This window comes from Triticum aestivum, chromosome 2A, assembly GCF_018294505.1.
Source record: "Triticum aestivum cultivar Chinese Spring chromosome 2A, IWGSC CS RefSeq v2.1, whole genome shotgun sequence".
NCBI lineage: Eukaryota > Viridiplantae > Streptophyta > Magnoliopsida > Poales > Poaceae > Triticum > Triticum aestivum.
The window spans coordinates 180,709,558-180,853,736 of record NC_057797.1 but is presented as its reverse complement, the minus strand read 5'-3'; the positions used below and the strand labels follow the sequence as shown (position 1 = coordinate 180,853,736).

The 144,179-nt window shown below is 44.8% G+C and overlaps 1 protein-coding gene across 1 annotated transcript; it reads right to left on the bottom strand.

Annotated features, from left to right (window-relative positions):
• Nucleotides 1-20,190: 20,190 nt before the first annotated feature.
• LOC123185108 (uncharacterized) lies at nucleotides 20,191-21,001 on the bottom strand. The gene has a single exon (XM_044597103.1). It carries the CDS (start codon nucleotides 20,826-20,828, stop codon nucleotides 20,409-20,411), a length of 420 nt encoding a protein of 139 aa, XP_044453038.1. The 5' UTR covers nucleotides 20,829-21,001; the 3' UTR covers nucleotides 20,191-20,408.
• Nucleotides 21,002-144,179: the final 123,178 nt, after the last annotated feature.

Sequence of the window (144,179 nt, the reverse complement as noted above, 5' to 3'; positions counted from 1 at the left end):
AAGAACTATTCTGCTTATTCTTATGAGTACTATTGTCCGCCTGCAAGACTGTTTGCTAGGGCTCCAAAGCCAAAATTCTCAGATGCTGCACTTAGACTTATTGCTTCTCAGCCACCCTTGAAGTTGTGGGTGGCTAAGAAAGCTTAACTCTCTTTTGCAGGGAAAGGTCTCCAGCAGAAAACCAAAATCGTCTGACGCCATTGCTGGGGACCTTAAACATCTTGTAGGGCGCAAGATTAAATGCCCGAATGGTCTTACTATGTACTTCGTTCCTGAATCGCTTGCTACTCTCCCTATTAGTCCTAACCTGGATCTAAGCTTTCATAACCCATTGGTTCGACAAATGTTTTTGCTTCACAATGCTCTTGGTGAAGCCTATCCCCCTAACTGCACTGTAGGGTACGACACCAGCGTCTTCAGAATGGATTATTGATAGTGGGTGTACAAATCACATGACTGGCAAAAGAAGCCTTCTTATGGACTCAACCTTACGTCCATCCGACAAGAGCCACATCACATTTGCTAACACTGGTAAAAGTAAGGTATTGGGTCTAGGTAGAGTTGCAATCTCAAGGGATCAACACATGGATAAAGTCATGCTTGTTGAATCCCTTGGCTTCAACTTAATGTCTGTCTCAATGCTTTGCGATTTGAACATGATCGTAATATTTGGAAAATATCGTTGCCTTGTACTAATGGAATCTGACAAGTCTCTAGTATTTGAAGGGTATCGAAAAGATGATTTGTACGTGGTAGATTTCTCAGCAGGACCACAGCTTGCCGTATGTCTTCTAGCAAAAGCTTCAGAATGCTGGCTCTGGCATCGGAGGCTTGGGCATGCTCGCATGAGGAACCTCCACACCCTTGCGAAGAAGAAGCATGTCATAGGCATCGAGGGCGTCAAGTTCAAGAAAGATCACTTATGCGGTGCCTGTGAAGCAGGGAAGATGACGAGGGCCAAACATCCCTCAAAGACAATCATGACCACTACTTGACCCTTCGAACTGCTTCACATGGATCTTTTCGGTCCCACTCATTACTCAACTCTTAGTACTACTGCTTGCCTTTATGGCTTCGTTATTGTTGATGATTATTCTAGATATACTTGGGTGCACATAATCCTTTACAAGACTGAAGTGCAGGATGTCTTCAGACGCTTCGCCAATCGAGCTATGAACAATTTTGGCGCCAAGATAAAGCACATCAGAAGTGACAATGGCACTGAATTCCAGAACACTGGCCTTGATACATATCTTGATACCTTGGGCATCACACATGAATTCTCAGCCCCGTACACGCCACAGCAGAATGGCATCGTTGAAAGGAAGAACAGAACACTCATTGAGATGGCCAGAACGATGCTAGATGAATACAAGACCCCAAGAAAATTCTGGCCTGAAGCCATTGATACTGCATGCCATACAATCAATCGTGTCTATCTTCACAAGCTTCTGAATAAGACATCTTATGAGCTCCTTACTAGTAAGAAGCCAAATGTCAGTTACTTCAGAGTATTTGGCGCAAAGTGCTGGATCAAGGACCCACATCACACCTCAAAGTTTGCACCAAAAGCACATGAGGGTTTTATGCTTGGATATGGAAAGTATTCGCACTCCTACAGAGTCTTCAATCTCTTTCATTACAAAATAGTTGAAGCAGTGGATGTGCGGTTCGATGAGACCAATGGTTCACAAAGAGAGCAACTGCCAAATGTGCTAGATGAAGTTCCATCCAGTGAATCAATCAAGCTGATGGGAACTGGAGAAATTATACCTTCTGCTGCTCATCCTGAAGAAGAACTTATCATCTCAACACCTGATCAACATGAAGACAATGCTCAGCCTGAAGACATTCCTTCTAACAACGACAATGATCAGCAAGAGCAAAGTCTTCGCCCTGTACATCCTCGCGTTGCCAATGAAGTGCAGATTGAAAGAATAATTGATAGCATCAATGCACCCGGTCCACTCACTCGTTCAAGGGCAACTCAGCTAGCAAATTTTTGTGGGCACTTTGCATTTGTCTCAATAACAGAACCCAAGAAAGTTGAAGAAGCCTTCATGGAACCTGAATGGATTCAAGCTATGCAAGAAGAGCTTCAACAGTTCGAGCTGAGTAATGTATGGGAACTAGTTAAGCGTCCCGATCCACGGAAGCACAATATAATAGGCACCAAATGGATATACCGCAACAAGCAAGATGAGCATGGTCAAGTTGTCAGAAACAAAGCCCATCTGGTTGCTCAAGGATATACTCAAGTGGAAGGCATTGACTTTGATGAAACATTTGCTCCTGGCTAGACTTGAAGCCATACGCACATTGCTAGCCTATGCAAATCATCATAACATACTTCTATATCAAATGGATGTGAAGAGTGCTTTTCTCAATGGAAAGATTGAAGAAGAAGTGTATGTTGCACAACCGCCTGGCTTTGAAGATCCAAAACATCCTGACATGGTACACAAGCTCAACAAGGCACTGTATGGCCTCAAACAAGCCCCTCGGGCCTGGTATGACACACTCAAATACTTCCTGAAGAGCAAAGGCTTCATACCTAGTTCCCTAGACCCCACTCTCTTCACGAAGACATATGATGGTGAACTATTTGTGTGCCAAATATATGTGGATGACATTATCTTCGGCTGCACCAATCAGAAGTACAGTGAAGAGTTTGGATATATGATGCAAGAGCGATATCAGATGTCCATGATGGGAGAGCTGAAGTTCTTCCTCGGTCTTCAAATACGACAACAACGCAACAGCATCTTCATATCTCTAGAGAAGTATCTCAAAGATTGCCTGAAGAAGTTTGGTATGCAAGACTGCAAAGGCTTCATAACACCAATGCCAGCCAAACATCATCTGGGTCCCGACGACAATGGTAAAGAGTTCGATCAAAAGGTATACCGCTCCATGATTGGTTCTTTACTTTATCTATGTGCATCTAGGCCAGATATTATGCTTAGTGTTTGCATGTGTGCTCGATTTCAAGCAGCACCAAAGGAGTCGCATCACTTAGCTGTGAAGCGAATTCTTCAATATTTGGCTCACACCCCAACTCTAGGATTATGGTATCCAAAGGGCTCAGAGTTTGATCTGGTTGGATTCTCGGATGTTGATTATGCTGGTGACAAAGTTGATCGCAAGTCTACATCAGGCACATGTCACTTTCTGGGACGATCACTTGTATTTTGGTCTTCAAAGAAGCAAAACTGTGTATCTCTCTCCATTGCTGAATCTGAATACATTGCTGCTGGATCTTGTTGCGCTCAGCTTCTGTGGATGAAGCAAACACTCAAGGACTATGGCATTCATCTGAAGCAAGTGCCACTTTACTGCGACAACGAAAGCGCCATCAAGATTGCCAACAACCCAGTTCAGCACTCGAAGACAAAGCACATTGAAATTCGTCATCACTTTCTCAGAGATCATGTTGTGAAAGAAGATATTGATATCATACACATCAATACTGAAGAGCAATTGGCAGATATCTTCACCGCCCTTGGATGAGAAGAGATTTTGCAAGTTACGGTGTGAGCTAAATATCCTGGAATCCTCAAATGTCCTGTGATCAGGCACACATCCTAACCCTAATGCATATTGATGACTTAGATGTGCAACACACAAAGTAAAGTATATCTTCAATCAATGAAGACATGCATTCTAAGTGTGAATACATTAATGTGGAATTTGACTTCGGAGCGCCATGATAATTGTGCGCCGTGTCTAGGTCTAATACTTCCTATACAGTGGGTAACGCCACCACCAAATGTTCTATTTTGAAGTGTTTCACTCATGGCGTTACCTTGCAATGTCTTCACATTTGGTTTGGCTTCGATCTCAACATATCTTCATGATTATCTTCACTATGTTGATTATATATATATATATATATATATGTTTGGTGTTCTGTCCTCTACAGCATTCACTTATAGCTATGTCTTCATTGTTGAATCTTTTGGACTAAGTGAATGTGATCGGACCCTAACCTCTCTATGCTTTCTATCTCAAACTCTATCTCTCCAAGTCATATGCATTCTATTGAAACTGTCAAATGTCTTCTCTGCGTCCTTGTCAGCAGAAGATACAGAGACAACCATTAAGTCCGTTTTCAATGCTCATTCATCCACATGATATACGGAGAAGTAGGAACGACCACCCGACAATTCAGGCGTGCGTGGGACGTGGAACAAACCCCAAAATTCCGCATAATGGCCACGTGTTCCTCAGATGCGAATCGCCAGGGGCACCTATGTAATAGCACAGTGCCGCCCATGTACCTATAAATACACACTTCACAGCGGTCATTATCTCTTCTTCCACTCCCGCACGAACCCTAGCGCCACCGCTAGCCCTCGACGATGCCGGCGACGAAGCGCTTCGCTGCCGCAACCTCTCCGACGCCGTCTTCACGCCGACCGTGGACATCGTCCTCTCTGCCGTCGCCGTAGGTGTCCTCCGTCGCCAAGTTAGGGCATGGAAGATCGAACTGCTCGGCCTCATTTTCCACTTCGTCTAGCAGTTCTTAGTGTGGTAAATAAAACTTCCTTTTTACAGCACCGTTGATCCTATGGATTTGTCACTTTCTACCACAAGCAGTTTCTGTTCACACAAGTTAGATCTCTCTCATACTGCATCTCTTAACATGCCTAGTATATTCACTTATGCTTCACAAAGTAGTTAGATTCCTCACTTGTACCGATCTGTGGATTCGTACAAATCTGGAACCAACTCCTTATCTATGAATGAATGTCTTCGCACGATGAGGTCAATGTCTTCTAAACTGATTTATCTTCAAAATCTTCTGAGAATGCATATGACCTCTTCCCCTTCCCTCGCACCTTAATGCTGTCATAGGTACATGTCCGTGGGAGAATCCTTTGGTTCTCATAGTCTGCATTCATTTGCAGAATTCTTACAGCATCACATAAATTCTCCCGAAGCCAGTTCCTGTTGGTCCAGCAAGAGAAAACCTTTGAAGCCTTTGAACGTGTTGAAGCCTTTCAAGTTAAAGTTTATGGCTTCAGAGAAAGCAGCAAGGAAGGGTGGCAGACATCGTCGTGGCGGAACATCCAGAGATCTGCTAGATGAACTCTCAGAACTGTACAAGACAGATCCTGAAGAGGATTACAATCAGTGGAAGACCCGAATCCAATGGATTCGAAGATATTGGGCAGAACAATGGTTCAAATACCGATTTGTAACCCAAGAATATGCTGAGAAAAATGCCATCAAGAGACCATGGGGAGACATCCAATACAAGAATCTTCTACCCAGGTCCAGAGATGAAGCCATTGCTCAAGGCTTCTATCCCTGCATGGTCCGTGGGCCACAGACAGCTGATGCACACCCATCGTCACTACTATGGTGTCGTGACGACAATCTGTTCAAGCGCAACTTTCAGTTTGCCCAGAACTCAGCGAAGCAGAACAAGAAGACTTTGGGGTTAGACTTCAACCCTGGTCCCTCAGCACCAAGGGCAGATGGCACACGTGATGCAGAACCCAATGTCATCGGTCCATTCTACAACCTTGAAGGCCTCATCACCCGCATCTTAGTTCAAGGGACTGCAGTGAATGAGCCTGCAGCTGCAGCTGAATCAGATGAAGCGCCTGCAGCACTGAAGACAAAGAAGCTGAAGAAGGCTAAAGCTTCAAACCCTGCCCCTTCACCAAAAATACCACGGGCGAAGCCACTGGCAACTGCACCTCCTGAAGACAGTGTACAGTCCGAAGACTTATCTCGCATCTCCAAGCCCCAGAAGGTCAAGATGCCTCTGCCACACACCGGCCAAGAGCTAACAGCTGCTGCCATTCTGCGCAATGACGACATTGATCTATCAAGTGATGAAGATCTTGCAGATGACGCTCTTGAGCAACTCATCAAGAGCAAAGAAGAAGCAGAAATCTTCAATGATCTGCCTCTCTTTGACGTAACCATCATACACAACTTCATTGACGAGTGGTTCGACACGCCAAACATCAGCTTTGAAGATCTGCAGCTACCAATTGGCCTCAGTGTCGCCTTCCAAGGCGCAATTGCTTCAGAACTAGCTATCGCCCAGCGCATTGTTGAACTGAAGCAAAAGATTGACTATGAAAAGGCTCAGTTCAAGAAGCATATGGCCAAGCTCAGCGTGCAGGAAGTGAAGAACTTCAAGATCATGATGCACGAGCTCAAAGAAGCCTTTCTGAAGAAACGTGCAGAAGCTCAGGGTTCACGTGAGCGCGTGAAGGCTCTGGCTGACAAATGTGTGCAAGCCTATAATGAGGCTGAGAATCGCAAGGCCCTTGGACGTCCTGGCATCGACCCCAGGATGGCCGCAAAGAAGAAGAAGAAGCCTGCTACGGCTGAACCCGACGCACCAAGGCAAGAAGCAGTTCCGATTGTCTTCCCAACAAGAATGACTGGCTCAAAGCCAAAGAGTCGGTCAACCGCTTCAGAGCTCAAGAAGACGAGGACTGCTGAAGCTAAAGCCAGGAAGAGGAATACCCTGAAGCCTCTCCTTCTGCCCCCTCCAAGAAAAAGAGAAAGACCAAGAAAGATCGGGCCGCTCCCACAGAGCCTTTGATAGTTGAACCTATTTCCATGGTTTGTCTTGACGCAGAACGTCAACTGACTGTTCATGAGCCTGCTTCCACAGAGGCTCATGAAGTTGAAGACTTTCCACCAGCTGATCCCATCGCTGCTGAAGACATTGGTCAGCATGACCATGTAGTAGATGGTGCAGTCCTTCCTTAGCTTGAAAATAGCGAACTCATCAGCATTGGTCGTCCACTGACGCCAATCGCACAGGATGCTTCATGGGCGGATCGCCCGCAAGAGGAAGAAGACAATGAGGCCCAGCCCACTCCAACTCCACAGGCATCATCTGCGTTCCGCAGGCTTCGCAAAGGTCCAAGGCCTCAAGTCTCTGCTGAAGACATTCCGGCTGCATCAGCCGCGGAAGAAGAAGTACCACAAGTTGACACTCCACTGTCCCACAAAGAAGCAGTTCTCAAGGAGAACGTGCTTGAAAACCTTGGGGCTGCCACAACCACCAATGAAGCTAATGTGGAGCCCTCCCCAACGGAAGAAGAAGACAGCGAAGCCACTGATCCAGTCACTTCTGTTCCTGAGTCTGCTGCCGGTCCACAGTTCGACTATCATGTTGAGCACAGGCCTCAGGTACAGAAGCCAATCCCAAGATTGCCAAGGTTCCCAGGTCCTGCATCAGCACCTGGCTCCTTCAATATCAATGGCTTCAGGGCAGACAACACATTCTTTGATAGCTCCAGGAACCCCTACTCAAGTGAAAGGATATCATCTGATCGGTTCTGGAGCTATCCTCAGCGAAGCTATTACTCATGCATTCTTTACAACCGAGGTCGCATCTTCCCACACAAGCGCCTTGATATTGAAGCCATAGCTGGTCTGCCCTGTCTGGAAGAAGCTTTGGATTGCTTCAACGAAGTTGGACTGCTGTCGTTCGTTACTGACCAAGAGCATTGGAATGAAGAGCTGCTGCTCCAATTCTATGCCACACTTCACATCCACGGGTACAGCAGAGATCCGAAGACTTGGGTCCTGGAGTGGATGACCGGAAACGTTCATCACGAAGCCAATGCATTTGACATCATTGAGCTCACTGGCTTGCCCACTCCTGGCGATCTCTACGAGCATGGCTGTCAGCTGCATAGTGAAGCTATTGAGAGCATCTTTAAGAGGCCGGAACCTGATATGAGTCAGATGCTCAGCATGATGAAGCCATTGCCCCAAGATGCTGCTTATCCAACATAGTTCTTTGTTGAAGACCTTGAGTATCTGCCAAGAACCATCTATCACATCATCAGGCGAACTCTCTGGCCCATCAAAGGGCACTCTCCAAATGCCAAGCTTGAGGGTGCAATGAAGACTTTGGTCTTGTATATTCTTCATGGAAAATGCTTCAATGCACAGGACTTATTCATCCGCCAACTTGCTGCATCAGGCTCTGATCTGTTTGGCTTGAAATTCTACGCCCCATGGGTAATGCGGCTAATTAAACTTCACTCCGATATCTCATATCAGCCATCTGCTCGCAATCATAGAATTTTTCTGCCTGATGTGGATATCTCTACTGAAGCCATCTATCCTGAGCCTGCAAAGGAACCTCTAAGTCTTCACAATGCAGAACATCAGAGTTTCTCACAGAACATTGAAGGAGTTGAAGCAGTCACTCGGGTGTATCCTTTGGCTGGCACTACACGTGCACCACACCCTGCGTCTACTGAAGCCACTGATAGTACAACTGCTCCAAGACCCAAGAAGCGCACTCGTGTTCTCAACGACCGAGAGCTTCTTGTGGCTCTTCATCAGAAATAGGATAGGCATCATGACTGGCTGAAGCATCAGATGAAAAGCCTCTTGGTGGAAGTTAATCGCATTCGCAATCTTGCCACCAAGAATGCTTTCGTTGCCCATGAAACCTGTCGCCGCACATGGAAAGGGCTCACGATGATGTGTTATGAAGCTGATCTTCAAGAGGATGGCTTCACTGAGCGATTCAAGTTTGACTCCACACCTCCTCGAAGAGTTGTGCTGCTAGGAACTCCACCCCTTGAAGACTCTGAGTTCTCTTCATCTGTTGCAACAGTGACTGCCAGAGTTATCGAGGATGAAGATGATGCTACTTCACCACCACCTCCTTCAGCACGCGTCAACTCTGCTCCAAGCTCTTCAGCACCGCCAAACACCACCAACGACCCAGCTACTTCACCTACTCCGCATGGGAACGAGTAGATGCTCTATGTCTTCAAACCTTTTTGGTCCTTACTGACAAAAGGGGGGAAGCATATGAGGTTGATAGTCTTCAAGCGGGTCCATATGGGCGGGTGCTTTATATTTTGCTTCATGCTTACAACTCTCGTTTTGCTACATTTGGTTCTTTGAGTTGTAACACTTAAACTCGATGGTCGTCTGCTACTTTTCTGCCACTTTGTTTTGCAAAGATAAATTCCGCATGTGCAACGATAAAATTCCGCACTTAGATCATTCTGCAGACGTCCATTTTCCATTATGCATGTCATTATCTTCATATAATTTCACATGCATAGTGGATTGTCATCATAAGTTGAAGTGGATCTCAACAAGTACAACCTGCCAAGTGCATTTGCATTCCAAAAGCAAATTACCTCTATGCACATCTTCAAGGGGAGCCCTTGCAACTTATGAAGACAACTCCTTATCCTTTACAATTTCACAGATTATATTCCCCGTTGAAAACTTCAACTAGTTTGTCATCAATCACCAAAAAGGGGGAGATTGTAAGTGCATCTAGTGCCACCCCTAGTTGGTTTTGGAGTATTGACGACAAACCTAGTTGAGGGACTAATGTGTTTGTGAGAATTGCAGGATAACACAGGTAGAAGTCCCTTATTGATTCGGTTTTCCTACCAGAGATGACCCCTAAAAATGTATGAAGACATTGAAGTCAAAGGTGGTATATGAAGATATTCACATTGAAGACTATGACAAGAGAAGACACCACATGAAGCCTATGGAGCTCGAAGACTTAGATCTTTCGTAGTTCTTTTTCTTTTGTGTTGAGTCATAGGAACCACCGTACTGTTAAGTGGGGTCCAAGAGAACCAGTCAGAATGACTGAAGTGATGCCTAAACCAAAACCTATGTCTTTGAGTGAAGACTATGAGAGCGAATCTTGTCCAGAGTCGGACAAGTCAGCTTTGCTTGTAGCCCAAGTAAAGTTGCCGTGTGAGTTTGAAGTCTGACCGTTGGAACACGTGTTAGTTTCTTAGTGACCCAGGGTCATTTCGGAAAAATCAGGTCGGGTTGCCTAGTGGCTATAAATAGCCCACCCCCTACAACCATAAATGGTTGGCTGCTCAGATTGAGAGTACCGCTTTTTTCGTTTGAGAGCAACCCACCTCGAAGCCTTTGAGAGAGAATTCCTTGCGAGGATAAAGCCCTAACCACCCAGAGCCAAAGAGAATTGGGCATCACTTAAGTCTTCTTGTCTGTGTGATCTGAAGACTTATTACACTTGAGGACTGTGCATCCTCCAGCCGGTTAGGCGTCGCGTTCTGAGCATCCAAGAGACATTGTGGATTGCCGGTGAACGAAGTCTATGAAGGTTTGGGAGTCTACCTTGAAGACTTACCAGAGTGATTGGGCGAGGTCTGTGTGACCTTAGCTCAAGGGGAATACAGTGAGGACTGGGTGTCCTGAGCTGCATGTTCAGGACTGGGTGTCCGGGACTGTGTGTCCTAAGGTTTAAATACCTAGCCGCCCTAACCAGACGTACAGTTGTCACAGCAACTGGAACTGGTCCAACAAATCATTGTCTTCAGCGTGTCAATGGTTTCATCTTCCCTTCCCTTTACTTACTGTTACTCCTTGTGAAGTCATTGTATGATTGCATTATCTTTTGTCTTCACTGAGTGACTGCGTGTTCTGTTTGGCTTCATAATATCTTCCTACCTGATCCTTACTACCTAGCTGCTATTAAGTCATTGTGCTTTCACTCTATTGAATACTTGACTATGGCTTGCCTAGTGTAGTCTACCTTTCGCTGCATGGTAATAGGTTTATTTCTATCGTTTGTCTTCATAACTTCCACGTTTTGAAGACTCTCATAAAAATCGCCTATTCACCCCCCCTCTATTCGATATAACACACTTTCACTTACTATCATAGTAGCTCTTCTGGCGGGATTGGGCTACTTTGAGGTTATCACGAATGACTTTGCACATTTCCTCTGCCTCTGTGATTAAGTCATTTCCCAAAAGCTGACATTCACCGGTTTCAGACCAGTTGAGAGGGGTACGGCACTTCCTGCCATACAGAATTTCAAATGGGGCCTTGCCCGAACTTGCTTGAAAACTGTTGTTGTAGGAGAATTCAGCATAACGAAGACAATCCTCCCACTTCATGCTGAAGGAGATCACACAAGCCCTGAGCATATCTTCCAGAATCTGGTTGACACGCTCGACTTGACCGCTAGTTTGAGGATGGAAAGCTGTGCTGAAGCGGATGTTGGTGCCCATGGCCTTCTGAAAAGAATCCCAAAACTTGGAGGTAAAGATGCTACCACGGTCTGAAGAGATCACTTGAGGAATACCATGCAGAGAGACAATGCGTGAGGTATAGAGTTCCTCCAATTGAGCTGCAGTGATCGACTCTTTGATAGGCAGAAAGTGAGCCACTTTAGTGAGTTTGTCGATGACAACGAATATAGCATCATTGCCACGCTTGGACTTTGGAAACTCAGTCACGAAGTCCATCTCAATGTGGTCAAACTTCCATTCTGGAATGGCAAGAGGTTGGAGGAGAACCGCTGGCCTTTTATGTTCTGCCTTCACTCTTCTGCAGACATCACATTCATTCACGAACTGAGCAATCTCGCGCTTCATTCGAGTCCACCAATAAGCTTGCTTGAGGTCCTGATACATCTTCGTGCTCCCAGGGTGGATGGAGAGGAGAGAATTGTGAGGCTCGTTCATGATCACTTTACGAAGTTCACCTTTGGGCACGACAATACGATGCTCGAAGAAGAGAGTATCCTTGTCATCAAGGCGGTAGCACTTGTACTTGGGTTGACTCTTGGCAATCCCAATCTTCACCTTTTTCACCATAGCATCAAGAAGCTGGGCTTGGTGAATCTGGTCTTCCAAGGTAGGAGAGACTTGAAGGTAGGCGAGGAAACCTTGGGGAACAACTTGCAGATTAAGTTTGCGGAAAGCTTCACAAAGCTCGGGTTGATAAGACTTGAGAATCAGACTGTTGCAGTAAGCCTTCCTGCTCAATGCGTCAGCAATCACATTGGCCTTGCCTGGAGTATACTCGATACTCGGATTATACTCTTGAATCATTTCGACCCATCGAGTTTACCTGAGGTTGAGATTAGGCTGAGTGAAGATGTACTTGAGACTCTTGTGATCAGTGAAAATGTCCACTTTTCTTCCCAATAAGAGATGTCTCCAAGTCAAAAGAGCATGCACAACTGCCGCCAACTTGAGATCATGAGTGGGGTAGTTCTTCTCATTGGGCTTCAACTGGCGAGAGGTATAAGCCACAAATTTCTTCTCTTGCATCAACACTGCGCCAAGACCTTGGAGAGAGGCATCACAAAAGACCTCGTACGGCTTGGATTCATCAGGCGGAGTCAGAACTGGAGTAGTGATCAATTTCTCTTTCAAAGTGTTGAAAGCAATGTCACACTCCGGAGACCAAACGTACTTGACGTGCTTCTGGAGAAGATTTGAGAGAGGCTTCGCGATCTTAGAAAAGTTTTCAACAAATCTTCGACTGTAGCTTGCGAGACCGAGGAAGCTACGGAGTTGCTTCACGTTCTGAGGAGGTTCCCAATCACAATTGCAGACACCTTCCCAGGATTCACCGCAATGCCCTTGGCAGAGATGATATGACCAAGATAAAGAACCTCATCGAGCCAAAATTCGCACTTGGAGAACTTGGCGTAGAACTGGTGTTCCCTGAGCTTATCGAGCACCAAACGCAAGTGCTTGGCATGATCTTCCTTGTTCTTCGAGAAAACCAGAATGTCGTCGAGATAGACCAAAACGAAGTCATTGGTGTAGGCGTTGAAGATGAAGTTCATCATGCGAGAGAACGTCGGAGGAGCGTTGACGAGACCAAAAGACATGACAGTGTATTCATATGAACCATAGCTTGTCCTGAAAGCCCTCTTGGGAATATCTTGCTCATAGATTCGAATCTGATGATAACCCATACGAAGATCAAGCTTGGAGAATACTTGGGCACCTTTGAGTTGTTCGAACAGCTCCTTGATGTTGGGAAGTGGGTATTTGTTCTTGATGGTCTTCTTGTTCAATGGACGGTAATCAACACAAAGTCGGTCCGTTCCATCCTTCTTCTTCACAAAAAGAACACCACAACCCCACGGAGAAGAACTAGGCCGGATGAGACCGATTCTTTCTTGAATATCGAGTTGCTTCTTCAGCTCCTTCAACTCTTCAGGTCCGAGTTTGTAAGGACGCTTGCACACAGGTTCCGTACCAGGCTCAAGATCAATAACGAATTCAACTGGCCGGTGCTGAGGCATTCCTCGAAGCTCTTCTGGAAAGACATCTTGATATTCGCAAACAACTGGAATTTGCGAGATGGCATCCAGTTCACCCTTCTCATTGAGAGAAAACAGACAGATAGTATTATCCCGAGCGGCAAAGACAATTACATCCTCAGACGAATGAGTCAATTAAATCTGCCTGGCTGCACAATCAAGATGTGCCTTGTGCTTAGACATCCAATCCATCCCGAGAATAAGATCAATATCCGAGTCACCAAGAACCGTTGGAGAAGCCAGAAACTTGTAGTCACCCAAGGTGATAGTAACATCCGGAGCAATGGAGTTAGCATGCATGCACCTACCGGGAGAGCCAACTGCTAATGGACTAGGCAAAATTTGCAAAGCCAACCCATGCTTAGATGAAAATGGTCTCGAGATGAAACAATGCGATGCACCCATGTCAAAAAGAACTTTTGCAGGAATATCATTAACAGGAAGGTTACCCATGATGACATCTGACGAGTCCTCTGCCTGCGCTGCGTTCATCAAGTTGACCTTGGCGTGCTCGGGGTTATGCTTGACCACAGCTGTACTTGCCGATCTGACAGGAGGAGGAGGAAGATGCCTCTGGTTGAAGCACTTGTTGGCATAGTGACCCTTCTGTTGGCACTTATTGCACGTGACCTCTGAAAGCGGACGGTGGTACGGAGCACTCGATCTTGGAGCTTGAGACGAAGTCTTGTTCTGAAAGCCAGGGTTGGGTGGGTGGGAAGAACCACTGCCACCTTTGCTCTTCTGATACGGCTGACGGAACGGAGGAGGAGGAAGCCAAAACTTCTGCTGCTTGGCCACTTGAGTAGAGGAAGAAGGAGTAGCATCTCTGACTCGCTTCTTGGAAGCATCACACCTCAGTTGAGTGGCCTCTTGCTTCAGTGCCATGTTGTATAACTCATCGTACCTCAAGGGCTCAAAGAGAACAAGAGCTAGCTGGATTTCTTCTCTGAGACCACCCCTGAACTAGTATATCATGCTCTTCTCATCAGGAACGTCCTGCTTGGCAAAACGGGCGAGCTTCTGGAACAACTTGTTGTAGTCATAGACAGACAAAGAGCCTTGCTTCAGGTTGCAGAATTCCTCACGCTTACTTTCAACCACACTCTGGGGAATATGGTGAGCTCGGAAATCTTGGCGGAATTCATCCCAGGTAATCACACGTCCACCTCTGGAATCCTTGTACTGCTGGAACCATTCTGCAGCTTGATCTTTGAGTTGGAAGGAAGCGAACTTGACAAAGTCCTCAGGCCTGACGTTACTGCACTCGAAATGCTTGCACAGATCCACGAGCCAATCGTCAGCATCGGTTGCCTCAACACAATTGCTGAAAGTCTTTGGCCCATTAGCAAGGAACTGGTTGAGTGTAGCAAAGTGATTCTGATTGTTGCCTTGGTTCCCTTGGTTGCCTTGATTCGCTTGATTGCACTCTTGAAGAATTTGCATGATCAACTGTGTGTTTGCATTGGTTGCGGCCATCACAGCTTGCCATGCCTTCGGAGGAGGTGGAGGTGGTGGCGGATCTTGATTCTGATTCTGATTGGTGCTCTTAGCGGGAGCCATCCTGAAGAGGCTGACCACCGTTAGCACATAGACAGATAAAATGAAGCTGAATCCAACAGAATGAAAATTGCAACATAAAGTCTTCACATCCGAACAAAATGAACGAATGCATTCCTCTTGAAATGGTCACATATCCATAAATTGAGAAGCCACGTAGAATTAGGTAGAGAAATAAATCAACAAGGTACGGATCAAGAACGAATACTCGGTAAGAAATCCCAATCTCAAACCAAATATCCGTGGAAGAGGAACTAGAGCTACGATCCCACCTATGAAACTCCCGAACCTTTTCGGTTATGCAATCAGGTGTTGGGGATACAGGGGAAGCATAGTATCTCACCCAAATCTAGCAAATCCTACATCCAGCTGTATCCATCCTTCAACACATAACCAAGAAAAACTTCGGAAACCATCTACCTCAACCTTCGAAAAGCATCCGTTATACAAGTTATGGCGATACTCCCGAACTCCCGCCTCAGTACCGGGTGGCGTCGAGGTTATCTCACCAACAAAATGCATAAAAGAGATTTTCGATGTCAGCGTACTAAACTCAGGTATTCCAGAACTGCAACGATAAAATCATGACGACAACACCTCAGAGCTCAACTCCCCGGGACACTTCCACAAAACCCCTGACAGGAGGCACCAAGACAATGTTCTTGTCATAAAACCATCGGAACGATTCCAAGATACCCGCGTGATCCTAAAAATTGTTTTAGTGAAATTTGAGAAGAGAAGAGTCAAAACTCTACGTCAGGATGCCTTACCAGAGCGATGAGGAGACTGGGATGTAAAAAGAATTCCTAAACTCTCCGATATATAATTCCTAAATGACTCAAAACATTTTTCTAGACACAACTCGGCTGCTAAGAACGATCAATCAGTGGGGGCTCCTAAGGTCGGGGAAGGCTCTGATACCAACTTGTAACACCCTCGATGCGACTATATCTCCCACGTGTCGAGGCACGACTTAGAGGCATAATCGCATTGAAGGCATATGTCGCAAGTTAGGCAATCTTCACAACATCCCATGTAATATAGATAATAAAAGGGGAGATAACATAGTTGGCTTACACTCGCCATGTCAATCAAGGTACATAAATAACATTACATCATCCAAACACTCATGGCCCGACTACGGCGCCAAAATAAAAGATAACCCAACATGCGACACGGTCCCGATCACCCCAACTAGGCACCACTACTGATCGTCAGGAAAAGAAACATAGTATCGCTGAGAGTCCTCGTCGAACTCCCACTTGAGCTCGAGCGCGTCACCTGGAGCGGAATCATCAGGCCCTGCATCTGGTGTAATAGTAATCTATGAGCCACAGGGACTCAGCAATCTCGCACCCTCGCGATCAAGACTATTTAAGCTCAATAGGTAAGGTAAGGTGAAAATATGTGGAGCTGCGGCAAGCGACTGGCATATGTGGTGGCTAACCTGTTCGCAAAAGAGAGCAAGAAGAGGAGGCAAAGCGCGAGCGAGAATCTAAAGAACAACCTGCGCAAGCATTACTCCAACACCGTGTCCACTTTTCGGACTCCGCCGAGAAGAGACCATCACGATAACTCACAATGTTGATTCATTTTAATTAAGTTAAGGTTCAAGTTATCTACAACCAGACATTAACAAATTCCCATCTTCCCATAACCGCATGCACGGCTTTCGAAAGTTCAAATCCCTGCATGGGAGTCCCAACTTAGCCCATGACAAGCTCTCACGGTCAACGAAGGAATAGACCTCCTCCCAAGACATTCCGATCAGACTCGGTACCTCCGTTCTTCAAGACACTTCGACAGGTTAAAACAAGACCAGCAACACCGCCCGAATGTGCCGACAAATCCCGATAGGAGCTGCACATATCTCTTTCTCAGGGCACACTCAGATTGTCTTAGGTACGGGTAGGCCAGCCCAGAGTTGCCCCTGGTGGCCATCGGCAGCTGACAGGTGGACCAACACTCAGAGGAGCACTGGCCCGGGGGGGGTTAAAATAAGATGACCCTCGGGCTCCGGAAACCCAAGGGAAAAGAGGCTAGGTGGCAAATGGTAAAACCAAGGTTGGGCATTGCTGAAAAAGCTTTAATCAAGGCGAACTATCAAGGGGTTCCCATTATAACCCAACCGCGTAAGGAACGCAAATTCCGGGAACATAACACCGATATGGCGGAAACTAGGGCGGCAAGAGTGGAACAAAACACTAGGCGAGAGGTCGAGCCTTCCACCCTTTACCAAGTATATAGATGCATTAAGATAACATGGCAATATAATGATATCCCAACAAGTAAATATTGTTCCAACAAGGAACGGTCTCCAATCTTCACCTGCAACTAGCAATGCTATAAGAGGGGCTGAGCAAAGCGGTAACATAGCCAATCAACGATTTGCTAGGACATGATGGGTTAGAGGTTTGACATGGCAATTTGGGAGGCTTGAAAGCAAGTGGTAGGCATTGTAGCATTGGCATAGCAAAAGAGCGAGCATCTAGCATAGCAAAGATAGTAGTGATTTCGAGGGTATGATCATCTTGCCTGCAAAGTTGTCAGAGTTGACTGGATCCTCGAAAGCAAACTCAACGGGCTCCTCGTTAGCGAACTCGTCTCCTGGCTCTACCCAAACAAGACAAACAAACAAATGGAACACAACCAACCACGTGCAAAGCTCAAACAATATGATGCAAAGATGGTATGTTATGCGGGATGTAATGCGGGATGCATATGCAAGATTTGACAAGGGATGCATGAACCTGGCCTCAACTTGGAAATCCAAGTGTGCCACTGGAAAGATGATATGAAATCGCTTGAAAACGATATAAAGAACGCCGGAATCGGAGTTACGGTTTGGAAATGGCAAGCGATTCAAATATGACCACGGTCTGCGATTTACAGCAAGTAGCCATCTAAATGCAATGAGATGAACATGCTACAGCACTCAAACATGACAACAAAATACATGGCAGGGATGCATTCAAGATGCTTAACAAAAGTCTAGCACTGGGCTACAGCCAAATCATCCATTAACAGGTTCAAACAAGCATGGCAAAAATGCATATGGTAAACAGATTTCAGACTTAGTGAAATTAACACTTGTCTGAAATCTCAGATCAGGTAGCACTCTTTGGAGCAACAAAACTACATGCTACAGGACCTGAACATGGCAAAGTAAAACATGGCATGGAGCTACTCAAAAATCTTAACAAAAGTCCCTTAGTGACCTTGAGCCAAAAGGGATCAGAAAACATATTAGCAAGCATGTGAACATAACAAAAGCATAATCAGTTTTCAGACTTAGTGAAAACTGGCACATGCTGAAACATATCTCAAGTAGGCATGTTTACGAGCTCGATGCACTCACTAAGGAGCAAGTCATGAAAAGCTAAGCATACATCTATCAAGAACACACAAAGTGCAAGCTAGGCATGGCAAGAACAATAGCATAGCATGCACGAATCAACTACAACATCATCGGCAAAATTGCTAACAAGTAGACAATCTGCCCGGAATCACGAAGTAGCAAAAGTAGAGCTCGATTGACTCAAGCTAGGGTGCTCCATAATTGCAAACAAAGACATGGATGGATAGAGCACTACAAGATTAATAAAACACCCTTACTGATCATCCTCAAAAGAGGCACAGATCACTAGGAAACAACATGAACATATGGCAACATAAGATAAACAGGTCAAGGACTTAGTGGGAATGTTAAGTCCCTGAAAACAGAATTACCAAGTGCCTCACTTTGCAAGCTTGTACTAGTCACCACACCCATCACAAAAATACATGGGTTGCACCTCTGGAAATATGGCAAAACCCTTAACAAAACATATGTAGAGCACCCGGGCATATCATGCACACAATAATCATGGCAAAAATGACAAATATCTAAATGGAGCAGCAGATCTGACAATTATCTCAAGTAGCACTCTTGCAACAGCATTTCGGGCAAAAAGATGAACTCAAATGAAAATGATGCAATGGAATGAAATGATGTACTCTCTGAGACGAACATTTTGATATGCTATATGCCCAAAACGGAGTTACGGATGAGGAGTTATGATGCCATGAACAGAAACATATGGATCTGGGAAAACGGGGACTTAGGAAAAAAATATACCCTCTGAAAACAGATCTAGGGTTTTGCACGGAAACCGAGGTGGCGGCGGATCTGAGCTCGCCGGAGCTGTAGACGCCGGAGGTGGCGGCGCCGGCAAGAGGCGAGGTGGCGGCGCGGCGTCTCGCGGCACCGGCAGGCGAGGTCGCCGGAGCAGTGGCTGAGGTGGCCCGGCGACGAGGTGGTAGCCGGCGCGGGTCGGCGCCGGAGATGGGTGGAGGCGGCGGCGCGGCGAGGGGCGTCGGGGAGGAGAAGGGCGCGGGCGGTGGCGGCTCCTCTGGGCCGCGGGGGCTCGCGGCGGGCCGGCATGGCGGCGCGCCACGTGGTGGCCCCCGGTTGGCTGCGGGCGGCGGCGACGATGTGTCTGATTTAGGCGGCGGACATGTCTGTCGGCGGCGTGGCGATTTTAGGGTTTCGGGGGAGAAGGAGATCCGGATTTTGGGGGGGTTCTATTTATAGCCATAGAGGGAGCTAGGAGAGTTCAAATGAGGTGCGGTTTTTGGCCACGCTATCGTGATGGAACGCTCTAGATGATGGAAAAGGTTTAGGTGGGTTTTGGGCCAAATTGGAAGGGTGTTGGGCTGCAACACACGAGGCCCTTTCGGTCCCTCGGTTAACCGTTGGAGTATCAAACGAAGTCCAAATGGTACGAAACTTGACAGGCGGTCTACCGGTAGTAAATCAAGGCCGCTTGGCAAGTCTCGGTCCAATCCGAAAATGTTTAATCCCCACACTCGAAAGAAAGGTAGAAATGACCACCGGAGAAGAACGAAGCGCCAGAATGCAAAACGGACAACGGGAAAAATGTTCGAATGCATGAGATGAACACGTATGCAAATGTAATGCACATGATGACATGATATGAGATGCATGACAATGATAACAACACACGGAGACAAAGACCCGAACCCGAGAAAATAAAATAACTTAAGGCCGGAAACGACAAGAGTTGGATTACAAATTGGGTAAGTCATATCCGGGGTGTTACACCTTTCTGCGATCAGGAGAAGGAAACTATCAATCACATTCTGTTGACTTGTGTGTTCGCAAGAACGGTGTGGAGAACACTATGTTTGGCCTTAGGCAAACATGAGTGTTCACCTACGACCCAAGATACCCGCAAGGGTTGGTGCGTTGCAAAAACGACAGGAGTGCGCAAACCAAAGGAACTGAAGGCTTTCTTCACGCTCGTGCTATGGGAGCTTTAGAAGCATAGAAATACGATTATCTTTGATGGTGCTTCTCCGTCCCTAGAAATGATGGTCACGCGAGTCGTCATTGAGGGCAGAGCTTGGCAGCAGGCGAACCTGTTGAAGGGCGAATTGGGTAGCCTGTTTGAGTTGTTGTCAGGGTGGGGCGAGTAGCGAGTGATCTTTTTTTTATATTGAGGATGGAGCTGTGGATTGTAAGTGATGTCAATGTTGTAGTGTTTCACTCTCTCTAACATCAACGGTGGACTGGGTTCTATGCCCCTATCTTTCTATAAAATATGATATGCACACTCGTGCGTAGAGAAAAAAAGACACCGGATTTATAAAAATTAATAAAACCTCAACACCAGAAAACGCAACAGACACGGGAATGTACAGTGCCTAGCCTACACCAAGCCCGTTACAGAGCCCAGCTGTAAGCCTGCGACGACCTCACGCTAAGCAAAAGTCACGATGGCCGTGGGGATGCAGGGGCCGCCGTCGAGGTCAAGCACGACCCGTTGCGCAGCCGGCTCGGCATGGGCCGGAAGCTCCACCTCCTCAGCGCCGCGCCGCGCGCGCCCGTGGCCGGCGGCGAAAGCGCCCGCCGCACCAGCTCCCGGTTCCCCGCCGGCGCCCGGCCAGCGCCAGCCCTGCACGGCTGCCGCCTCGACGACGCGGCCGCTGGCAATCCACCTCCAGCGCCCCACCAGCTGCGCCCCGCTTGCCCCCACGCGGCGTCGCCGCCGCCACCCGCGGACCGTTGGCCCGGCGAGCCGGCCGCCTGCCTGGTGGGTCGCCTCGGCCGCGGCAGCCCACCGCGCGGCGCGCGGACATGCTGCTGCGCTGCCGCCACCACCGCCGGCGAGAAAGTTCTGGTGCTACTCATCGCACGTGTCCGTCCGCTGCTGTTCTCGTTCTCTTCTCCTCCTCGTCCTCATCCCGTCGCAGAGCCGGCTCTTATACGCATGGGCTATGCAAGCGCACGATGAGCTGCACCCGGCGAGGACTTTTCAGCTCGCGTTCGTGCCCGCTTTGACCTGGACCACTTCTCGTGGGCTCTCTCTCGGTTGGCTGGTTGTTGGTTCGTGTCACGGTCGTAGGCGGCCCCGGCGGAAACGCGGTCAGAGGCTTTCTTCGGGGAGGGGTTTCTTCCTTCTTCTACACACGTAAACGTACACGTATGCGTGGCAGTGAATGCTTTTCTTTTTTGCGTGGCAGTGCGAGCTGACTCGATCGGTCGACTGGTCATGTCTGCTGTCCCGTTTTCGAGGTGTGAATCCGCGGTTCCCTCGTGGAGAAAGTTCCACACCACACAGCTGGGTGCAACTAGCGGTAGCGGCGTTCAATTTTGTAGCTCCGTTTTTTGTTTCCGAAACGGATATTTTTGTAGTAGCTCTGTTGTGTTACCGGCCGGGATGCTTTTCGAGATTTCAGATTTGAGCATCCTGTCTGTCTCATCGTTCCACTAAGAGCGTAGAATAATATATTCTACACTCAAGTATTTCCACTTGTGCCGAGCCGCACTGCTACACATAATATTTTTTTAACATCAGTACAGACACAAGCGCTCATATACACGTGCATACAGTCATCCCTATGAACACACACGCGCACACCCTATCTCTATGAGCACCTCCAAAAGACTGAACCAGCATATCATCTTGAGATTTACGAAGTCATCGTAGACGCTTCGTCGTCGACGGGAACGTCTCCTCCCACTGAATGCGCATCGCCGAAAATCCTGAAATAAATCTAGGAATAAATACGAGCACCAGGATTTGAATCCTGATGGGTTGGGGATACCACAGTTTCTTTAACCATCCAACAACAGGTTGGTTCGCACATATTTTTCTTTATATTGTGTGGGCTGAACTGAGCCATCTACGCATTCTTTTTCTTTTATTTTCTTGTCAATTCTCAATCTATTCTATATCTATACCGATCTACTAATAAAGCACGGATTACTTCGGTTCACCGTTACTTTCCCTTAATAAAATGACAAATAATTATCCATCACTGCCGTCCATAGGTGGAAAAAACAATTTGTTAAAGATTTAAAAAAGACATTAAAAAAAGATCTAGAAAAAGAAAGAGATGCCGGACCCAACCCTTCTTCCCCAATGTGGACGATGCGACGTGACCTCCTTGTGCCACCGATGTCTCCCACCGCGTGACCCTCTCAGTCGTCGCCGCCCAGGAGCCCCCCCCCCCCCCGGCCCGCTCCCTGCCAGGTCAATTCCCGCTGCTGAGGTTCCCTGTTGCCATCGACACCCCACGTGCCCGGCGACGGAGATGGCTACGGACGACAAGGCGGACGCCATGCTTGCGTGGGAGGAGGGAGCCCGCCTCCATCTGCCCGCTGTCAGTCGCGTCCATGCCGAGGAGATGCCGCCATCGACTTTCGTTTCCCCACGCCGCACAAGATCGGCCATGGCCGCCTCGAGTTCGTCTCAGGAGAAGATGCTCGCCCGCGTTGACCCCCATGCAGTCGTCGGCCAGCTGGGCCGCGGGCGTGGAATTAGCTCGGATGGCAGCCATGAGTGCAGTGCATCGTGGCCTCTAGCTATGGAGGAAGAGGGCGGAAGAGAAAACATAGGAGTAACCCACGAGTGGGAGCGGGGGAGACAGAATAGGGAGGATGCGAGATGGAGTAGGTGTTCGGGTGGCCCGTCTATATGCATGAGGAGGAAGAAGATAGGAGTTGGGGCTGGGGATGGTCGCCGACGAGCCAGGCCGGTTATTTAAGCGGCGCCACCTAGAGGGCCTCAGTGTTAACATATGTACATTGTACTTACCACTGTAACATAGTAGTACGTAGCACGATCCTATAATTCGGGATCTCATCGCCCCGTTGGCCTGCGTGTCTGATACGTCTCCAACGTATTTATATTTTTTATCGTTCCATGCATTATATTATCCATCTTGAATGTTTTATATGCATTACTATGCTATTTATATCATTTTTGGACAAACCTATTAACTTAATGCCCAGTGACAGTTGTTTTTTCTTTGTTTTTGTCTTCTATAGAAAATCAATACCAAACCGAGTCCAAATGGAACGATACTTTTTGATGATTTTTCTTGGGCCAGAAGACATCTAGGAAGCTTCGGGAGGAGGCCAGACGGTCCACTGGTGAGCCACAAGCTCACCACGTGCGCCCTATGAGCTTGTCCCCCCCCCCCCCCGTGGCTCCTCTAACCCTAATCTCGGCTCTATAAATACTCAAATATTCCCCGTATACTAGAGGGCACACCAAAAATAATTTTCCACCGCCGCAAACTTCTGTTCTCATGAGATCCCATCTTGGGGACTTTTCTGGAACTCTGCCGGAGGGGGATTCGATCACGGAGGGCCTCTACACCAACCTTGCCGCCCTTCCGATGATGTGTGAGTAGTTTACCACAGACCTACGGGTCCATAGCTAGTATCTAGATGGCTTCTTCTCTCTTTGATCTTCAATACAATGTTCTCCTTGATGTTCTTGGAGTTCTATTCGATGTAATCTTCTTTTGCGGCACGTTTGTTGAGATCCGATGAATTATGGATTTATGATCAGATTATCTATGAATATTATTTGAGTCTTCTCTGAACTCTTTTATGCATGATTAAGATAGTGTTGTATTTCTCTCCGATCTATTGATTTGGTTTGGCCAACTAGATTGATTTTTCTTTCAATGGGAGAGGTGCTTTGTAATGGGTTCAATCTTGTGGTGCCCTCACCTAGTGACAGAAGCGGTAGCGAGACACGTATTTGTATTGTTTCCATTAAGGATAAAAAGGTGGGGTTTATTTCATATTAATTGGATCTATCCCTCTACATCATGTCATCTTGCTTAAGGCATTACTCCGTTCTTGTTAACTTGATACACTAGATGCATGCTAGATAGCGGTCGATGTATGGAGTAATAATAGTAGATGCAGGCAGGAGTCGTTCTACTTCTCACGGACGTGATGCCTATATTCATGATCATTGTCTTAGATATCGTCATAACTTTGCGCTTTTCTATCAATTGCTCAACAGTAATTTGTTTACCCACCGTATGCGTTCTTTCAAGAGAGAAGCCTCTAGTGAAAACTATGGCCCCCGGATCTATTCTTATCATATTATTTTCAGATCTACAAAACCCAAAACCCAAAAATACCTTGCTACAATTTATTTACCTTTACCTTATTTTGCACTTTTATTTATCTTTTATACCTATCTTTATCAGATCTCATCATTGCAATTAACCGTGAAGGGGTTGACAACCCCTTTTATCGCGTTGGGTACAAGTATTTGTTTGTTTGTGTAGGTGCAACCATTGAAGACTTGTGTGTTCCTCCTACTGGATTGATACCTTGGTTCTCAAACTAAGGGAAATACTTATCTCTACTTTGTTGCATCACCCTTTCCTCTTCAAGGGAAAAAAACAACGCAAGCTTAAGAAGTAGCAGTGCCTATTCTCACGGGTGCGCTCTCTCCCTCTCGTGGGGTACATAACATGTAATGTGTAATAGAATCAGTCAAGGAGAGGAAACCATCTTTCCAACTTAATATCAGACTCCAGGAACACCCATGGTCGACACTTAGCCTTCTTCCTCCGCCGCCGCCATGAGCTCCGCCACCTCGCCGGGCTCCCTTTCCACTGACACCTTTGCGGCCACCTCTGTTGCCTCCTCGCCACCGTTCATCTTCGGCACTAATCCCTCCCTCATCAATGGCTCCTCCGCCGCCTCCGGATCCCAGTTTGCCCCTTGTTCGCCTCTGGCATTCCCTCCTCCCCGGCGCCGCTAGCCCCCGCCCCTCGCAATCCCATCTACAATGACCATATCACCAACCACATCAACTTCCTCCTAAACCCTGCTAATCACAACTACCACAAGTGGAAGACCTTCTTCCTCATGGTGCTTCTCTGCTATGGTGTCACCTTCCTCATGAAGCACCCTCCTCCACCCAATGCCACCGCCTAGTATCTTGAACTAGACGCCCATGTCGCCCTATGGATCTATGCCACCCTTTCTGACACCATGTGCGATCACGTCGTCGGCGCCAGCACTACCTTTGCCATCTGGCACAAGATCAAGGACTTCTTCCTTGCCAATCGCATCGGCCTTTTCATGATCCTCAAACGCAACCTCAAGCAGGGTGATCTCTCGGTCTCTGAGTAAGCACGTCACATGAAGCACCTTACTGGCGGCCTCGCAGACATCGACCATGCCGTCACCGAGGTGGATCTTACCACGCAGTTCCTTCATGGCCTGGACAAGCGGCTTGGCACCACTCGCGTGGTTCTGGACAACCAGGCTCTCCCCTTCGAGACCGTTCTCTCCCGCATCATCCTGCCGAGGAGCCCCACACGCAACGCGTGGCCGAGGAGAGTGCCTCCGCGTTCGCCATGACGGGCGGTGGTTCTTCGGGCGGTAGCTCCAGCACGGCGGTCGTGCCCCGAGGGATCGCCCCTCCAACAACTCCAACGGGCGCATCTAGGGCGCCTCCCATCTCCCGCACCAAAACCCTGGACGCGGGTGCGATGACCGTGCCAGTGATGGCGGTGACTGTGCCATTGCCGCGGATGCAGTCAGACACAGACGTGGTGACAATGGCGGTCATGGACAACACCAGCTATCATGGATTTGTCATGGCAGATGCCCTAGTGAAAGGACTTAGGTGTGGAGCCATCGCAACTTGGTTAGCTGGAAGGGGTTTAATGGGACAAAGGACACAAGGAGTTTACCCAGGTTCAGCCCCTCTCAACGAGGTAAAAGCCTATGTCCTGCTTCTAGTTGTATTGCTTGAGTTTCGATTATAAGGGAGCGAATACGCTTGACCTAGTTCTCGATTGCTTGTTTCTTGAGTTAACCCACCGCTGGGTCTCACCTTTATATACACAGGTAGAGACCCAGAGGCTTACAGAGCCCCGATCGGCTCACACAACATGGTCGGCTCGGTTTCTACTTAATCATGCCTTACAGAGCAAACCTTCCTATGACAGTTCACAAGCCCAGGCCTTGGGCCCTTGCCGGGCCTGCGTTTTATGAGCCTCCATCTTCACACCTCTCCTTGGGCGGTTGGGCCTCCCTGGACTGTCTTCATGTTAATCCGCCAATGGTGTAACACGGCCCCTCCTGGGCGGGTCACACCTTGAAGCTATATCCCCAACATTAGGCCCCAGGTTGATCTGAACTTGTTCATATCAATCTCCACCTTTTAACTTAGCAGAATGTATCCATGTTGAATCTTCATCAGTCCGCTATAAACCGCCGTGACGCCACGTAAGCAGAATCACTGTAACCGCCATGACGTCATGTGCAATAATTCCGCACAAGGCCCAGGATATCTCAATGGATCTTTATCTTAATGGGCCTCCCAAAAACCGAGGCGCCCGCATTGCTAGCATAATCATTTTGCCTCCTTGATTTCCGCGCATGCCATCTTATCACTTCCTTATAAATAGGGACAGGAGGCCCTCTTTTTCACTTTTACCTCTGCCTCTTCTTCTGAGTCTTCCTCACGCCAACCGCTGCAGCATGAGCTCCGACGCCGCCATCGACCTTCTTCAACAACTCCGACCTAGGCCGCTGCATCGACCTAACCATAACTAGAGATCGCGGCGCCCCTCCACTGCTCATCAGCATCAGCAGGTACTAATCTCAACTTATTCTCAATCTGCATTAGATTACCCTAGTTGTCGGTGTTCGTCGCTGCCCGTCGTAGTTTCTCTACTAACGCTTAGTTCAATCCAAAAAGTAGCATGCAATTTACGCGGTAGCAGTTTTAGCACCCGTTTCCAATCATAGATGCACCCTGTCGCCCTGAGATTCAAACCTAGCTCACATGTTCTTCCACTGCATTATTTAGGTTTAGCAATTATTCTCCTTTTCCGAACTGATGTAGATCCGTAAATATAACCGCAACTTGTGGAACCTGTTTCTCCCATACTTAGAAGAATTTCAACTGTCTTGATAATTAACTAACCCGCCACTCACTTTGCTGGGTGATGCGGCTTGAAACTACGTCGGTATTTCCCCAAAGAGGAAGGGATGGTGCAGCACAACAACAGTAGGTATTTCCCTTAGTGATGAGACCAAGGTTATCGAACCAGTAGGAGAACCAAGAAACAAAACGTAAGCGGCGCGTGGACACAAATAACAACTACTCGCAACCCAACATATTAAAGGGGTTGTCAATCCCTTTCAGGTAACGGTGCCAGAAATTGGCAAAATGGACATGAATAAATTGTAGTAGATTGATAGATCGAACGCCAAATAAAATAAATAAGAATAAATTGCAGCAAGGTATTTTTTATTTTTGGTTTGATAGATCTGAAAATAAAAGGCAAATAAAATAGATCGCAAAGGCAAATAATATGAGAAAGAGACCTGGGGGTCGTAGGTTTCGCTAGTGGCTTCTCTCGAGAAAAATAGCAAATGGTGGGTAAACAAATTACTGTTGGGCAATTGATAGAACTTCAAATAATCATGACGATATCCAGGCAATGATCATTATATAGGCATCACATCCAATATTAGTAGATCGACTCCTTCCAGTATCTACTACTATTACTCCAAACATCAACCGCTATCCAGCATGCATCTAGTGTATTAAGTTCATGGGGAAATGGAGTAATGCAATAAGAATGATGACATGATGTAGACAAGATCTATCTATGTAGATATAGACCACATCGTTTTATCCTTAGTAGCAACGATACATACGTGTCGGTTCCTGTTCTGTCACTGGGATCAAGCACCATAAGATCGAACCCACTACAAAGCACTGAGGGAGTCCTGGATTAGGGGGTCCTCGGACAGCCAGACTATATACTTTGGCCGGACTGTTGGACTATGAAGATACAATATTGAAGACTTCGTCCCGTGTCCGGGTAGGACTCTCCTTTGCATGAAAGGCAAGCTTGGCAATTCGGATATGTAGATCTCCTCCCTTGTAACCAACTCTGTGTAACCCTAGCCCCCTCCGGTGTCTATATAAACCAGAGGGTTTAGTCCGTAGGACAACAACAATCATAATCATAGGCTAGCTTCTAGGGTTTAGCCTCTACGATCTCGTGGTAGATCAACTCTTGTAGTACTCATATCATCAAGATCAATCAAGCAAGAAGTAGGGTATTACCTCCATCATGAGGGCCCGAACCTGGGTAAACATTGTGTCCCCCGCCTCCTGTTACCATCAGCCTTAGACGCACAGTTCGGGACCCCCTACCCGAGATCCGCCGGTTTTGACACCGACATTGGTGCTTTCATTGAGAGTTCCACTATGCCGTCACGATAAAGGCTTGATGGCTCCTTCGATCATCGGCAACGATGCGATCCAGGGTGAGGTTTTTCTCTCCGGATAGATCTTCGTATTCGGCGGCTTCATACTGCGGGCAAACTCGCTTGGCCATCTGGAGCAGATCGAGAGCTACGCCCCTGGCCATCAGGTCGGGTTTGGAAGCTTGAACTATACTGCCGACATCCGCGGAGACTTGATTTTCGACGGATTCGAGCCTGTGTCAGGTGCGCCGCACAGTCACGACGAGCATGACTTAGCTCTATCGTCGGACGGTGTTCGAGAGATCACACCTGTGGCTACTCCGGCCCTCAATCCGGAGCAGATCGTGTCGTCCGAGGACGGGTGGTTGGACCCCACCACGGAAGCCGCACACTCAGTGGCGATAGAGCCGAATACTGACTTCACCTCCTATGAGACCTATGTTACCGGACCCTTGGATTAGTCCCCGACCACAGGCTCTGAACTGCCTGTGTCCGTGCCTATCCAATCTGATTGGGCACCGATCATGGAGTTCACCTCCGTAGATATTTTTCAGCACTCGCCCTTGGGTGACGTGCTAGATTCATTGAGGTCTCTCTCCTTGTCAAGAGACCCTCGGCCGGACTATGTCCGGCTCGAGTGGGAAGCGGACGACGAAGGAATTCGTTCCCCACCCACCACCCACTTAATAGCCACTGTCGACGACTTAACCGACATGCTTGATTTCGACTCCGAAGACATCGACGGTATGGATGACGATGCAGGAGAAGAACAAGAACCACCGCCCACAGGGCGCTGGACAGCCACCTCATCATATGATATATACATGGTGGACACCCCCAAAGAAAGCAATGGCAATAAGGCAATGGAGGATAATCCCCTCGAGAAGCAATCTAAGCACCGGTGTCATCGACGCCACTCTAAGCCCCGCCATAGCAAAAGCAACTATACCGGGACAAGAGACAATAACGCTGTGGACAGTGCCGAAGACAAAGACAATCCCCTCCAACCAGGCTTCAAGCGGGAGGATGGGCATACGAGCCCCAAGGAACAGGCGACAGACGGAGAATCAGGGGATGACAATTACATGCCCCTCTCCGAAGATGAAGTGTGCCTCGGCGATGAAGAATTCATCGTGCCTGAGGATCCCGTCGAGCAGGAGCGCTTCAAGTGCCGGCTTATAGCCACAGAAAAAAGCCTGAAGAAAAAGCAGCAGTAGCTTCAAGCTGATCAAGATCTGCTAGCAGATAGATGGATTGAGGTCCTGGCAGCCGAAGAACATGAACCCGAGCGCCCAACCAAAAGTTACCCAAAGCACAGGTTGCTACCCCAACTCGAGGAGGAAGCATTAAAGCCTACACTACCGGCATATGATCCGGCTGACCGACCACCTCGTGGCCGAGACAAAGCGGCATATCAGCCTGAAGTCCAGCCCGCACCCCGTTGCCAGTCAAACAAAAACACCAAGGCCCGGGGCTACACGCAGGACCTGCGAGACGTATTCGAAAACAAAGCAGGACATACAAGATCGATCTAGGATCACGGGGGCGCGCCCCAACCGTGACGACGACCGTTACGCCGGATATACTAGAAGCAAATCCGGCCAGGCCGAATACAGGAGACAAGACTCGTACGAACTGCATCGTGATATAGCCCGGCACAGAGGCGCCGCACACCTCCTATGCTTCACCGACGAAGTAATGGATCATGAATTCATGGAAGGGTTTAAACCCGTAAACACTGAATCATATGATGGTATAACAGACCCCGCGGTATGGATTGAAGATTTCCCCCTCCACATCCACATGGCTCGCGGTGATGATCCACATGCCATCAAGTACCTCCCACTAAAACTCAAAGGACCGGCTCCACAGTGGCTGAATAGCCTGCCAGCAAACTCCATTGGCAGTTGGGAGAACTTGGAAGACGCATTCCTTGACAACTTCTAGGGCACTTATGTGCGACCACCGGATGCTGATGACTTGAGTCACATAACCCAACAGCCCGGGGAGTCAGCTAGGAAATTCTGGACTCGGTTCCTAACTAAAAAGAACCAAATTGTCGACTGCCCGGATGCCGAGGCCTTAGCAGCATTTAAACGTAACATCCGTGACGAGTGGCTCGCCCGACACCTCGGCAAAGAGAAGCCGAAGTCCATGGTAGCCCTCACGACACTCATGACCCACTTTTGTGAGGGCGAGGACAACTGGCTGGCTGGCAGCAACAACATATCTAAAAATCCTGGCAATTCAGATGCCAGAGATAGCAACGGCAAGCCACGTCGCAACAGACACAAGCGCCACAACAACAGTGACAACACCAAAGACACGACAGTCAATGCGGGATTCAGTGGCTCTAAATCCGGTCAGCGGAAAAGCCGTTCAAAAGAAGCAATCCGGGCCCGTCCAGTTTGGACCGCATACTTGATCGCTCGTGCCAAATTCACGACGCCCCCGATAAACCAGCCAACCACACCAACAGAGAATGCTGGGTGTTCAAACAGGCCGACAAGTTGAATGCCGAAAACAAGGAAAAGGGGATGCATAGCAACGATGAGGAGGAGCCCCGGCCGCCGAACACACAGGGACAGAAGAAATTTCCTCCCCAAGTGAAAATAGTGAACATGATATACGCAACCCATATTCCCAAGCGGGAAAGGAAGCGTGCACCAAGGGACGTCTATGCGATGGAGCCAGTCACCCCAAAGTTCAACCCATGCTCTTCTTGTCCGATCACTTTCGATCGTAGGGACCACCCTACCATTATCCGTCATGGCGGTTCTTCCCATTGGTCATTGACCCCATCATTGACGGATTTCACCTCACTCGAGTCCTTATGGACAGTGGCAGCAGCCTGAACCTGCTCTATCAGGATACAGTGCGCAAAATGGGTATTGATCCCTCAAGGATCAAACCCACAAAACCACCTTTAAAGGTGTCATGGCAGGTGTAGAGGCCTGTTGCACGGGCTCAATCATACTGGAAGTGATCTTCGGATCCCCGGCAACTTCCGAAGTGAGGATTTGATCTTTGATATCGTCCCCTTCCATAGTGGCTATCACGCACTGCTCGGACGAACTGCATTCGCCAGATTCAATGCGGTACCGCATTATGCATACCTCACTCAAAATGCCAGGACCTCGCGGGGTTATAACAGTTAATGGAAACACAGAACGCTCGCTCCGTACGGAGGAGCACACTGCGGCCCTCGCAGCAGAGGTACAAAGAAGCCTTCTGAGGCAAACCGCCAATTCGGCGATAAAGCCCCCGGACACCCTCAAGCAAGTCTGGAGTGCCCTGCAACAGGATCGCCCGGCACATTTTGAGCTCGCCTAGCAATTCGGCCTCCGTCCTTGTCCCAGTCAAGCGGCGAAATTTATGCCGCGCGTCCATAATTACGCACTCAAGATACCATGGGCATAGGCGGAGGCACGGCTATGGCACAACCCACAATGCGGCTCAACCGCCTCAGGACCCGTATATCTTTACCATTTTCTTCCTTTCAGGACCCTATTCTCTGAAGGCCCTCTCCGATACCTTGATTATCGGACCCGTCACGGGAAGGAAACACCAAGGAAGCAAGAAGCTTTGATGTACAAGGGAATCCCCAGGTGGTCTCTGATAACAATCGCTATACCTGTTTTACATACCCACACGCAGCCTGCCCTTGGATAGGACATGTCAAATAGTCCTATTTTTGCTTATTGCACTAATTGAATACATACGCTTTGACGTACCATTTAAATAACAATGTACATCGTTAGCTTATTATTGCATTTCTTCATCTTTTTTTCCCTGTCTGCTTATTCACGACAAATTGCACCCATACATCCTGGTACGTTCAGTGCGCCAGGGGCTTTAGTGTACCCCATAACAGGGCAAGAAAAGTCCGAACACTTTCGACAATGTAGCACCCCGAACTTATAGCATTATATGCATCAGCTCTGAATCATGTCTTGGGTCAATAGTTGGGTTTTCCTGGCTCCCATGTTTTGGTACCTTATGTTCCGCTATATCGGCTAAGGTAGCACTGGGAGAACTACTACGATTGTGTCCCGGTTCTTCCGGACGAGCACCTCAGTAGAGAAAGCCGAAAACTGACTATCATGATGCGGCGAGAGCTGGTCGCTGTTCGAGAGGTCTCAAATGCTTAAAGATTTTTTCCGCTTCGGGCGAGGAATCAGCCTTGTCCGATTTAGGCGTATATAGCACCCCAAGTTCGGCCTTCCGAATACTAGGGGCTTCGCCAAAATTTAAAATTGCAGACTTCTATGGCTAAGTGAGAGTGATAAAGTTGTATAGTCCGATTGCCTTGTTCGCTGCGCTAAACACCTCCTTAAAGGACCAATTTTTTTGGATAAAGAGTGTTTAAGACTAATCCCGAACACCTCAGTACTAGTTACATGGGGGCAGAAGCCGACGACTGGCCAACTCTCAGATTTTATAAACGGCCTCACAGAAGGTAATATTTTAAATCGACAAGTGTTATATAGCGCACATGAACTCGTTTTCATATTACAGGATCACATGAATACATTCATTCAAATATTACATCCTTAGCACATTCCTCCGCCACAAGGCGGGCACCCTTCAGGACACTATCATAATACTTTTCGGGGTGGCGATGCTCTTTGCCCTTCGGTGGCCCCTCCTTCACCAGCTTTTCGGCGTCCATCTTCGCCCAGTGCACTTTCGCACGGGCAAAGGCCCTGCGCACACCCTCAATGTAGACGGACCGCTTTATGACTTCAAGCCATGGGAAGGCATTCACAAGCCGCTTTACCGGGACGAAGTAGCTGCCAGGCATGGGCTCGCGAGGCCACATCCAAACTATGAGACCCTTCATGGCTAGTTCGGCCGCCTTGTGAAGCTCGACCAGTTGCTTCAGCTGGTCGCTCAAGGGCATCAGATGTTCAGTCCTAGTATATTGAGACCAGAACAACTTTTCCGTCGAGCTCCCTTCCTCGGCCCGGTAGAACTCCACGGCATCCGATACACTGCTGGGTAGATCTGCGAACGCTCCTGGAGAGCTCCGAATTCGGGTAAGTAGAAGGAAAGTTTCCTTCACATGCTTGCTTTGCATAATGAATGCCTTACCCGCTGCTATCTTCTTGACCGCCTGAATCTCCTGGAGGGCCTTTTGAGCTTCGGTCTTGGCATTTTGTGCGTTCTCGAGGGCCTTCGCAAGCTCGGACCCCTGCGTCTTAGAGTCACGCTCCAAGGACTCGTATTTTTTTGGCGAAATCCTGGAGCTCTTGTTGAACCTCGCCGACTCGAGCCTCTTGCTTCTCGCGCTCGATGCGCTCCTGGGCAGCTCTGTCTTCGGCCTCGGACAACGCCTTCTTTAGGGACGCCACTTCGGTTGTGGCCCCTAGCAAAATTCATGATGATCCCATGATCTAGTAACCACTTTATTTTTTCTTTATCAATATACAGGCGGGGTATCACTTACCTTTGTTCTCTTCGAGCTGCCTCTTGGTAAGGCCGAGCTCTTCCTTGGACCGTTCAACGTCCTGCTTCAGTCCGGAGACCTCCGAAGTACGAGCGGCAGCGGCCAGTAGCGAAGCCTGCTTATTCACATAGACATATTCTGATTAGACTCCTGTGATTATTATTTGATCCTCTGTTCGGCCTTTCTTTGCGAACGCCAAACATAGCATCAGGGGCTATTGTCTATACTGTGATATTTTCTCATAATTTGATTACTTACCTCAAAGCCTGTTAGGAGGATGGCACAGGCTTCGGTCAGTCCGATTTTGGCAGACCGGACCTTATCGACCACCGCACTCATCATAGTATAGTGCTCTTCGTGAATGGAAGTGCCGCGAAGCGCTTCCAACAAGTTGTCTGATGACTCTGGATGGACAAAGGCCATCGGCACAGACGGCTCGCCCCCCTTAGTGAGGGGTCGCCTGACAAAATCCAGAACCACTGGAGGTTCCGGCGCAGTATCCAGCCGGGGGCCAAACTTGTTGCGGCCCCCGTCATTAGAGCCCACAGGAGTCTTGCCCCCATGCGCCCAGTCGGTGCCCTTTGAGACAACACCTCGATGTCGTCCGTGGGCCGGGGGGAGGTGGCTGTTGGGAGTGAATTGTTGTTCATCGCCGACTGGCCCAAAGACTCATCCGAAGAGGATACGTCGATATGGGCTTTGGACGGACTGCATGATCATGTTTGACATGATGAGAAGTAATAAAACAAAACATAACAGAACTATTATAGTATCCGGATAGTTATGACTTCGCCAGGGGCTTGTCCCTGGGCAACCACTCCTCGTCGCTGTAAGTGGTTGTTGTGGAGTAGTCCGGAAGGAGGGTCCTTCCCTTCTTGTACCATTCGGCCTCCCCAGATGGAGGGGCCTTCCTTTTCTTGTCTCCCCTGGCTGGGGGGGGGGGGTACTTTCCTCTTCCTCCTCGTTTTCGTGGGAGGAGTGCGCCTCGGTGTTTTCGAAAGATGAGTCCGATACGACCTTGCGTCGGAGACCTTTTCTGGTCCTTCATAGGGCGCCTTCTTCTTGGCCTTCTTCTCTGGTGCCTCATAGGGCGCCGGAACCAGCATCTCCGTTAAGAGAGCCCTTGCTAGATCTTCAGGCAGTGGGGCCGGACAATCGATTTGCTCCACTGTCGCTACCCAGTCCTGTTAAAATGGCGTGGAGGCTCAGATCCCTCACATGATTATACTGGGGAAAGGAACATCTTATGAGATATAAAGAGCTTACCGGATTGGCAGGGCGCTTTGCGCTGAGTCCGTGATTCTCGGTAAGGGGAGGAGGTACCTCGGCGGCCTTGAACAACACCTTCTAGACGTCTTGGTGCGTCGTGTTGAAAAGGTCTCGCAGCGTCTGGTGCTTGGCCGGGTCGAACTCCCACATATTGAATGGACGTCTGTGACATGGAAGGATCCGGTAGAAGAGCATGACCTGGACCATGATGAGAAGCTTGATTTTCTTGCTTATCATATTTTCAACACAGTTCTGGAGTCCAGTCAGCTCCACCGATGAACCCCAGGATAGGCCCTTCTCTTTCCAGGAGATGAGCCGCACGGGGATGCCGGATCGAAAATTGGGGGCCGCCACCCAGTTGGTGCCGCGCGGCTCGGTGATGTAGAACCACCCCGATTGCCACCCCTTCACGGTCTCCACATAGGAGCCTTCGAGCCAGGTGATGTTGGACATTTTGCCCACCATGGCGCCTCCGCACTCCGCTTGCTGGCCGACCACCACCTTTGGTTTCACGTTGAAGGTCTTCAGCCACAAGCCGAAGTGGGGCTTGATGCGGAGGAAGGCCTCGCACACGACGATGAACGCCGAGATGTTGAGGATGAAATTGGGGGCCAAATCATGGAAGTCCAGCCTGTAGTACAACATGAGCCCGTGGACAAATGGGTGGAGGGGAAATCCCAGCCCGCGGATGAAGTGGGTGAGGAATACAACCCTCTCATGGGGTGCTAGAGTAGGGACGATCTGCCCCGCGTCTGGGAGCCGGTGCGCGATGTCTGCGGCCAGGTATCCGGCTTCCTGGAGCTTCCTAATGTTCTCCTCCGTAACGGAGGAGACCATCCACTTGCCTCCCGCTCCGGACATGTTTGGAATGGCTTTGCAGAGAAAATGAGAACTTGGGCGCTGGAACTCGAGTGCGCGAGAATGGATGGGCAGGGGAAGAAGAAGGCATGGGTGAAAAGGAGGAGTCCTTGTCCCTTTATAAAGGTAGTAGAAACTGTGCGCCTCCCTACTTGCCCCATAAAATGGCTTATTCCCCAAGCGCCGCGATTGATGGCGCAGTTGGCTTACCCATATCCGTATTGATGAGAATCCCGTGATAAGGGGAACACGATCTCTACTTCGACAAGACGTGCCAATAAAACTGCCTCGCAACACGTGCAGTGGCAGGCAGGGAAAAATGGTTCGTAATGGTCAGGCCACGGCAGGACGTCATGTTATGAAAAGTTGTCAGCAGATTAGATTTGTGGAATAATATACTCTCTACAGTGGTATGTGGAATTTATTTTGCAGAGCCGGACACGATCCTTGTGTTCAAAATCTTCTATGGAGTATTCAGAGAAGGAACCTGCCTTGCAATGCCGAAGACAAACTACGTGTCGGACTCATCTTCATTGAAGCCTGGTTCATGGGCTACTGAGGGAGTCCTAGATTAGGGGGTCCTCAGACAGCCAGACTATATACTTTGGTCGGACTGTTGGACTATGAAGATACAAGATTGAAGACTTTGTCCCGTGTCCGGGTGGGACTCTCCTTTACGTGGAAGGCAAGCTTGGCAATTCGGATATGTAGATCTCCTCCCTTGTAACCGACTCTGTGTAACCGTAGCCCCCTCCGGTGTCTATATAAACCGGAGGGTTTAGTCCGTAGGACAACAACAATCATAATCATAGGCTAGCTTCTAGGGTTTAGCCTCTACGATCTCATCGTAGATCATCTCTTGTAATACTCATATCATCAAGATCAATCAAGCAGGAAGTAGGGTATTGCCTCCATCGTGAGGGCCCGAACCTGGGTAAACATTGTGTCCCCCGCCTCCTGTTACCATCAGCCTTAGACGCACAGTTCGGGACCCCCTACCCGAGATCCGCAGGTTTTGACACCGACAAGCACCTCTTCTCATTTCAAGATAAATAGATCAAGTTGGCCAAACAAAACCCAAATATCAAAGAAGAAATACGAGGCTATAACAATCATGCATATAATACATCAAAGAAGATTCAAAATAACTTTCATGGATAATAAGATAGGTCTGATCATAAACTGAAAGTTCATCCGATCCCAACCAACACACCGCAAAAAGAGTTACATCATATGGAACTCCAAGAGACCATTGTATTGAGAATCAAACGAGAGAGAGGAAGCCATCTAGCTACTAACTATAGACCCGAAGGTCTAAAAGAACTACTCATGCATCATCGGAGAGGCATCAATGGAAGTGGTGAACCCCTCCATGATAGTGTCTAGATTTTATCTGGTGGTTCTGGACTCTGCGGCAGCTGAAATTGATTTTCATCAATTCCCCTAGGGTTTCTAGAATATTGGGGTATTTATAGGGAAAAGAGGCGGTTCGGGGGCACCTGAGGTGGGCACAACCCACCACGGCGCACCTGGGCCTCCAGACGCGCCCTGGTGGGTTGTGCTCCCCTCGGAGCACCCCCGAGGTGCTTCTTTGGCCCATTAGTTGTCTTCTGGTCCAAAAAAATCTCCAATTTTTTTTGTTGCGTTTGGACTCCGTTTGGTATTGATTTCCTGCGATGTAAAAAACATGCAGAAAACAACAACTGGCACTTGGCACCATGTCAATAGGTTAGTACCAAAAAATGATATAAAATGACTATAAAATGATTATAAAACATCCAAGATTGATAATATAGCAGCATGGAACAATGAAAAAATAGATACGTTGGAGACGTATCAGCATCCCCAAGCTTAATACATGCTCATCCTCGAGTAGGTAAATGATAAAAACAGAATTTTTGATGTGGAATGTTGCCTAACATGTCATATCATATTCTTTTCTTTATAGCATGGACATTTGTACTTTTATATTGTTCAAAGCAATAGTCTAGTTTTGACATGATAACTTAAATACTCAAGCATGCCAACAAGCAACCATGTCTTTCAAAATATCAACGCTAAAATAAGCTATCCCTAGCCCATTATGCTCAATCATTGATCCATTCATGAAACACGCTCGCATATTAACTACACCCAATACTCAAGTATGATCATAGTGCCTCATAGTTGGTGCTTTATAAGAGAAGATGGAGACTCAAATTCAAAAATAGAAATTGCATAAAGTAAAAGAAAGGCCCTTCACAGAGGGAAGTAGGGATTTGTAGAGATGCCAGAGCTCAAAGCAAAAATTGAGAGATAATTTTTTTTTGAGAGGCATACATTTCCCACCAACGAGAATGACTTAGAGTTCCCAACACTTTCCATGCTAGATATATCATAGACGGTTGCCAAACAAAAATTAAAGTTTATTCCTTTTTCCACCATCCTTTCACTTTGCATGGCTAACCATATCCACGGGTGCCTTCCATACCAACACTTTCCAAGGAATTTATTATTTGACAACATAAAGTAAATTCATTTTTCATTTCGGGACTGGGCATCCCTAATACGTTTGCCTTACTCTCGTGCAATGACAAGTGAATAAATACTCATCGTGAGAATAACACGTCTAGCATGGAAAATATTAGTCACCCCTCACCACCTTGTTAGCGGTACGACCACACAAAAGAGAAATTTATTTTGAATATTAGAGATGGCACATACAAATTTTCTTAGAACGGCAAAAGAATACCGCATATAGGTAGGTATAGTGGACTCATGTGGCAAAACTGGTTTAAAGGTTTTTGGATGCACAAGTTGTGATCATACTTAGTGCAAAATGAAGGCTAGCAAAAGACTGAGAAGTGACCAACCAAGAAACGAATAATCTCATAAGCGAGCATTAAGCATAATTAACACCAAATAATGCACCACAAATAGGATATAATTTCATTGTATAATTATTGACTTTCGTGCTTGCATAGCGAATCACAAACCTTAACACCAATATTCTTACTAAATCATAATTACTCATCAAGATGACTCACATATCACATCATCATATCTCAAAACTATTACTAAGAGTCAAATTTATTTTGTCCAATGATCTTCATGAAAGTTTTTATTGTATCCTTCTTGGATATCTATCACTTTGGGACTAATTTTCATATGTTGCTTTTGATAAGCTCAAACAAATATAAGTGAATATCATGGGCATAAAATTTCTTTCTTTCAAATTAATTTAAGTGAAGCAAGAGAGAATTTCTTGAAAATTTTACTAACTCTCAAATAAATCTAAGTGAAGCAAGAGAGAATTTCTTCAAAAATACTAAAGCACACTGTGCTCAAAAAGATATAAGTGAAGCACTAGAGCAAATCCATTGCTCATAAAAATTTAAGTGAAGCATAGAGAGCAATTCTAACAAGTCATGACATAATTTTGGTTCTCCCAAATAGGTGTGTCCAGCAAGGATTCAAGACTTAAAACACAAAATAAAACAAGCAAAGACTTATATCATACAAGATTCTCCAAGCAAAACACATAGTATGTGACGAATAAAAATATAGCTTCGAGTAAAATACCGATGGCCGTTAGAAAAAAGAGGGGATGCCACTCGGGGGCATCCCCAAGCTTAATTGCTCGCTCTCTTTTGGATAATAGCTTGGGATGCCGAGGCATCCCCAAGCTTAGGCTCTTCTTACTACTTATTCCTTCATCTATCATAAGATAACCCAAAACATGAAAACTTCAATCACACAAAACTCAACAAAACCTTCGTGAGATCTGTTAGTATAAGAAAACAAATCACTACTATAACTACTGTAGCAAACCAATTAATATTTTATTCTTGCATTATTATACTATATTCCAACTTTTCTATGGCAAAAACTCATCAAAGAAAACCATAGAGCCATCAAAACAAGCACACAACACAAAGAAAACAGAATCTGTCAAAAACAGAATAGTCTGTAGCAATCTGGAAATTTTGAATACTTCTATAACTCCATAAACTACGAAAAATTAGGACGACCTGGGCAATTTTTATATTAATCTAGTGCAAAAGGAATTGGTATTTTATCGCTCTCTGGTAAAAATGAAAATTATTTTTGCGAGCGCAAAATTTCTATTTTTTCAGCAAGATCAAACAACTATCACCCAAGAAGATCCTAAAGGCTTTACTTGGCACAAACACTAATTAAAACACAAAAAAACACAATCATAACAGTAACATAATTGTGCTAACACTCAAGAACAGAAAGCAAAAAGCAAAAATAAATTTTATTCATTGGGTTGCCTCCCAACGAGCGCTATAGTTTTACGCCCTTAGCTAGGCATTAAGCAAGGATCTAAGTTTTGTCATCTTTCTTCTTAATTCCCTTAGAGGTGTTTTCATCATGGGGTTTTGTAAAAACAACATAAAACATATTATCCATAGAAATCTTAGCATTATTAAGTTGACCATTATCATAACCATGTTGATTTCAGGCAACAATCCAAGAGTAATGTTGATTAACATTATCAAAAACTTGTTAAATTACATCTAGAATGGGGACTTCCTTTTTAAGATTCTCATCAAAGATTTTATTATCCCCAAGAAAATGTCTTAACACATAATCACTATTATAAAGAATTTCATCTATTACGGGATTTTCATGATTCATGCCATAAAAATCAAAGATTTCCTAGCTTCCCGTATGATATAGTAAAACTCATTCATAAGAACGAGAGTGGACAACCTTTTAGCCTTAGGATTCTTAATAGTGGGAAGCTCAAAAAACAATCTTTTCAAAGTAGGATGCATACGGATAAATTTAGTCTCAAGTTTCAGAACTAGTGCTGAAATAGCATTCGCATAAGATCTAGTAATTCTAAGTATAGGAGCATCGTCAAGACTTAGATTTCCCACACAATTGAAAAATTCATGGATACGTTCCTTTCCCATAACATTCCACTGCCCCAAGATAAAAGTTTTAGCATCCATATTGCTCGTACGTCCAATCTTAGGAGTTAGGCCATCATCTGTTTGTGGCATACTAAAATCACTCATAAAACGGCGAACGAAAGAGAGGGCGGATAAAATGACAAATTTTTGCGAAGTGGGGGAGAGGAAAACGAGAGGCAAATGGAAAATAATGTAAATTGCGAGGAGATGAGATTTTTGATTAGGAACCTGGTATATGTTGAAGATCCTCCCCGGCAACGGCGCCAGAAATTCCTTTTGATGCGGCTTGAAGCTACGTCAGTATTTCCCCAAAGAGGAAGGGATGATACAGCACCACGATGGTAGGTATTTCCCTCAGTGATGAGACCAAGGTTATCGAACCAGTAGGAGAACCAAGCAATAGAACTTAAGCGGCGCCTGCACACAAATAACAACTACTCGCAACCCGACGTATTAAAGGGGTTGTCAATCCCTTTTGGGTAACGGTGCCAGAAATTGGCAAAACGGACGTGAATAAATTGTAGTAGATTGATAGATGAAACGCCAAATAAAATAAATAAGAATAAATTCCAGTAAGGTATTTTTGTATTTTGGTTTAATAGATCTGACAATCAAAGGCAAATAAAATAGATCGCAAAGGCAAATAATATGAGAAAGAGACCCGGGGGCCGTAGGTTTCACTAGTGACTTCTCTCGAGAAAAATAGCAAATGGTGGGTAAACAAATTACTGTTGGGCAATTGATAAAACTTCAAATAATCATGACGATATCCAAGCAATGATCATTATATAGGCATCACATCCAAGATTAGTAGACCGACTCCTGCCTACATCTACTACTATTACTCCACACATCGACCGCTATCCAGCATGCATCTAGTGTATTAAGTGCATGGGGAAACGGAGTAATGCAATAAGAATGATGACATGTCGGTTCCCCTTCTATCACTGGGATCAAGCACCGTAAGATCGATCCCACTACAAAGCACCTCTTCCCATTTCAGGATAAATAGATCAAGTTGGCCAAACAAAACCCAAATATCGGAGAAGAAATATGAGGCTATAAGCAATCATGCATATAAGATATCAAATAAGATTCAAATAACTGTCATGGATAAAAAGATAGATCTGATCATAAACTCAAAGTTCATCTGATCCCAACAAACACACCGCAAAAAGATTTACATCATATGGATCTCCAAGAGACCATTGTATTGAGAATCAAACGAGAGAGAGGAAGCCATCTAGCTACGAACATCGGACCTGAAGGTCTACAAAGAACTACTCACGCATCATCAAAGAGGCACCAATGGAAGTGGTGAACCCCTTTGTGATGGTGTCTAGATTGGATCTGGTGGTCCTGGACTCTGCGGTGGCTCGAATTGATTTTAGTCGACTCCCCTAGGGTTTCTGGAATATTGGGGTATTTATAGAGCAAAGAGGCGGTCCCGGGGGGCACCTGAGGTGTGCACAACCCACCAGGGCGCACCTGGACCTCCAGGCGCGCCCTGGTGGGTTGTGCTCCCCTCGGAGCACCCCCGGTGCTTCTTTGGCCCATTGGTTGTCTTCTGGTCCAAAATAAATCTCCAAAAAGTTTCGCTGTATTTGGATTCCGTTTGGTATTGATTTCATGCGATGTAAAAAACATGCAGAAAACAACATCTGGCACTTGGCACTATGTCAATAGGTTAGTACCAAAAAAATATAAAATGATTATAAAACATCCAAGATTGATAATATAACAACATGGAACAATCAAGAATTATAGATACGTTGGAGACGTATCACTAGGTGGTTTAACCATCAACCTTTGTAACCCGTCAGAACCTTGGTCGGCTCTCCCACTTAGTATCAGTAGTCATTTACTATGAAATGGTCCACTTTAAACATGAACTTTGAAAACACTGAGCGGTTCTTCCTCACAATACTGATCCACCATACTGTATTTATCAGGTGTTCATTGTTAAAGATGACTAAGACTGTTACCTGATGCGATTGGGCTGCCTCCACTGTCACGGAGCAAACTCTTACAGAATATGTTCAAGTGGGCTTCCTATCAGCCAAAGATGTTATTCACTGGCGAGCCCCAGGCACATAAGTTAGACCTCAGCCGAAGGAAAGGCGAAATCGTTGTTTTTGTTGATCATATGAACCATGGCTTCTCACCGCCCGGCTCAAAATTCTTTCGTGATGTATTGCACTTTTTAAAAACTTCATCCCCAAGATATCGGACCCAACTCCATCTCCAACATCTGCAACTTTCAAGTATTTTGTGAAGTTTACCTTCAAGAAGAGCCCATCATCGATCTTTTCCGAGAGTACTATTATCTGAACTGCCAGACAGAGTTTATAGATGGACCTTGCTTAGAACTTGGTGGCATTTCAATCCAAAGGCGAAGAGACACCATGTTCCCTGCAGCCTCACTTCCTAGTCATCCTAAAGACTAGAATCAGACATGGTTTTACTGTTAGGATACTTCTCCATCTGATGAAAATCTTTTGTCGGGTTTCCATGACTGCCGGCTTAACCCAAAACATCCACTTCCAGACCGGCTCACCACATTCTAATGTGCTAAGTATATGCCTACCTTTTCAAAGGTGAGGGCCTTGCTAGCCAATGGACTGACTAGAGTTGACCTGGGTCGATGATGGGTCGCCTGGAGGATCATACCTTTGAGCCGCCGGTCCGGCTTAATGTGTGAGTATACTTGTGATGCCAAAGACCCACAACGTTACAGTCCAACCCGTATGGAAGACAAGGAAATCAATGAGATGACGAAGACGCTGCTCAATGAAAGCTTAGAGACCTGCAGCAAAACGGGGCTGAACCCCTTCTGTGCTCTTAACCCGGCTCCAGACGTAAGTACTTCAAGCCAATTTTTCCTGTAACCATTACTTATACCGAACTGCACATTCCTTATCTTTATTTACTTCTTTTTTAGGCTGACTCTTCTTTCTGGAACAAGAAGTTGCAAGAAAAACCTTCGAAAAAGGCCAGAGACAAAACCAAAGCTTCCAAGAGACCGCCATGAAGAAAACAAACACAACAAATCTTCCAAGATACCCCTTGCAAACGCTGAGCAGAGGTGCCTCATAACTCAAACTTCTCTTTTTCAAAAACGGGTCTTATCCGTCAACCGCTTAATCCTTCCGACTCAAATTACCAGGGAACCTCTCACTCTTCCTCCGGCAACTCTACTGGACTCAGATCCCTCTCTTCAAAGTCGCTCCTGGGTGAGAACATTTAACCTCTTTGCGCTTTAACACTTTACAAACTGACACATTGACATCTTCATATGTCTTACTTTCAGTGGAATAGCCAAACCGAGCAAGAAATTGAAGATGAATAAACCGGCCTAAGACCCCATGGTCACCGATCTGGAGAAACAAACTATGTTAGAGGCTTCTCATCAAACACCTAACGCCACTACCGGTGATCCGCCACCAGAGAATCTCAACGTCACAGTGGATCCAATGGGCGTTGACCCGCCCAGTGCTACGCCGCCAAATCCCATCAAGCCTGTTGAAGAAAATGCTAAAGACATTGTAGTTATTGGGACTAGCTATACAGAACCAAAGAACTCCACTGTCTTAGCAAAGCACAAATCCAAAGAAGAATTTTTAGCTGCTGACAGAGGCAAATGGAAATTGGACTTGGAGAGCTATGCTAGTTTTAATGCCATTGAAATCCATGCTGGCTATTTGAACCGCCTTCATACCAGCCGTGAAATGGAAGCCGGCTTGGTGAATCTGATGAAGGGGCGTGTCGGGGATATACCCCGCAGTATGACCCGGCCGGAAGTATGACCCGGACGGACTTGGCGCTTCACCGATGACCTGCTGGAGGATTGGCGATTCACGGGTCTGGCGGCTCACTGATCAGACGACTCACGAGCCTGGCGACTTAATGATGGCCCCAAAAGCGGGTCAGACGGATGACAAGGGCCCAAGGCCCAGTAGGCCGGCTCATGTTATTATGGGCCGGCTTAAGAGGAAAGGAATGACGAATATTTCCTTTACGAGGAAGCAAGACCCAGACTTGTAATCAACTTGTAAGAGAAGATAGATTAGTCCTAGTCCTACTAGGAGTCCACATGTAACCTGCCCCTCTAACTTATATAAGGAGAGGTAGGGCTCCCAAAAGGGGAGAGATAGAAAACAATCTCTAGGGCTAGACACAAAGAGCCGGCTTACCGGCGACTCTCTCGTGATCATAATGAGACCTAGCCTCAAACAGCATGTAGGGTTATTACCGGATGATATTTCCCGGGGCCCGAAGCTGTCTAAATCATCGTCTTGTGTGTTGCGTCTCTCGATTCCGCTCAACCCCTTCAAGCTACCACATAGATGCGTTGGCCTCGCGACTAAGTCCTTTCATGAGGACATCTGCCTTGACAATTCCACGACAGTTGGCGCCCACCGTGGGGCTCGCGCCCGGTGGTTTTGAGTTCTTGGAGGGATTTTTCCTAGGTGTCGAGAAGCTCGCGATTGGTCAGATGAAGAAGAACTGGCACGGGGAAATCATGCACTATAACCCGTCATGAGTAACCTTGGATTTCATGGGAATTCAGTCCAATCATCATCAACAAAATAGCAGCGGCTCTATCGCCGCACCGGATGGCTAGCATGTTTACTGGAGATGGTTGATCGTATTTACTGAAGGTATGGGATTTTTTCCGGCCAGCGTTCAGAGATTTGAATCGCCCGGAGTCGAGATTGACAGAGTCATCGTTGCCAGCATCGGTTGTCTCCATTGTTTTTCGGTTGTCCGTATCGTTGTCCAACTCGATCGGCTCCTGGGCAAACTCTGCATTGATGAGTACATGCAATAAAAAGCAAAGTCCGAGTCCAACCAGGGAAGCAAGTCCCGATAGAAAGGAAACAAAAAAGGAGGGAGGCAGAAAATCAGCTATCGGCCAAACAGCTGGTCACGTGGCCAAACCTCAAAAGAAAAAGGAAAAAAAGGGGTGGTTCAGATCCGGGTCCTAGGAGAGTCAACAATGGGAATTCGCGGACTGAACCTTCGCCCATCTCATCTTCCCGGCCTTGCCCCGTCGCCCGCCTGGGCACGTGCGGCCTCACTCGCCATCGCCGCCTCGTCCTCGCTCCGGGTTGTCGGGGGACCCACAGTGGTCGCCATCATTGCGGCCTTCCCCGCCGTGTCGAACCACTGTGGCCGGCGTCGAACCGTCTGGCTTCGCGGCCGCCTTAGCTATGGCCTCACACGTCCGTCTCAAGCGCGGCCCTGCCACCTCGCTCTTGCTGTAAGCTGCCGTCGCCTTCACGCTTGGCCTCTGCCGCGGATGGTGTCAAACCAGCCTGTCCGAGCTGCAGTCCTCGCTTGAGTCGCCGGGTCTCCATACTTCGTTCAGCCCGCGACTGCGGTTCCACCTCACGCCGTTTGGCCGCCGCCGTTGTCTCGCGCCTCGAGCCGGTTCCAAGCCGTTTTGCAAGTTGGCCACCTCAAGCACTGCTGAGACTCATAATCACGATTGTCAATAATCGGAAATCAAAGGCTGTTATGCGTATATATTGGTGTCATCATTTTTCAAGCTCTCTGAATGATCAAAAAATCAGTTTAAAGATGGACTAAAATTTTCAGCTAGTCATTTGGTTTGATTCCCCAAGACAGGGATAAGTAGTTACTACTGCTGCTGCACATGCGATACATGCCGAAGTATCAGAAGAAGAAAAAGACAAAGCAATCACGACCTGGAAACGACGTGGAGGGAGGTTTGGATTCGGACTCTGCCGCTTGTGGCCTCGTCAGATCGCCCCGTCGCCGCGTTTCTGTTGATCGGCTATCGCCTCAGCCAATGAACCGCCGACGCCCCTCTGCAACTGCGTGTTCGGTTGTGGTGCAGAGTTTTCATATACATGAGGGCATACATTCAGAAGAATTTCTCATGGGTGCTCCTCTCACTACTACTGTTGTTCGGTGTACAAGGCAAAATAGTCCCAGATCAATAAAGCATCCGCTCAGAATCATCAGTACTAGTCGATGTACATCTAAAAATTATCAAGATGGGCCAAGCCCCCTGCGGTCTGGCTTATTCAACGTGCCGGGTCGACTAACGGACACTGCTGAGGATCATAAGGGTCAAATACATCAGGGACGGCTTGTGCCCATTGCACCTTGCGCCGTTGACGATGCCAATTTCCGTCGAGCCGGCCCTGAGCCACTGCTGTTCTCCGCCTTGCCAGGGACACCTTGACCCGCCCCGCTTTTGTCTAAACCGCCTCAAGCTGACTTACCACCCATTGCCGGCTGCCGCCAGGTCAAGTCGCCGCGCCTCCGGCTGTTTAAGATCGCTAAACCGCCGAGAGCCGCTATAGCTAACCCGTTGGCCCTGCCCTTGATTTCTACCGTGCGTGGCTGTGGCCTCACAGCAAGATTATTGTTGAGATGGATGAGATGATGGAGAAGTCATTAAGAGAAGATTGATCGACACTATGGTCGTTAGTAAAGCCAAGTTCGTGCTTCAGCTTAAATTGCCTCTGCGATGAACCGCCGGAGCCACGTTGGGCTACCTCTGCCCCTGCTTCACGCCGTCATCGCTAAGTCGCCAGCACATCGCTCCGCCGTCGGGCGTTGAGCCGCCCTCGTGCTGACTCGCTGTCCGAGCTTGCATCGCTGTTTTTATGCTGCCTACATAATCTATGCCTCTGCGGTCTTTAGCCGCCGGGAGTCGCCGGGTCCGCCTGAACCGCTTTTGTTGTGATCATCCGTCGTCCAAACAAATCAGGTGATATCCATCCAAGTTTATTTTATTAGCACATGTTGTTTTTGTCAAAGAACAAGTTTATCTTTGCCTTGGTCTACAATATTGTTTATGCAGGGCAATTATTTATGACAAAAAGTGATATTATACGGAGGAGATGGAGGCACGCCAACATCTTTTGGCACAGGTGGTCATCGTTACTCAAGGGACTCCCGCACCGGCTTACAACATCGTGGCCGTCTCTCGCGACCACGCCGGCTTACAACGCCGTGGCCGTCTCTCGCGACCACGCCGGCTTACAACAAGGAGGACAACTTGCCTGTCTGCACCAGCTTACAACGCCACGGCCGGTTCATCTGTCTGTGCCGCCTCTGATGTTACGGTCATCTTTACCGTCCGTCTCTCGCGGTCTGGTCTACATCAACACACCAGGCCGCACTTGTCTGGATGAGCTGTTTATTGAGTATGAGCAAGTCACTACTTGAGAAGCCCGGTTTTCTTCCAACAAACTGGAGGCAAATTATAATATATTATCAGCCACCGTCTGCACTGGATGGTTCAATAGGCAGTCGCATAAGTCGCCGCCACTACAGTTTGGTTAAACTTCAAATAGCTCGTTGGAAGGAGCCATTGGCCGAGTTGCTGACACGGCTCATACGGGATCATTTATAACCTGCCGCAGTCACCTCAACCTTCTGTGGGTTCACATCGCGCTATCAATGCGCCGATGATATACACCTTCTACTCTGGTCAAATATGGAGAATCTCAAGCCAACTCCTCGAGTCGTCTTGAGACTCGGGGGCTACAATGGTATGACTCGGCAAAATTAGCCGGTTTCAATGAATTCAAGAACTCCGGGTCATTGAAGGAAAGATAACCCGGCCCTGGAGGCTACTGCTTTATTAGCGAATATTTAAAGGCCGTCAGAAAATTTCTGGCTCAGGATGAAGATGCCGGTTTCAAATATAGCTCAAGAGACATCTCTCTCTCACAAATTTTTGAAGCTCTCAAATCCGGTTCAAAATCTGGCTCATGGTAAATTTGTCTCTCACAATTTTTTGAAGATTTCAAATCCGGTTTAAAGTTCCGGTTCAAAAAAAATTAATCTCTCGCAAGTTCGAGTTCTTACAAAAATTAAAGGTTGCCAAAAAGAATTTGCTGCCATGTTGCGCGGTTCAAACATAGGTATCCTGCCTTACGACTTATTTTATTATGGTCACTTGGGGGCTTCCTGCTCATCGGGCATAGCTATCAGTACCCTCTTGATCGGCGCAATGCCAAAACTTATATGGTCACTTGGGGGCTTCCTGTTCAAACATAGGTCGTATTCGAACCAAAGAGAACATAGCTGTCGATACCCTTTTGATTGGCAAACTGTCGAACCCACTTGGGGGCTTCTTGATCGTATCCGAATCATAGCTCAACCCCTTTGGGAATCGACATGGATCGTATTTGAATCAGCGTCGCTAAACAACACTTAAGGTCATTTGGGGGCTTCCTGTTCAAACATAGGTCGTATTCGAACCAAAGAGAACATAGCTGTCGGTACCCTCTTGATCGGCAATGCCAAGCCACCGGGGGCTATATGATCATATTTGAATCTTAGCTTAACCCCTTTGGGACGGTTTACTGATCGTATTCGAATCAGAAGCCTCAAATTTTTTATCTGTTTCTTATACAGTTCTTGTAATCAGAAGTATTTGAGTTGTCACAAATATCATATGTGCCGGCTTTTACAGAGTTGAGTCATCAACTTCACTGTCCGGGTCATATAAACCGGTGGTATAATCCAAAGGATCATAGGGATCTTGTGATCTACTTGTGTGCAGGATAAGACTACATTTGGGTGGTTACCCGCCCTGGCTTTTGACGTTAAGTCGCCAGGGTATATGTTGTTTAAATTTTGTGCAGGATTTGCAGAACTATGACTTATATAAATGCTTAAGTCCAAACTCATCATTAAAATTGATGCTTCAAAATGATTATCCATTCTGGATTTTCTCAAAGGCTATAAGCCGTCGGGTTATAAAAATTCCGGCTTACAATGGAGGCGTATTAAATTGCCATCGGTCAAGAGCAGCCAGGTATTTAAAACTCTGGATTTACTTGTCAACAAATAAGGTATTTGAATCTTTAAAATAGCGAAACCTGGCTGGATTTTCATGATAATATTGAATGATTGAGGTTTTTCATACCGGATTATATTATTCAAATCTTGAATAGCCAACATGGCTGGATTTCTATTACGATTATCAATAACCAGTATTATGATTGAGGTTTTCAAAGTCGCTTTAGCACAACGGCTATTATCTTTATCAATGGGCATGATTTATTTTGCAATGGAGGAAATAGTCCCGAGTCGGTGCAGGCTTACAACCCGGCACTTGGGGGCTACATTATTCAAGTTGAGGTTACATTAAATATACAAGTCTCATGTCGCTGCAAGCATGCACCATGACACTTGGGGGCTAATGGAAAGTCATTTTTATTGGCCTTATTGAAGACCCGACTCATCCCATTGTAATGAGCCGGCCATTGGGGGCTACCAATTGCTCCTGTTAAAATTCAAGATTTACAAGGCTTATTCCATTATATTGAAGGATCCACTGCTCAGTTGGTAAAGCACAAAGCTCTTAACCTTGTGGACGTGGGTTCAAGCCCCAGGATGGGGGTTACATCTTATGATATTATTTTCAATGAAAAGTCCCAGCTTAGTATTATCTTACTAAGCCGGCCCTTGGGGGCTACACATCACTGCTCAAATTTATATCATCATATTTACAAAGTCCCTGCTCATTATTACATAATGACCCGACACTTGGGGGCTAATGCAAATTGCTCTTTGCTGAAGACAATTCTAGGATGACCCGGCTACACTACTATGACTATATATAGCCGACTCATGAGGGCTACACAACTGGATTTTTTTTAAAGCCATGGTGATAAGTCCCGGCTTATTCATGTTGATTAAACCGGCCCTTGGGGGCTACACGTAATATGGATATAAGGGAGAAATATCTTAAAATTCTCAATTTGAGTAAATCAGATTGACCCGGTGTCTGCAAAAATCCTAAACCGGCGTCGGCGACAATTACGACTCGGCATCATCTATTTATAACCCGGCAATTTTGGTAATCATAAACCGGCAAGTTTTATATCTTCAAGCTGGCTGAATATAAGTTGAATATTTGAAGACCAATATTTTTTTCAAGACAGAGCATTGAAAGCCGACTCAAGTGGATTATCTCTTACAATATTTCTCAACAAGAGACCAATGCCAGCAAATTGACTCTGAAGCTGGCATGTTGACCCGGATTTTTCAAAGAAAGTATCTGGATTTTTTGCATTGGCAAAATTTGAACATATCTGCTAAAGAGATTTGCTATGAGATTATGGATACATATCAAGAAGGAGATGACAAAGACTTAAGGATGATCAAGTGCCGGCTTATAAAGAATATTTAACCCGGAGCGCAACCTGTCAAAGTCGTTCTTGAGTTGTTTTGCAGGATCAGTTTAACATGGATAAATCCAAATTAAACTGGGGGCTAATGTCGGGGATATACCCCGCGGTATGACCCGGCCGGAAGTATGACCCGGCCGGACTTGGCGCTTCACCGATGACCCGCTGGAGGACTGGCGATTCACGGGTCTGGCGGCTTACTGATCAGACGACTCACGAGCCTGGCGACTTAATGATGGCCCCAAAAGCGGGTCAGACAGATGACAAGGGCCCAAGGCCCTGTAGGCCGGCTCATGTTATTATGGGCCAGCTTAAGAGGAAAGGAATGACGAATATTTCCTTTACGAGGAAGCAAGACCCGGACTTGTAATCAACTTGTAAGAGAAGATAGATTAGTCCTAGTCCTACTAGGACTCCACATGTAACCTGCCTCTCTAACTTATATAAGGAGAGGTAGGGCTCCCAAAAGGGGGGGAGATAGAAAACAATCTCTAGGGCTAGACACAAAGAGTCGGCTTACCGGTGACTCTCTCGTGATCATAATGAGACCTAGCCTCAAACAGCATGTAGGGTTATTACCGGACGATGTTTCCCGGGGCCCGAAGCAGTCTAAATCCTCGTCTTGTGTGTTGCGTCTCTTGATTCCGCTCAACCCCTTCAAGCTACCACATAGATGCGTTGGCCTCGCGACTAAGTCCTTTCATGAGGACATCTGCCATGACAATTCCATGACAGGGCGCTTTAAGGTAAGCAATAGAAACACTTGTCATATGTATCTATGTCAGCCGCCAAGTCTACATGATATGAAAGAATTGAAAATGTTGTAGACTTCAATGATAGCCTTCATGCAAATCTTCGAAAATATCGTGTCTCCATTAGAACCAAATGAGTAGCCCCCATGGGCTGACTTAGGCTGAATAGTTAAGCCGGGACTTAAGACAATGTTGTAAAAAATCCAAAGATGCAGCCCCCATGAGCCGGCTTAATTTGGAAAAATTGAACCGAGACATTAAGTATTTGTTTGAAAAAAGATGATCTACATTAGCCCCCAAGTGCCAAGTAGAGTACTCGTAATGTGCTTGGGACTTCAATATAATGATTATCATAATTTATAAGTGCTGCTTGATTATCTCTTTGCAGGCTGAATTAAGCATGAAGGAGTCTCAGGTGGTCGATCTGCGGCAGAATATCAAGTTGCAACAATCAGAAACTTCAAAGGAAAAATTAGAACTGAAAAGTGCCTTGGAAGTATCTGAAAAAATTGAACACGGACTTCAGCATGGAGAGAGCCGGCTGGGAGACCGAGAAAGTGACTCTATTAAAAAGAGTTAAAGATGCTGAAGCCGCTCTTAACCGGTGACTGAAGAGTTATCCAGCTTAAAGCGACATGTAAACCAGATGACAGCTGCCATCTTTGGTAAGTAACATTGCACCGCAACCTTGCACCAGTAATTTACTTTGACTTGCCTGGCAACTTATCGTATGTTTGCGCAAACAGGCCCCAGAAGCTCCAACCTTGGACAAGACATGTAGGTGAAGCTGAAGGCGGTTTATACCTTGGTGGAACAGCTATATACAGGCGCTCAGCGAACCATAACGGCCATCTTGCAAAAAAAACAACCAACGTCACTCATTAGGGAAGTACTAGACAAATTATCTATGATGCCCCAAAGTATTGAAGAGATTAAACGGTCATCTGCCCGAGCTGGTGCCATCAGTGCTTTGAGCCGGGCCAAAGCATGGCAAGCTGAATTAGACCTGATGGAAATGGCCACCGGTTGCCCAAGCTTTAAAGAGGATGGATCGCCTTTGGAAGAAGCAGATTTTACGAAGTACGTGAAGGAGATGCGACCTTTGACGAGCAAATTGGCTGAACAGACTGATTTGTCCAAATATCGGGCGGCTTATACAATGGAAAACTCAAAAGTGAACGCACTGGCTTACAATATTGTGGATCTCATTCCTTCGATACGTAAGCATACTGTTGCTCCTGATGTTGACCCGTCTACCCTTATAGATGATGAAGTTGTATTCAAAGCTTTAACTGGGCATCACCTGCCTTCCATACGATGCAGGAAGAAGAAGAAGAAGAACTGGCGTAGGATAACCTGGAGCCTTCAACTCACCAAGACCAAGACAACTGATCCAAGGGGCGGCTCTCAAGTCGTGGTGCAGAACTTCTTTTGAAGAAACTCTTAAACCTTTGGGATTGGGAAAGCTTTGTAATAGGCTAGTTGAAACAATGATCTGTCATGCCATTGTGCATGTTTAGCCTTTGAATGTTTAAACTGCCGAGCTTGATTTTTATCACCCGCCATTTGTGCGTATAATATTATCAGTTATGTGGATCAGATCAAGCATCATCATACTTCATGTACACAAGGAAACAACATATCCCCTGGCGGTTTACGCCAGGGCGGGTCACGAATATCTTTTAAAACCCCCCTGATATAATGGTCTTTTAATAAAAAAAGACTAAAAGCTATTTAAGCCAAAAATATGCCGGTGACTTAAAGTCGAAGGCAGGGCGGGTTAGAAAAACCTAAAATATCTATTCAAATAAAAAAGTCATACCTGTAGACTGATATCCTAATGATGTTGTAATGATTGTAATCCAGCATGGGTATTAACATATGAAAAGTCCCGACTTGAATTTATTCAAGGAAAACCATCCTGGCAACTTAAAGTCTGCTTATCAAGGCAGGTTATCAACCCAACATACTTAAGTATAAGTCATAGAATCAAGGCTACATGGCCTGAATTATAATAACCATATATTAATATGGAAGAATGAATCCAAAATTTTCAGAAAATATAAAACCAGCAAAAACAAGGCTTTCATAGGCCGCCAAGCCTAAAACTTCAAGTGCTTTCATGGGTCGCACAGCCAGAGAGTTAATTTCTAGCACACCTGTAAGCCGACCCTCACATGAAAAACCACCATTTTAACTTTAACAAATTTAGGGTCTTATTTAAAAGATTGACTGTCAAAGTACGGCGGGCCATTCCAGGATTACCTGGGCCGAGTAACAACGACATGCAGGCCGGTTAACCCATAATTTGGTGTTTACACCTGGCATGTAAGCTGATCAAGCGGGTAAGCATAGCTATGCTCATTGAGCAGGAAGCCCCCAAGTGACCTGCGAAAAGGCATGTAAGCCTAATCAAGAGGGTAAGCATAGCTATGCACATTGAGCAAGAAGCCCCCAAGTGACCCGCGAGAAGGCATGTAAGCCTGATCAAGAGGGTAAGCATAGCTATGCTCATTGAGCAGGAAGCCCCCAAATGACCTTATGAACAAATAATAAAGACTAGGATACTGAGAGGTGAAACGACAGATGCCCTGAATTATCAGGGATGCCGGCTTTATTATAGCGATCATAATATATTATACATTGATGAAGTATGTACAACAGAAGAGTCGGTGGCTCAAGTGCAAGATGAGCTATGTTCCAAGGCTGACGGGTCTCCTCCTCCGATGTGCGTGAGTCCTTGTGGTCTCGAATATCAATGAGGTAATATGACCCATTGTTCAGGTTCTTGCTGACCACAAAAGGTCCTTCCCAAGGTGGAGATAACTTATGCATATCTGTTTGATCTTGTATGAGCCGGAGCACCAAGTCACCTTTTTGAAAGGTCCGGGTCTTAACCCGGCGGCTAGGATAGCGACACAGATCTTGCTAGTATATTGCCAAACGAGCCACCACAAAATCATGCTCCTCACCCAACATATCAAGACCATCCTGACGTGCTTTTTCATTAACAGCTTCCACATAAGCCGCCACCCAGGGCGAGTCATGACGGATATCGCTTGGAAGAACCGCCTCTGCCCCATAGACCATGAAGAAGGGTGTGTAACCTATTGATCTGTTGGGGGTGGTGTTGATACTCCAAAGCACTTGGGGTAACTCCTGAACTCAACAACCCGACGTCCTCTGCAAAGGGACCATAAGTCGGGGTTTTATCCCTTTCAAGATTTCCTGATTGACCCTTTCTGCTTGACCATTGGACTGGGGGTGAGTGATGTCTACTACGCAGCTTTATTCTTGTAGACTCGTGTTAGGCCTCCAAGCGCAGAGTTTTGTAGGACAGTAGCAATTTTCCCTCAAGTGGATGACCTAAGGTTTATCAATCCCTGGGAGGTGTAGGATGAATATGGTCTCTCTCCAGCAACCCTACAACCAAATAATAAAAAGTCTCTTGTGTCCCCAACACACCCAATACAATGGAAAATTGTATAGGTGCACTAGTTCGGCGAAGAGATGGTGATAAAAGTGTAATATTGATGGTAGAAATATAATTTTATTATCTGAATAAATAAAAACAGCAAAGTAGCAATTGATAAACAGAGCAAAAACGGTCTTGCAATGCTTGAAAATGAGGCCTAGGGTTCATACATTCGCTAGTGCAATCTCTCAGCAATGCTAATATAATTGGATCATATAACTGATGCGTCTCCAACATATCTATAATTTTTGATTGTTCCATGCTATTATATTATCTGTTTTGGATGTTTAATGGGCTTTAATATGCACTTTTATATTATTTTTGGGACTAACCTATTAACCGAAGGCCCAGTGCAAATTGTTGTTTTTTGCCTATTTTAGTGGTTCGCAGAAAAGGAATATCAAACGGAATGAAACCTTTGCGAGGATCTTTCTTGGAACAAAGGTCACCCAGGAGACTTGGAGTACAAGTCTGGAAGTCCGCGAAGCTTCCATGAGGTAGGGGGCGCGCCCAGGGGGGTAGGCCCACCCCCACCCTCGTGGGCCCCATGGAGCTCCACCGACCTACTTCTCTCGCGTATAGATACTCTTATACCCTGACATCCAAGGGAGCCACACAACCACTTTTCCACCACCACAACCTTTTGTACCCATGAGATCCCATCTGGGGCCTTTTCCGGCAATCTGCCAGAGGGGGAATCAATCACGGAGGGCTTCTACATCAACACCATAGCCTCTCCGATGATGTGTGAGTAGTTTACCGCAGACCTTCAGGTCCATAGTTATTAGCTAGATGGCTTTTTTTATCTCTCTTTGGTTCTCAATACAAAGTTTTTCTCGATGTTCTTAGAGATCTATTCGATGTAATACTTTTTGCAGTGTGTTTGCTGAGATCCGATAAATTGTGGGTTTATGATCAAGATTATCTATGAACAATATTTGATTCTTCTCTAAATTCTTATATGCATGATTTGATATCTTTGCAAGTCTCTTTGAATTATCGGTTTAGTTTGGCCTACTAGATTGATCTTTCTTGCAATGGGAGAAGTGCTTAGCTTTGGGTTCAATCTTGCGGGGTCCTTTCCTAGTGACAGTAGGGGTAGCAAGGCACGTATTGTATTGTTGCCATCGAGGATAAAAAGATGGGGTTTATATCATATTTCTTGAGTTTATCCCTCTACATCATGTCATCTTGCCTAATGCGTCACTCTATTCTTATGAACTTAATACTCTAGATGCATGTTGGATAGCGGTCGATGTGTGGAGTAATAGTAGAAGATGTACAACCGTTTTGGTCTACTCGACACGGACATGATGCCCATGTTCATGATCATGGCTAGATATTCTCATAACTATGAGCTTTTCTATCAATTGCTTGGCAATAATTTGTTCACCCACCGTAATATATGCTATCATAAGAGAAGCCACTAGTGAAACATATGGCCCCCGGGTCTACTTTACATCATATAAGTTTCCGATCTATAATTCTAGTTTACTATTTATTTTGCAATCTTTAATTTCCAATCTATACAACAAAAATACCAAAAATATTTATCTTATTATCTTTATCAGATCTCACTTTTGCATGTGACCGTGAAGGGATTGATGCTACCTCTTCAGCACTGCGTTGGTTTTCCCTTGAAGAGGAGAGGGTGATGCAGCAAAGTAGCATAAGTATTTCCCTCAGTTTTTGAGAACCAAGGTATCAATCTAGTAGGAGGCCACACGCAAGTTCCTCGTACCTACACAAACAAATAAGAACCTCGCAACCAACGCAATAAAGGGGTTGTGAATCCCTTCACGATCACTTACGAGAGTGAGATCTGATAGAGATATAAGGATAAGATAAATATTTTTGGTATTTTTATGATATAGATTGAAAGTAAAGATTGCAAAGTAAAAATAGATTGGAAACTTATATGATGGAGAATAGACCCGGGGGCCATAGGTTTCACTAGTGGCTTCTCTCAAGATAGCATAAGTATTACGGTGGGTGAACGAATTACTGTCGAGCAATTGATAGAAAAGTGAATAATTATGAGAATATCTAGGCATGATCATGTATATAGGCATCACGTCCATGACAAGTAGACTGACTCCTGCCTGCATCTACTACTATTACTCCACACATCGACCGCTATCCAGCATGCATCTAGAGTATTAAGTTCAGAAGAACAGAGTAACGCCTTAAGCAAGATGACATGATGTAGAGGGATAAACTCACGCAATATGATGTAAACCCCATCTTTTTATCCTTCGGTGGAAACAATACAATACGTGTCGTTTCCCTTTCTGTCACTGGGATCGAGCACCGCAAGATTGAACCCAAAGCTAAGCACTTCTCCCATTGCAAGAAAGATCAATCTAGTAGGCCAAAGCAAACTGATAATTCGAAGAGACTTGCAAAGATAAACCAATCATACATAAAAGAATTCTGAGAAGATTCAAATATTGTTCATAGATAATCTGGATCATAAACCCACAAATCATTGGATCTCGACAAACACACCGCAAAAGAAGATTACATCGAATAGATCTCTAAGAGAATCGAGGAGAACTTTGTATTGAGATCCAAAGAGAGAGAAGAAGCCATCTAGCTACTTGCTATGGGCCCGAAGGTCTAAAATAAACTACTCACACATCACCGGAAGGGCCATGGAGTTGATGTAGAGGCCCTCCGTGATCAATGCCCCCTTCGGCGGAGCTCGGGAAAAGGCCCCAAGATGGGATCTCTTGGGTACAGAAGGTTGCGGCGGTAGAAATAGGGTTTCATGGTGCTCCTGGATGTTTGCGGGGTACGTGGATATATATAGGAGGAAGAAGTAGGTCGGTGGAGCAACGAGGGGCCCACAAGGGTGGAGGGCCCGCCCAGGGGGGGGGGGGGGCGCCCCCTGCCTCGTGGCCTCCTCGATTGTTTCTAGACGTCCACTCCAAGTCTCCCGGATCACGTTTGTTCCAAAAATAACGCTCCTGAAGGTTTCATTCCGTTTGGACTCCATTTGATATTCTTTTTCGGCGAAACACTAAAATAGGCAAAAAACAACAATTTGGGTTGGGCCTCCGGTTAATAGGTTAGTCCCAAAAATAATATAAAAGTTTAAAAATAAGCCCATTAACATCCAAAATAGATAATATAATAGCATGGATCAATCAAAAATTATAGATACGTTGGAGACGTATCAATTGACAACCCCTTTATCGCGTTGGTTGCAAGGTTCTTGATTGTTTGTGCAGGTACTAGGCGACTTGCGTGTAGTCTCCTACTGGATTGATACCTTGGTTCTCAAAAACCGAGGGAAATACTTACGCTACTTTTTTGCATCACCCTTTCCTCTTCAAGGGAAAACCAATGCATGCTCAAGAGGTAGCAAGAAGGATTTCTGGCGCCATTGCCGGAGAGATCTACGCTCTAGTCAAGACATACCAAGTACCCATCACAAACTCTTATCCCTCGCATTACATTATTTGCCATTTTCCTCTCGTTTTCCTCTCCCCCACTTCACCTTTGCCGTTTTATTTACCCTTTTTCGTTCATCTCTTTTCGCTTGCCTCTTGTGTATCCGTTCTTAGTGCGGTTTGTTGCCATCATGTCTGAATCTGGGAAGGTTATCATTGAAAAGGATAATAGCAACAATGGGGGAAACTTTGATGCTTTTGATAATCCTCATGAAGAACCTACTATCTTACACACTGGAAACTTTCAGATTGGTAGCGGTAATATTATTGGAAAAGGAGTTATTCAAGATTTCTTTACTTGTGCCAGTGCTCTGCCCACTATGGGTGGATGTATTCTTCATAGAACTAGTAGTCTTGCGGATGCTATATCTTTGCTCATAGTTGAACTTGAAAGACAATTTATTCATATGCATTCTTCTGTTAAGCGAGCAGCTACTATCTTTTTAGCACATGAATTTAGATTTATAATGAAAGTGGCCAATGAAATTTTTGCCCATTATAGGGTGGATGCCGGCCGTCCTCCCATAGAAGCGATCCTTTTTTATCAAGAAGACATAATGCGCTTACGATCTTTAGATCATGTTGCTTTTAATGAAAACCTTAGAAAAAAGGTTCCTACCGATGTTCTAGTAGACATGATTTCTGAACTTAATGATAACTTTGCTATCCAGAACTATGGGTTAGGTTTTTCCCTTGAACAAAGGATCATGACTTTTTGCCAAAAGAATGGTTATAATGATGAATTGGTTGTGCAATATGAGGGGCCAAAGGAGGAACCAATACCCCCAAGCTTGATCTTGGGGACTTTTGTCCTATTAAATTTAGCCCTTTTGATTACTTTTGCTTGCCACAAAGAAAACTTGCTACTGAACGTAGGGAGTATAAGATGAGTTTTCGCGATTTACCTTATTATTATCATGGCAATACTTAGATCTATTCTTGCTTTTTTGCCTAGCTAGGGGCGTTAAACAATAGCGCTTGTTGGGAGGCAACCCAATTTTATTTTTGTTCCTTGCCTTTTGTTCCTGTTTAGTAATAAATAAATCATCTATCCTCTATTATGATTGCTCACGAGAATAATTTTCAATTTTTACCAGAGAGCGATAAAATACCAATTCCAATTGCAGTAGATCAATATACAAATTATTTAGGTTGTCCTAATCTTTCCGAATTTTTGGATTTACAGAAGTATTTGAAACCTCCAGATTGCTACAGATTGTTCTGTTTTTGACAGATTATGTTTTCGTTTGTTGTTTGCTTATTTTGATGAATCTATGGCTAGTATTGGGGGTATGAACCATAGAGAAGTTTGAATACAGTAGGTTTAACACCAATATAAATAAAGAATGAGTTCATTACAGTACATTAAAGTGGTGGTTTGTTTTCTTATACTAATGGAGCTCATGAGATTTTATGTTGAGTTTTGTGTTGTGAAGTTTTCAAGTTTCTGGGTAAAGATTTGATGGATTTTGGAACAAGTAGTGGCAAGAACCTAAGCTTGGGGATGCCCTGGAAGGCATCCCCTCTTTCGTCTTCGTCTATCAGTAACTTTACTTGAGGCTATATTTTTATTCACCACATGATATGTGTTTTGCTTGGAGCGTCTTGTATGATTTGAGCCTTTGCTTTTTAGTTTACCACAATCATCCTTGTTGTACACACCTTTTGGAAAGACACACATGAATCGGAATTTATTAGAATACTCTATGTGCTTCACTTATATCTTTTGAGCTATATAATTTTGCTCTAGTGCTTCACTTATATATTTTTAGAGCACGGTGGTGGTTTTATTTTATAGAAATTATTGATCTCTCATGCTTCACTTATATTATTTTGAGAGTCTCTTATAACAGCATGGTAATTTGCTTTGGCTATAAAATTAGTCCTAATATATTAGGCATCCAAGATGGGTATAATAAAAAATTTCACATAAAGTGTATTGAATAGTTTAATACTTGATAATTGTTTTGAGATATAAAGATGGCAATATTAGAGTCGTGCTAGTTGAGTAATTGTGAAATTGAAAAATACTTGTGTTGAGGTTGGCAAGTCCCGTAGCATGCATGTATGGTAATCGTTGTGTGACAAATTTGAAGCATGAGGTGTTCTTTGATTGCTTTCCTTATGAGTGGCGGTCGGGGACAAGCGATGGTCTTTTCCTACCAATCTATCCCCCTAGGAGCATGCACGTAGTGCTTTGGGTTTGATGACTTGTAGATTTTTGCAATAAGTATGTGAGTTCTTTATGACTAATGTTGAGTCCATGGATTATAGGCACTCTCACCATTCCATCATTGCTAGCCTCTTCGGTACTGTGCATTGCCCTTTCTCACCTCGAGAGTTGGTGCAAACTTCGCCGATGCATCCAAACCCCATGATATGATACGCTCTATCACACATAAGCCTCCTTATATCTTCCTCAAAAAAGCCACCATACCTACCAATTATGGCATTTCCATAGCCATTCTGAGATATATTGCCATGCAACTTTCCACCGTTCCGTTTATTATAACACGCTTCATCATTGTCATATTGCATTGCATGATCATGTAGTTGACATCATATTTGTGGCAAGGCCACCATTCATTTTTCATACATGTCACTCTTGAATCATTGCATATCCTGGTACACCGCCGGAGGCATTCACATAGAGTCATATTTTGTTCTAAGTATCGTGTTGTAATTCTTGAGTTGTAAGTAAATAAAAGTGTGATGATCTTCATTATTAGAGCTTTGTACCATGTGAGGAAAGGATGATGGAGACTATGATTCCCCCATAAGTCGAGATGAGATGGACGAAAAAAATAAAAAAATAAGAGGCCAAAGAAGCCCACCAAAAAAAGAGAAAATAATAATAAATAAAAAGAGGCCAAAGAAGCCCACCAAAAAATGAATGAGAGAAAAAGAGAGAAGGGACAATGTTACTATCCTTTTCCCACACTTGTGCTTCAAAGTAGCACTATGTTCTTCATGATAGAGAGTCTCCTATTTTGTCACTTTCATATACTAGTGGGAATTTTTCATTATAGAACTTGGCTTGTATATTCCAATGATGGGCTTCCTCAAAATGCCCTAGGTCTTTGTGAGCAAGCGAGTTGGATGCACACCCACTTAGTTTATTTTATTGAGCTTTCATACATTTATAGCTCTAGTGCATCTGTTGCATGGCAATCCCTACTCCTCGCATTAACATCAATTGATGGGCATCTCCATAGCCCATTGATTAGCCGCATCAATGTGAGACTTTCTCTTTTTTTTGTCTTCTCCACACAACCTCCATCATCATATTCTATTCCATCCATAATGTTATGTCCATGGCTCGCGCTCATATATTAATTGAAAGTTGAAAAAGTTTGAGAATATTAAAGTATGAAACAATTGCTTGGCTTGTCATCGGGGTTGTGCATGGTGGGAGCATTTTGTGTGACGAAAATGAAGAATGGCCAAACTATATGATTTTGTAGGGATGAGCTTTCTTTGGCTATGTTATTTTTAGAAGACATAATTGCTTGGTTAGTATGCTTGAAGTATTATTATTTTTATGTCAATATTAAACTTTTGTCTTGAATCTTTCGGATCTGAACATTCATGCCACAATAAAGCAAATTACATTGAAAATTATGTTAGGTAGCATTCCACATCAAAAATTCTGTTTTTATCATTTACCTACTCGAGGACGAGCAGGAATTAAGCTTGGGGATGCTTGATACGTCTCCAATGTATCTATAATTTTTTATTGTTCCATGCTATTATATTATCTGCTTTGGATGTTTTAATGGGCTTTAATATGCACTTTTATATTATTTTTGGGACTAAGCTATTAACCGAAGGCCCAGTACAAATTGCTGTTTTTTTGCCTATTTCAGTGTTTCGCAGAAAAAGAATATCAAACGGAATCCAAACGGAACGAAACCTTCACGAGGATCTTTCTTGGAACAAATGTCACCCAAGAGACTTGGAGTATAAGTTTGGAAGTCCGCGAAGCTTCCACAAGGCAGGGGGCGCGCCCCCACCTTCGTGGGCCCCACGGAGCTCCACCGATCTACTTCTTTCGCCCATATATTCTCTTATACCCTGAATACATCCAAGGGAGCCACGAAACCACTTTTCCACTGCCGCAACCTTCTGTACTCGTGAGATCCCATTTGGGGGCCTTTTTCGGCGATCTGCCGGAGGGGGAATCGATCACGGAGGGCTTCTACATCAACACCATACCCTCTCCGATGTTGTGTGAGTAATTTACCACAGACCTTCGGGTCCATAGTTATTAGCTAGATGTCTTTTTCTCTCTCTTTGGTTCTCAATACAAAGTTCTCCTCGATGTTCTTGGAGATCTATTCGATGTAATACTTTCTGCGGTGTGTTTGCCGAGATCCGATGAATTGTGGGTTTATGATCAAGATTATCTATGAAAAATATTTGATTCTTCTCTAAATTCTTATATGCATGATTTGATATCTTTGCAAGTCTCTTCGAATTATCGGTTTAGTTTGGCCTACTAGATTGATCTTTCTTGCAATGGGAGAAGTGCTTAGCTTTGGTTCAATCTTGCGGGGTCCTTTCCAAGTGACAATAGGGGCAGCAAGTCACGTATTGTATTGTTGCCATCGAGGATAAAAAGATGGGTTTTATATCATATTGCTTGAGTTTATCCCTCTACATCATGTCATCTTGCCTAATGCATTACTTTGTTCGTATGAACTTAATACTCTAGATGCATGTTGGATAGCGGTCGATGTGTGGAGTAATAGTAGTAGATGCAGAATCGTTTCGGTCTATTTGACATGGACGTGATGCCTATGTTCATGATCATGCCTAGATATTCTCATAACTATGCGCTTTTCTATCAATTGCTCAGTAGTAATTTGTCCACCCACCGTAATATATGCTATCATAAGAGAAGCCACTAGTGAAACCTATGGCCCCCGGGTCTACTTTACATCATATAAGTTTCCGATCTATAATTCAAGTTTACTATTTATTTTGCAATCTTTATTTTCCAATCTATACAACAAAAATACCAAAATATTTATCTTATTATCTTTATCAGATCTCACTTTTGCAAGTGGACGTGAAGGGATTGACAACCCCTTTATCGTGTTGGTTGCAAGGTTCTTGATTGTTTGTGCAGGTACTAGGCGACTTGCGTGTTGTCTCCTACTGGATTGATACCTTGGTTCTCAAAAAGTGAGGGAAATACTTATGCTAGTTTGCTGCATCACCCTTTCCTCTTCAAGGGAAAACCAACACATGCTCAAGAGGTAGCAATAACCATCCCTGAACGTGCAATGAAGAATCACTCCAAAGTTCCTATCTAGCGGAGAACATAAGAAGAAATCATTTGTAGGGTACGAAACCACCTCGAAGCTATTCTTTATGATCGGTCTATCCAAGAGTTCGTACTAAAATAACACCAAATAATTTCATATTCATAATACTCAATCCAATACAAAGAACCTCAAAGAGTACCCCAAGATTTCTACCAGAGAAACAAAGACAAGAAAGTGCATCAACCCCTATGCGTAGATTACCCCAATGTCACCTCGGGAATCCGCGAGTTGAGTGCCAAAACATACATCAAGTGAATCGATATGATACCCCATTGTCACCACGAGTATTCATTTGCAAGTCATATATCAAGGGCTATCAAATCCATAGAAGTATTCAATCCGATAAAACAAAATCTCAAAGGTAAAAGTCAATTCATCACAACGAGATAGAGAGGGGAAAACACCATATGATACGACTATATTAACAAAGCCTGCGATACATCAAGATCATGTCATCTCAAGAACACGAGAGAGAGAGATTAAACACATAGCTATGGGTACAAACCCTCAGCCCCGAGGGTGGACTACTCCATCCTCATCATGGTGGCCACCGGGATGATGAAGATGGCCACCAGTGATGATTCCCCCTCTGGCGGAGTGTCGGAACGGGGTCTAGATTGGTTTCTCATGGCTACGGAGCCTTGCGGCGGCGGAACTTCTGATCTAGGGTTACCCCGAGGGTTTTGGAATATTTGGCAATTTATAGGGCAAAGAGGGGGTGCGGGAGGCCACCGAGGTGGGCACAACCCACCTAGGCGCGCCTGGGCGCCCAGGGGTACCCTGGTGGGTTGTGCCCCCCTCGAGGCCCCCCCAGGTGCTTCTCTAGCCCAATGGATGTCTTCTGGTCCATAAAAAATCCACAAAAAGTTTCGCAGTGTTTGGACTCTGTTTGATATTGATTTCCTACAATGTAAAAAACAAGCAAAAAACAGCAACCGACACTGGGCATTGGGTCAATAGGTTAGTCCCAAAAATGATATATGATTGTAAAACATCCAAGAATGATAATATAACAGCATGAATACTTCATAAATTATAGATACGTTGGAGACGTATCAACATCCCGAAGCTTAATTCCTACTCGTCCTCGAGTAGGTAAATGATAAAAGAAATAATTTATGAATTGTGAATGCTAGAAAAGTGCGCAAGTTTGATCAATGACAATTTCAATCACTTTTCCTAGCATCATAACAACAATTCCTTCTTATAAAGCTCCTCATGTTGAATTAGCAACCAATTCACATGGTAAGGTTCAAACAATGAATTCTCTTGAAACTCAACAACCTATGTTCTTAGTCACCAAGCAATTGCAATTCGACTCAACAGAGTCTAAGTAAGAGCTCCACATACTCAACCATCATATAGTCTTCTATGATTGCTAAGACTCACTGCATACACAGGAGCAAAACATTTCAACTGGACACATAGAAAGATAGGGGCTTATAATTTCACCTCCCAATGTATTCACCTCAAAGGTGATGTCAACAATAATAACTCATGCTACCCATATCCAACTGGATATATGTGCATAGATCTTTCCTCACCACATGATGCTTGCCAAAAGAGAAAAAAATAAAAAAGGAACAGAGAGAAAAACTTTGACTCTTGCATGAAAGTAAATACATAAAAGTAAAAGGTAGGCCCTTCGTAGAGGGAAGCAGCGGTTGCCTTGCACTTTTCGTTTGTATGCTCAATCCCTTAGTGCAAAATAACATCACGTTATATTGCCCCTTATGATAGCAACCTTTATTATGCATTCTGTCGCTTATATTCTTTGCCATCACAAGTTCGCACAACACTCAATTTTCTCTTACACTAAATGATCTAACACTTTTAGAAGCTATTTTTATTGCCTTGTTGCACCGATGACAACTTAGTTGAAGGATCTTGCTTAATCCTTAGGTAGGTATGGTGGACTCTTGAAAATAAGATTTGGGTTTAAGGGTTTTTGGATGCACAAGTAGTATCTCTACTTGGTGCGGAATTTTTGGCTAACAAGGATGGGGGGAAAGCACCACATGTTGAAGGATCTATAACAATATAACTTCTATGTGAATATAAACACACATAAACCATCAGGTTGTCTTCCTTCTCCAATGTCAACAATTTTGGCATATAATATTTTGATGGGGACTCACAATCACAAAAGATTTCCAAGATAGTGTATTTGCATGTGAAAGTTCTCTTCCTTATACTAATTATTCATGAATTGCTTGTATGACCAATATTGTGATTGTCAAGCTTCAAAAGATTTCACTTTCTAAGCCCAATGTGAAGCTACCACTAGGCATGATATAATTTCAACTTCATGATATTCAATTATTTCAACAATTTACTGATAGGATATAAGTGAAGCACAAGAGTAAATGACAAGCTACTCCAAAAAGATATAAGTGAAGATCATGCGAGTAGTTAAGTAAATGGTTAGCTAATTAAGGACTCTCTCTTATTTAAAAGTTTCAGATCTAATTATTTTATTAAAACAGCAAACAAAAAAAACAAAATGACATTCCAAGAATAGCACACATCATGTGAAGAAGCAAAAACTTAGGCTCAACGATAATTGTTGAAGAAGAAAGGTGGGATGCCTACCGGGGCATCCCCAAGCTTAGATGCTTGAGACTTCTTGAAATATTATCTTGGGGTGACTTGGGCATCCCCAAGCTCGAGCTTTTGTGTCTCCTTAATTCCTCTCATGTCACGATTTTCCTAAATCTCAAAAACTTCATCCACACAAAACTCAATAAGAACTCGTGAGATAAGTTAGTATAAATCAATGCAAAACCTTATCATTCTCTACTGTAGAAAATCACCAAAATTATTATTCATCAATTCATACTAAATGCCTCTTCATATTTAATACTCCTATCCTTAAATAGAATCATTATACAAGCAAACATATGCACACAATGCAAACATAACAGCAATCTGTCAAAACAGTACAGTCTGTGAAGAATGCAAGAGTATCAATACTTATTTAACTCCAAAAATTATGAAAATTTACCACACTGTAGAAAATTTATCTGAGCTTATTTTTCATAAAGTTTCAACATTTTATCACATTCTGACTTTTCTAGAGAATTTTTGCAACAGCGATAAACTTTATGTTCTGAAACATCAACTCATAAAATTGCAAGATAAGCATGGTAAAGGCTATCCTTGCCACTTTTATTGAAATAAAAGATGCAAAACATTATTCAAATAACAGCAAGAAAATCCTAGAAAAATAAAATGATGCTCCAAGCAAAATACATATCATGTGATGAATAAAAATGTAGCCCCAAGTGAGGTTACCGATAATGTTGGAGACGAAAGGGGGATGCCTTCCGGGGCATCCCCAAGCTTAGTTGCTTGGATCCTCCTTGGTTATTAACTTGGGGTGCCTTGGGCATACCCAAGCTTAGAGTCTTGTCACTCCTTATTCTCCTCATATCGACATCTCACCCAAAACTTGAAAACTTCAATCACACAAAACTTAACGGAACTTCGTGAGATATGTTAGTATGATAAAAAATCAAACCATTTCACTTTGATAATGTCAAAGACAAGGTTCATAATTGTTTCCACACAATACCTACTGTACCATATCATTTTCACCATTTATATTGAGCAATATAAGCCATAGAAACTAGAAAACAAGCAAACTATGCATTGAAAACAGAATCTGTCAAAAACAGAACAGTCTATAGTAATCTGTACTCCAACCATACTTCTGCTACTCCAAAAATTATGAATAATTAGGACAACATGGTAAATTTATCTATTAATCTACTGCAAAAATAATCATTATTTTATCACGCTTCCGTTAAAAATGATAATTATTTTCCAAAGCACAAAAATTCCGTTTTTCAGCAAGATCAAATCAACTATCACCATACACCATCCCAAAGGTCTTACTTGGCACTTTATTGAAACAAAAGCAATAAAACATGATTACTACAGTAGCCTAATAATGTGAACACACAAAAACAGTAGGTAAAAGTGTTGGGTTGTCTCCCAACAAGCGATTTTCTTTAATGCCTTTTAGCTAGGCATGACGAGTTCAATGATGCTCGCACAAAAGATATGGATTGAAACACAACAAGAGCATCATGAATCATAAGTTCCTCTCTCATAATAATTTCCAGTAGCATCATGAATAGATTCATCAATATAACCATCACATAAAGCATTCTTTTCATGATCCAAAGGCATAGAAAATTTATTACTCTCCATATAAGCAATTTTATTCTCATTCACAATAGTGGGAGTATCATATGAAACTCGAATACTAAAAATTGTTTCCACATTAACAGAGTAATGTTCAATAAAAGGATATTCAAAATTATGACAATAATTATCACTACTTTTTATAACATAAGTATCATCACAATAATCATCATAAGTATCAACTTTGTTCTCATCATAGATAGGAGGCATGCAATCATCATAGCAAATTTGATCATTCAAAGTAGGGGGGCTAAAAAGATCTTCTTCATTAAACATAGCATCCCCAAGCTTGGGACAAACATTAATTGCAGCAAATAAATTCTCAAAAATTTCATTCTCATCAAACATAGCATCCCCAAGCTTGTGACTTGGCATATCATAAGCATAATCACTCTCATCATTAATAGTATGAATAGCACCAACGGTATAAAAATTGCTATCAACATAATTTCCCAAGTTGGTGCCAAAAAGATCTCCAAGATTATAAGAAGTATGATTATCTTCCCAATCATAATCATCACAACAAGCAATAGGCATAACAAAATCATCATCAAGTGTATCATCTTCCACAGTTATTTTTGATTCATTTTCATGAGGTACAACAATAATAGGAGCAACATTGTTTGATAGAGATACCTTTTTACCTCTATTCTTTCTTCTTTTCTTCTTCTTCTTCACCACATCATGTGTGGGTATAATTAATTTTTCAAGCTTCTTATTGATGAGATTGGTTGAATAGGGAGCTCCTCCTCGTCACCTATTTCATCATGAGAGACAATAGGAGGGTATTGGGAAATATTTTCCCTTTCATTAGTACTATCTTCATATTCTATTTGTTCTCTTGTCTTTAGATAGTTGGCAATTTAAGGATTCTCAATGCAATTTACCGCACAAAACATATAAATTTCCTCTAGATCAAAATCAAGAAATCTCTCGAGATTAAATTTTGGAATACGCTCAGTTATACGTTTCATTTCTTCATACTCCAAAAGAAGACTAAGCTCTTTATGATGCTCGAGGGTAATAAAGTTATCACAATTTATTGACACAATTTTATCATGAAACAATTTGCATTGGAGATTTAAATGACCACGTTCATTGCAAAGTTCACAAGGATGACGAAAAAATTAAATATTTCAGCACAATCGTCTAGCCTCTCTTGCAAATTTTTCGTTTCTAAATATTTATGCTTCTTACAAAATCTGTCTTCCCTTTTCGGTGTGCAATTGCATTCCCAATTCACTCCGCAAAAATTGACATTCTTATAGGAGACATCATTATCATGACTAATGCAATCATCATTAACATCATGGATATTCAAAGAATTCATGCTAGCAATATTGCAATCATGCCCATCATCCAATGTTTTTATGCCATAAATTTTGTTGAATTCTTTTTCTAGCAATTGAGCACAATTATCGAAATCCTTATTCTCAAGATAAACATTATAAAGATAAAGAACAACTTGAGGTAACCCATTCTCCATTTTTTGTAGTTTTATTTTATAAACCAAACTAGTGATAAAACAATAAACTAAAAGATTCAATTGCAAGATCTAAAGATATACCTTCACACACTCACCTCCCCGGCAACGATGCCAGAAAAGATCTTGATGTCTACTACGCAACTTTATTCTTGTAGACTCGTGTTGGGCCTCCAAGTGCAGAGTTTTGTAGGACGGTAGCAATTTCCCCTTAAGTGGATGACCTAATGTTTATAAATCCGTCGGAGGTGTAGGATGAAGATTGTCTCTCTCAAGCAACCGTGCAACCAAATAATAAAAAAGTCTCTTATGTCCCAAGCACACCAAATACAATGGCAAATTGTATAGGTGCACTAGTTCGGTGAAGAGATGGTGATAATAGTGTAATATTGATGGTAGAAATATATTTTTATAATGTGAATAAATAAAAACAGCAAAGTAGCAATTGATAAAACGGAGCAAAAACGGTATTGCAATGCTTGAAAATGAGGCCTATGGTTCATATATTCGCTAGTGCAATCTCTCAACAATGCTAATATAATTGGATCATATAACCATCCCTCAACATGCGATGAAGAATCACTCCAAAGTTCCTATCTAGCGGAGAACATAAGAAGAAATCATTTGTAGGGTACGAAACCACCTTGAAGCTATTCATTCCGATCGGTCTATCCAAGAGTTCGTACTAAAACTACACCAAATAATTTCAGATTCATAATACTCAATCCAACACAAAGAACCTCAAAGAGTACCCCAAGATTTCTACCAGAGAAACAAAGACAAGAACGTGCATCAACCCCTATGCGTAGATTACCCCAATTTCACCTCGGGAATCCGCAGTTGAGTGCCAAAACATACATCAAGTGAATCGATATGATACCCCATTGTCACCACGAGTATTCATTTGCAAGACATATATCAAGTGCTCTCAAATCCATAAAATTATCCAATCTGATAAAACGAAATCTCAAAGGGAAAACTCAATTCATCACAACAAGATAGAGAGGGGAAAACACCATATGATCCGACTATATTAACAAATCTCGCAATACATCAAGATCGTGCCATCTCAAGAACACGAGAGAGAGAGAGAGATTAAAGACATAGCTACTGGTACAAACCCTCAGCCCCGAGGGTGGACTACTCCCTCCTCATCGTGGTGGCCACCAGGATGATGAAGATGGCCATCGGTGATGATTCCCCCCTCCGGTGGAGTGTCGGAACAGGGTCTAGATTGGTTTCTCGTGGCTACGGAGCCTTGCGGCGGCAGAACTTTTGACCTAGGGTTACCCCCGAGGGTTTTGGAGGCAATTTATAGGGCAAAGAGGGGGTGTGGGAGGCCACCGAGGTGGGCACAACCCACCTGGGCGCGCCTGGCCCCCCAGGCGCGCCCTGGGGGTTGTGCCCCCCTCGGGGCACCCCCCAGGTGCTGCTTTGGCCCAATGGATGTCTTCTGGTCCATAAAAAATCCACAAAAAGTTTCGCGGTGTTTGGACTCTGTTCGATATTGATTTCCTGCAATGTAAAAACACGCAAAAACAACAGCTGGCACTAGGCACTGGTGTCGGTGTCAAAACCGGCCGATCTTGGTAGGGGGTCCCGAACTGTCCGTCTGAGGATCGAATGTGACAGGAGACAAGGGAGACACAATGTTTACCCAGGTTCGGGCCCTCTTAATGGAGGTAAAACCCTACGTCCTGCTTGATTGTATTCGATGAGTATAGGGGTTACGAGAGTTGATCTACCTCGAGATCGTAGTGGCTAAACCCCAGATGTCTAGTCTATATGATTTGTGTTAGCCTGTATGGACTAAACCCTCCAGTTTATATAGACACCGTAGGGGCCTAGGGTTGTACAGAGTCGGTTTACAGAGAAAGGAAACTACACATCCGGGCATTAAGCTTGCCATCCACGCCAAGGAGAGTCCCACCCGGACACGGGGGACGGTCTTCTATCTTTTATCTTCATGGCCCATCAGTCCGGCCCATGCTACACAGCTCGGACACCCGAGGACCCCATAATCCAGGACTTCCTTAGTAGCCCCCAAACTTGCCTTCAATGACGATGTAATATCCGGCCCATGTCTTCTGCTTTGCAAGGCAAGTTCTGCATTATAATCCAGACCAATGATAATCCGACGATAACCTTTAATGTTTTCTACGATCCCCCCCGACGGTGATTTGATTTTCGCGCACTGGGTGAATACGAGCGGTGCATGCTTTTTTTCACAAATAAGCCCTTCACCATGCTCGGACGACACCTATATAAAGAGATATGGATCTCCAAAGGCCATCTCACACCGTGCAGAAGAAAAAACGACCAAGTCTAGCCACAAAACCAAGCCTTCCGTCATGGCCGGCACCCCGGGCTCCTCTTCGCGCCCCCATGGCCCTCAAAAGGGTGATTGGCAGACTTGCTCTATGCCTCATCTTCAATTACGCTGGCTCCAGATGCAAGTCTACCTCCCCTCGTAGATCTAGTTCCCGTTTGAGCGGGATTATACTCAATAGGAAATGATGCGATGGCCTAGAACTTCCCCAACCCCAATAAGGAGGAGAGGGTGTGCTTCATCCTGTTTCTGTTACGGGGCCTAGGATTTCCAATCCATCCCTTCCTCCGGGGGTTATTGGAATTTGACGGCATCCAACTGCACAACCTCACCCCAGGTTCGATTCTGCACATCTCAGGCTTTGTCGCCCCGTGTGAGCTATTCCTAGGTATCGAGGCCCATTTTGTATTATGCAGGAAATTCTTCTGCCTCGTTCCCCACCACCAAGGGGGTTCCATATTTAAAGTGGGTGGCGCCGAAGTATGGCGTATTGCAGGATCCGGATACCTTCAAGGAACACCTTAAGAAGCATACCCACGGTGGTCTTCGGAGTGGTTCTATATGGACGATGTTCCGCTGCCGGATCCAGTCAGGCGTGTTCTCCCTGAATTTTCCAGTGCTCTTCTAAAGAAGGGCCTCACCTTGGCGTCCCCGAAGTCCCAAAGAAGAGGACAGTGCGGAGATACAGAGGTTGGTCAGCATGGCCAGTCTGCTTGCCCACTCCGAACTCTCAATAGTTGAGGTCATGGCAATTGCAATAAAGAGGTGCATGCAGCCTCTTCAATCCATAGTAACTCCCTTATGGTGTTACAATGGAGAAGACGACACGTCCCATTACAGATGGCAGGGTCCAGATACCCCAGCCGAACTGGCTTCAATTTTGGTTGATCTGTACAAGGGTGAAAAAAGAAGATTTTCTCCGGTTAAACTATCGGGAGGCCTATACCATGTACACCCATATTGAATGGGTAAGATCTCGACTCGTCTGTGCTTATTTCACTATATTGTAGACACTAATCGAATGTACTTTTTGTTGATACCAACTAGTCATGGAGGAAGATGACCGAGGATATCCACTGTCCCGCTCCCCAGCCGAAGGATCATAATTGTCATGAAGATCCTAGATTTCGCGAGGATTCGAATAAATACATAGAATTCGACGATGGGGTATTCTATCAGGCGAGCCTTGATGGTTCGGAAGTGGCCATCATCACCGACTACCCTTGCCTTTACCCATTCTGCATTGTGAGTATCCAGAGGCTTCCTAAAAAGAGATCCTCATCTGTATGCTTACCTGTTGTACTGAACTAGATTTTAACAGGATCGGTGCGCTAGGGACCGTATATCCTCGAGGGCGGCCCCCACACAAGGCCATCGTTCAAAACAAAAAAGGACCGGGAGTACTGCGGAGACCTCACAGTCTTCCAAGAGGTATGTATGCTTTAATGCATTCCTAGGCATGAGTCCGGATTGTTGAGAGTCTCCCTTTTTGTCTATTAATCTTTAGGAGGAGTACGCGACAAACGGTGGGAACACACCCGATGAGCCAAATGTCCCCTAATCCGGTGCCGGACTCATCATCTAGGACGCAAGCCGACGCCACGCCCGTTCCACCTCCTCAAGAGGATTTGGATAACGTGTCGGTCACTAATTCCGAAGTGGAGAGCGTGATGAATCACCGTCGATTAAAGGAAGCTATGCGCGCTCCGGCCTTGATCGAACAAGAATTCGCCGCACTGAGTTCGACATATGCATATACCCGAGCCGCTCGAGATGTCCTTGCCGGAGTTATTCGGCTGTTCACAAAGAATATACAAGTAAAATTTGACACCATTTTGCATGGTCGTATGCCAGTAGCCCCCGAGACTTGAAATAGTGAAGCAAACCGATTTAAGGATCGATAATTTTTGCAGGTTCTTCAAGAAAAGAACACTGTGCAAGCCCAAGAGCTGAACACAAACCAAACGCAACTGAGTACGGTCACCGCCGAACTAGCGGAGTTGAAAGGGACCACGATGGGCGCATGCAGGGAAAGAAAACTTGAGGAGGAAAAGGACTAACAGTCGAAGAGATAGAGAGGTTGAAGGCTCAACTATTAGTCGCTCAGTAGGAAAATGAAAAGTTGAAAGGCGGCATGCTCGGTATGTTTTCCTCTCTCATTCAGGACCACCATAGGTACTCATGTTTAGTCCATAATGCGGAATATTATGAATTTGTTGCGAAAAGTCTTATTAACTAGTCGACCTGAGGAGGAAGTGTCCGAGTTTCAAGGCGACGTGCTAAAGGAGTTGTCCACCGTGCATGCTCGGGCCCGGAAAGCCATGAGGAGTATGGTGAAGGCATTATGGCCATATGATACTCCTCCAGAAAGTATGGAGCGCCTGGCAAACCTGTTCAAAGGTGCCCAGTGTTGGTTCGAGCTATGGAAGACGTCTGCCTATCATGAAGGCGCACGAGAAGCCTGGGCCATGGTGAAGACACACTTCTCAAAACTTTATTCGAATCATATGGCTCGAGTAGGACAACAGGGACCAGATGGTAAGGAAATCCCTTTAAATTTAGTCTATGATCAAGTAATGATTGCTGCGAAATTTTCGCAGGAAGACTGCAGATTAGACAGCCTAATAGACGGCATAGAGAAGGAATAGGTTTTTAACTTAATGTATCAATGTACATTTATGATCAACTGATGGTTTGATCCGAACATGTGAAATGATTTTGTCATCGCAGGCTTTCGGCTTTATCCTCCAGACCAATAATGTTGAGTGTTTCCAGATACGTAGGACAAAAAGAAGTATCCTTCCCAAAAACCAGGCAACCCAGTCATTGTGCTCGAATAGACAAAAAAATCAAGTTCGGGATGTATGTTATATTACGTATGTAAGAAACATCTTCCAAGGAAAATGGTTCCGTTAAAGGTTCCTTTCCTTGGGTCGGCATATTATGATTACACGTGACGGGGAATGTGGTTCATCGTACGGAAAAACCATCTCAAAGTGCTTTAAAGATGATTGCAATACATCAACAATCTGTCGTTTTGGTGCCGACCAATTATTCCCTTAAGAACACTAGCTTTCGGCTTCACCCGTCTGAGGTACATGTCTGGATGACCCGGTTGTAACAATCGCAGAGGTGCTCCCTTTATGCCCTAGCCGAACAGTCGGGAACGTAGGGCATAAGCATAAGAGCGAGGCAACCCAGCTTGGCAAAAAACTTAAGTCATAGAGGTGCATATAATGGAAAGAAAGGATGTATATCCAAAAATGACACATGTATTGTGAGCTCTAGGCTTGATATAATAAGCTTCTACTTACAGAAGCCCCCAGCTGTGGCGGGGTGTATACATTTAAGGATGTGTAACCCTCAAGTGTTTAGCCTATCCAAACACACCATGGGAAACGTATAAAAACGAAAAAAGAAAAAAAATTGAAAAGGAGACAAAAGAACGAATAAGAAGCATGGTCATACTTATGCGTAGAATCTTCGGAGCTGGGCAGCGTTCCAAGGGTTCACCTCTAAGCAATTATCTGATGCATTGCGAAGGCTGTAGGCTCCCCCCATCAGAACTTCATCTATAATGAAGGGAACTTCCCATTTTGGTTTGAGTTTGTCCTTTTTCTTCTCCGGGAGGCGTAAAACGAGCTCACCGATTTTGTAAGTCTTTGCCTGCACTTCTCTGCTTTGGTATCTTCAAGCTTGTTGTTGATATAATGCGGAATGGGCTTTTGCGACATTGTGCTCCTCCTCCAGGCCATCTAAGTTGTCCTGCCGATCAAGCTCGGCCTCTCTCTCTTCTTACATGCGCATTCGAGGTGAATCATGAATAATGTCGCAGGGCAAGACAGCCTCTGCGCCGTACACCATGAAGAATGGTGTGTATCTGGTCGTGCGGTTGGGCGTGGTCCGTAGCCCCCAGAGTACAGAATCGAGTTCCTCAACCCAGTATTTACCTGACTCCTTTAGGGATCTCATTAGTCTGGGTTTGATGCCGCTCATTATCAGGCCATTGGCCCGCTCGACTTGATCGTTTGTTTGAGGTTGATATACGGAGGCACAATCGAGCTTGATGCCCAGGTTAGCACACCAACTTTTTACCTCATCGGATGTGAAGTTAGAGCCATTGTTAGTAATAATACTGTGCGGGATACCAAAACGGTGTACGACACCGGATATAAAGTCTATCACCGGCCCGGCTTCAGCTGTTTTTACTGGTTTGGCCTCTATCCACTTAGTGATTTTATCCACCATGACCAGTAAATATTTCTTCTTTTGGCTTCCCCTTTAAGGGGTCCGACCATGTCTAGCCCCCAGACCACAAAAGGCCAGGTAATGGGGATAGTTCTTAGGGCAGTAGGACGCATATGGCTTTGATTGGCGAAGAGCTGGCATCCTACACAGTGCTGTACAAGGTCCTATATATTTGCTCGGGCCGTGGGCCAGAAGAAGCATGTACGAAAGGCTTTGCTTACAAGGGCCCGAGCTGCGGCGTGATGGCCGCCGATGCCAACATGTATTTCGGCCAAGAACTGTTGCCCCTCCTCTTCGGAGATACATCTTTGAAGAACTCCAGTAGTGCTTTTCTTGTAGAGTTCTCCTTCGTGAACTTTGCAGGCCTTGGAGCGTCGAACTATGTGATGGGCCTCGTTCTGATCATTAGGGAGCTCCTGCCTATTAAGGTAGGCCAAGAAGGGTTCGGTCCATGGAGCAATAACCGCCATGATTACATGAGCGGAAGGCGTTGGCTCAGTGCCCGAGCCCTCGATGATATTAGAATCGTGTTCGGCGTCCGGGTGTGTGATCGGCGCCAGACTGGTATTTCCGCTCTCGTCTTGCCATACCACAAATGGCTTGAAAAGCCTATCCAAAAAGGTGTTAGGCGGGATGGGGTCGCGTTTAGCGCCAATTCGAGCAAGGCTGTCTACTGCTTGATTACTATCTTGAGCCGCATGATGAAACTCGAGCCCCTCAAATCGAGTTGTTATTCTAAGTACGGCGTTGCGGTAGGCCGACGCCATCTTTGGATCCTTTGCATCGAATTCTCCATTTATTTGAGATATCGCGAGGTTCGAATCCCCACGCACCTCAAGGCATTGTATGCTAATAGAGACGGCCATCTGGAGTCCATGCAGGAGTGCTTCATATTCGACAGCGTTATTGGAGTTTGTATACATGATTTGTAATACATAACGGACTGTGTCCCCTGTAGGGAATGTCAGGATGACACCAGCCCCCAATCTGGCTAACATTTTGGAGCCGTCGAAGTACATTACCCAGTTGGAGTTTGTGCTGTATGACAGTGTCCTGGACTAGGGGGTACTCACCACATCGTCTCCCGGATAGTTGGATTGGGTCGAGGACCCCCATGGCCGTTTACTCATGGGCCAGTTCGGACGGCCGGAGACATATACGAGGAAGATTCCACAAGACTTGGTGATCAAGACAAGGACTCCTCTCCACTGACGTATTCGACTAGGACTCTTGTTATCCTAGGCCTCTGGTATGTTATATAAGCCGAGGCCAGGCTAGTCAATAGAGGATTATGATATTATTCATCATACCCTTAGGTTTTAGATCACAACATATGTGTAACATCCCAAATTTTCAATTTGGAATGTTATACATTAGAGCATCATTGTATATCATGTTTTATTGCATTTTGGTTGATCCTAGAAATTTCACGCAACTCAAGGACCTACAGAGAGAGTTGGGGATTTCGTTATTTTCATATTTGAGTTTTTCTCGAATTATGAAAAGAGAATCGTTTGATTTTAATTATGTTTCTCTGAAATATTTCTCTTATTGAAAATAAAAGAGAGGATAAAATGACTTCCTCAAAATAAATTTTTTTAGAGATTTAATATTAAAATCAAACAAGATTTTTATTCGGAGTTTTGTCGCTATTTTATTTGGATTAGGAAAAATATGCGTTTTTCAAAATTGCATTTTAGGCTCAAATAAATGTTCACCTTGTCTGGCTTATTTTTAGAGGATGGGGAAAATTTATTTCGGGATTTTTGGAGTCCGTTTAGTATTTCTTTTCTTTCTTTTTCTGCACGTCGAAATTATTTAAAAAAAAGTCAACCGACTTAGGGTCGTACTCGGCCAGGTCTCCTCGGGCCGGCCCCTTTAAAGCACGAGACCCCCGAGCCCCAGCCACCCGAAACCCTAGCCCCGCCCCGCCTCCCGCCGCCGCCGCCAGTGCGCCGCCGCCGCACCGCCGCCGCGCCACCTCGCCGCTGCGCCGCCTCGCCGCCTCGCCCCCCGCGCTGCCGCACCGCCCCGCCGCCTCGCTGCTGCTGCGCCGCCGCACCGCGCCGTCGCCGCACCACCACCCCGCCACCTCGCCGCTACCGAGCCGCCGCCGGACCCCGCTAGAGTTCGAGGTAGCCGCTGTTTTTTTTTAAAAACCAATCGATTTTATTTCATAAACCCTAGATCCGTTTTTTAACCGGTTTGGTTTGTTTTTTTGGTTTAGTTATTTAGCGAACGCCCGTTTTTACATTCGGTTTTTCGAACGGTTTTCACCATTTAGCCGCAGACAACAAATGTTCATTTGTTAGCCTATTCGTCAGTTTTCCTTTTTCTCTGGAATTTTCCGCGATTATTTTCGATCGTGATTTCTGATCCGATTTTTGTTCTAGTATAAATTTTCGCTCGTTTATCGGAATCAGGCGATTCAAGCACCTAAAGTTTCGCCTCGAAACCCTCTTTCCTTTTAACCAACTTAAACAAGTTTTTGCTACTGTAAAATTTGACCTAGGTCCAGATTATTGAACGAAGCTTGTTTCTCTCGCCATTTGAGTTTTGTTGCTTCGTTTGATTTGATTCTTTTTACAAACCGGAGTTCTTAAGTTGAACTTTCTGGTTAGATATCTTATTTGAGTTTTATCCGTGCTTTTGCTTGATTGCTTATTGTATGCTTGTTTGATTGCGATAGAGTACCCGGAGTGCGAAGCGTGCTACATCGAGTCTCTAGGTTTCACGGATCATCAGCAAGGCAAGTAACACTTTGATCATACCTCTTACTACCCAGTTTTCATTGCATTAGATCATCCCTCAAACATTGCATGGTTAGGATCTGAATTAAATTGTGGGGTTTGGGAAGTAGATGAGGTAGTACCTATTCACCTGTTTATTATCAAACCCTGGGAGTTACTTCTACGTTGCTTATATTGCTATGCTATGCTAGTAGACGTGGATTGGGTTTGAGTGTTTCATGACAGATGTGAGATTGTTAATTTAATGGTTCAACTAAGGTGGCAACTTTAATACACATCTGGGTGGATTGAGGCACCTGGGGAACCTAGTGATTGCCTGTATTTTTGGAAATCCCGGGGTACCATGTGATTTTCCTATGGACCGCCACCCAGGCTCAAAGGGATCATGAGATTATTCATACTGGAAACTTCCGTGTGCAGCCACATGCCATTATGGGCTCTGGCATAGTTGATTAAGTCGTGTGAACTCTTACAGTGGTAGACTAGCAGATGTAGGGGATGTAGGTGTACCGGTCTACCCATCGTAAGGTGCTAACGCTTCTGAAAGACTGTGTCTCGGTCATCCGTTTCTCAAACATCATGTAGTGCGAGAAATCCAACGGAGAAGATCGAGTCTTGTGGGGAAAAGTGCACAAACCTCTGTAGAGTGTATAAACTAATCATGGTTAGCCATGTCCCCGGTTATGGACATCTTGAGTATCTAGTTCTTGGATTATCATGTGGATCTCATCACTCTTAATATAATTTGATTGGGTTTAATGATGATTACTTTTAATTGGGATTGAGTTGGGTGAACCTTCTCAATGTTTAACAACTACCATGATAGTTAAATAAAATTTATTTCTTTGAAGAAGGGAAAAATTGGCTTTACGCAAAAACATATCAACCATACAGCCTCCACCAGCCACATATACATATAGTGATAGCTTTATTCTGTTCATTACTCTCTTGTGTTACCTTGCCAGCATATTCTATGTGCTGACCCATTTTCGGGCTGCAACGTATCATGTTGCATACTTTTCAAACGACGGGTAAGGAGCCTTAGGGCATGGTCTTTCACTCAGTGATGTCGTTGGAGTTGATGGACTCACTTTATCTTCCAAGCCTTCCGCTGTTATCATATTAGATGGCCTTAAGCCATATTTATTGTAATAAGTTCTCTTTTGAGACATTCGATGTAATAGGCGTGTGATTGCCACTCTGTTATAAATCCTTCGAGTACTGTGTGTGTCAGCATTACTGATCCAGGGATGAAACTTATACACGGAGATCAGACTGTTTGAGGTCTGGTCGCTACAAAGATGGTATCAGAGCACACGCTGACTGTAGGACACGACCACTAAGCTAAAGCCCTAGATCACTATTCTCTTCTCATTTCTAACTCCTCTCATTTTTCTACTATCTAGGATAGCGAACGCAAGGAACAAGTTTGCGCAACCGGATGAAGACGCCCCTTTTGGAAGACACTTGAAGGAAGTCACTAGGTACCTGAACATTGGAATACCAAGCTTCACCGGGACCTACAATGCCACTTTACCTGAAGAGGAGCGCTGGATGATTCAAGTTCAAGTTCCAGGAAGGACATTCACACCAGTCACTGAGCCCATAGAGTTTTCTTTCGATGCACCAACCTGGAGTCTAGGAAAGAGTATGGCAACTCACATCACCATGGGACGCATTAGAGAAGTTTACCACAAGGATCTCAAGGATACTATCTACCAGATTTGTGGGCGCCGAGATGAGCAATGGGAGATGATCAGCACGAGGAAGGATATATCCATTGCAGCTTTCATCCAGGAGTTAAACCAGCATATTCGCCGCCAGGAGAACCAGATGTGCACAAGCATGATAGATCTGAAGAAGGCAATGACCAGGATCACGAAGCTTGAAGAAGAACTCAAGGCTACTCGTGAAGATTATGAGGAGGGAATCATCGTACTAGTGGAGAGGAATGATGATCTGGAAAGGAAGCTAGGAGTATTCATGGGAGACCCGGCACCAGGAGGAGAAGATGAAGAACCCAAGGAGATTCGTCCGGAGGACTACATCATCATCGACGACACCGACTCGGACCCCGACGATTGCGATGATGACTATGTTGATGAAGCTGGAGCAGATGTCATGGAGTCTTCGACCGATCAATATTTCTAGTTGACCACCAAAACAGTAGTAGTAGTCTACCATGTAAATAGTACAGTCCAATTTTGTAACGATAGATCTAGACCGATTGTATGCATTTGCTTGATTGATTGAGTGATATGATTGTGTTTCTCTCATGTGCATATGGGTAGTGTTTTCTCACTAGACCTCATTCTATTCTATTCTCTTGTCTCTAAACCCTCAGATGCCTCCGAGACGTGATCCCGGGTTTACCTTTCCACCGGAGCTCACTCAGTTGATCCAGCAGCAGAATACCCTGATGCAGTTGTTAGTTCAGAATCAATGCAACAACAACAACAACAATAACCCACCACCACCACCACCAGTTGACAACTTAGCCCGTTTTCTGAGGTTGCAGCCGCCGGTGTTTTCCAGTAGCACCGAGCCGATAGTTGCAGATGATTGGCTCCGCAGGATTGGAAGGGAGTTAACCATTGCAGGATGCACAGATGATGAGAAGGTGCGTTTTGCCGCACATCAGTTGGATGGACCAGCAACCTCATGGTGGGAAAATTACACTATCACTTATCCCATAGCCACTGTCACATGGGATCAGTTCCAGCAGGCTTTCCGTACTGCCCATGTATCAGTAGGAGCTATGGCCATGAAGAAGCGTGAGTTTTGCAACTTACGCCAAGGAGGACGCACTGTTGGCCAGTATGTGGATGAGTTTAGTAAGTTAGCACGTTATGCCCCAGATGACGTTGCTACAGATGCATCTAAGAAGGAGAAGTTTCTGGAAGGACTGAATGATGAGCTAAGCATGCAGTTGATGGTAGAAAATTTGAATAACTACCAGGAGTTGGTGGATAGAGCTCTCATGCTTGAAGGGAAGCAGCAGCAGATTGACAGCCGCAAGAGGAAGTATGGACAGGGGAAGTATAATTCTGGAGCCCAGCAGAGACCCTGTTTCACCCCGAACTCAGGAGGACTTGTGCATAACCATAGAGGCCACACTCATAATGGAGGAAGTTCGCACAATCATAGTGTCCCCAAGAACGACAATGGTAATGGAGGAAGTAGCGGACAAAACCATTCCAACCCGGCAACACCCGCCAAGAAGGATCTAAGCCACGTTACTTGCTACAAGTGTCAGAAAACCGGACATTACGCCAATGAATGCCCTGAAGCTAAGAATGGAAATGGCAATGGAAGCTCTGGGAAGAAGCCCAACCCTTTCAACAGGGGACAAGTAAACCACGTTAACGTGGAGGAGATTGAAGCCCAGCCAGATGCAGTAATTGGTAAGTTTTTGGTTAAGTCATTTACTGCAGTAGTTCTTTTTGATACTGGTGCATCTCATTCATACATATCGAGGGGATTTGTGGATAAGTATAACCTGCCCACTAGAGTACTTAAGACACCCATGCTAGTAACCTCACCCGGAGCAGAGTATATGGCAAGCCATGGATGTTTTCAGATGCCATTGGCCATAGGTAGGCATGTTTTCCCCTCCGATATGATAATTTTGGAATCGTAAGGTTTGGATGTGATTCTGGGTATGGATTGGCTATTGATGTATGGAGGAAACATCGATTGCGCAAGTAAGACGATTTTACTCACCACCCCAGAAGGAAGAAGGATCAAGTATGTATCCCGGCATGTGCCAAATAGGACTCAAGTAAATTGCTTATCAGGAGTAGTACAGGAGGAAGTACGAGTGGTGAAGGATTTCCAGATGTATTTCCAGAAGAGTTGCCAGGCATGCCACCAGATAGAGACATAGAGTTTTTCATATAGCTTTTGCCAGGCACTGGGCCAATATCTAAGAGACCGTACAGGATACCCGCACAGGATTTAGAGGAAATTAAGAAGCAGATTAAGGAGTTACTGGATAAGGGATATATTCTCCCAAGCTCGTCACCTTGGGGATCACCAGGACTTCTAGTAGAAAAGAAGGATGGATCGTTAAGGATGGTTGTTGATTATCGTGGATTGAATGAAGTAACGATCAAGAACAAGTACCCACTGCCGATGATCAATGATTTGTTTGATCAGCTGCAAGGAGCTAAGGTGTTTTCCAAGATCGATCTGCGATCAGGTTATCACCAGTTGAAGATTCGAGAGCAGGACATACCTCAGATAGCTTTTACCACAGGTATGGGCTATATGAGTATACCGTTATGTCATTTGGCCTCAGTAACGCACCTGCCTACTTTATGAACATGATGAACAAGGTGTTTATGGAGTTTTTGGATAAGTTCATCGTAGTGTTCATTGATGATATTCTGGTCTACTCAAAGAATGAAGAGGAACATAAGGAACATTTGCGTTTGGTACTTGGGAAGCTCAGGGAACATCAGTTATACGCCAAGTTCAGCAAGTGTGAGTTTTGGCTGAAGGAAGTTGGATTCCTTGGACATGTTATATCTGTAGAAGGAATAGCAGTAGACCCCAACAAAGTTGTCACCGTGACAAATTGGGGAGTACCCACGATAGTTGGAGAGATCCGAAGTTTTCTTGGACTCGCAGGATACTACCAGAGGTTCATTGAGAATTTCTCAAAGATTGCAAAACCAATGACGGAGTTGTTGAAGAAGGACACCAAATTCAATTGGACTGAGGAATGCGAGGCCAGTTTCCAGGAGTTGAAGAGACGCTTGGTTACATCACCAGTGTTGATCCTGCCATATCAATGCAAGGATTATGAAGTGTATTGCGATGCTTCTCATCGAGGACTTGGAGCCATACTTATGCAGGAGGGAAGAGTTGTTTCATATGCCTCACGACAGCTTAAACCCCATGAGTTAAATTATGCTATACATGATTTGGAGTTAGCAGCCGGAGTACACGCGTTGAAGACATGGAGACATTTTCTCATCAGAAACCATTGTGAGGTATACACGGATCACAAGAGTTTAAAGTATATCTTCACACAGAAGGAGTTGAATCTCAGGCAGAGGAGATGGTTAGAACTCATTAAGGATTATGATATGAGATTGCACTATCATCCCGGAAAGGCTAACGTAGTAGCTGATGCGTTGAGCCGCAAGAGTCATGTCAATACCCTCATGACCGGAGGATTACCCAGGGAGTTAGCAGAAGACCTTTGTGAGCTATATTTGGAGATAGTTTCGAGAGGTTATGTAGCATCTTTGGAGATTCAGTCTACTTTGATGGATAAGATCAGAGAAGCGCAAAGGACGGACAAGGATATTGCCGAGATAAAGGAAAGGATGAGCAAAGGAAAAGCCAAGGGATTTTGTGAGGATGAGCATGATACTTTATGGTTTGAGGAGCGCGTATATGTGCCCAAAGATCAGGAGATCAGGAAGTTGATTCTGCAAGAGGCCCGTGATTCGCCATATTCAATTCACCCAGGAAATACCAAAATGTATCTGGATTTGAAGGACAATTACTTGTGGACCGGTATGAAGAAGGATATTGCAGAGTATGTAGTAGTTTGTGATGTATGTCAAAGAGTGAAGGCAGAACATCAGAAGCCAGCAGGATTGCTAAAGCCATTGCCTATACCCGAATGGAAGTGGGACAAACTAGGCATGGATTTTATCACGGGATTTCCCAGGACTTGTTCAGGCTATGACTCGATATGGGTTGTAGTCGATCGACTGACGAAAGTAGCTCATTTCATCCTAGTAAAGACCACTTACACCAGTGCTAAGTTAGCAAAGATCTATATGACCAGGATCGTATGCCTGCATGGAGTTCTGAGGACCATTGTATCAGATAGAGGAACCCAGTTTACTTCTAAGTTTTGGAATCAGTTGCATGAAACTTTGGGAACCAGACTAGAGTTCAGTACAGCTTTTCACCCGCAAACAGATGGACAGACTGAAAGAGTAAATCAGATTCCGGAGGACATGTTGAGAGCTTGTGCACTTGACTATGGATCTAGTTGGGACGATAATTTGCCTTATGCAGAGTTCTCTTATAGCAACAGTTATCAAGCCAGTTTGAAGATGGCCCCTTTCGAAGCACTATACGGAAGGAGGTGCAGAACACCGTTGTCGTGGGACGAAGTTGGAGACCGACAGTTGTTTGGACCAGATTTGATTAAAGAGTCTGAAGAGAAGGTTAAGCTGATTCACGATAGACTCAAGGTAGACCAATCTAGGCAGAAGAGTTATGCGAATTCGAAACACAAGGAGACAATCTACAAAGTCGGAGACAGAGCGTATCTTCGAGTATCACCACTCTAAGGAGTGAAGCGTTTTGGAGTTAAGGGGAAGTTAGCACCACATTTTGTGGGACCATACAGAGTTTTGGAACGAATCGTAGAAGTTGCTTACAAGTTGGAATTACCCGAAGGATTGTCCGGAGTTCACGATGTGTTTCATGTTTCTCAGTTGAAGAAGTGCCACGCGGAGATGGCTGAAATTCCTCTGAGAGATACAGTGCCGCTAGAAGCGATACAGTTGGATAGTGATTTGACTTATGAGGAGAAACCAATAAAGATACTCGAGTTTGCCAGCCGAGTTACGCGCAATAAGGTTATCAAGTTTTCCAAGGTTTAGTGGAGTCACCATGTCGAGGATGTAGCCACTTGGGAACGAGAAGAAGACTTACGAAAGGATCACCCTCACCTATTTTCTAGCCAACCCAAATCTCGAGGGCGAGATTCATCTTAAGGGGGGTAGGTTTGTAACATCCTAAATTTCAATTTGGAATGTTATACATTAGAGCATCATTGCATATCATGTTTTATTGCATTTTGGTTGATCCTAGAAATTTCACGCAACTCAAGGACTTACGGAGAGAGTTGGGGATTTCGTTATTTTCATATTTGAGTTTTTCTCGAATTATGAAAAGAGGATCGTTTGATTTTAATTATGTTTCTCTGAAATATTTCTCTTATTAAAAATAAAAGAGAGAGGATAAAATGACTTCCTCAAAATAAAGAAATATTAGAGATTTAATATTAAAATCAAACAAGATTTTTATTCGGAGTTTTGTCTCTATTTTATTTGGATTAGGAAAAATATGCATTTTTCAAAATTGCATTTTAGGCCCAAATAAATGTTCACCTTGTCCGGCTTATTTTTAGAGGACGGAGAAAATTTATTTCATGATTTTTGGACTCCGTTTAGTCTATTTTTTTCTTTCTTTTTCTGCATGTCGAAATTATTAAAAAAAAGTCAACCGACTTAGGGCTGTACTCGGCCAGGTCTCCTCGGGTCGGCCCCTTTAAAGCCCGAGACCCCCGAGCCCCAGCCACCCGAAACCCTAGCCCCGCCCCGCCTCCCGCCGCCGCCGCCACACTGCCGCCGCGCCACCTCGCCGCCTCGCCCCCGCGCTGCCGCACCGCCCCGCCGCCTCGCCGCTGCTGCGCCGCCGCCGCACCACCGCCCAGCCACCTCACCTCTGCCGCTCCACCGTCGGACCCCGCCGGAGTTCGAGGTAGCCGTCGTTTTTTTATAAACCGATCGGTTTTATTTCGTAAACCCTAGATCCGTTTTTAACCGGTTCGGTTTATTTTTTCGGTTTAGTTATTTAGCGAACACCCGTTTTTACGTTCGGTTTTACGAACGGTTTTCACCGTTTAGCCGCAGACAGCGAACGTTTGTTCGTTAGCCTGTTCGTCAGTTTTTCTTTTTCTCGGAATTTTCCGCGATTATTTTCGATCGTGATTTCTAATCCAATTTTCGTTCTAGTATAACTTTTCGCTCGTTTATCGGAATCAGGCGATTCAAGCGCTAAAGTTTTGCCTCGAAACCCTCTTTTCGTTTAACCAACTTAAACAAGTTTTTGCTACTGTAAAATTTGACCTAGGTCCAGATTATTGAACGAAGCTTGTTTCTCTCGCCGTTTGAGTTTTGTTGCTTCGTTTGATTTGATTCTTTTTGCAAACCGGAGTTCTTAAGTTGAACTTTCTGGTTAGATCTCTTATTTGAGTTTTATCCGTGCTTTTGCTTGATTGCTTATTGTATGCTTGTTTGATTGCGATAGAGTACCCGGAGTGCGAAGCGTGCTACATCGAGTCTCTAGGTTTCACGGATCATCAGCAAGGCAAGTAACACTTTGATCATACCTCTTACTACCCAGTTTTCATTGCATTAGATCAGCCCGCAAACATTGCATGGTTAGGATCTGAATTAAATGTGGGGTTTGGGAAGTAGATGAGGTAGTACCTATTCACCTGTTTATTATCAAACCCTGGGAGTTACTTCTACGTTGTTTATATTGCTATGCTATGCTAGTAAACGTGGATTGGGTTTGAGTGTTTCATGGCAGATGTGAGATTGTTAATTTAATGGTTCAACTAAGGTGGCAACTTTAATACACATCTGGGTGGATTGAGGCACCTGGGGAACCCAGTGATTGCCTGTATTTTTGGAAATCCCGGGGTACCGTGTGATTTTCCTATGGACCGCCACCCAGGCTCAAAGGGATCATGAGATTATTCATACTGGAAACTTTCGTGTGCAGCCACATGCCATTATGGGCTCTGGCATAGTTGATTAAGTCGTGTGAACTCTTACAGTGGTAGACTAGCAGATGTAGGGGATGTAGGTGTACTGGTCTACCCATCGTAAGGTGCTAACGCTTTTGAAAGACTGTGTCTCAGTCATCCGTTTCTCAAACATCATGTAGTACGGGAAATCCAACGGAGGAGATCGTGTCTTGTGGGGAAAAGTGCACAAACCTGTGTTGAGTGTATAAACTAATCATGGTTAGCCGTGTCCCCGGTTATGGACATCTTAAGTATCTAGTTCTTGGATTATCATGTGGATCTCATCACTCTTAATATAATTTGATTGGGTTTAATGATGATTACTTTTAATTGCGATTGATTTGGGTGAACCTTCTCAATGTTTAACAACTACCATGATAGTTAAATAAAATTTAGTCCTTTGCAGTAGGGAAAAATTGGCTTTACGCAAAAACATATCAACCATACAGCCTCCACCGGCCACATATGCATATAGTGATAGCTTTATTATGTTCATTACTATCTTGTGTTACCTTGCCAGCATATTCTATGTGCTGACCTGTTTTCGGGATGCAACATTTCATGTTGCAGACTTTTCAGACGACAAGTAAGGAGCCTTAGGTTGTGGTCTTTCACTCAGTGATGCCGTTGGAGTTGATAGACTCACTTTATCTTTCAAGCCTTCCGTTGTTATCGTATTAGATGGCCTTAAGCCATATTTATTGTAATAAGTTCTATTTTGAGACATTCGATGTAATAGGTGTGTGGTTGCCACTCTGTTATAATTCCTTCGAGTAGTGTGTGTGTCAGCATTACTGATCCAGGGATGACACTTATACATAGAGATCAGACTGTTTGAGTTCTGGTCGCTACAATATGATCTTGAGGTAGATCAACTCTGTACTTATATTCCATCAATATAAATAAGAGCATGACGTAGGGTTTTACCTCCATCAAGAGGGTCTGAACCTGGGTAAACATCGTGTCCCCTGTTACCCATCGATCCATGATACATAGCTTGGGACCCCTACCCGAGATCCGCCGGTTTTGACACCAACATTGGTGCTTTCATTGAGAGTTCCGCTGTGTGATGGGCAAAGGATCGATGGCTCATCTGCAGATCAACTGCGACGTCGACGTCTTTGTCGCCGCCTCGACTGGTCACCTTGGCTTGACCGAGGACTATGCCCCACATGCAATCATCATGTTTGGACAAGGGCATTCATCAACATCCACTCTGATCTATATTAAGATCATGGAGGAATCCATGGAGCTCAGGGGCTCAATGTCAACATTGCCCTCGGGCGACCGTGCTGTTTTTCCGAACAATGAACTTGTATCTGCTGCCACCACCACCTCGAGCATCGCTTTGATGATTTCTTTGGTGTAATTGTGTGGAATTGAGTCTACAACAACCATGCAAAAATTCATCGAGTTCCGATAAAGGAATCTCTGGCAATCTACGATATACCGGAGCCGTGTTAAATCTGGACGGGAATTTGGACGAGTTTAGGGCGTGGTCTTCAGAAACTAGCTCGGACGTCCTTTGGAAGATCCAACCGTTGATCGGCTGCGAAATTCCTATATCTACCACCCCTCAAAATTTTAGCTCGATCCGACCGTCCAAACTCCGTAAACCTTTCGATTAGTGCATCACTTTTCAGATCTTTTTTCTGCGCGAATACGGATCCGACCAGAATTCATGTTTCTTTATGAATGTGATATTGGACAACTTTTTTAAAGGAATTTTCTTCTAGGGTATTGTGCGTTGTTTTTAAACACGTGCACATAAAAATTTAAGCCTCCTCCGAGGTAATATTCACCATCATGCTGGTGTCAAACCAGTCCGGCAATATTGCTCCACGGCTGCCGACCTACGCTAGACACGTCGTCGCTTTTTGAGCCGAGCTCAACTTCTTCGGATCATCATCTCGGCGAGCGAACAAGAGTTCGGAATCACCAAGGATAAATCATCACCAACATCGCCACCCCATAGACTACACGGAGCGGGCACACAGGCATCGCCGCATGGTCACTTCATCAAGCCGGCATTGACCGCGTCACAAGTTACGACCTGCGTCGGCATGGCCGCACTGTTGCTTCTTCAAGCCGATGTCCATCACGCCGAACTTCTTCAACACCTCGGCTGACATGGCAGCTGCAACGTCTCCTTACCGATCTGCTCCGTCTCCTCGGCTAGACCGAGGGCTTCGACATCTCTTCATCAACTTACTTCGGAGACTTCGACGTCACCAGCCGACCAGCGTCATCACATTAGCTGGACCACGGGATTTGCCTCGGAGAGCCAACCTTTGCCAGCATCGCCATGCCACCGCTTCATCACCCATCAGGCAATGGGTGTGCAGATCGAGTCCCAATTTTGGGAGTACCATTTCTCTAGATTGCTACAACAGATAAGCCAGGTGCTATTAATTCTAGGTTTTTTTTCTTGCTTGGGTTTATTTTTCCCAAGGAATTATTACTCTGGTTTGTTTCATCATCTGTACACAGGTCCGTCAAATGGTGGCCGCATTAACAATGGTCGCGTGATGGTTCGGTTAGTTTCCGTATACAGTTCGGCGAATGCCGCATCCGAAACTCAGACCAACCTGTGAAGTCAGGCTTTGCCATGCCCTCACTATGTCACGCCGATGCCCTGCATCGACATTGACTTCGACGCCAGGCTACATCTCTTTCAATAAATTATTTTTGAGAAAAGCAATTATCCTTTTTGGACCGCACTATTTTATGTGTGTAAGTGATCAACTTCGACTGCGTCACACGGTCACTTTGGCAAGCCGAGGTCGTTGTCCCAATCAGCATAAACCAGCTCGCGTGATCACCTTGTTGGTCGAATCGCCATACCGACATGTTCGGTTGCCTCGGGGACTTCGGCATCACTGAGAGAGCTCTACCTCATCGAGTGTTCGGCACACGGGCCATATTTATTTTATTATTCACTTTGCTTAAATTATTAATTATGCAAAGTTTTTTATTATTATTATCTCTGGTTTGCACTATTTTTTGTGCACACATAAATGATTTCGGGCGGGCAGTGCTATTACCTTGGCACACCAATGTGCTGATGTGGGGGTTCTGTCGTCACCTTGCTGACCTACCGCATCACCTCGGCTGGACCGGGGGCTTCATCATCACTTCATTAACACACGCTGGGGGCTTCGGTGTCACACTGTCGGCCTGCTCTGTTGCCATGGTCGAACTGGGGTTTTCACCTCGCCGATCGACTATCACTACAAAAAAATACACTTCCGTGATGATACGTGTTTGTCACAGTAGGTCGCTTTTTTGTCATGCATGTACATCCATGAAAAATTTATGACAGAATCAAGATAGTCATACCTGTGTTGTCGTAGAAGTGTTCCATGACATTACCAAAATTATCATCATGGAAGTGTCCACTTCCATGACGATAAATCGCGCGTCACAGAAGTGCTTTCGTCAAGGGTGACCGACATGTGGCATCCACCGTAACGGAACGCCGTTAAGCTATCGGGTTGGGTTTTGGATCCGATAACCCGTTAACAGCCCCGACCAATGGGGATTTTCCACATGTAAAATCGTCATTGGCTAGAGGAAACACGTGTCGGCTCATCATCGGGATAGATGTCATCCACTCACTGGACAGAAGGCGCCTATGATACGTCGACACGTGGCACGGCCCAACAAGTTTAAATGGCCGGCCCAACTAGAGGCCCACAAGATTTTGTGGACCATAATGGGCCGGCCCAGCTAAAGGCCCACGAAATTTTGCGGACCATAATGGGCTGGCCCAGCTAAAGGCCCACAAGATTTTGCAAGCCATAATGGCCGGCCCAGGTAAAGGCCCACAAGATTTTTTTGTGCCATAATGGGTCGGCCCCGGTAAAGGCCCACAAGATTCTTTCGGGTCATAATGGGCCGGCCCAACTAAAGGCACACGAGATTTCGCCGACATTAATGGGCCGGCCCAGCTGTAGGCCCAAAAGATTTTGTGGACCCTAGTAGGCCGGCCCATTAACTGGCTACCATGTTTTGGGCCAAATGCCGGCCCATATTTGATCCGGTCCATTAATGGCCTGCCACGCTCCGGGCCTAATAGTGGCCCATATGAGATCCGGCCCGTTAAAAGCCTACCACGTTCTGGGCCAAATTACGGCCCAGATTAGGTCCGGCCCTTTAAGAGGCTTTGGGCTCAATTATGGCCCATATCAAATTCGGCCTGTCAACTAGACACTATGCTTTTGGGCCCACTTGCTAAAGGCCCACTTAGTAATTCGGCCTGATATTAGTTTTGGCCTTTTAAGGGCCCATTTAACATTTCGGCCCTATATTAATTTCGGCCTGTTAAAAGCCCGTCATATAGTTGGGCCTAACTACGACCCAGTTTGCATCCGGTGTAGCGACCAGACCTCAAACGGTCCAATTTCTGTGCTCCGGTGTCATCCCTGGATCAGTAATGCTGACACCACACAGTACTTGAAGGATTTATAACAGAGTAGCAATCACACACTTATTACATCGAGTGTCTCAAAAGAGAACTTATTACAACAAATATGGCTTAAGGCTATCTAATAACGATAATAGCGGAAGGCTTGGAAGATAAGTGAGTCCGTCAACTCCAATGGCATCATCAAGTATAGAACCGCGACCTAAAGGCACCTTAATCATCGTCTGAAAAGTCTGCAACATTAACGTTGCAGCCCAAAACGGGCCAGCACATGGAATATGCTGGCAATGTAACACATAGAGAGTAATGGATTGAAATAAGCTATTCTATATGCATATATGGCTGGTGTAAAGCTGTATGGTTACAGTTTTGTGTAAAGCCAATTTTTCCCTACTGCAAAGGAAAATTTTTATTTAACTATCATGGTAGTTGTTAAACATTGAGAATGGTTGATAGCATTCTCAATCCCAATTAAGCATCATCATTTAAAAACCCAACAATTAACTTTTAGAGTAACATGATGAGATTCACATGATAATCCAGGTACTAGATACTCAAGATGTCCATAACCGGGGACACGGCTACTCATGATTAGTTTATACACTCTACAAAGGTTTGCGCACTTTTCCCCACAAGACTCGATCTCCTCCGTTGGTTTTCTCGCACTGCATGGTGTTTGAGAAACAGATGACCGAGACATAGTCTTTCAGAAGCGCTAGCACCTTACGAACGGGTAGACCGTACCAACCTACATCCCCTACATCTTCTAGTCTACCACTATAAGAGTTCGCACGACTTAGTCAACTATGCTAGAGCCCATAGTAGCTTGTGGCTACACACGGAAGTTTCTAGTATGAATAATCTCATGATCCCTTTGTGCCTGGGTGGCGGTCCAAAAAAACAGGCAATCGCTGGAATACCCAGGTGCCTCAATCCACCCAGATGTGTGTTTAGGTTGCCACCTTAAATAAACCATTAATTAATAATCTCACATCTGTCATGGATACACTCACCCAATCCACGTCTACTAGCATAGCATGGCATAATAAGCAAACGTAAGAGTAACTCCCAAAGGTTTGATAATAAATAGGCAATAGGTTCTACCTCAACTACTTCCCAAACCCACAATTTAATTAGATCCTAATCATGCAATGTGTGAGGATTGGAACTAATGCAATAAAACTGGGTAGTAGGAGGTATGATCAAAGTGTTACTTGCCTTGCTGATGATCCGGGAAACCTAGCGATTCAAAGTATCAAGCGGCGCACTCCGGGTACTCTATCGCAAACAAACAAGCATACAATAAGTACTCAACTAATGCATAGGTAAAACACGAACAAAAGATCTAACCAGAAAGTTCAACTTAAGAACTCCGGTTGGCAAAAAGAATCAAAACAAACGAAGCAACGAAGACAAACGGCAAAAGAAACAAGCTTCATTTACTATTCTGGATCTAGGGCAATTTTTACAGTGGCAAAAACTTGTTTGAGTTGGTTAAACGGAAAGAGGGTTTCGAGACGAAACTCCAGGCGCTTGAATCACCTAATTTCGATAAACGAGCAAAAAGTTAAACTAGAACGAACATCGGATCAGAGATCGCGATCAGAAAAACTGCGGATTTAATACGAGAAAAAGAAAAATGACGAACAGTTAACGAACAAACGTTCGTTAACAAAAACTAAATGAAAAACGCGTTCATTAAAATGAACGCACGAACGGGCGCTCGCTAAATAAATAAACCAAAAAAACCGATCTATTTATTAAAAAAAACGAAAACTAGGGTTTTCAAAAAAAATTGAATCGACTTTTTCTCAAAAATCGGCCGGCGGCTACCTCGGCGGCGGTGGCGGCTCTCCGGTGGGGCTCCGGCAGGGCGGCGGGTGGCGCGAGGCGGCGGGGCGGCGGCTCCGGGCGGCGCGGCGGCGGCAGGCGGCGTGCGACAGCCGTGGCGCTGGCGCAGGCGGCGGGGCGGCGGTGTGGGCTTTGCAGGGGGTGGCGGCGGTTATAAAGGGGCGGGGGAGGTCGACTTGGGGGAGGGGTCGGCCTCGGGATGCGTGTCCTCCCCGGACACGGCGACAGCGGCGATCGGGACTCCGGTCCTGACCCGGCTGGAGGCGGGCTGGGCCGGCCTACTCAGCTGGGCCCTTGGCCCAGTCGGACGCGGTTTTTTTAAAAACAATTTTGCTGCGCCTAAAAAAAATTCTAGAAAAATAAATAAAAATCTAAAAATGCCAAAACAAATTTTCTCCGTCTAAATAAAATATTTAGAACAGGATGAACATTTTTTGGCTCTAAATGCAGTTTTTGAAAACGTGCAATTTTTCCTAATTCAAATAAAATAGCAAATAAAACCAAAATAAAATCCTATTTGATTTTTTTATTAAATCCTCAATATTTCTTTATTTTGGGAAAGTCATTTTATTCCCTCTCTCGTATTTTGATAACAGAAATAAATGAAGATAAAATAAATAAAATCAAATGATCCCTATTTCAAAATTTGAGAAAACTCAAATATGAAAATAACGAAATCCCCAACTCTCTTCGATGGTCCTTGAGTTGCGTAGAATTTTCTATGATCCACCAAAAGCAATAAAATATGATATGCAATGATGATCTAATGTATAACATTCCAAATTGAAAATTTAGGATGTTACAAACCTACCCCCCTTAAGATGAATCTCGCCCTCGAGATTCTGGTTGGCTAGAAAATAGGTGAGGGTGGTCCTTCAGCAATTCTTTCTCTCGCTCCTAGGTGGCTTCATCCTCCGTGTGGTGGCTCCACTGAACTTTGCAAAACTTGATAACCTTGCTGCGGGTGACTCGGCTGGCATACTCAAGAATCTTGACTGGTTTCTCCTCATAGGTCAAATCACTGTCGAACTGAATTGCTTCCAGCGGCACTGTATCTCTCAGCGGTATATCAGCCATCTCTGCGTGGCACTTCTTCAACTGGGAAACATGGAACACGTCATGAACTCCTGATAATCCTTCAGGTAATTCCAACTTGTAGGCTACTTCTCCCATACGCTCCAAAACCTTGTATGGTCCTACAAAGCGTGGCGCTAACTTTCCCTTAACTCCAAAGCACTTAACTCCTCGAAGTGGAGATACTCGAAGATAAACCCGGTCTCCGACTTCGTATACTGTCTCCTTGCGTTTAGAATCTGCGTAGCTCTTCTGCCTAGACTGGGCTACCTTGAGCCTATCGCGAATCAATTTAACTTTCTGTTCAGACTCCTTAATCAAATCCGGTCCAAACAAGTGGCGGTCTCCAACTTGATCCCATGACAATGGGGTCCTGCACCTCCTTCCATACAAGGCTTTGAAAGGGGCCATCTTCAAACTGGATTGATAACTGTTGTTGTAAGAGAACTCTGCATACGGCAAATTCTCGTCCCAACTAGATCTGTAATCTAGCGCGCAAGCTCTCAGCATATCCTCCAAAATCTGATTGACCCTCTCGGTCTGTCCATCTGTCTGTGGATGAAAAGCTGTGCTGAACTCTAGTCTGGTACCAAAATTTCATGCAACTGATTCCAAAACTTTGAGGTAAATTGGGTTCCTCTATCTGATACAATGCTCTTTGGAACTCCATGCAGACATATGATCTGGTCATGTATATCTTTGCCAACTTTGCACTGGTATAGGTAGTCTTCACTGGAATGAAATGGGCTACCTTTGTCAAACGATCCACTACAACCCATATTGAGTCATAGCTTGAACGAGTTCTGGGTAAACCCGTAATAAAATCCATGCCTAACTTATCCCACTTCCATTCGGGTATCGGCAATAGCTGTAGCAATCCTGCTGACTTCTGATGCTCTACCTTTACTCTCTGGCATACATCACAAACTGCTACATACTCCGCAATATCCTTCTTCATTCCGGTCCACCAGAAAGTATCCTTCAAATCCAAATACATCTTGGTATTTCCTGGGTGAATCGAATATGGCAAATCATGTGCCTCTTGCAGAAATCAACTTCCTGATCTCCGAATCATTAGGCACATAGACACGGTCTTCAAACCATAAGGTATCGTGCTCATCCTCACAAAATCCCTTAGCTTTTCCTTTTCTCATTTTCTCCTTAATAGAGGCAATCTCCTTGTCAATCTTCTGGACTTCTCTGATCTTGTCCATCAACGTAGACTGAATCTCCAATGCTACTACATAGCCTCTCGGAACTATCTCCAAATATAGCTCACAAAGATTTTCAGCTAACTCCCTTGGTAAATCTCCCATCATTAAGGTGTTGACATGGCTTTTACGGCTCAACGCATCAGCTACTACGTTAGCCTTTCCAGGGTAATAATGTAATCTCATATCATAATCCTTGATGAGCTCCAACCATCTTCTTTGCGTGAGATTCAACTCTTTCTGTGTGAAAATATACTTCAAACTCTTGTGATCTGTGTACACCTCACAATGATTTCCAATGAGAAAGTGTCTCCAGGTTTACAATGCATGCACTATGGCTGCTAACTCCAAATCATGCGTAGTGTAATTCAACTCATGAGGCTTAAGCTGTCGTGAGGCATAGGAAACAACTCTTGCTTCCTGCATAAGCACTGCTCCAAGTCCTCGACGTGAAGCGTCGCAATACACCTCATAATCCTTGGTCTGATCTGGCAAAATCAACACAGGTGATGTAACCAAACGTTTCTTCAATTCCTGGAAACTGGCCTCGCATTCTTCAGTCCATATGAACTTGGTATCCTTTTTCAACAACTCCGTCATAGGCTTCGCAATCTTTGAGAAATTCTCAATGAATCTCCGGTAGTATCCTGCTAGTCCAAGAAAACTCCGGACCTCTCCAACTGTTGTTGGCGCTTCCCAATTGGTCACGGTATCAACTTTAGTGGGATCTACTGCTATACCTTCTCCGGATATAACGTGTCCGAGAAATCCAACTTCCTTCAACCAAAACTCACATTTGCTAAACTTGGCATATAATTGATGTTCTTTGAGTTTACCAAGCACCAAACGCAAATGCTCCTTATGCTCCTCTTCATTCTTTGAGTAAACCAGGATATCATCAATGAACACTACCACGAACTTATCCAAAAACTCCAGAAACACCTTGTTCATCATGTTCATGAAATATGATGGTGCGTTAGTCAGACCAAATGACACAATGGTATACTCGTACAACCCATACATGGTGGTAAAAGCTGTCTTAGGTATATCTTGTTCTCGAATCTTCAACTGGTGGTATCCTGATCGCAGATCGATCTTGGAAAATACCTTAGCTCCTTGCAATCGATCAAACAGATCATTGATCATTGGTAGTGGGTACTTGTTCTTGATGGTTACTTCATTCAATCCTCGATAATCAACAACCATCCTTAACGATCCATCCTTCTTTTCTACTAGAAGTACTGGCGATCCCCAAGGTGAAGAACTTGGGCGAATATAACCCTTATCCAGTAACTCCTTAATCTGCTTCTTAATCTCCACCAAATCCTTTGCGGGCATCCTATATGGTCTCTTTGATATTGGCCCTGTGCCTGGCAAAAGCTCAATCAAAAACTCAATATCTCTATCGGGTGGCATGCCTAGAAATTCCTCTGAAAATACATCAGGGAATTCCTTTACTATTGGTACTTCCTCCTGCACAACTCCTGTTAGGAAATTTACTTGAGTCCTTTTTGGCACATGCCGTGATACATACTTGATCCTTCTTCCTTCTGGGGTGGTAAGCAAAATTGACTTACTGGCACATTCAATATTCCCTTCATACTTTGACAACCAATCCATGCCTAATATCACATCCAATCCTTGAGATTCCAACACTATTAGGTCTGAGGGAAATACGTAGTTACCAATCCTTAATGGTAACCGATCACACCATAGGCTAGCCATATACTCTGCTCCAGGCGAGGTTACTAACATGGGTGACCTAAGGGCTTGGGTTGGTAGTTTATACTTATCCACAAATCCCCTTGATATGTATGAATGCAATGCACCAGTATCAAAAAGAACGAGTGCAGTAAATGACTTAACCAAAAACTTACCGATTACTGCATCTGGCTGCTCTTCAACCTCCTCCACGTTAACGTGGTTCACCTGTCCCCTGTTGAAAGGGTTCGGCTTCTTCCCAGAGCTTCTATTGCCATTACCATTCTGTGATTCAGGACATTCATTGGCATAATGTCTGGTCTTCTGGCACTTAAAACAAGTGACTTGGCTCAGGTCTTTCTTGGTTGGGGTTGATGGGTTGGTGCGGTTCTGGCAGTTGCTTCCTCCATTCCCATTACTAGTCTTGGGCCCATTGTGATTGTGCGAGCTACCTCCTCCATGGGTATGCTAGAAATGTCCTCCCGGTCTAGGGGTAAAACGTGGCTTCTACTGAGCTCCAGAATTGTACTTCCCTTGTCCATACTTCCTCTTGTGGTTCTCAATCTGCTGCTGCTTCCCTTCAATCATGAGAGCATGATCTACCAACTCTTGGTAGTTGTTGAAGGTTGCTACCATCAACTGCATGCTCAACTCATCATTCAGTCCTTCCAGAAACTTCTCCTGCTTAGCTGCATCCGTAGCAACGTCATCTGGGGCATAACGTGCTAGCTTACTAAAGTCCTCCACATACTGGCCAACTGTCCGTCCTCCTTGGCGCAAGTTGCGAAACTCACGTTTCTTCATGGGCATAGCTCCTGCTGAAACATGGGCAGTACGAAAAGCCTGCTGAAACTGGTCCCACGTGACAGTGTCGACAGGGAAAGTGGCTGTGAAATTCTCCCACCATGATGCTGCGGGTCCTTCCAGCTGATGTGCAGCAAACTTCACCTTTTCCGCATCCGTGCATCCTACCGTGGTCAAATCTCTTGCTGTCTTGCAGAGCCAATCATCTGCTACTATCGGCTCCGTGCTACTGGAAAACACCGGCAGATTCAGCCTAAGAAAACGGGCTAAGTGATCAACAGGTGGTGGTGGTGGTGGTGGGTTGTTGTTGTTGTTCCCCAGATTCTGATTCTGGACTAGCAACTGCATCAATGTGTTCTGCTGCTGGATCAACTGAGTGAGCTCCGGTGGGAAGGTAAATCCGGGGTCACATCTCGGAGGCATCTGAGGTTTTAGAAAAGATGAGATTTAAGAATAGAGAGGGGTCTAAAGAGAAAACACTACCCATATGCACATGAGGCAAAAGCAAACAATTCACTTCATTCAATCAAACAAGGGCTTACAATCAATCTAACTATCACAAAAGTGCTCGGACTACTATATTTACATGGTGGACTACTACTACTGATGGGGTGGTCTACTAGAAATACTCTTCGGTTGCAGTCTCCATGATATCTGCTCCAGCTTCATTAACATAGTCATCATCGCTATCATCTGGATCCGAGTCGGTGTCGTCGATGATGATGTAGTCTTCCGGGCGAATCTCCTTGGGTTCTTCATCTTCTTCTACTGGTGTAGGGTCTCCCATAAATATTCCAATCTTCTTGATCAGATCGTCATTCTTTTCCACTAATACTTCGATTTCCTCTTCATAATCTTCACGTGTAGCCTTGAGTTCTTCCTCTAGTTCCTTGATTCTTGTCCTCGCCTTCTTCAGATCTATCATGTCTGCGCACATCTGGTTCTCCTGATGTCGAATGTGCTGGTTTAACTCCTGGATAAAAGCTGCAATTGATCTATCCTTCCTGGTGCTGATCATCTCCCAATGCTCATCTCGGCGCCCACAAATCTAGTAGGTAGTATCCTTGAGATCATTGCGGTAAACTTCTCCAATACATCCCATGGCGATGTGAGCTGCCATGCTCTTTCCTAGACTCCAAGTTGGTGCATCAAAAGAAAACTCTATGGGCTTAGTGACTGGCATGAACATCCTTCCTGGAACTTGAACTTGAATCATCCAGCGCTCTTCTTCAGGTAATGTGGCGTTGTAGGTTCTGGTGAAGCTTGGTACTCCTATGTTCAGGTATCTAGTGACTTCCTTCAAGTGACGTCTGAAGGGTGTTTCTTCATCCGGTTGCATGAACTTGTTCTTTGCATCCGCCATCCTAAAAGAGTAGAAAATATGAGAGGTCAGAAGGAGAAGAGTAAGTAGTGATCTAGGGCTTTAGCATTAGTGGTCATGTCCTATAGTCAACCTGGCTCTGATACCATCTTGTAGCGACCAGACCACAAACGGTCCAATCTCTATGCTCCGGTGTCATCCCTGGATCAGTAATGCTGACACCACACAGTACTTGAAGGATTTATAACAGAGTAGCAATCACACACTTAACATCGAGTGTCTCAAAAGAGAACTTATTACAATAAATATGGCTTAAGGCCATCTAATAACGATAATAGCAGAAGGCTTGGAAGATAAGTGAGTCCGTCAACTCCAACGGCATCACTGAGTATAGAACCACGAACTAAAGGCACCTTAATCGTCGTCTGAAAAGTCTGCAACATTAATGTTGCATCCCGAAACGGGTCAGCACATGGAATATGCTCGCAATGTAACACATAGAGAGTAATGGAATGAAGTAAGCTATTCTATATGCATATATGGCTGGTGGAAAGCTCTATGGTTACAGTTTCACGTAAAGCCAATTTTTCCCTATTGCAAAGGAATAAATTTTATTTAACTATCATGGTAGTTGTTAAACATTGAGAATGGTTGACAGCATTCTCAATCCCAATTAAGCATCGTCATTTAAAAACCCAACAATTAACTTTTAGAGTAACATGATGAGATTCACATGATAATCCAGGTACTAGTTACTCAAGATGTCCATAACCGGAGACACGGCTACTCATGATTAGTTTATACACTCTGCAGAGGTTTGCGCACTTTTCCCCACAAGACTCGATCTCCTTTGTTGGTTTTCTCGCACTGCATGGTGTTTGAGAAACGGATGACCGAGACATAGTCTTTCAGAAGCGCTAGCACCTTACGAACGGGTAGACCGTACCAACCTACATCCCCTACATCTGCTAGTCTACCACTATAAGAGTTCGCACGACTTAGTCAACTATGCTAGAGCCCATAGTAGCTTGTGGCTGCACATGGAAGTTTCTAGTATGAATAATCTCATGATCCCTTTGTGCCTGGGTGGCGGTCCAAAAAAAAACAGGCAATCGCTGGAATACCCAGGTGCCTCAATCCACCCAGATGTGTGTTTAGGTTGCCACCTTAAATAAACCATTAATTAACAATCTCACATCTGTCATGGATACACTCACCCAATCCATGTCTACTAGCATAACATGGCATAATAAGCAAACGTAAGAGTAACTCCCAAAGGTTTGATAATAAATAGGCAATAGGTTCTACCTCAACTACTTCCCAAACCCACAATTTAATTAGATCCTAATCATGCAATGTGTGAGGATTGGAACTAATGCAATAAAACTGGGTATTAGGAGGTATGATCAAAGTGTTACTTGCCTTGCTGATGATCCGGGAAACCTAGCGATTCGAAGTAGCAAGCGGCGCACTCCGGGTACTCTATCGCAAACAAACAAGCATACAATAAGTACTCGACTAATGCATAGGTAAAACACGAACAAAAGATCTAACAAGAAAGTTCAACTGAAGAACTCCGGTTGGCAAAAAGAATCAAAACAAATGAAGCAACGAAGACAAACGACAAAAGAAACAAGCTTCATTTACTATTCTGGATCTAGGGCAATTTTTACAGTGGAAAAAACTTGTTTGAGTTGGTTAAACGGAAAGAGGGTTTCAAGACGAAACTTCAGGCGCCCCAATCACCTGATTCCGATAAACGAGCGAAAAGTTAAACTAGAACGAACATCGGATCAGAGATCGCGATCAGAAAAACCGCGGATTTAATCTGAGAAAAAGAAAACAACGAACAGTTAACGAACAAACGTTCATTAACAAAAACTAAACAAAAAACGCGCTCGTTAAAACGAACGGACGAACGGGCGCTCGCTAAATAAATAAACCAAAAAAACCGATCTATTTATTAAAAAAACGAAAAGTAGGGTTTAAAAAAAACCAAATTGGCTTTTTCTCAAAAACCGGCCGGCAGCTACCTTGTCGTCGGCGGCGGCTCTCCGGCGGGGCTCCGGCAGGGCGGCGGGTGGCGCAAGGCGGCGGGGCGGCAACTCCGGGCGGCGCGGCGGCGGCAGGCGGCGTGCGGCAGCGACAGCGGCGCAGGCGGCGGGGCGGCGGTGTGGGGTTTGCAGGGGGGTGGCGGTGGTTATAAAGGGGCCGGGGAGGTCGACTTGGGGGAGGGGTCGGCCTCGAGAGGCGTGTCCTCCCCGGACATGGCGGCGGCGGCGATCGGTACTCCGGTCCCGATCCGGCTGGCGGCGGCGGCGGCTGGCTCGGCCGGCCTGCTCGGCTGGGCCCTTGGCCCAGTCTGGCGCGGTTTTAAAAAAAAAACAATTTCGCTGCGCCTAAAAAAAATTCTAGAAAATAAATAAAAATCTAAAAATGCCAAAACAAAATTTCTCCATCTAAATAAAATATTTAGAACAAGATGAACATTTTTTGGCTCTAAATGCAGTTTTTGAAAACGTGTAATTTTTCCTAAATTCAAATAAAATAGCAAATAAAACCAAAATAAAATCCTATTTGATTTTTTATTAAATCCTCAATATTTCTTTATTTTGGGAAAATCATTTTATTCCCTCTCTCATATTTTGATAATAGAAATAAATGAAGATAAAATAAATAAAATCAAATGATCCCTATTTCAAAATTTGAGAAAACTCAAATATGAAAATAACGAAATCCCCAACTCTCTCCGAGGGTCCTTGAGTTGCGTATAATTTCTAGGATCCATCAAAAGCAATAAAATATGATATGCAATGATGATCTAATGTATAACATTCCAAATTGAAAATTTGGGATGTTACATCCGGCCTGCTCGCAGCCGATATCTAATTGGGCCAAATAAGGACCCACACAATTTTGGCCTATTAAAAGCCCGTGATTTGATTCGCACAATCATGGGCCGGGGTTCATTTCGGGCTGCTGCGTAACTAGTAGGAATTAAGAACAAACCTACTCTATACAATAAAGAAATTACGGCATAGTAACTAAGAATAAACCTACACTACACAATAAAGGATTTAAGGTATATTACATCCACCGGGCATCAAAGTTTGTCACCAGTGATCATAAAGCGCAACGAAGAAGCAGATTACAAAAACTGGGCACCATTGCAGCGTAACAAAATAATACTGAACCGAGACCACTTCCAAGACAGTTCAAGAAAGGTTAGCCTTGCGGGGGAACTGCTATGCAAGCTGCTGAGCAAGGCTGTGAGACCGGCCTAGCATGTCGGTCATAGCTTCCAGGTGTAGCTGTTTAGCAATGAGGTTCTCATTGGTGTTCTCCGCAATCTTTCTTAGAGATAGGACTTCAAGTCAAAGTTGAGTTGCAGAATACCTTTCTGCTAGAACTTGGGACTAAAGAAGTCGAACTGATTCAGACAACGAATTCTGTGAGCTTGTCTGACTGTTAGTCTCAAGTAACTTGAACACTTCATCAAGACAAGACTTTGGGGTTGTCTCGCTATCTTCAAGATGTTTTGCCTTCTTTGCTACAATATATATTGGGTTTGTCACACAGCCTTCAGCAGACTTGTGCATGCCATCAGGCATATCACCCTGAAACAAAGTAGAGAGATGACATGTTTTGCATGTGTATAAACAAAGATGATAACTATTCTATCAATTCTATCCAATTTCAAATTAGAAAATAAACAGTATGTTCAAAATATCAATAGCATAATTTGGCACTGTTCATAATGCGGGGAGCTTCACCACACTACTGGATTACCTTGTCAACATAACAAGCATAGATGAAGGGCAAAGAAAATCATTGTATCTATTTTGGATAATGTGCATGGCATGTTGTTCATATCATCAGCCACATCAGTAAGACAAAACAGGAGATGACAAGGTGCAAACGTGGGCTTCTTCACCACACACTGGATTATAGATCCACAAAAACAAGCATACATATAGGGAGTATTAAGTAATGTGCATGGTATGAATAAGGAATTTGGTTTTACAAGTAAAACTTAGAACTTACGGTTCTTACGAACATGCATTTTGGTAGAAACAACAAACTAAACAGCAGTAAATGATAGGGAGTATGAGAAAATTAAACAACAGTTGAGGATAAAGGCTTTAGAAGGACTGACTTACATTAACAGTTAACACCGGCTTTATAATGCCCTTCTCCATGGCAAGGGAAGGATAACTCAAGAATTTCAGCATAGAATAGTCTTCACAAGCATTGCCTGTACTCTACATTTTGTAGAGAGTAATTATAGATATGATAATACTGGAAGGGATAGAGGATAATGAAGATAAGATGCAGATTGATGCTACATAATCAACTACCAATCCCTGGAAGTACAAGCGTTATAGGACAAAATGTACTGACAAGAGCAATGGGCTACACTTCTGCACTGGCATTGTCTGTGTATTCTACTTGTTGGTAAGATTAAATATAGATATGATCTTTTTTAGTAAATGGTGGGTGAGGGAGCTAAGATGCAGAATGCTACAAAATGAACCAATCCATCTTCCCATAATACAAGAGTGTTTTGAACACTGGTGTACTATACAAAACGTTCTTATATTATGGGACGGAGGGAGTAGCTGTTAATGTAAGTACAGTGATAGACCACGTTCAGTCCTTACAAGAGGACTGCAGAGCTAAACCTCTTCAAAAGCATTGGGTTGATTCTAAATTTATGTAAGAGTCCATACGGATCTTATAATGTCCACAAAATGGACGATTACGAGGCTAACATGTGCAGTGATGCTACATAATCAAACAACTATGGAAGTAAGTATGGTCATACGGGGCAAGAGGTACTCACAAGAGCAATGCAGTGTGCAATATAGTTGCGAGATTCTGTGGTCCCTTGAGAATGAATGTTCTCTTGCTAACAGTTTTCATACAAGTGAGACATTAAGGCAAATGCAGAAATGTAGTTCAAATTATGATGTGATATCATAGACAGTACCTTACGCTGTAGCCGAGACCAATGTGTAACAAGATTATTCCAGTCACCGTCGGATAAATGTAGCACCGGAGACTTTACAGAAATTTCATTCAGAGGCTTGCCATTGAAGTGCGCTTGCCTCAGGTAGGAACGATACTTCATCAACGAGTGCTTGAAAAGCGCAACCAACCCTTGCTCATTATCACAATCCAGTTTGCGCCTCGCCTATTTAAAAGAATGAAATCTTGTGTCTTCTGTCAGTAGAAACATATGCAGTAATGACCATGAATAACATTAGTACATTACTTACGCGTAAGTTGCGGAGGAAGACTAGAAATTGTTCTGTGTCTGTGGTATAATCTTTCCATGAAGCAAAGATGTGCACAAAGTTCCTGACAATGACATAAGCTTCGTCTTCTAAACTGGGAAGAAATGGAACAGGGGTCCTATTTGCTGCAATTGGGGCTCTCTCTGGTTCGAAAAGGGATTTGGCAACTGGATTTGGTGTACTCTTTGCTGGAATGGGGGTTTTGCGTCGTACAACTGGTGCTATGTCAACTGGCATAATCATACTATTTGCTGCAGTTGGGGTCTGCTGAGTTGGGGCATCACAAATGACCAGTGTAGTAGGGTTAGAGTCTGCTAGAGTTGGGGTATTTTGTTGGTCAGGTGATATTGCAACTACACCTAATGGGCTATTTGATTTATCAGGTGCCACTACCTTTTCCAAATACTTTGCTTGTGCTCCTCCACGATCAGCAATCGCCCTCTTCCTTTTGAACGTCTGATACACAAGAACAACATTTGAGTGGATAAATATGGTATGATGACAGATGGAATATGTACTGAAAATGGATAGGCAGGGCGTATTCACATAGACGATGTGTAAACTAAGCTAATGGCAGTTCAACAAAGTAGAAGCAATGCAAAGCATCAGTTGCAAGATATGTGCGAGCAATGTAACCTTGGAAAGTTAGAGCAAGTACCTTGATGGGTGAATAAGATAGAGCATCTTCCTCTGACTCCTCCACTAGGGAGCTACATTGACTTAGGTCTCCCTCTAGCTCAGAATCACTATTAGGATCATATTCTGAGCATGAATCTGTAGGTGGAGAGTGTTTGCATTTCATTGCATCCAGACTTGATTTCAGTCCCTTAATGCCAAGATTGACAGCCATGGCATTGTTCTGCTTTATTATTTTCATGCGCGCAAGCTCATAATCATTATGATGCTGTTCAGAATCTGAGATTCATGAAAACATAAAAAGTAGTCAGATTATCTATGGAATGCATTGCGGTTTCAACTTGGAGAGTGTCTCCCTATAAACCCCTGCATATGCAAAGATCACCTCCCGAACCGTGCTGACCAGACCACACACAGAGATACACACCCGAGCGGCGGACATGCATTTTCGAAACTAATTTAGGAACATTTAGCTGACCAATTAAACAACTCTATTTTAATAATATCAGATTCGTATTTGAACAACTAAGCTTGTTTAGCTTGATGGGTGGAGCAGTGTTATTATGCCACGAAGCATGTATTCTGATCGTATAGTGATCATAAAAGGGGGAAACTCTAAGCATATATTTTTTTAGCAAAAGAGGGTTTCCCCTCTGATTTCTATTAAAGAAACCACCACGGAACCAACATGATCAATTAAACCCTAAGCATGATCAATTAAACCATATTATGGTTGTGCCATGGCAGATTTGAAGCTGTAAACCGGAGAAATGATATTTAGCATCCATTGTTTACTTCGAACAAAGAACTAAATTCTAAGAGCTGAAAAGAAAGTAGAGTAACCAAGTTAAGATCTATTTTTTGGTTGAGATCAAAAAGTTGAGGAGATATGAAGTACCACCTCTCTTGCGGTGCCGTGTAGGCATCGGGGGTGCGATGGCTGTCGGTGGCGTTGAAGCAGATCTGCGATGGTAGACGGGTGCATCGGGGGATAAGTCCCATTGCGGTGGAAGAGAAGGTCGTGTGAGCGGCCCCGGCAAAGAGGACGACTGCGCCGATGAAGCGAGAGGACACGATGCAAGGCTATTGGTCCGTCGACATGGATGGGAAACGTCCATCTCTAGCAGTGGCCGACGCGGTCTTGGTAGGCGCTCCGGCATGGTGGAGGACGGTGGGCGATGGATGTGGTGGAGGACGGCGGTGATGGATGGGGTGGCGGACGGTGGCTGGTGTGGGAATGGGGTGTTCTAGCACGGACGGTGTATGAATGGGAAAATGGAGGGAGAGGTACGGGGAACCATGTTTTTGGGACGCGCCTGTCTGAAATATGGGAAAGTTACAAACTTATCCCCCGTTTCAAATTTGGACGTCTCGTCGGTTGGGGATAGGACGGTAATCTCGCATCTCCCGGATGTATTCCACTGTCATATATGAATATGGTTTACAAATGCCGATACTCATATTCAGAAACTAGAATCCAGTTTAAGGTGAATTCAAATATTTGGAACACTTCATGTCCAACTCAAATGTCACACGCAGCATAATGTGTACTCCCATTTAGATATGTACACAAGCGGTGTATCAAGATTCAAATACCGAGTCAATCAACCAAGAATGTACGGAACTAACAGACATATAAACACTTATAGAGTATATGGATCAATAATATCGACTAACATACATAAGCCAGGCCACTGTACTTTTTTTGGCTATAACAACATCCTTTTTTTAGCCAGCATCTTGGGCCTTTCCGATGCATGCCACTTATGGTCCATCTATACTGCTATTGCTGAATGCACATTCAGCCCGATTGGCATATTTGTAGGTTTGGCACAGCAATCCAAATGAAATGTCTCCGAGTCTTATCAATTAATACAGACTTGTGCTCAAATAAAATTACAAACAAAAAAACAAAAAAAAACAATTATTACATGATCTCTAAAACAAATTGTTTGATTGATTACATGAACAGACAACATAAAGGTTATTCAACTATGGAAAGAACATTTCACCTATGATTTACCAAGTAGGAATTTAATTTCCTTTTTTCCTTCAGGACCTTAACAATCTGGTCAGTCTCAGCTTGCTTCATTTTGAAATCCACCAAATATTTAATGGTTGTCTTGAGTACTGCTTGTGATTGTGTTGTTTGCTTCCTGAACATGTCAACTTCATCTCTAAGTGCAGAAGCACAATCTCTTTCTACCACTAGTTTAGCCTGTAAAGCATCAGCAGTTGGCAATTCATAATGCACGATTGGGCCGGTGCCACTGCTATGGGATGATGCAACGTCCATGGGGACCTCGCTCTTTGATCTTGGGCTAACCTATTTTGCCATTAAAGTTCCGATTGGATTCAGAAAAGTTGAAGTTAGCAAAACATCTCAACTGGGAGTTATAAAAGCAAACCAGTTAAACAGACAAGGAATTAAAGAGTTTCAATTGGATGCTGAAAAGTAGTTATTAACATCATTGTAACCCGCTGTTGCAGCAGCAAAGCAGTTAAACAAACAAGTAGATATTTAAGCTAAGGCAAACAGGTAATTCTTAACAGTAAGTATCAAACACATAGATAGGCGCAGTCTACAATATGATTAACAGGCTGTGCCATTATGTAATCAGTAGCAAACTAAATTAAGCCAAGCAATGTAATTGAACAATTTTGCAATAAGTGGCTAACTAAGATTCCGAGAAGCAGGTAACTGAACTTACGCTAGTTCTTTGTACAGGCACACTGCAACTTCTTTTTCGCTTACAAGGTTGTATGAAGGAGTCCATGGCATCAATTGCTTGGATACGCAGTCCCAATACTTCTTTCTTCCCACACTGCATGGGTAAGTCGAATGGTTAATCTGGTAAGATGGTGTGTCCTTGATATGTTATATGAGGACATGTAGTCAGACTAGTTGTAGCCAAACACATCACACTGGCTTTTACTATATATTTCATGCGATTACTTTTGGCATATCAAGATATAAGCAATCTACAATAGGATGAAAAGACTGGCATCCTTCACATCATTGCCGAACTCAGTTCATAGAAACAAGCAATTCAACCATTCTGTGGGTAAATCAAAAGCGCCACTGGAATATTTTTCACTATCCAATCATACACGCAAAAAAGGGCGACGCCACCATAGGGGCTGGTATGGGTGGGCGCCTCAGGTGGCTGGAAAGTGTGCACCTAGTTTGAGTCGTCCAGGTTGGCCCACGCTAGTTTTGTTCGTCCCAACGCACGAGCAGGCAATGTAAAAAATGAAGAAAAATGTTTCAATTTGGATGGGCCAATAACATAAGTGCAAGGCAGGCCCTATAGCAAGCTCGCGGCCCAAACGAGCGCCTCCCATATCGATCGACAGCAGGAAAAATCCCAATTCATTCGCTCCAGCCTCCAGTCTGGTTCGCTCCTAACCTAGCGCCGCTCGACAGACCAACACAACACTTCCTCGCGCCCTCGTTGGAGGGCAGTCGCCGGGCTTCAAGCAAACAGAAGGACAAGAAGATGAAGATCCAACCCTGGGTGTAGCCTGCGTGGGAGGCAGTGGTGGCAGCACGGGCATGGCATCGAGCTTGCGCAAACGGACAGTCGCAGCTTGCAAGAGTAGCATGCGCAACGAGTAGGTACATCACATCCCTGATTATATCTAATTCAACTCTTCAATTTCTGGCCAATAGTTAAACCTGACAGTGTTGTAAAACTGCTTGTATGCAGGGAATCTATGAGAAAATGAAACCAATTTCTACTTATTTTATGACTCCCCCAATCAATACTGAACTGACTGAATCTGATGTATCTAATCAAGTTTCCAGTGCAAACATACAAGCTCATGTTGTTCTTGAGCCTGAAGTGTCTAATGAACAGACTGCTAATGAAGGATTTGATGCAAACATTTTACATGCTCCTGGTGATGAACATATAGTGTCTAATGAGGGATCTAATGCAAGCATTTTGGAAGCTCATTGAAGGATTTACTGTCTAATGATGATCTACTATGTTGAGAGAGACAGAGATTTGCAGGCATTGATGACAAGCAAATTATAGTGAATTTTCATAGCTTGAGGAAACGTCGAGGCCATCTACCAGAAAGTCCCCGTATCATAACAACATAGCATAAATACTTTTCTAATCTGTTGTTTGAAACTATTGGCATACTTGTGCATGATAGATATGTTGATATGCAGTTTGCGCACTGGTTATATGTGCAATTACACTTCGATATTTTTAGCCAGAGAACGAATAATTGAAGCAGGTACAGACCATGTTTGTAGTCCTTGTACACCATGTTGCATTTTGTGTTTTTTGGTGCTTGCATCATTTATTGTTTATAATCTGAACTACTTTGGATCATTAGCTGGTTTTCAAAGTGCATGTAGCTTCACATTTCTCAAGTTATGTTGATTTCCGGAGTGCAAGTGCCTTCGTATTTTTTTAAGTTAAATGTTTGCCCCTGGTAACTTGAATTCGTGGATCAGCCACTACACACAAATAATACACAAACGCCAGTACGAATTAAATGAAATGCAGGGACTTATGCTAGCTCGTTGTACAGGCTCACTGCAGCTCTGCTTGTGCTTGGGATGTTCCATGTACAAGTCCATGTTACCACTTTCTTGGATGTGCAGGCCTTGTGCTCCTTGCATCCCCCTCTGCATTTTTGACACGGCGAATGGTTAATCAAATAAGAGGAATCGACCTTGATGTTGTACCGGAGGACAGATACTTACAAGGTTATACGGGTGTGCAGGATGTGTACCAGATCCCGTAGCGCCGTCATGCTTCGCTAAAATATGGATTTGCTTGTTTCAGATGATATCTCCAGAAGAAATAAGAGTTAAGGTCAGAGTTCCATAGGCGTGTAAGCTAAGAGAGCAGTGAAAGGATATCCAAACATCGTCGGAACAGTGCACAAGGGAGTGATGTGTGGATACCTAGTTAGGGCCGGCGTTTGGGCATGCTCGCCTAGATAGAGTGCGGGTCACTTCAGAGCCTTTGAGGGTGATGCGCTGGCGTTGGCTGGGCGTGCACGGATGCAGATCTTGAGTGGCAGCAGAGCGCTATGATGCGGTGGACGAGACCGTTGGTGAAGCCCCAACGGCCTCGGGGGGCGGAGGTGCGACGATGTGCTCGGTGAAGTAGCCCCGATGAGCTGGGAGACGGCGTCGGTGAAGCGCACCTGATGCGGTGGAACTCGGTGTCTGTGAGGCACGTCGGTTGCGGCGGCCGACGTTGTCGGTGGACCACCCGGTGCGATGGACGAGGGCGTAGATGAGGTAGCTCTGGTGCGGTGGTGAAGCGCGACCGTCGTCTTCGTCGTCGGCGTCCGGCACAGAGGTGGGGAACGGTGGGGAAAGATACGAGACGCGGGGCGATTCGAGGGTTGGCGGCGAATTAGGGATTTGAGCAATCTGGGCGCGGAATTGGACGGTGGAGAAGAGAGATTTTGCAGGGCTGGAATTGGGGCCGCCAGATATTTCAATACGAAAAGTGGAAGCGCGAATTTATATTGTCGTCGTCCTTTCTTTGGGGGGGGGTGGGTGGCTAGGTGCTACGCGTCCGTCCGACACACGTGACCACCCCGACAGGACTATGCTTCGGTGCCTTAAGGCACCTGCCTTTATGTCCATGACATATGGGCCCAACAGGTGGCTGGCCCACATGTCAGTGACTCGAAGGAAGTTGCCTTTAAGGCACCGAAGCAGCGTCCACCCCGACACGACCCTGGTTTTCCTCGTGCGCCTACATTTGAGAATGCAAGCGAATCTTCTTTCATTTGCAAACGAATCTGTATGTATTACCATGCCCATGTTTTCCTTGCAATAATTAGTCATTCAAAACGAGATACTCCATCCGTTCACTTTTGTAAGTCGTTTCAGACATCTTAAAATGAACTGTTCTGCACATTGTCTGAAATGTCTTCAAGGTCTTATAAAAGTGAACAGAGGGAGTACTATAAATTAATTAATAAGGAGTTATTTGAAAAAAATCGAAACGGTACCCACGCTAACGTGGATTAGAGTGTGTGTCACATAATTAGTTATTTGAATTAGAGTGTGTGTCACGTAGTTAGTTATTTGAATTAGAGTGTGTGTCACGTAGCGATCTCCAATTCTAACGTGGATTTCGCATTTCACTATATCCATGCTACTTTTTAAATACAAATTCATATGTATATGATGAACACCATGGTAGTGAGAAAACTTTTAGATGGATTCAAACATATGACCTACAAAATAGCACAACAAACTAAGTCAATGTCAACTTTTCAAAACTTAGTATGGCACGAATTCAAAATAATTACCCGTATGCCTGGTCCTCGGTTCAAATCTTACAATGTACACCGAATTGAAACATCGATATTAAGTTTCGTACTATGTACATTCAAATGTTGTTTTTATCCCCCCGCACAAACCCTACATACTTCCTGTATCGGTCAATCTTCCTCTCCTAACCACCTTAGGAAGCTATCGCTTTCCAACACACGTTCATTCTTTCTCTCCATGTTTCAATCTCTTAGTCTCTCAACTACACAACCCCTTTTTCCACTCTGTTACCAAATGTATTTACCTCACACACCCACCATTGCACCCCATGCCGAGCTCTTTCTCTCTCTCCCCTTCTCCCTCTCACCCTCTCGCGCTAAATACATGCATTGCCTATCTAGCCCCCCAACCTCTCATGCATGCGCATGCACGCACATTGTATATCTAGGTCACTCCCTCGAGACTATCTCACTCTTTCTTCCACATGGCAGGCCACACTCGCTCAATCTCGCTCTCTTTATCTGAGTCTCGTTTAACCTTGTTTTCTTTCACACACAAATGATATATCTCCCTGTTCGGGCCTCGATCGACACACTCTATACTCTCTTACGCAGATTGTCTATCTAGGTCAGTCCATCCAAGCCACCACCACTCTTTTGACCTCATGGTGGGCCACGCTCACTCAATCTCTCTCTCTCTCTCTCTCTCTCTCTGTATGTCTCGATTGACCTCGCTCTTTCTCGGACAAAAACGATATATCACCATGTTGAGCCCAATTCGACCTATTCACATTGTATACTCTCTCACGCACATCGTCTATCTAGGTCACTCTCTCCAACCCGTCTCACTCTTTCGATCGCACGGCGACCCTATGTGATCGGTTGACCTTGCTTCCTCTCACGCACAAAATATATCTACACGTCTGTGACTGGATCATCTCTCAAGCTCTATCTTACAGCCCTCACCCTTGCCAAAAAGCTCAATCGGACAATATCTCTCCAGAGCATATATATTTGTTCAATAAATGTCAGACCACACTCTCTTTGTCTCTCTATCTATATGTCTCTCGATTGACCTCGCTTTCTGACACCGTATCTTCCACGCGTTGAAGCTACTACCTCTCCATCCCTCGCAAAGCCGGAGCTATTTACATTGCGAGGGGCACTCCAACCTTGGATTAATTTGTGTAGGCATTTATTCCGGTCGGTTTAGATTATATTTTCGTAGCATTCGTCCCACAACTACTCCAATCACCGTAGCGGGTAATTAAGCTACGGGGAGCACCTAATATGAGCACCGGGGAGCCGTTGGATCGAAGATGCAGCGGCACACACGAGGCCTGAATGTTTTATTTGCAAAAAACCTTTGGAGAGTTTGGAAATTGCGCATAATTACAAAGACTACTCCCAAGCCATTGGATCTCACTTCCAACGGTGTAAAAACTCGTATCACCATAGTATCTAAGCTGCGGGGTGGATGTGATATTCTAAGCCGCTGTCATTTTTGTTCGTAAACTTGCAAAAAACGTGTAACTCATGCCGTTACTTGTCTAACCATGCAAAGTGTTTGTTCAAAAAAACCATCCTACACTGAAATATCGGAACAACACATGGGGGTCCCACTTGTCATTAATCAAATTTGGACCTAAAACTAACAAATCTAAAAAACGAGATTCGAACTGGCAACCTGGACAACAAAGCGTAAGTCGATAGCCTAAAAACGAACGGTTGTTGGCTTTGTCCCATAACTTGATTTGATATAGTACTTGCATTGAGTAGAGTAGAGGGAGTGCCTCGTCAACACGTGCATGACCGTTATCTCACTTACTAGTTGGTCCTAGGTCTGCGATCTCAATCTCTCTTCTCTCCATCGTCTAACCTTTGCACGGGCACACACGAAGAGCGGCGCTAGCTTGCCGTGGTGTTATTACAACTAAAAAAATGGAAAATAGAAGAATCACATAGAACAAGAGACGTTGTGGCTAGTCGAGACAGAGCTAACCACATCTATCCTCCATGCCACGTTTGCATGATGAAGTTGTGTGGCTAGTGGGGTGTTTTCAACCGACTGGCTAGGTCCCGAGGTCGAACCATAGGTACTCTACTACGTCTGATATAGTATATTTTTACACACACATTTTCCCTCCGTGTCGAGACGTGGCACACCCTACCGCGCGGTTTTGGGGTCCTCCCGGGTGGTGCACGCATATATTCTTCCTGACGTGGGACGCCCTACCGTGCGTTTTCTGAGTCCTCCTCGGTCATAGCGCCGAAGCAAGTAAATGAGTCGTCAAATCACGAAAGACCACCTTTCCCGCCGAGTACATCAGTGAAGCACGGTGGCTAGCTAGTTGGGCTAGTTCGACCGATTAGCTAGGCCGCCGCCACATTTGTTTTTTCACCCCTTTTTTATCCACTTGCCGGCAGGTAAATTTAAATATCCACCGCGGCGTTGCTCTGGTGTTTGGGTGCGGCAGGATTTTTAATTTTTTGATTGACGGGAGCAGGCGCGGTAGGATTTTTAATTTTTTGATTGATGGGACCAGGCGCGGCAGCAATTAGTCACGATGACTCCGCCTGTACCCACTGCTCCCTGATGTGAGAAGTCATCGACTGGTGTTTTACCGTGGTGAAAACCAAAAGATTCCCCGCTCCCTCCGCCTTCCCATAGATTGCATTGCCTTTCAGCTGTTTCGCCCCCTTTGCTTCCTCTCCCCATTGCTTCTACCTAGTGCCATGGCGGCGCAGTAGATCACAGAGTCCGAGGTGAGGCTCCTGACACAGGAGCTCCATGCCAAGGATGCGGAGCTCAGGGCCAAGGACGTGGAGCTCCGTGAGCTCAAGGAGGAGAGGAGTGCCATGCTCCTCCGTTATGTGCGGGAGTTCACGGAGCTTCAAAAGCGGCAGGCGTCCACCACAAAGATGCTCGAGGTGTCGACGGCATTGCTGCAGAAAGCGGGAGATACGATAGGCCGTCAGGGGAGCCGGCTGGAGCGCGAGCGGGCCGATTGTGACGAGGTCCAGGATCGCCTCAGCCACTTGGTGAACCAAGTTGCCACACACGTGTTGCAGCTGCCCGATGCCTACCGTCGTGCCAACGCGATGATGCCGGCCGTGGGGCTAAACCCTCTGCATGGGCATGTCCATGTCTCAGCGCAACATGACCGTTGGATCAAACTCAGATGGTGCAGATCAGTCACTGTAGCATAAAGCGTGTGGGTGTGTTTGGTTGCATTCTCAACTCAATATAGTTGTTCCTCTTCGTGTATTTTTGTCAACCTACTAGTGTGGACTCATGCACCCTTCATGCACTCTGCCAAACACCCAAAAGTGGGTCGAGAAGGGAACTTTTTCTCCCATCCCGTGCACCCTTCATACACCCTGCCTAACACTATTCGTGCTTCATGTGGTTCATGTTTCGTGGAGTACTGTAGCACCGTACTCTCCGTGCGCTGTGGACCTAGTTCTGTTAACATTGATCTCACCATCCATTCTCGACCGGATAGTCGAAAAAGAGGTACTATGTTACATATAGGAGTAGTTGACATGCGCACAACATCATTTGTTATCGTCATATCTTACTACACTAGCAACAAGATTGTGTAGTGCTGACGTATGAACCACTACACATTCCTAGTAATAGGAGCACTATGTATGTTCAAGTGGCTGCCGTGTTTCGCACTCATCCGTCGTAAGAGTGGAAACGCTTGCTGTAATCATTTTTTTCTTCTGAAAAACAGTGGACACGCTCTACCGTGCGGATCCTCCTCCAACCATGCACTAAATTACTCACTTTCGCCGACGTGTGGGACATCCAGCATCGGGGTCCACCAGCCGTGCACTAAATTACTCCGTAGTAGAGTGACGGTAGACTACCCCGATCGAAGCGCCGCCGTAATGCCCAATGAGCCGTCAAATCACAAAACCCCCTCCTTTCCAGCAGTAAGTTGGACGGACGAAGCAACCATTATTTCACTCTTCTCTCTCAGCTTCGTCCCTACCCAACCCTCGCTTCTGCCTCATCTTTTTCCTCCTTTCTTCAAGAAAACCCCGACCTGCTTCTGCCATTGTTCTTCTCTCCCAAAGAAGGAAAGGTGAGCGCATCAATGGTGTTGATTCTGGCCAAGGCCCGGTCTTGCAACCCCGAGACTGATCCTATAACTCCCTCTCTTTTCTTCTTTTGGGTTTGTGATTATGGTTTCTTTTCTTTTATTTCTATTTGATAGTTTCTTGATGGACGCTGGAGCACCGGCCGAAGTGATGTCTATGGCTCCGGCCAAAACCATCAAGGCTCATGGTACGAAGAAGCGCAAGCACCCCGCCGAGACTACCGCAGACAAGCTCAAAGCCATCGCCCTGTCCAAGCCCGCCTCTCCGGGATCCCACATTAAGCAAGTCCAGGTAATATCTCTTCTTGACGATCTTTTTCTCGATCTTGATCGTGTTTTTTCATCTAACACGCAGTACTAGTACTAGTAGTACAACTTTTTGGGTGATCTTGCATGTGATTTTTGTGTGCCAAATGACGGTTCTAAATTCCTCTTTTGACGAAAACATGCGAGAGGTTGACACTGATTTATTATAGATTACTTTCAACTACTCCCTCTGTCCCAAATTTCTTGTCTTAGATTTGTCTAGATACGGATGTTTCTAATACTAAAATGTGACTTGATACATTCGTATCTTGAAAAATCTAAGACAAGAATTTTGGGACGGAGGGAGTACTTTATGAACATCAATGCTACCTTTTAAGAGGGTATATTTGCCTCAGTAACTTGTGTTATGGATATTGCATCTAATCCCTCTGCTCTCATGCCTTTGAAGACATGTTCTAGTGTCTTTGTTCACTCATTTCTGTGCGTATATGTAGTCATATATGGAGTATAATATCGAAAATCATCTTATATTTCTGAACGGAGGTAGTAATAAAATATGGTTTCTGTTTGAATTAGAACCAGGTCCGCGGTGGAGATGAAGTTCTCAAAGTCATGCCGTGTGAACTGGAAGACCTGATGATGAGTTCTACTGCTGAACTATCCAGCTGCTGTGTCCTTGTCGCCACGTGTCCTAAACTAGTGTTTTCCTGTAGCATTGTTGTCAGGCGTGTTCTCGAGGCTGTACTTGACCACAACAATTTCCTGGTTGTGCCTTTGATTACAAAGGGTGTGGTTCTTGTAAAGCTTCCCAACAAATCTGATGCGGCCTATCTTCATCATCATGTTTATGAGTGGAAAGACCACTCTGTTAGGTTTTCCAAGGTTGACAAGATGGTGATGGTGCATGTAGACATCTCACACAAAGTCCATTGCCTAGTCAGTTATGTGGGGTTTATCTCGTAGGTCGGTGGCAAAAAATAGTCTGCAGAGTTTAGTTAGTGCAACTTTGCTTGTCTGTAGTAAGTACTATTGTTCAATACTTGATTTGTGTTTGTGAACCTTGTATTGTTTATTAGTATTGCCGCTTTTGGTGTGTGGTCCAGGAGACTTGGACCCTACTCCAAGGAGTCAAAGAGGAGGTCACGAGGATGGGGGGCGCCCCCCTAGGGCGCGCCCCCTGCCTCGTGGGCCCCTCGGTGCTCCACTGACGTACTCCTTCCTCCTATATATAACTACGTACCCCCAAACGATCAGAAGAGGAGCCAAAAACCTAATTCCACCACTGCAACTTTCTGTATCCACGATATCCCATCTTGGGGCCTATTCCGGAGCTCCGCCGGAAGAGGGCCGTCATCACGGAGGGCTTCTACATCATCATAGCCTCTCCGATGAAGTGTGAGTAGTTTACCTCAGACCTTCGGGTCCATAGTTAGTAGCTAGATGGCTTCTTCTCTCTTTTTGAATCTCGATACAAATTTCTCCTCCTCTCTTGTGGAGATCTATTCGATGTAATCTTACTTTTGCGGTGTGTTTGTTGAGACCGATGAATTGTGGGTTTATGATCAAGTCTATCTATGAATAATTTTTGAAATCCTCTCCGAATTCTTTTATGTATGATTGGTTATCTTTGCAAGTCTCTTCTAATTATCCTTTTGGTTTGGCCAACTAGATTGGTAGTTCTTGCCATGGGAGAAGTGCTTAGCTTTGGGTTCGATCTTGCGGTGTCCTTTCCCAATGACAGAAGGGGCAGCAAGGCATGTATTGTATCATTGCCATCAAGGATAACAAGATGGGGTTTATTTCATATTGCATGAATTTATCTCTCTACATCATGTCATCTTGCTTAAGGTGTTACTCTATTTTTAACTTAATACTCTAGATGCATGCTGGATAGCGGTCGATGAGTGGAGTAATAGTAGTAGATGCAGAATTGTTTCGGTCTACTTGTCACGGACGTGATGCCTATATACATGATCATGCCTAGATATTCTCATAACTATGCTCAATTCTGTCAATTGCTCAACAGTAATTTGTTCACCCACCGTAGAATAATTATGCTCTTGAGAGAAGCTACTAGTGAAACCTATGGCCCCCGGGTCTATTCTCATCATATCAATCTCCATCACTTTAATCTTGCTTTGCTTTTTACTTTGCTTTTACTTTTTACTTTGCATCTTTATACCAAAAATACCAAAAATATTATATCTATCAGATCTCACTCTCGTAAGTGACCGTGAAGGGATTGACAACCCCTAATTGTGTTGGTTGCGAGTAACTATCATTTTGTGCAGGTACGAGGGACTTGAGCGTGGCCTCCTACTGGATTGATACCTTGGTTCTCAAAAACTGAGGGAAATACTTACGCTACTCTGCTGCATCATCCCTTCCTCTTCGGGGAAAACCAACGCAAGCTCAAGACGTGGCATAAATCTTATTGATTTACTGTCTAAATCTTATTGATTTAATGTCATGTTTTCTTTCTTTTCCTGCAATTTTATGATGCAGGTTTTGCCATGTGACATTCATCACAGAATAAACCGTTTGGTTTGCTCTACGATGGCTATTTTTGGAGGTTTCACTTCTTATGTCGTGTCAGTAATGAAGGCACTGTCCATCACTTATATTACTAGAAAAAATTGGATTAGTCTGTTATGAACTGCAGTTTGGTTTAACAAAAATGCCACAATTAGTCCTTCTCGCGTTTAAAAAAAATGAAGAAAAAGACTGGATCACGGTCACGGATCCTAGTCAAGTTAGAAAGCTGATCATAGCAGACCAGACACGATCGCCGCTGTCTCGAACAGATCGAACACCGGCAGTTGCTCTAGCACTGACAGCGGCAGCAGCTCAGTCTGATCCAGCTGAGGATTGGGCACCGACCGTGTCAGCAGATCAGTCTGATCTACCGGAGGATCGGGCATCGACACCGACACCTGCTCCGACACCGGCACCAGCTCTACAAGGAGCACCATCTCTGGTAGCAGCTGCGGCTTCGGCACCTGCACCAACACTTGCACTTGCATCTACTCCGGCCCATGCAGTTGCACCGGCAACAGACTGGGCTGCCGTTCGCACTTCATATACCAAAGTCCTTACAAAAACCGACATGTCCACCTTCTTGGTAAGCATTGGCCGCCCAAGTGCTTCGTTCTTTGTTCTTTCCATGTTGTTTCACATGATTCACTGTGTTGATCTAACTGTTTGGGTATGTCTTCTTGTTTGCAAACAGAGAATTCCTAGAGCAACGAGGGAGTCGTTCAACAATCCGGGCGACCTCGGCCAAGTTTCTCTTACCATGCGCAGCCTTGGTGTGAATCAACCTGCTCAATATATCGTAAGTACAAAGGATGGTCGCATGATGATTGATGCTAAAGGATGGTCAAGGTTCAAATCTAAATCATATCTTGTGGTAGGGGATGATGTCAAAATCGAACTTTCTCGGCAAGGAGAGCTGGTCCAAATCAACTTTGAAATTCTTCAGTAGCAGCACGCAACTGCCTAACTGATCTATCCTGCGAGAGATTTTGATGTAATAATCTGACATGGTGAAACAAGTGTCCTGTGTGTATAAGTAGTACGATAGTATTATTTATCACATGGTATATCGTTGATAGAATTGCAACTCTGATTGCTGGTTAGGAAATTTCTTTCGATTTCATTCCAACAGCTGCCGTGCTTTATTCAATTTTGTGTATTCGCCTTGCGACAGCATCTAAAACCAGTGCCGTACCGATTGCTTGCAATATGACAAGCGCTGAGGTAGAACACATGGGACCCCAAACATGCAGGGTCGGCCTGCGGCCCAAAGTCCAGAACCTGGTTTCGAGAAGCACTAGCTCAGTGCAGAAGTGGCGTCCTCCTCCTATTGTGGGTTGGGCGAAGATGAACGTTGATGCTGCGTTATCTCGCAATGGTGAAAGGGTAGCCCTCGCAGTTGTGAGCCGGGATCATACATGCTTCTTCCTTGGAGCATCGGCACTGGTGTGCGAAAGTGTTACTGATCCAGAGATCCTAGAGGCAATGGCATGTTGCGAGGGGCTATCTCTGGCTCTTGACTTAAACCTGCAACAAGTTTAGATTAGCACCGGTTGTTCAGCAACAGTCAAGCATATCGGAGAGGCATACTTGGGGCCCAACAAAGTTATTATGGACGAGATCAAGATGAAGAAGAATATGTTCCAAACCATGGAGATCATACATGAAAAACGCGAGTGTAATGTTGAAGCGCATGTGCTCGCAAAAGCTGCTACTTCTTTGCCCTGTGGATGCCATCTTTGGCTCACAAGAACCCCCGAAATTATTTGTGTCTATGAATGTTAATCTTCAATAAAGCAGCTTTTATCCCTCAAAAAAAATATCTGAGTATTATATTCTCAGCTGAACCCCCATAATGCCCGTGCGTTGCAGAGGGAGTATTTTTCTCGGCAAGGTGAGCCTGTGATATAAAAGATTTGTATATTTCTTTACAGAGGGAGTATCTCTCTGTCAAAAAATATATTTATGTGTAACTAGTTACTCCTGTCTTTCTACTTCCTTTCGCTGATATGTGGGGCAACCGGCAACGGGGTCCACGTGCCTTATGCACAAATTAGAGTGCATAACTTCACGGTAGACACACCCCGGTCGTAGCGCCGCAGTAATGCCCAATGAGCCGTCAAATCACAACCCCCCCCCCCTTTCCAGCTTTAGCAGTAAGCTGGACGGACGAAGAGGCAATATTTCACTAGGCCTGAATCCCTTTCTCGCTCATCTGCTTGTTCATAGAAAACCCCCTCTCGGCGATTGCATAGGGTTTTCTCATGGAGAACCAGGTACGAATTCTTCATCCATCCCCGATAAACCCAAGTCCCTTGGTCGCAGGTAATCCTAGGATGGCAGCTGCCACCGTTGATGCATTTTTCTTCCTACTGAATCTAGTGTGTTTCATTTGCAGTGCCCAAAGTGCGAGTACCCTACATGTTTCTGCACCCTCGGCGAGACGCCACACTTGTTCCTTCTCATCCTAACACAACATTTTGAAACACGCACAGTATGTTCCTAGAATCCTCTTTTCTATCCGGGAGGGTGGGGTTTTTTTGAACATGCTGTGTTCTCATATTATTTTTCCTGCAGTGTATTATTTGCTCTGCCGGAACACATGTACTCAAGATGCTCAGCCTTGCCATAACTGAATACACTAGTTTAATGGTCATAGTGAATACAAGCCATGTATATAAGTTCCGAGTTGGGTTCATGAACCAAGAAGATCGCTGCTTTTTTTATGGCCGAACTTGGATAAACTTTCTCAAGTGTTACGGACTGAAAGTTGGCGCACGAATGTTGATGGAAATAGCAGAACCTGGTCTCATCTTCACTGTGATCTTCCACCTCGACGTTGTTCCAATTGTTCATCCATGTTAGTTTTGTATCTGGTTCTTGCTTGTTGCCTCGATTACTTCTTAATCCACCTATTCTGTCTAACTAATCACAATTTAACTTTAGAAGTAGCAACGGATCTCTCAGGAAGATGCTACTTCTAACTAATATTTTCTTATAATTGGTGGCACGTGTAGGTTTTTCAGAGTAAAGTAGTCTGCTCGTTTGTTACTCTGTAATAACTCGGCTATTACTAATGGCACTGAAGTTGACTGGATCGACATCCACAAGTTCGTACACTTTATTGATCGTCTTGAGGTCCTTGTGGGGCGTTTCAATGGTGGAAGGCCACGTGGGATATGTGTGCCACTGCTGCACTCGTTGAACAGGTCCAACTGTGTCGAGAAACTTATGGTACGAGTTGTTTTATGTTATATATGTTGTTCATAAACTATTGCTTATACACAGTTTTACAGTTGTCATCTTCTTGAAACAGGAACTGCTGAGTTCTATTGTTCCTATACAAGTGCCTGACCATGGTCGGGTCAGACTTGCACTTGGTCACAACATGATGTTTATGTCGACCTACTCAATTCCCCTTGGAGGTGAAAATATACTTATTCATAGGTGGTCTCAAATAATGAAGGCTCGTCCATCTTGGAGAATAGGACATAAGGTTATGTTCATGCTTTTCCATGGCTCTAAAGCGAATATCCAGTTTATTGACCACGTTGCAAGATGAAGCCGCTTTCAAAAGGTTGTGGATGCGCGGGGTGGCGCCTGGGCCTTGTCCTGGGGCTTGGCGGCCTCACCCTTGGTTAACTGTAGGCAAAGTAGCACTGTTCGAGGCGTGCTTTGTACGGTTGAACCTGTATAAGTACTCATACTGTTTCCAGCTTTGGTTGTTAAGTGCCCCTGCTGGTTTCAGTTATGTCGACCTACTCAAGTCCCTACAGTCTGTCGTGTTTCTTCAGTCCTGTCTTCCTCCAGCCGCCAAAACCAAACCAGCACCGGTGGGGCCGCCTGCTTCTGCCTCCCACGGCTGGCTGCGCCTCAGCGCATGCATCGCCGCCCCACCGTCTCCTAAATCGTTAACACCGACGTCCTCCGCGCGCTTTGGTGCGCTCGCCGCGGCGCCGCCCTCTCGCGTTGTCAACATGGTCAACAAACAACAGGAATCGGCAAAAGTATGTGGAGAGGATGAAAGTAGGGGCCCACCATGTCAGCGTATGGAAAAATAAAATGCTTCCTCCTAGTGTTTTCCTGACATCTGGGACCCACGACATTGGGAGCCTATATAGTCAATAGACAAGAGAACATCACAAGATCGGCTGACACCTGGGACGTAGCTACTCGAGCAGTATTTTTTTTGTTTGGTATTGTTGAGACGGAGCAGGGTTTGAAGTGGGCTGTGGCCCGTCTAGCCCAGGCTTATATTTTATGTTCACCATGTGACCAGCCCAGCTATTTTTTCTTTGTGAAAATGAGCCCAGTTTATTTTTTCTGAAGAATACCCAATCCAGGCCTACATATTTTTCTACGCCCTGATGGGCTGCAACTCTTTCAAGACGCCTGCAAATCTTGAAAGTAATATGAAATGGGTTGTAAATATAAAAACAGATGACAAATTGGCAATTACTTTATAATTTCTGAATTTTATTACATTTTCAGATTCCTATTTCATTGGGAATTAACCTAGTTTAAATATATCTTCAAAGTACTTTAAATCTGGCTGGACATTTCGGTATTAAAAATAGTTTGGAACCCACAGAAATATGCAAAATTGGCCCTGGCCAACCAAAAAAAACGACTGCAATAAATTGCATAAGAAGTTGCCCTGAGCTATATATAAATTATTAAAAAAAAGAGGGAGTGGTCTGACTTGTGGGCATGTTTAGTTGACGCGTATGCAAGATTTTTTTAGTTATTATATACGTCAACAAACAATTCTAGCAGAAGTAACCGTTGGATGTCAATCCAACAGCCGTTGTGTTTCTTCAATCTTTGATCTTCTTGCACCAGCCGCCAAAGCAGCGCCGGTGGGACCGCCTACTCCCGCCTCCCGTGGCCGGCTGTGCTGCTGCGCAGGCCTTAGCGCCCCCTACTACTCCCACTGTTGGCCAGGGCATCCGTCTACTCACCCACACCCCCTATTAGTCTGCGGTGATGGCAGCCTCACACCGCAGCCGAACCGGTGAACGCTCGTACTCCTCTCCGCGTGGGCATCCACTGCCGTATCTTCCTAGGCTCCGCGTCGTCCCCTTCCTATGCCTGGCCGTCGTCCACCGCCGTGGTGCTCTCGGCGTGGCGTGGTCAATGCGATCAACGACTGACTTCCATCGGAAGAGTACTGTACGTGGAGAGGCTGACAGCTGGGTCCACGGTAGCCGCAAGGAAGTGCCTCCTTATTACGCGCAAAATAATTATTCCTCCACCTAACAGCGGGGACCCACCAGACGGGCCACCAGTATTTTGCGAAAAAACCGTTTCCCCCTGACTGCTAAGACCCACCGGACGGGCCACCGTATTTCATGAAAAAAACGTTCCCCCCGCTGTCTGCTCGGACCCACCGGAAATGCCTCCTTATTACGCACAAAAAATGAATACTCCCCCGGCTAGCTGGGACCCACCTTGGTGGGAGGCTGACTTGTGGGCCTACTAAGTTGACGGGGACGAAGGGCTTTGTCAACTTAGTCAATATGAACGATTCTAGCTCCAGTGACCGTACGATGTCCATCCAACGGGCGTAGTGCTTCTTCAACCTCTGGTCTTCTTGCTCCAGCCGCCCAAAGTAGCGCCGGTCGTGCTGCATGCTCCTGCCTCCCATGGCTGGCCGTGCTGCCATGGAGGCCTCACCGCCCCCTACTATTCCCACTGCTGGCCAGGCCCTGTGGCGATGGCAGCCTAACACCGCAGCCGAACCAGTGAACCCTCGTACTCCTCTCTGCGCGGGCTTCCACTGCCGCGTCTTCCCCAGCTCCGCGTCGTCCCCTTCCTAGGCCTCGCCTCGTCCACCGTCGTGGTGCTCTCGGTGCGGCGTGGTCAATGTGGTCAACGACGGACATCCATCGGAAGAGTACTGTGCGTGGAGACACTGACAGCTGGGTCCACGGCCACAGCAAGGAAGTGCCTCCTTATTACGCGCAAAATAATTATTCCTCCACCTGACAGCGGGGACCCACCGGACGGGCCACCGTATTTCGTGAAAAAAATGTTTGCCCCTGACTGCTGGGACCCACCAGCTACATCTTCACACGCAAGGAAGTGCCTGACAGTCGGGACCCACCTGGCAAAGCGTACGTAGCATTGTCATTCTGGTCGCGAACGTGTACGTACATATATATTGGTCGATGTAGAGGCGCGCACATGTCGTAGTAGAGGCGCGCACGTAGCATGTACACGTACGTACATCGGCCAGGGTGCAAGAAAGAAAATACGACCACATATGTGTACATACGGGCGGGGTCTCGAACGCCTACTCGCGCATACGTACGGCCAGGGCTCATGTACATGGCTGGGTCGGAACAGATAAACAACGTCGTCATCGTGTTCATGGGGAGGCAACGGAATGCGTCATGTTCATGGGGAGGCAACAGAATGCGTCGTGTTCATGGGGAGGCAACGGAATGCGTCATGTTCATCGGGAGGGTTTGGACGGAACAGGTGATGGAAACGAGGCCTGGCGTACCGCAGAACGGAGGAAATGGCCTTGTGTTCGACCGGCCACGTTCGAAACAGGATCCTGTTGATCGGGAGGGGTCTGGTGTACCGCAAAACGGAGGAAACGGACCTCCTACGGTCGAAACGGGGGTCCTGTTCATCGGGAGGGGTGTGGCGTACCGCAAAACGGACGAAACGGACCTCCTACGGTCGAAACAGGGGTCCTGTTCATCGGGAGGGGTGCGGCATACCGCAAAACGGGACTCCACGGGATACTGTTCATCTCCACCGTCGACCCCCTCCAGCCTCCACGAGCTACTGTTCATCCACCGTCGACCTCCTCCAGCCTCCACCTGCAACTGTTCATCCACGGGCTCCTGTTCATCCAGCCTCCACCGCGCGCTACTCCACCGGCTACTGTTCAACCAGCCCTCTCCACGGGCTCCTGTTCAACCACCCCTCCATGGGCTATTGTTCATCCTGCCCTCCACCGTCTACTGTTCATCCTGCCCTCCACGGTGTGGTCCTGTTCATCCAGCCCTCCACGGGGTCCTGTTCATCCAGCCCCAACCGGCTCGATCGATCGGGGGTCCTGTTCATCCAGAGGCAACACCACGGGGTCCTGTTCATCCACCCCCACTGGGAACTGTTCATCCAACCCCCCCCCCCCCAACACTCACTGTTCATCCAGAGGCAACATCAATTGGCTTCAGTTAGCAGCAGTGGCGAAGGAATCACTCGATCGGGTTCAGTTAACAGCCATTGACCGATCGCTCGGGTTCAGTAACACGTAGCCTACAGTGCAATCGCTCGGGTTCAGTTAGAGCCCAACGCCTCGCTTGGGTTCAATTAGAGCCAATGCCTCGCACACACGCGCGTACGTGTACGAGAGAAACGTGCATCGCTCGGCCCCGACCTCCCACCGTAACCGGGAACTCCCCGAAATTTTCCTCCCCCTCGCTTCTACCACGGTTTTTTCCGTCATGGACGGCCCAAAGAATGTCATGCAGCTGCGTCTCCGGCCCGCCCAAGATGAAAAGCCCATTTTCTGTCATGTTTTTTTGTCATAGAAGTAGGAGCCCACCACATCTATGATGATACCGGGTTTTGTAACGATTATCATCATAGAAGTGTTATATGTATGACAGAATTTTTTTCGTTAGGCCCAAAATGTCACGGATATGTATTTTTTTGTAGTGTATGCTGCGTCACCACTTCATCAAGCCGAGCTCTTTACTCGTACATCTCAGGGGACGGCTTGGGGGATGGGATCTCGTCTCGCCACAATCTCGGCCTGCATCATCAACCTCGAGCACATTAACCAGCTAAGTCGCTTTCATGCTCAAAAACTTTCAGTTTAAAATTTTGTTCGGTTCGACCAAGCATTATACTCTTTTGGGAAAAAGTTGTTCGTGACAAAATTCCTTGTCAAACCTTTGTTTGTGACACACAAATTCAAATACCCCATTTATTTAGGGGCTTCCTTTATGAAGCCTTTCCTCTTGCATATGATTATACTTGTACGGCTTCGTTCCTTGTTCGTGTATTACGCCACAATATGCACCATGTTGACTTAAGTGTTTCACAAGCTAGGTTGCCTGGCTCCTGTGCTTACCCCTACGTTCCCGATTGTTCGGATATGGAGTAAAGGGAGAACCTCTGTGATTGTTACTACCGGGTCATCCGAGTTAGTACCTCAGACTGGGTGAAGCCGAAAGCTAGCGCTCTTATTGTTTTCAATCATTGTCGGCACACAACGGAACTCATGAGTACAAAAAATCTATTGCACAAGTCTCATAGTAACAATGAGCAACCGAAGAAAGGTATCAGTGGGGGTACTATTTTCTTCGAAGATGCTTCTTACACTTTATCAGTAATATAGCATAAGTTCCCTGAGCGCGCTTTGTCTGTTACAACCTTATGGCCTGATTGCCTGGTTATCGGAAACATCGTCGATATTCTCGACTGGTGGAGTACATAACACTTTTCGGCCCTGGGCCGAAGAGGGAGAAGCCGATGGTCGGTTAAGACGCGTTTAAAGTTCGGGTGAACACAGATATGATATAAGAACTTCGGTATATACAATCATTATACATAAAATTCTTTTACCCAAGTCACTTGGGGGCTCTTAAAATTTATATGAGTTGTTTTATAGTAAATGTGTTTTCTTCCTGGTCGTTGCAAAGTCTTTTTCTACCGCTCCTTTTTCGACTCGAGTGTATGGTCAATAGTCGGATAGCCTGTCTTCTCTCTAAAAGCCGCTCGAGTTTAATTTGCTAAATTGATGTCAGAGAAGTACTCCGCCTCTGGGATAATGAGCTTGAAGCCGTAGGCTGACCCGCGTGAAGTCTTGAGATCGGGTGTTTCATGTTAAAGCACGACAGAAGCACAATTGTTTTTCTTCCAATTTTCGGATTGGCACCGAACAGTTGATCTTGTTCGGACGTCAAGATTTTACTGACGTTTTTTGGTTTTCCAAGCTTATGGCACTTTTAAACTATTTGTGTGTTTCCAGCATAAGTCTCGCAGTGCAATGCCGGAGACCTTTAGAGATTCGGCAAAAACATTCTCGGATATTGCTATATATGCATCGGTTTCAAATTGTGTCTTCAGTCAAATAGTTGCGTTGCTCGGCGCCTGTGCTTGCCCCCTACGTCCCACTTTGTTCGCCTAGGTGTGCAAAGGGAGCACCACTGCGATTGTGGTTCCAGCTCGCATGGTTAAGCACCTCAGTGGAGAAAGCCGAAAACTGACTGTCACAATAAGCAGCGATCCGATGACTATGTTAAATGACAAGCCGTTCATAACATTGGCCGAAGTGTTTATGGCTTGACCTTGGATGTCGCCGAACACTAACCGGGGGCTCATAGCTAGCTTCCCCCATTTAAAGCTCCTATGACTAAGTGAAAGTTATAAAGCCCGCATATCTGATTGCCTCGTTTCTGCTAACACAACCGCCTTCGGGCACCGAGACGCCGGCTAAGGGTTGTCTTGTTATTGTGGAGACACCCTACGTAGTATCTACAAAGGGGTAGAAGCCGACGATGGGCCACTTTCAACTGATAAACGATCGCAACGGAGTCAAAATAAACATATCATCGTCATTTGTATTTAATATACAAGGGCTGCCTTCCGTAATCATCATTATAAAGCCATAAATATGCATCAATTTGACTTAAGATTTTTGCCAAGCTGAGTTGCCTGGCTCTTATGCTTACCGCTACGTTCCCGATTGTTCGGCTAGGCGGTAAAGGAAGCACCACTGTGATTGTTACTACCGGGTCATCCGAGTTAGTACCTCAGACTGGGTGAAGCCGAAAGCTAGCGATCTTAAAGGATCACATTGGTCGGCAACGACGGAAGTGAATTTTTTTGGTTCATTAATACCACAGAGTTTGGGAACTTTCCCCGAACTAAATCCTCAATATTTTCTTCCCACATTGATCGGAGGTGAGGTTTCATGATCATGATACGCATGACGACCCAAAGAAAGGAACCGATAGCAGGACTATTTTCCTTGGAAGATGTTTCTTACATTAAGTAATATAACATATCTCTCCACGTACCTTTGTTTATAAAACCGTATGGCCGAAGTGCCTTGTTTTCCATAAATCTTTGCCCTTATAACGACTTTATAAAGTAGGACAAACACTCCTCGGCTACTTGCCGAGGAGGTGGAAGCTGGTGGTCGGTCAACAAAGTTTTGTACAATGCGGATCCGAGCATTAATGATGTAAAGTACTTGGATACATATAATCATTACACATAATTTGTGATTTTACTCTGGATATCGATCCTTAATTCTGCCACCCGTACAGAGTTGATCTACCTTGAGTATTGTACTCTTTAGGGAGTTCAGCTTCTGTCCATTCAGCGACAAAGTCAGCCAACACCTGAGACTTAATATCTCAGCGTGGCTTGTATGTTATTTCAAATGGTAAGAGCTCGATGGCCCATTTGGCAATGCAGCCGGTGGTGTCTCGATTGTTTATGATGTCATTGAGTGGCACTTCAGAGGCCACCGTGACCGAGCACTCTTGAAAGTAGTGCCACAGCTTTCGAGATGCCATGAAGACCGCATACGCTATCTTTTGATAATGCGGGTATCGGGATTTGCATGGTTTAAGGACCGCCGATATGTAATATATTGGTTTTTGGAGTGGGAATTTGTGTCCCTCTTCCTCTCGTTCGACCACGAGCACATTGCTCACTACTTGGTTAGTTGCTGATATGTACAGTAGCATAGGTTCGCCGACGTTTGGTGCGGTAGGGACTGGGTTGTTTGCTAACAAAGCTTTTATTTCTTCCAACCCGGCCGTCGCCGCATCCATCCACTCGAAGTGATCGATATGTCGGAGCAGGCGATAAAGTGGCAGTGCCTTTTCTCCCAATCTGGAGATAAAGCGGCTGAAGGCTGCCACACACCCAGCTAGTTTTTGGACCTGCTTTAGGTCTGTTGGTGTTGCCAATTGCAACAAGGCTCGGATTTTGGCTAGATTTGCTTCGATTCCTCTATTGGAAACAATGAACCCAAACAGCTTTCCGGCCGGGACGCCGAAAACACATTTTTCCGGATTGAGCCGTATGTCATATGTTCGGAGGTTGTCAAATGTGAGGCGCCATTCGTCCACCAATGATTCAACATGTTTATTTCTGATGACTACATCATCTACATATGCCTCCACCGTCTTGCCAATTTGTTTTTCTAGGCATGTTTGAATCATGCGTTGGTAGGTGGCATCGATGTTTTTGAGTCTGAAAGGCATAGTGTTGAAGCAGAAAGGCCCATACGGAGTGATGAATGCCGTTGCGGCTTGATCGGATTCCCTCATCTTAATTTGATGGTATCCGGAGTATGCATCGAGGAAGCACAGTGAATCGTGTCCTGTAGTTGCATCAATGATTTGGTCAATGCGGGGCAGTGGGAAGGGGTCCTTTATGCATGCCTTGTTTAGGTCTTTGAAATCAGCAAAAAGGCGCCAGGATTTATCCTTCTCTCGCACCATGACCAGGTTTGCTAGCCAGTCCGGGTGTTTGATATCTCTGATGAACCCGGCTTCGAGTAGTTTGGCTAGCTCCTCCCCCATGGCTTGTCGCTTGGGTTTGGAAAATCGCCGTAGCATTTGCTTGATTGGTTTAAAGCCTTTTATTATATTGAGGCTGTCTTCAGCCAGTCTGCGTGGGATTCCTAGCATATCCGAAGGATGCCAGGCAAAGATGACCCAATTTTCGCGCAAGAACATTCTTAAAGCAGCGTCGATAGTTGGATCCAGCTGTGCTCCAATGGCTGCAGTTTTATTAGGATCCGTTGGGTGTACTTGAAATTTGACTATTTCGTCTGCTGGTTTAAAGGAAGTGGATTTGGGCCTCATGTTGAGGATTACATCATCCTTGTCCACTGTAGAGCACAGAGTGGTCAGTTCCTCGGCCGCAAGGGCCTCGGATAGCGCCTCGAGGGCTAGGGATGCGGTTTTGTTTTCGGCGCGGACTGCTATATCCGGATCACTGGTGATAGTGATAACTCCGTTGGGCCCTGGCATTTTGAGCTTCATGTACCCATAATGTGGTATGGCTTGAAAGAGTATGAATGCTTCTCTCCCTAACAAGGCGTGATATCCGCTGTGGAGGGGTGCCACGTGGAAGAGCAACTCTTCAGACCTATAGTCCTCCAGCGTGCCGAATACGATGTTGAGTTTGATCCGCCCCGAGCTTATTGCTTCTCGACTGGGGATGATGCCTCGGAAAGTGGTGCCGCTTTGATCAATCCAACTTTTGTCCATCTGCATTTTTTGGAGCGTATCTTCATAGATGAGGTATAATCCGCTACCATCATCCATGAGTACTTTGGCGAGCTGAAAGCCATCTAGTATTGGGTTTAAGACCAAAGTGGCTAGTGCTCGGACTGATCTGGCACTTGACTCGTCATCGGTGGTGAAGGTTATCGCCATGTACTACTGCAGGATGCTGCTAACGCGACACTACAGTCAGAGACCCTTCGATGAAACTGTGTGTGATGCCATAATCGCAAATGATGGTGTAAAAACCCGTCAAAAAGGTGCAAAACATTTGCGATGGAGGATGCATCAAACACGGTTCATATTTTAGTTGCGTGTGCGATGTAGGGCATACGTTTCAGTTCAATTAACTATTTGCGATGAGGAGGAACAAAAGAAACGGGCAGCCAGATGAAGGTGTGTGCGATATATAGCATACGGTTCACTCGGATGAACTCTTTGTGATTAGGAAACACAAAAGAAACGCTCAGCCAGATCAAAGGTGTGTGCGATATACGGCATGCGGTTCACTCGGATGAACTATTTGTGTTGAGACAAGAGAATAGAAACGGTTCAATATAGCAAGATGTGTGTAATACGCGGCAAACAGGTCTGTAATCAGAAATGTGTGCGAAGACCGATAATAACACATACGGTTGCTGCTAATAAGACGTGTGTGTTGTGCGATGGGAATGCATAAAAACAACAACATATATATACACACACTTATAAGGACATGGTTGCATAACCAAATTAAACAACCACTTACATAGGTGGCTACTACAACCATGGCATTTGCACACACCAAAGTAAACTATTACATGCATAATTACATAGGTGGCTACTACACACATGACATTTCCACACACCAATTAAGTAAACCATATATTACATGCATGATTAACTAGCATAAACGATCATCTGATCATCATCTACTTCTTGTGACACTTGCTCTGCTTGTGGCTCAATCCGGCCTCGTCGATTTGGGTAACGAGGCACTTCCTCATCTTAACGATCCGCCTGTGCATCTCATAGCATGTGTACACGCTCTTGGCCATGAACCTGACGTGAGGTCCATCCAGTTGCCGCATCCAGGCCTTGTGCCAGGATAGGGGACTTGTTCTCTGGGCATCCTGCTTCATCTTTTCGTAGTAGGGGTCGACGATGTCCTGTAACGCCCCGGATGTAACATTCCATAATTGTAACTCCTACTCTTGCCATTTCCAGCTATGTGATATTATTTTTCCTTTGTGGTTGGGTTTTGTCTTCGTTTTGCATTTTGTTCATGTCATGCATTTCATCTCATGTCATCATGAGGATCTCATTTGCATTCGTGTTCGTCTCATGCATTCGGTCATTTTCCCCATTGTCCGTTTCAGAATCCGACACTCCCACATGCACCCGTTGCACCTCTCAGATCTCGTTTCGTGAGCGGGAGAAAAATGTTCTCAGAATGGGTCGAGATTTCTCTAGTGGCCTTGGTACATCACCGATAGGCCGCCTGTCAAATTTCGTTCCATTTGGAGGTCGTTTGATGCCCCAACGGTTAACCGTGTAACCACAAAAGCCCCTCTCTCATTGCAGCCCAGCACCCCTCCAAAACATCCCACTAGCCCATCTAAACCCCATCCATGCTCTCCGTCGTTGGTTCACGATTGTGTGGGCGAAGACCGCACCTCATTTGGACTCTCCTAGCTCCCCCTACCTATAAATATGCCTCCCCCTCCTCAAAATCCAGGCGAAACCCATGCTCCACCCTCCTCCGCGCCGCCGGACATGTCCGGGTGACGCCGGACACGTCCGCCATAGCGCCCCGGCCAATCCCATTGCACCACGTGGGCCACTCCGCCGTCCCGCCACCGAAGCCCGCGGGAGGCCCTCCCGGCCTGCTCGTCCGCCGCCGCATAGCGCCCCGCACAGCGCCGCCTCCGCCCACCGGCGACGGTGCCACCTGATACGTCTCCGTCGTATCTATGTTCCAAACACTTTTGCCCTTGTTTTGGAGTCTAACTTGCATGATTTGAATGGAACTAACCCGGACTAACGTTGTTTTCAGCAGAGTTGCCATGGTGTTATTTTTGTGCAGAAATAAATGTTCTCGGAATGACTTGAAAACCAATGGAGATTATTTTTGGAATGTATAAAAAATATTGGCGAAAGAATCAACATTAGGGGGCCCACACCCTATCCACAAGGGTGGGGGCGCGCCCCCTGCCTCGTGGCCCCCCTGATGCTCCACCGATGTCCATCTTGACTCCATATATTCGTGTTCGGGGAGAAAACAATCAGAGAAAAGGATTCATCACGATTTACAATACGGACCTGCCACCAAGCCCTAAACTCTCTCGGGAGGGCTGATCTGGAGTCCGTTCGGGGCTCCAGAGAGGGGAATCCATCGCCATCGTCATCATCAACCTTCCTCCATCACCAATTTCATGATGCTCACCGCCGTCCTGACTAATTCCATCATAGGCTTGCTGGACGGTGATGGGTTGGATGAGATTTATCATGTAATTGAGTTAGTTTTGTTAGGGTTTGATCCCTAGTATCCACTATGTTCTGAGATTGATGTTGCTATGCCTTTTCTATGCTTAATGCTTGTCACTATCCTATCTTGCAAGTCTATAGTCACCTATTATGTGTTATGATCTGTTAACCCCGAAATGACAATAATCGGGATACTTACCAGTGATGACCGTAGTTTGAGGAGTTCATGTATTCACTATGTGTTAATGCTTTGGTCCGGTACTCTATTAAAACGAGGCCTTAATATCCCTTAGTTTCCAATAGGACCCCACTGCCACGGGAGGGTAGGACAAAAGATGTCATGCAAGTTCTTTTTCATAAGCACGTATGACTATATTTGGAATACATGCCTACATTACATTGATGAACTGGAGCTAGTTCTATGTCACCCAATGTTATAACTATTGCATGAGGAATCGCAACCGACATAACCATCCATCACTAGTCCATTGCCTATGAGCTTTTCATATATTTTTCTTCGCTCATTTACTTTCCCGTTGCTACTGTTACAATCACTATAAAACCAAAAATATTACTTTTGCTACCATTACCACTACTATCATATTACTTTGCTACTAAATACTTTGCTGCAGTTATTAAGTTTCCAGGTGTGGTTGAATTGACAACTCAGCTGCTAATACTTTACAATATTCTTTGGCTCCCCTTGTGTCGAATCAATAAATTTGGGTTGAATAGTCTACCCTCGAAAACTGTTGTGATCCCCTATACTTGTGGGTTATCAAGACTATTTTCTGGCGCCGTTGCCGGGGTACATAGCTCTATTATTTGAGTCACTTGGGATTTATATCTTCTTATCATTATGAAGAACTTGAAAGATCAAAGAACCAAGATTTTTCCCTCAACTATCAGGGGAGGTAGGGAACTGCCATCTAGCTCTGCACTTGATTCACCTTCTGTTTTGAGTAAACTTGCGACACCTACACCTGCTATTCATTCTGATATGTCACATGTTATTGATGATGCCACTTCTGCTTTGCATGATACTTATGATGAAACTACTTCTATGCTTGATAATATTGTGCTGGTAGAAAACTTCAATGCTTATGTTGGTAGACAATTGAATAGCAATGCTGATATGCTTGAGCACTTGAGTGATTATATGTCTAGAGTTAAAGGTGAACTTAAACTTATTAGTAAACATGCTTCTATGGTTACCACTCAAGTAGAACAAGTACTTAAGGCTCAGAATGATTTGCTCAATGAATTAAACAATAAGAAAAATGATAATGTTGTTAGAGTTATGACTAGAGGGGGTAAAATGACTCAGGAACCTTTGTATCCTGAGGGCCACCCTAAGAGAATTGAGCAAGATTCTCAGAGAAATAGTGTTGATGCACCTAGTTCTTCTAAGAAGAAGAAGAAGAAAAATTATAGGACTTTTCATGCTTCTAGTGAACCTGTTATTGACACACCTGAGAATCCCAATGATATTTCTATTTCTAATGCTGAAACACAGTCTGGTAATGAACATGAACCTAGTGATAATGTTAATGACGATGTTCATGTGCATGCTCAACCTAGCAATGATAATGATGTAGAGATTGAACCTGTTGTTGATCTTGATAACCCACAATCAAAGAATCAACGTTATGATAAGAGAGACTTTACTGCTAGGAAGCACGGTAAAGATAGAGAACCATGGCTTCAGAAACCCATGCCTTTTCCTCCTAAACCATCCAAGAAAAAGGATGATCGGGATTTTGAGCGCTTTGCTGAAATGATTAGACCTATCTTTTTGCGTATGCGTTTGACTAATATGCTTAAAATGAATCGTTGTGCTAACTACATGAAAGATATTGTTACTAATAAAAGAAAGATACCGGAAGCTGAAATTTCCACCATGCTTGCTAATTATACTTTTAAGGGTGGAATGCCAAAGAAACTTGGAGATCCAGGAGTAACAACTATACCATGCTCCATTAAAAGAAACTATGTTAAAACCACTTTATGTGACCTTGGAGTCGGTGTCTTTATATCGTAGACTTGATTTAAATAAGTTGACACCTACTGAAATATCTTTGCAAATGGCTGATGAATCAACTACTATACCTGTCGGTATTTGTGAGGATGTGCCTGCTATGGTTGCAAACATTACTATTTTAACGGACTTTGTTATTCTTGATATTCTCGAGGACGATAGTATGCCGATTATCCTTGGTAGACCCTTTTTGAATACTTCAGGGGCTGTCACTTTTCATGTTAATGGTAATGGGCATACGGTACACTTTTCGAGGAAACAACCGCAAGTCCATAGTATTAATTCTATTGGAAAAATTTCAAAAATCACTATTGGAGGTTTTGAATTTCCTCTTCCCACTGTAAAAAATAAATATGATATTCTTATCGTTGGGGATATGCATATCCCTGTTGAGGTAACCTAGTGTTATTCAAAATTTCTCCGGTTTCATGAGATTCGGAATGAGTTTGTTAACAAGACTTGATCAACCTTGTTAGTGGATTCCTTTTGATGAGCATGAGATGGATGAACTTAGAAATCACAACTTTCTGTTCCCTCCTTTTACTTTCTGTTATTTATATTAAATAAAGTAAAAATAGTATTTTTTATCTGTTTTTCTGAATTATCCTTGCAATAAAAAATACCCCGAAAATAAAAGTTCTCCAAATGCCCTGAAATGAAATAGGATTTTTCCAGAATATTTAAGAATTATTGGCACTAAGAACACACCAGGGGGCCTCACCACGTGCCCACGAGGGTGGAGGGCGCGCCCACCCCCCTTGGGTGCGCCCCCTGCCTCATGGACCCCACGTGGGTCCCCTCCACTTATCCTTGCACCCACACACTTCATCTTGCTCCAGAAAAAATCATCCACCAGCTCAAACCCGTGTTCTAGCTCATCTTGCTGCCATTTTCGATCTCCTTGCTCAAAGCTCCATTCACAAAACTGCTTTGGGGGATTGTTCTTCGGTATGTGACTCCTCCAATGGTCCAATTAGTTTTTGCTCTAGTGCTTTACTTATTGCAAATTTTTGCTGCTTAGGTGACCCTGTTCTTGAGCTTGCATGTCAAATTTATGTGGTCAAAAGTAGTTTTAATGCATGATATGGCCTCTAGGCACTTGTAGGAGTAGTTGCTATCAATCTTGTTGAGTTTGGTTCACTTTTATTTTAAGTTACTAAAAATTTCAGAAATTTTTAGAAAAAGGTGAAGAGATTTTTGAGGGGCTAATCGAGCCGAAGCTCGAAGGATAAGCAAAGTGAAGAGAACAAGAAGCCCAAGTATAATCTCCCTCATACTGCGGAGGTTCGGCCGTGTGAATGGCCTTGTGATGAGTTCTTGATAGAATCCGTGATTTGTGAAGATTTTTATTATTTGGCTGGGAATGCAGGCCTCACCAACTCCCTCCACGACCAGCGTGAACAGTATCTCTTACTCACCAATATTTTTGTGCAAATTTTCATTTCTATGCTAGGAGATCGCCACCTTTGGTGGAATTTTATTTATATGATGAGCATAAGGAAATGTCACTTTATGATTTTTGTCGGGTCTGTATGATACCCTTTGCGGGCAGCGTAGAGGAACCGCATCATAACAATGTGGAAGGGTTTATTGATACGATTGTTGTAGGGGAAACTAGAAAGGTTTCTGATGCAAGAATCACTAGCATACATTTTCCTGTTCTATGTTACTTCGCAATATTTGCTAGTAGATGTTTAATTGGTCGTGGGAACTGCGGAAACCTTAGTGCCCCTGATATTGTTATTTTGCGCCATGCCATGTTTCGTGATACTACTTTTAGTTTAGGCGCTATTGTTGCTAAAGTTTAGGCGCTATTGTTGATAAACGGTTAAATCTAAACAGTACAAAGGGCCCCGTCCTTGGAGGTATCTTTGCCTCGCGCCTTGCTGCACACTTTAACATACCTATCAGGCATTTTGAGAAAGAGGAAAAGTTGTTGCCTCCTATTGTTCTAGATTATAAGAGTATAGTAGCACATGAGTTTATTGTTAAGGATAAGAAGAAGATACTTAAGTACAAATTAATATTTGATTAAAATTATTGTGAGACTATTACCTTGCCTTCTCCCTCTTTGTTCAACATATTTTCAGGCACATACCTTGTTTTGCTAGAGGCTGTTCAGGCATACCAGAGCCTGACATCAGCTCCAGAGCCGGAGCCACTATCTGATCCTCACCGTCAGTCTATTTTTCAGTGGGATCCGGAGGAGATCGCCAATCAGTGGCACCCCGAAGACCCTCCTCAGTACGACCCCGGCTACAACTTTGATCCATGGGCATAGACCAACTTAGGCGAAAATCCTAAGCTTGGGGGAGTACGTATCTCTCACCGACATTACATTCATGTTCACACACTCATGCCAGTTGTCGGTGCTCCTACTTTTTCATTGTATCATCCATGCTAGTTTATTTTCTTTTTAAGATTTCTTCTTGTGTGTTTGAAACACCTTAAGAAAAACCAGAAAATTAGTTGTAGCTTTTAGCTAGTTTACTTTCCATGCCTGTAGTAGTAGTAATTAAAAAGAAAACCCAAAAAGATTTCTCATTCTTCTTTTGCTTGTTGGGAGCTTTCCCATGTAAATAGTTTTACTTCCTTTCTTTTCCTTGGGGGTCGAGAGGAGAAGACCATAATGAAAATGTTGAAGTGGCTCTCATATGCATTATTGTTGATTTAACAAAGAGCCCATATTACCTTGTCTTCTCTCTTGAATTGAATGCTTGCAGATTCCAGCTTAGTCCAATGCACGTGCACTATTATTATTATCCACACTATTCGGTTGTGCAAGTGAAAGGCAATAATGACGATATATGATGAACTGGTTGACATGAGAAAAGCTGGTATGAACTCGACCTCTTTTTTTTTGTAAATATGATTAGTTCATCGCTCCTAATTCAGCCTATTATGAATGAAACATATTTGCAATGACAATTAGAGATTATAGTTGCTTATGCCATGCTTAATTAGCTAGGAGTTTATAGTGGTTTACCTTGCGTGCCAACATGCTATTAAAATGGTTATGATGTGGTATGATAGGGTGGTATCCTCCTTTGAACGATTCAAGTTGCTTGACTTGGCACATGTTCACGCATGTAGTTGAAACAAAATCAACATAGCCTCCATGATATTTATGTTCATGGTGAATTATATCCTACTCATGCTTGCATTCAGTGTTGATTAATTTTAATGCATGTTCATGGTTGTTGTCTCTCTCTAGCTGGTCGCTTCCCAGTCTCTTTCTAGCCTTCACTTGTACTAAGCGGGAATACTGCTTGTGCATCCAACTCCATAAACCCCAAAAGTTATTCCATATGAGTCCACTATACCTTCCTATATGCGGTATCTACCTGCCGCTCCAAGTAAATTTGTATGTGCCAAACTCTAAACCTTCAAATAAACATTCTATTTTGTATGCTCGAATAGCTCATGTATCAACTAGGGTTGTCTGTATCTTCCATGCTAGGCGGATTATTCTCAAGAGGAGTGGACTCCGCTCCTCATTCACGAGAAAATGACTCCGCTCAAATCAAATCAAAATAATTGCAAGCAAAACTCCCCCAGGATTGTTGTTAGTTGGAGGAACCCGTTGTTTCGGGCAAGCCATGTATTGATGCTTGTTGGTGGTGGGGGAGTATAAACTTTACCATTCTTATTGGGAACCGCCTATAATGTGTGTAGCATGGAAGATATCGAGATCTCTCGGTTGTTATGTTGACAATGAAAGTATACCGCTCAAAATAGTATTCATCTCTATTTCAAAACCGAGCTCTGGCACCTCTTCAAATCCCTGTTTCCCTCTACGAAGGGCCTATCTATTTACTTTTATGTTGAGTCGTCATCCTCTTATTAAAAAGCACCAGTTAGAGAGCATCGCCGTCATTTGCATGTATTATTGTTAGTTTACATTGAGTATGACTTGACTGGATCTCTTTTACCATGAATTATAGTTTCCAGTCAGTCCTTGATCTTTAAAGGTGCTCTGCATTTATGTTTTGCGGCCTCAGAAAGGGCTAGCGAGATACCATCTTATTATATCATATTATGATTGTTTTGAGAAAGTGTTGTCATCCGAGATTTATTATTATTACTCGCTAGTTGATTATGCCATTGTAATGAGTAAACATGAGACCTAAATGTTATTGCGAATATGGTTAGTTCATAATCTTTGCTGAAAACTTGAGTGCTGGCTTTACATATTTACAACAACAAGAGCAAACAGAGTTTGTAAAAGTTTTTCTTTATCACTTTTAGTTTATCAACTGAATTGCTTGAGGACAAGCAAAGGTTTAAGCTTGGGGGAGTTTATACATCTTTGTCGTATCTACTTTTCCAAACACTTTTGCCCTTGTTTTGGACTCTAACTTGCATGATTTGAATGGAACTAACCTAGAATGACGCTGTTTTCAGCAGAATTGCCATGGTGTTATTTTTACGCGAAAATAAAAGTTCTCGGAATGACCTGAAAATCAATGGAGATTATTTTTGGAATATATAAAAAATACTGGCGAAAGAATCAACTTCAGGGGGGCCACACCCTGTCCACGAGGGTGGGGGCGCGCCTAACCCCCTGGGCGCGCCCCCTACATCGTGGGCCCCCAGATGCTCCACCAACGTCCGTCTTGACTCCATATATTTGTGTTCGGGGAGAAAAAAATCAGAGAAAAGGATTCATCGCGTTTTACAATACGGAGTCGCTGCCAAGCCCTAAACTCTCTCGGGAGGGCTGATCTGGAGTCCATTCGGGGCTCAGGGGAGGGCAATCCATCGCCATCGTCATCATCAACCTTCCTCCATCACCAATTTCATGATGCTCACCGCCGTGCGTGATTAATTCCATCATAGGCTTGCTAGACGGTGATGGGTTGGATGAAATTTATCATGTAATCAAGTTAGTTTTGTTAGGGTTTGATTCCTAGTATCCACTATGTTCTGGGATTGATGTTGCTATGACTTTGCTATGCTTAATGGTTGTCACTAGGGCCCGAGTGCCATGATTTCAGATCTGAACCTATTATGTTTTCATGAATATATGTGAGTTCTTGATCCTATCTTGCAAGTCTATAGTCACCTATTATGTGTTATGATCCATTAACCCCGGAGTGACAATAATTGGGATACTTACCGGTGATGACCGTAGTTTGAGGAGTTCATGTATTCACTATATGTTAATGCTTTGGTCCGGTACTCTATTAAAAGGAGGCCTTAATATCCCTTAGTTTTCAATAGGACCCTGCTGCCACGGGAGGGTAGGACAAAAGATGTCATGCAAGTTCTTTCCCATAAGCACGTATGACTATATTCGGAATACATGCCTACATTACATTGATGAACTGGAGCTAGTTCTGTGTCACCCTATGTTATAACTATTGCATGAGGAATCGCATCCGACATAACCATCCATCACTGGTCCATTGCCTATGATCTTTTCATATATTGTTCTTCGCTTATTTACTTTCCCGTTGCTACTGTTACAATCACTATAAAACCAAAAATATTACTTTTGCTACAGTTACCACTACTATCATATTACTTTGCAACTAAATACTTTGCTGCAGATATTAAGTTTCCAAGTGTGGTTGAATTGACAACTCAACTGCTAATACTTGAGAATATTCTTTGGCTCCCCTTGTGTCGAATCAATAAATTTGGGTTGAATACTCTACCCTCGAAAACGGTTGCGATCCCCTATACTTGTGGGGTATCACCACCAATCACCGCCCTGCCGCCAACTGTCACCGCCACCGCGTGCCTCGCCGCTGCTGCGCGCGCCTGACGCTGCCGCCTATCGCCGCTGCTGCCTCGCCGTGAATCCGGATGGGCTGTACCGGATCCGGCGCCCCTGAGCCTCGCCGGACCTCTCCTCTAGCTCCGGCCGTCGTCTCCTCCAACTCCGGCAACTTCTCCGGCCGCCTCGTAATCCACACTGTCCGAAACCCTAGATCCGGAGGGGTACAATTTTTCTCCGAGTCCTGGAATTTTTCATCTCATGTGCTCATCTTTGACAAGTCATATCTCGATGCATATAGCTCCGATTTGCGCATATGATATATAGAAATGTTCGTCTCATGATGCTCTTCATGTTAGTGTCATTTTCATGCATGTTACTGTCCATATTGATGCCCGAATCGTTGTTGCAGAAGTGCTATATGATGTTGTCTACTGGAATTCATCATAACTTGCTGATTTGTCATTTTCATTGCATTTTGTGTGTGCATCCTATGAGCATCATGTCTACATGTTTTAGAAGCATCTCCATGCCATCTTTACACGGGTGCAAGCCTTGTATTTTTATGATCTCTGTGGTGACTAGCACAAGCATGCAAAGTAGGCTATATGATGTTACTGATTTCAGACATTTAGTAATTTTGCTGTCTTTCCCTGTTATATTATGATGCTATGTTGTCTTGTTGCCACAAGTATATCCATGCATATTTTGATGAACTTTAGTAAGAGTGTTTTGAAGATATGGTTATGCTCTACCCATTCATGCGTCTGGTTGTAATTAGGGAGTACTCTAACTTGTCATCACCATGCTCTACTTTTGATAAATATTGTTGCTAGCAGATTGTTAACATGAAGTTCATATTTTCCATGTGTCTTGCTAGTGATCCATGCACCATGTGAGCTTCCTCTTGCCATGTTTAGCTTCACAAATATGTCTACTTACTGTTGGGTACCTTGTGATGCCATGAAATGCTTCGTGATGAGTGGCATGAGCTTGTAAAGTTGCTATCTTGAATCTGTTTCTGCCATGCTATGTTTTTCTTCGAAGTCTGAAACTGATCATATCACTTGCCATGTTTGCTTTGATGCTACCATCTTTCCTGTGCATATTTGGCAAAAGTTCAGTAAGGGAGTTTTGTTATTTGTCTTTAGTACTAGCATGCAATGCCTTTGTTTGCCATGATATGTTCCTGTAGCATGTTGTTTGCTATCTCTAAACATTGCTGCCTGGTGCTATTTATGACATGTTTAGTATTTTCACTAAGTTTGTGAAGCTGTTATCATTTGCATTTTTTCCATGCTATTTTAGGCTTGTTCTAGTGGGTTCTAGCGGGAGCTCAGTGTTCATGATTTGTAGAGCTTCACCTGTACTTCCCTACCATGTGATTTGTTGCTATGTTCGAGTGTTGTAGCATAGTTTATTGTTGCATCTTAAGTGCTATAATGCTGTTAAGCGTAGTTTTGAATCGTTCTTGTTTTGCTCATCATTTGCAAATTGTGCATCCGTTTCCGGTGATCCTTATATTGATCTCGACCGAAATCACCCCATCTTTCTAGTGGCATGCTTGGTTTGCCAAGTTGATGCCATGATCATCTTTTCCCTTTCGGAGTACCCATATGCATTGCACATCATATCTTGCATTTCGTGCCATGTCTTGCATCATGTTTCTTGTGCATTGCACCGTGATTGATTTTTTCCGTTGCTTGTATTCTACCTTAGGGAGAGCTAGGAGACGAGTTTGTGAAGGAGGAACCTGTTGAGTACGTTAATGAGGAGCAAGATTTCGGCAACTATGAGAACTTTGCAGGCAAGATGATCATTACCGTCGATATCACTTCTATCTTTGCTTGCTAGTTGTTCGTTCTATCGCTATGTCGCGCTACCTACCACTTGTTTATCATGCCTCCCATATTGCCATGTCAAGCCTCTAACCCACCTTCCTAGCAAAACGTTGTTTGGCTATGTTACCGCTTTTGCTCAGCCCCTCTTATAGCGTTGCTAGTTGCAGGTGCCTTGCAGGTTGTTCCATGTTGGAACATGGATATGTTGGGATATCACAATATCTCTTATTTAATTAATGCATCTATATACTTGGTAAAGGGTGGAAGGCTTGGCCTTTTGCTCGGTGTTTTGTTCCACCCTTGCCGCCTTAGTTTCCATCATACCGGTGTTATGTTCCTTGAATTTTGCGTTCATAACACGGTCGGGGTGTTATGGGCCCCCCTTGTCTCTTCACCTAAAGTAAAGCTTTCCCGAGGAGATCCAACATCGGTTTTACCATTTGCCTAATAACAACTAAAATTGTGCATAGGGAGTAATTAACTCGTGGACTCTTAATCAACCCCCGGGCCAGTGCTCAACATGAGTGTTGGTCCACCTACCTAGCAGTCGGCAGTGCCGCTCTTTGGCTATCATCCACTTCGCATAGACGGATGAGTCCGTAGATAGAGAGCGCGTGGCTCTGGACACGGATCTAACTCATCGGGAGATCTCCTTGGGATAGTTTTCCTTTCTTTGAAGAGCTTATGCACCGGGATTCCGAGAATACTCAGGGTGTCCTGCGATGGAGGATTGTCTCTGCGGCTCATGAGTGTCGGTGTCAAAACCGGCGGATCTCGGTAGGGGGTCCCGAACTATGCGTTTAAGGCGGATGGTAACAGGAGGCAGGGGACATGATGTTTTACCCAGGTTCGGGCCCTCTTGATGG

Coding starts and splice junctions, on each gene's coding strand:
- LOC123185108 (XM_044597103.1), bottom strand. CDS start 20,828: ATGAGTAGCACCAGAACTTTCTCGCCGGCGGTGGTGGCGGCAGCGCAG.